A 144,179-nucleotide genomic window follows, 5' to 3' on the forward strand; every position below is an offset into this window, starting at 1 on the left:
GCTCCACAGGGTACCCAGGTGATACATGGGTGGGAAGATGGCATGGAGGACGACTGCCACATAGGGGGTTCAGGTGAAGAGGGGGTCAGAAGAAAGTCCAGCATACGGAGGAATCCAGCCCTGGTGACCCGTCGCAGTAGGTCAACGAGTCATCCGATATGACCTGCAGTGTCTTCACGAAAACACTGCAGGTCACCTTGCATGCCCCATTGACGCAATGCTGTCCCAGCCAGGACAGTCTCAACCCAGTCCCGGATTGCCACGTCCGCAGGGAGAGGAAGGCCAGTTGTTGTGCACTCATCCCCTCCCTGAAAACGGGTCTGGACGTAGGCATCCCTGCTGGTGCAGAATGATGGAGTCACAGGATCGGGGACAGGATAACACACAGGCACCTCCGCGGCGGCCTGTGCTGCATCTTGTCCCTGCCCCTGCACTGCACCACTAGCACAGTGGAATCCCCACCTCCAGACCCTGTGTGTGTCCCTTCCATAGCCTCCTCCTCCACCAAACCCCCCAACAACCTGGATGACTCCAGGCCATCTTCCTTCATTGGACCCCGTGGGGTCTCAGGTGCCCCTTCTGCTGCCAAGGAGTCCACCTCTGACCTCCGCCTCTTGGAGCTACCATCGGCAGCTGCGGCCTGCGATGCGGCACCAGACTCCTCACTCCCCGACGAGATGACAACCTGGGAGGGGAGCGGGGCCTTACGTCTCCAGCTGGTGGTGCGATCCCTGTCGCTTTGCTCCACAGCACCCTCTCCGCCCTCTTCATCAGTTGATGCTGCAGACAGGGAGAGATAGAACACAGGCATCAGGGCACTGTACAATGGACTGATACATGACAGTTGTGCATGAGTGGCAGTGTCAAACTTCAGACATGGCATCACACTCCCCAACACACATGTCATTTCAACTCACACACATGAGCAAATAAGCAGGAATATTGCACCAGGCAGCACCATCCATACACAAACAACAGCACGAACAGCCGAAGGTGAGCCTGACGTCACATGCAACACGGGGAGTGCAGAACACATGCACACACGCCACCAGACTCACATGCATGTGTACATCTCCACCAACTGTCGCAGTGATGAGATTGCCACCCATGTCACATCTGGCATTCAGCCTTCTACATGTCAGTGTCACTTGCATCCATGTTGCATCACAGTTGCACACTTGTCAAATACACACACGTGCACATGTACATAGTGCAGATACATGCAGCAGGAACCAGCATCCATGTGTGATACCACAACCATGCCACAGCACATACACATAATTTATGACATGTGTGCACCCACACATACATTTGCGCAGCATGCTTACCAACACATACACCATCAATGTGTCTCACACATGAGAGGAATCACATGTGGCAGGTTCACGTCCCTGTGCATACGCATCCATACATGTCCTACAAAGATATATGTGCAACCTGCACACTCCTGGCACACCACAACACGCACAGCATCCAATCAGTACGCATGTACACTTACCGCTCGACTCCAGACAGGTCTGCCTCTCAAGGACCTGGACATGGAGCGCTGGGCGTATGCGTTCCAGGGCCCTCATTTGGTTGTTGGTCAGGTGGACCCAGCAGCCCTTGGCATCCGCTGCCTTCAAGAGGCGCCGGGCCTTGTTGAGGGTCCTGGACCTGAAGTCCTCCCAGCGCTTCCGGACGTGTTTAATCTCGTGGACTGCCACCCCCTCCTCGTTGATGGCAGTCACGATGTCCATCCAGATCCTCTTCTGTCCTTCATTGTCTGCACGCAAACTTCCAAAGAAGGCATCATACTGCCCCAGGACTTGCTCCACCAGGACACCAACTTAACTGGCACTGAAGCTGGTGGCCCTCTGCCTCTCTGGCTGGGGGTTGCCAGTGGTGCCAGATGGTGTTGTGTCCGACATGGCAATCCCAGAGGCAGGTGTGAGTGGGCAACTGGGTCCTGGGGCTGGGCTGTGGAGCGATTGTATCCCAGTCGGGAGTCTTCAGTTCCAGCAGGGGTGGACACAGCAACTGCACCCCTGCATATGGCTGACGTGCAGGCAGCAAATAGCAGGGCACGTGGGCAGCAGGCAGGCAGCAGCAGATGGCAGGTGGGAACGTGCTCGGGGCTCTGGGGGGCAGGAAAATGGCCTTTTGGGCAGGAGCGTGGTCTTCCGTGTGTTTTCGCATGGCCAGCTTGATACGGAGGGATTTGGCACGTGAAAAAAGTGCACGTCAGCATGTAAATCGAGGAATGGACCTTAGCGCGTAAGCGCATCTGTGACATTACACACGCGGGCATTTCCCTCGTGACGTGTGCATAGTGATTCAGCACGTGAAAAAACTGCACGTCCACGTCTTAATGCCTGTAAACCGAGGAAAGGGCCTACGCGCGTAAGTGACGTGACGTGCGTGGGCATTTCGCTCAGCATGGGTTAAAGGTGAGCGGCTCCCGGCAGTTCGCTGTACGTGGCTTTCATGGAGACCGGCGTGTGTGTTGCTACTTCGTGTGTTTTGCGCACCATCACAACTTCACAGCGATCAAGGACGTATCTCTTCTTTTGGCGGGGGTATTGGCTATGCGTGTTTTTCATTATCACGCTAGTCTGACGGTGAGTCTGCATGCTATTTTTCCCACTGCGGGTGCCCCTATGTATCCCGTACCCATTTTCAAGGTCATAGTAGCCTGTGTGTCCCACGCATACATGTTTTTCGTGTCCCTGGGTGCCACCATGTACTGCAGGAGGTTAATTCCACACACGTGGGCTACTGGGGTGCGTAAACGGTTTTACTGCAGTTTTGGGGTGCCTGAGCGTTGCGTGACCTGTCACTTCATCACCAGGGTCACATACAGCCTTGCAGGGGTGCTTATAACATCTTGTGTCCCACCCCCTTCACCCCAATTGCCCAGGACAATTGTCGTGTACATCTCCCATTGGCACAGCTCCATCTGGGCCGGCAATACTCCATCTGTGCCATGGTTGTAAGGCCATGGCACTCCCAGCTGAGGCGCCCCTGTAAGGGGAGGGGTGCCTCAGCTGGGAGTACTCCTCATGGCAGGCATGGTCAGGGACGTGGCAAGGGTGTCCAGGGTTGCTGCAGACGGGGAAGAGGCAGGGGAGCGCCAGCTCGGGACGATGTTTTGTCACATGTTGGTGCAGTCATGCCACCACCCCCTGCTGCTCCACAAGATGCAGTTCTCGCATCTGGCACTGGTGCCCGTGTGACCCGGCAGTCCATTTCATCGACTGCCACAGGCCCAAGGGTAGTTGCAGCTGCAGGTGCAGCTGTGGACACCACCACCCAGGCTCAGGGTCTGCCAGCGCAGGCTGTGTTGGCACTTGAGGAGTCCATGGAAGATTTCCAGGTGTTCAGGCGGCACACTGTCGGTGCACGCAGGGTTGCCCAGACCGAGGCACATGTCCCTGGGGCAGTAATTCCATCTGCTGGCCCGACCAGCTGGGTGTCGGCAACTGTAGGGGCAGATGCAGCCGACACGACCCCGGTTGTGAGTATACCAACCAGGACAGTCCCGGTCAATTACCCTGGCCCAGCGGATGTTGCTGTGCAGGGTCCATTCCAGGGCACCCAGCAGCCACTGATGTAAGTCAGGGCCTCACTCCATGTTCCACCTGCCACTCCCTCGGCTCATTCCACCAGTGCCACTGCCCATACTGATCAGGGTGGCATTTGCCAGCCAGGGTCCGGACCAGCGTCCAATAGGATGAAGGTTGCACCTGCAGTATAGACTGGGACCCCAGACACAGCTACGGCCTCCTGCATGTCGAGGAAGAAGCCTTTCTGCAATCAGGAACTGGACTGCCTCATGGACTACGTGCGGGATCACAACTGTGACATGCTAGTCGGGCCGAATTGTTAGACTACGGCTGCCCATCGTGATACCCACTGGAAACAAGTTGCGGAAGATGTGAGTGCCTTCAGCCATGAGGTGCGCACAGCCCAAGAGTGCAAAAAGCGTTGGAATGACCTCAAATGCAGCGCTAAGGCGAAGCGTGCCTCAAATTACAACATGACTCTGGTGACTGGCAGTGGTCCTGCACCTGAGGAGGTAGACCTCACTCGGCACGAGTCACTCATAGCAGAGTTCATACCACCACAATTGGTCGAAGGAGTGGGAGAGATGCAGGACTTTGATGCCCAGTCCAGTGAGTGTTGCTGCGTGTTTATCGAGGCCATGGTTGTTTTAATCGTGTCATGTGTTGGGCATGACTGCCACTACATGTCATGTGTACATGGTTCTCATGGGTGTCCTGTGGAAGATTCAACACCAAAAGGATTGAATGATGCAAGGGCCGGGGTAATTGGACCTAAGACAAAAGGGTCAAATTTGTCATACATCATATATATATATGGTTAATGCTTTTCGTATAGTTAAAAATAGAAGTGGTTTTTGCTACAGTAACTGGGGTTGTGGGGGGAAACTACAAACTATTGGGCCAAAAAAATCGACCCTTTGATCATTCTATCCTTTGCATTCAAACATTTGCCCTAGAACCGTTTTCATGTGCAAGTCATGCAATGCTTCACTGATGCTTGCCTGCTGTGCGGGATGGTGGACATGTTGAGCAGACATGGACTGTCCTCATCACCACACTTGCACCATAATCACATGCTAGACACCCGGATGCCCCTCCGGTCCATGTTCCAGCTCACTGGCCCTTCTGTATGTAGCCTGTGTTGTCCTTCCTCTCAGCACTGGGACTATGTCATTGCATGAGTGACCTGCATGTGTCCCCTGCCTGCATGCGGGTACACCACGTAGGCATGCTCCCTTGCCCCTCCACCCCCCTGTACCCCAATTTCACCATTGCACTGTTGTGCATCATTTTGAGGTATTGCAATGGCCTGTTCAAGCCTCCTGTGTACATGCTAACTTCCACCAGCCAACCTGCCAGACACATGCAGTGGGGTACATCCTCTGTCCTTCATGCAGGGTGTCTCACTTGGACTGTGCAGATGGCAGATGCTCCGCAGGGACCTAATTGCCCATTCATGCTCCATGTGCATTCCATGCATCACCCTATGTGTCCTTGACTGAATGATCATTGTAGTAAGTGTCCAGGGTGACCTACATTTCATGGCATTCCACCATCCACCCCATGGCCACTTTGGCCCAGTCCTGCATCACACACATGTTTAAGGTGTCACAGTCTGTGTGGGGCACAGTCCTCCCCCAGTTCCAGGCCCACTGACACTGTCCAACTGGTGTAGTGGGTTTTGCACACATTTGTGTACTACCGAGGGTTCGTCATGTGTCCTGCTTACTGTCCCATCAACATCTGCTGTGTTGTCAGTTGACTCAGATGATGCCATTGATGCTAGTCAACACTGGCTGCCAATACATAGGTCTCTGGTCACCCTTTTTGGATTTTTTTTCCCACAGACCCAATGAATTCATCCACAAACACAGGAGCTGAGCAAATTGCACAGTTCACTGGTTAGAACTAAAGTACTTCTAAAGTACTAACTATGAGGGTCGACAAAATACAAAAATGTCTACTATGCAATGCAATACTCATTATAAACTAACTACACTAACATGTGATTTTTTCTTTTATCACAGTGATTGAAAAAAGATGTGTGTTCCAACTGCCCATGTCATAAAAAAACTGCATACAATCACAGAAAAACTCAAACAGTATGTATATAATTATTAGACTCACAAACACTACAGCATAACACACCCATTCAAGCAAACACCTGTCCATAAACCACAATACAAAATGTTTGCTTCCATGGGTACCTTATGCTGCAGCGCTTGTTGCCAAACACTACAATCTTGACTGCATGGCCTGGCCAAAACTCTTCATACAGCCTCAACAAAGGAAACAGTAAGTATATAATAATTAAACTCACAAACACTGCAACATAACACAGCCATGCAAACGAACACCTCACCAATAAATATACCCAAAATGGCTAGAGTTTTCAATAGCAACAATCTGAACACAATCCAACAAACAAACAAACACATATCATCTCACTATCCTATAAACACTGTTACACTACTACCAATCAGTACTCAAGTGTTTTGAAAAATGATATCCTAAGCAGCACACATACCACATTCAAAATGTTTGGTAGCATTATAGTGTAATGCTGTGGTGGTTGTGGCCAGGGCCTAGAGTCTTGGGTGCATGGCATATGGCCTATGGCCTTTGACCATACACCCAAGACTCTAAGCCCTGGCCACAACCGCAGCAGCATAACACAACCATAGAAACAAACACCTACCAAACGACCACAACCCAAAAACATAATACATCCACCTCAAAACTATGCACTTCAATTAACATTCTAAAAAATAATTACAACTAAATTACACACTCTTCAATAAATACCCTCTTCACCCAATGCTCTTCTAATGACCCAAAACCAAATCATACTAAACTAAAATAGACAGTAGAGCGCCCAGTGTTTAGTATGTCCACGGACAACCGCGGTGACCACGGACACCGCAAACACATCATGGCCTTCTCCCACCTAAACAAATACAGCATTTGACCCATCTCTCACTCCCCCACCCTCTCCAAGCACTCATACACACCAACACACTCTGCAAAATTGGATTTATGCTCACTTCCAGTGCATGTCCGCGCATCCAATATGGCGGGTGAATCAAAACCATTTGACGCACCTCACGCCTCATTCAAACCAATCAGAGAACACGTTGCATGTCTGCAGGCATGATGCAAGCCGATCATCCAATCGGTGTCCTGGGCGCGGAGTGAACAGGGAAGTGTGTGGGCGATGCAGACATAGATATCACTTTTTTTTGCTTTACATTTTGGTCGTTTAAGAAAAAAAACAGGACGGATTTACACCAAATTAACAAAAGCATGCTTTTGGGACTGAACCGCCGCTCCTGCCACAAATTTGGTGAAAATACGTCCAGCGGTTTGGGCTGTAGGCATGACAGAATTTTTTTCCTCTTAAAACTAGGGGAAAAAAATAAATTTTGGCACCCCCACTACAACTTTTCCCCCCCTTGACCAAATCTCACCAAACTTTGCAAAAAAATTCTGAGTGGGCCATATACAAAGTTTTGTGAAGATTCGTCCAGGGGGTGCGAAGTTATAAGCCACCCAAAAAGTGCTCTTCTTATGGGTTTAGCAACTTAACCATAACTACATGGCTGCTACCGCAGGCTATGTGATATACACACACACAGACAAAGGTAAAAAAAAAACCTTAGTTGCAGGGACATTAAGGTGAGCAATACATTGTAACAAAACCTTTGAAATTCAGGGAACAAACTAGTTGCAAAGATTTGTGATGTCATCTTTGATGTCTTGGGTGTTAGTCTTAGCAGTGCACGGTGCTGGTGCGAGTTATGGTTGATTAGCATACCATAACCGGCAAATTTCTGAGGTTTTTCGGTTTTACCTATAACCATAATGTCCCTCTAACTATGTATTTCCATTGAATTTCATAGGCTTTTATTAGTGCAACTTAACCATAACGTCCCCTTAACTAAGGGGTCGATTCATGGAATTAATGTGGGCCGAAAATTCCCGCGCAGAGGTGCCAAAACGTGCGAATCGCAGGAAAAGTGCGAAAATCGCAGTGCAAGTGCGAAAATCGCAGGAAAACCAGCGCACAGGGATTCATGGAAGTCCGTGCGCGAGAAAAACATTGGATGTGCGCTAAAAATGTGCGCTGCGCACGCCAGCGCACAGGTCATCCAACAGCGTGCGCCACGGCCACTGCGAAATCGCACATAGCGCGGCGCACATCACAAAAGTATGCGGAACACGGGGCGTAACACTCGGAATGGGGAACAACGCGTGAAAATATGGGCATCACGGGGGAAGTACAGGAGGCAAGTGCGCGGAACACCCACACGCTCGCCTACAACCCGTATTCATGGAATCGAATAGGGAAAACCAGCGCACGGTCAAAGACGCGCACAGGGCCAAACAAGTACGCCACAAGAAAGCAGGCGGTAGCGCCCCTGCGACTGAAAAAAAATGTGCGCCAAAATGTGCGCTAACAAAAAGCACACATATACAGCCATGATGAATGGCCCATACAGTGGCCCTCTAGGACAAATGAGGTGCAAAGGGGCACCGACAAACACGGACACACGCTGTGTGAAAAATAGCATGTGCGCGTGTTCCTGAGTGAGCGGGAAGTTCCACACGTGATTAGCCTGGGTACGTGTACTTCGGGGTGCGCGGGAAGTTCCACACGCAATTAGCCTGGGTACGTGTACTACGGGGTGCGCGGGAAGTTCCACCCACGCTTGGCCAGGGTAGGTGGGGGTGCGTGGGAAGTTCCACACGCGATTGGCCTGGGTACGTGTACTATGGGGTGCGCGAGAAGTTTCACACGCGATTGGCCTGGGTAGGTGGGGGTGCGCGGGAAGTACCACACGTGATTGGCCTGGGTACGTGTACATTGGGGTGCGCGGGAAGTTCCACACGCGATTGGCCTGGGTACGTGTATTCCGAGGTGCGCGGAAGATTCACACGCAAATTCTGCAGGGTACGTGTATTTCGGTGGTGCCGGGGAATGCTACACGTGATCTGGCCATGTGGGTCCCCCGAGGTGTTCCCTCTACACCCTCCACGGCCCCTGCAGGCAGCCCACACCACAGGGTACAACCCTGCACCCCTGCTCATGTCCCACAGGCAACCCATCCAACATGGCCATGCCCACCAGCCAACCCACATGTCACCTTGCACTACTGATCACCAACACATGTCTCCCACGACCCCCACCCCCAGCAGTCAGGGGCACCCTCCACCAGGCCACCACTCCTTTCTCCCAGCACCCCCACCCCCCAGCCACCAGGGGCAGCCTCCACCAGGCCCCCACTCATGTCCCCTATTACCCCCACCCCCAGCAGTGCAGGGGCAGCCTCCACCAGGCCCCCACTCATGTCCCCTATTACCCCCACCCCCCAGAAGTGCAGGGGAAGCCTCCACCAGGCCCTCACTCATGTCTACCACCACCCCACCCCCCAGCCACCAGGGGCAGCCTCCACCAGGCCCCAACTCATGTCTCCCACCACCCCCACCCCCCAGCAGTGCAGGGGCAGCCTCCACCAGGCCCCCACCCATGTCTACCACCACCCCCAGCAGTGCAGGGGCAGCCACCACCAGGCCCCCACTCATGTCCCCTATTACCCCCACCCCCCAGCAGTGCAGGGGCAGCCTCCACCAGGCCCCCACTCATGTCTCCCACCACCCCATCCCCCAGCAGTGCAGGGGAAGCCTCCACCAGGCCCCCACCCATGTCTACCACCACCCCCAGCAGTGCAGGGGCAGCCTCAACCAGGCCCCCACTCATGTCTCCCCCCACCCACCAGCAGTGCAGGGGCAGCCTCCACCAGGCCCCCATCCATGTCTACCACCACCCCCACCCCCCAGCAGTGCAGGGGCAGCCTCCACCAGGCCCCCACTCATGTCCCCTATTACCCCCACCCCCCAGCAGTACAGGGGCACCCTCCACCAGGCCCCCACTCATGTCCCCTATTACCCCCAACCCCCATCAGTACAGGGGCAGCCTCTACCAGGCCCCCACTCATGTCTCCCACCACCCCACCCCCAGCAGTGCAGGGGCACCCTCCACCAGGCCCCCACTCATGTCTCCCACCACCCCCACCCCCCAGCAGTCAGGGGCACCCTCCACCAGGCTCCCACTCCTGTCTCCCAGCACCCCCACCCCCCAGCCACCAGGGGCAGCCTCCACCAGGCCCCCACTCATGTCCCCTATTACCCCCTCCCCCCAGCAGTGCAGGGGCACCCTCCACCAGGCCCCCACTCATGTCCCCTATTACCCCCATCCCCCAGCAATGCAGGGGCAGCCTCCACCAGGCCCCACTCATGTCTCCCACCACCCCCTACCCCCCAGCAGTCAGGGGCACCCTCCACCAGGCTCCCACTCCTGTCTCCCAGCACCCCCACCCCCCAGCCACCAGGGGCAGCCTCCACCAGGCCCCCACTCATATCCAACTCATGTCTCCCACCACCCCCACCCCCCAGCCACCAGGTGAAGCCTCCAACAGGCCCCCACTCATGTCTCCCACCACCCCACCCAACAGCAGTGCAGGGGCAGCCACCACCAGGCCCCCACCCATGTCTACCAATACCCCCACCCCCCAGCCACCAGGGGCACCCTACACCAGGCCCCCACTCATGTCTCCCACCACCCCCACCCCCCAGCAGTCAGGGGCACCCTCCACCAGGCTCCCACTCCTGTCTCCCAGCACCCCGATCCCCCAGCCACCAGGGGCAGCCTCCACCAGGCCCCGACTCATGTCCCCTATTACCCCCACCCCCCAGCAGTGCAGGGGCACCCTCCACCAGGCCCCCACTCATGTCCCCTATTACCCCCACCCCTCAGCAGTGCAGGGGCAGCCTCCACCAGGCCCCCACTCATGTCTCCCACCACCCCCTACCCCCCAGCAGTCAGGCGCACCCTCCACCAGGCTCCCACTCCTGTCTCCCAGCACCCCCACCCCCCAGCCACCAGGGGCAGCCTCCACCAGCCCCCCACTCATGTCCAACTCATGTCTCCCACCACCCCCACCCCCCAGCCACCAGGGGCAGCCTCCACCAGGCCCCCACTCATGTCTCCCATCACCCCACCCCCCAGCAGTGCAGGGGCAGCCTCCACCAGGTCCCCACCCATGTCTACCACCACCCCACCCCCCAGCCACCAGGGGCACCCTCCAACAGGCCCCCACTCATGTCTCCCACCACCCCCTTCCCCCAGCAGTCAGGGGCACCCTCCACCAGGCTCCCACTCCTGTCTCTCAGCACCCCCACCCCCCAGCCACCAGGGGCAGCCTCCACCAGGCCCCCACTCTTGTCCCCTATTACCCCCACCCCCCAGCAGTGCAGGGGCACCCTCCACCAGGCCCCCACTCATGACTCCTATTACCCCCACCCCCAGCAGTGCAGGGGCAGCCTCCACCAGTCCCCCACTCATGTCTACCACCACCCCCACCCCCCAGCCACCAGGGGCAGCCTCAACCAGGCCCCCACTCATGTCCCCTATTACCCCCACCCCCCAGCAGTGCAGGGGCAGCCTCCACCAGGCCCCCACTCATGTCCAACTCATGTCTCCCACCACCACCACCCCCAGCCACCAGGGGCAGCCTCCACCAGGCCCCCACTCATGTCTCCCACCACCCCACCCCCCCAGCAGTGCAGGGGCAGCCTCCACCAGGCCCCCACTCATGTCCCCATGCACCCCCACCCCCCAGAAGTGCAGGGGCAGCCTCCACCAGGCCCCCACTCATGTCCAACTCATGTCTACCACCACCCCCACCCCCCAGCCACCAGGGGCAGCCTCCACCAGGCCCCCACTCATGTCCCCTATTACCCCCACCCCCCAGCAGTGCAGGGGCACCCTCCACCAGGCCCCCACTCATGTCTCCCAGCACCCCCACCCCCCAGCCACCAGGGGCAGCCTCCACCAGGCCCCCACTCATGTCCCCTATTACCCCTACCCAGCAGCAGTGCAGGGGCAGCCTCCACCAGGCCCCCACTCATGTCTACCACCACCCCTACCCCCCAGCCACCAGGGGCAGCCTCCACCAGGCCCCCACTCATGTCTCCCACCACCCCCACCCCCCAGCAGTGCAGGGGCAGACTCCACCAGGCCCCGACCCATGTCTACCACCACCCCCACCCCCCAGCAGTGCAAGGGCAGCCTCCACCAGGCCCCCACCCCAGCAGTGCAGGGGCACCCTCCACCAGGCCCCCACTCATGTCTCCCACCACCCCCTACCCCCCAGGAGTCAGGGGCACCCTCCACCAGGCTCCCACTCCTGTCTCCCAGCACCCCCACCCCCCAGCCACCAGCGGCAGCCTCCACCAGGCCCCCACTCATGTCCCTTATTACCCCCACCCCCCAGCAGTGCAGGGTCAGCCTCCACCAGGCCCCCACTCATGTCCCCTATTACCCCCACCCCCCAGCAGTGCTGGGGCAGCTTCCACCAGGCCCCCACTCATGTCTACCACCACCCCCACCCCCCAGCCACCAGGGGCAGCCTCCACCAGGCCCCCACGCATGTCTCCCAACACCCCCACCCCCCAGCAGTGCAGGGGCAGCCTCCACCAGGCCCCCACCCATGTCTACCACCACCCCCACCCCCCAGCAGTGCAGGGGCAGCCTCCACCAGGCCCCCACGCACCCCCACTCCCCAGCAGTGCAGGGGCAGCCTCCACCAGGCCCCCACCCCAGCAGTGCAGGGGCACCCTCCACCAGGCCCCCACTCATGTCTCCCACCACCCCCTACCCCCCGGCAGTCAGGGGCACCATCCACCAGGCTCCCACTCCTGTCTCCCAGCATCCCCAACCCCCAGCCACCAGGTGCAGCCTCCACCAGGCCCCCACTCATGTCCCTTATTACCCCCAGCCCCCAGCAGTGCAGGGTCAGCCTCCACCAGGCCCCCACTCATGTCCCCTATTACCCCCACCCCCCAGCAGTGCAGGGGCAGCCTCCACCAGGCCCCCACTCATGTCTACCACCACCCCCACCCCCCATCCACCAGGGGCAGCCTCCACCAGGCCCCCACTCATGTCTCCCTCCACCCCCACCCCCAGCCGTGCAGGGGCAGCCTCCACCAGGCCCCCACCCATGTCTACCACCACCCCCACCCCCCAGCAGTGCAGGGGCAGCCTCCACCAGGCCCCCACTCATGTCCCCATGCACCCCCACCCCCCAGCAGTGCAGGGGCAGCCTCCATCAGGCCCCCACCCATGTCTACCACCACTCCCATCCCCCAGCAGTGCAGGGGCAGCCTCTACCAGGCCCCCACTCATGTCCCTATGCACCCCCACCCCCGAGCAGTGCAGGGGCAGCCTCCACCAGGCCCCCACTCATGTCCAACTCATGTCTCCCACCACCCCCACCACCCAGCCACCAGGGGCAGCCTCCACTAGGCCCCCACTCATGTCTCCTACCACCCCACCCCCAGCAGTGCAGGGGCAGCCTCCACCAGGCCCCCACCCATGTCTACCACCACCACCACACCCCAGCAGTGCAGGGGCAGCCTCCACCAGGCCCCCACTCATGTCCCCTATTACCCCCACCCCCCAGCAGTGCAGGTGCACCCTCCACCAGGCCCCCAGTCATGTCTCCCAGCACCCCCACCCCCCAGCCACCAGGGGCAGCCTCCACCAGGCCCCCACTCATGTCTACCACCACCCGCACCCCCCAGCCACCAGGGGCAGCCTCCACCAGGCCCTGACTCATGTCTACCACCACCCCCACCCCCCAGCCACCAGGGGCAGCCTCCACCAGGCCCCCACTCATGTCGCCCACCACCACCACCCCCCAGCAGTGCAGGGGCAGCCCCCCCAGTCCCCCACCCATGTCTACCACCACCCTCACCCCCCAGCAGTGCAGGGGCAGCCTCCACCAGGACCCCACTCATGTCCCCTATTACCCCCACCCCCAGCAGTGCAGGGGCACCCTCCACCAGGCCCCCACTCATGTCCCCTTTTACCCCCACCCCCCAGCAGTGCAGGGGCAGCCTCCACCAGGCGATTAGCCTGGGTACGTATACTTCGGCGTGCGCGGGAAGTTTCACACGCGATTGGGCTGGGTACGTGTACCTCAGGTTGCGCGGGAAGTTCCACACGCGATTAGCCTGGGTACGTGTACTTCGGGGTGCGCGGAAAGTCCCACACGCGATTAGCCTGGGTACGTGTACTTCGGGGTGTGCGGGAAGTCCCGCACGCGATTGGCCTGGGTACGTGTACTTCGGGGTGCGCGTGAACTTCCACACGCGATTTGCCTGGGTACGTGTACTTCGGGGTGCTCGGGAAGACCCACATGCCAGGTGCGCTTGAACTTCCACACGCGATTGGGCCTGTGAGAGTGGGGTACATGTATTCCAGGGGTGGGCGGGAATATTTACCCGCGACTGTGCCTGTGAGAGCGTGCTACATGTATTCCTGGGGTGGGCGGGAAGATTCACACGTTCGCCTACGACATGCCGAAAAATAAATGGTCCAATCCTGAGACACGTACGCCAGCATGAAGCAGGCGTACGTCGACCCGCACAGCATAAAAGTGCGCGCATACAACAAACAAGCTCATAAGCCAGGATGAATATACCATTCCTAGCAGCAGTGGCCGTGGGTTACCAAAGGAGGAGGAGGAGGATAGTGAGGGCCCGAATTTTCACTCCCAGAACCAGCCTTTTTGGGATGCCTGATGACCAGGTGTATGGGAGGTACAGGTTTCCCCCACACATAATACTGGACCTGGTCAGTGAGTGGGAGGATGACCTCACATCACCCACCCTGTGCTCAACCCCCTGAAGAAGGTCCTCAATGTACTGCACTTCTTGGCCACAGGATCATTTCAGCGAGCAAGTGCCATAGTGGGTGGGGTGTCAAAGGCCACGCAGTCATGCTGCCTACACCAGGTCTTGAACATCATCACTGCACGCCCATCAGTCCGTAGGCACATATACCTGCCCAGGACACCTGCAGAAAGGCAGGCTGCCACCCTCGATTTCTACGGTGTGGCACAATTCCCAAAAGTGCTAGGTGCCATTGACTGCACCCATGTGGCACTACGTCCCCCCAGGGCATCTGAGCACATCTATAGGAACCGCAAGCACTGGCATTCCATCAACGTGCAGGTAGTATGTAATGCTAAGGGAATCATCACCTCAGTATATGCCAACTATCCAGGGTCCACCCACGACAGCTTCATTTACCGAATGTCTACCCTAAGCCGGGACCTAGAAGCTGGGCGGCATGGCGATACATGGCTGCTTGGTGAGTATGAATGCCACTGCACATGCATGCATGTCAGATGCAGAGTTATGTCACTACCCCACTTATGATACCCATCACATCCTCACCAGGGGACAGTGCCTACCCTCTGAGCACCAACATGATGACGCCAATTCGGAACCCCATCACGCCTCCAGAGGTAAGAAACAACACAGCCCATATTGCAACCCGGGGCATAGTGGAGCGCACATTCGGAGTGCTCAAGTCATGCTTTCGCTCCCTTGACCTTTCTGGCGGGCAGCTGTTATATGCGCCCCCAGTAGTGTGCAGGATCATGGTGGCAGCATGTGTCCTGCACAATGTTGCAACACGCCGGGGCCTGGCCGTGGACATGGTGGTGCCCCCACATCCCCAACCACATGCACGGCCGCTGCGCATGGGAGGGGAGAGGGCACGGGGTGAGGCAGCCCGTACGCAGCTGGTGGCTAATTACTTCACATAGAAATCACACCCCAGTGGAGTGCACACAGGCCTGGCACATACCATCTGATAAGCAATGATGATTCGACCTGACAATTAAGACGAACAAAGGGACTGTCAACTGTCAGAACCATAGCAGCCTGAGATTGTTCATGTGGAAGTGTCACAATGTGTGCATCCCTACCCACACAAACACCACCAATGCAGTGTCATGAAAAGACACTTCAATGCTGCAGAAATGAATACCCACTTGCAAATTACTACATGAAAACAGTGCCATGTCACCCACCCCCTCCCCGGCACGGCCACACAACACACCATGGCATGTCATGCAATGTGAGAGGAAAGAAATTAATCCCCACAACATGCCCCAAGTGTCACCAGCTACAGTGTCCCTAATGGAAACATGTCCACACATGAAATGCTCACAGTAATGCAAGACCTACAACCCACATTACCAAATACTTACCAAGAATACCAATCACCTACACAACCTCCAACCTACCTTAAACATGACATTACAGACTTAAACATTAGCTAGCCTCACCACCTGATGATGACAGCCCTCCGAACACTTCCAAGTATACAGTGTTAGCGCCACGCAAGAGTGTAGGTGCACTGCTTACAACATGGACTCCAGTTCCAAGGTGGACCGCATTGTGAAGACATGAGGAATGGACCTGCAAATATGGAGGATGAGATTGATGCAGAGGCACATATCAATACACCACGCAGTGTACAATACAACAACAATATGCACTATGAATGTATACACAGTATTGACTACAGACTGCCCACACAGCTCATGGGAGTCCAATGTCACCATGTACGACAATGTCACTTGGGCACACCCTTTGCAAGCCCATGGAAACAGGAAGCAGGAGGGGTGTGTGTGACAAAAACCCAAGCATCTGAACCAAATCCATGACAAGCCTGCATGTGCCCAGCCACAATGCAGCGTATGCCCACGGGAGCCACACAAGGCAACACACTGTCCCAAAAAAAAATCAAAAATGGCCATTAATGGGCCTGGGGGGGTTGGGGAGGCCACCCAGGAGGTCCGAGGACAGAGTGCACACCAAAACCCACCTGTGTGGATCTTGCGAAAAAAAAACACCTCCATGGGCTCATGGCCTACACGGCTACCCTATTGTGGGAATATCACTGCTGTCGCTATCCTCACCCTCTGCAGCTGCATCAGGAGGTGGTGGCACTATGGGAGGCAGCCCACGCAAAGCCCTAGTCTGTTCCTCCATGGCTGCAAGCATGCGGGTGTGGTAGGTCTCGTTCTGGAGGATAAGTAAGCGGAGGTCCCCATGCAACAACTCACGGGATGCCCGGACCTCCGCCCTAGTTGCCTGCATCTCAGCTGAGAGCGTACGGGTGAGACGCTCCAGCTGCTGTTCTGTCCTTCGGTTTGTTGAAGCCTCAAGCTCAACAAGAGTCGTCCTGAGGTGAAGGAGTTCCAGCCTCAGGGCTTCCCTGTGGCCCTGGGACTCTATGGAGATGGCTTCCTGCAGAGTCGCTAGTGGCGCCCGCCTGTCCCTGTCGGACGCCAACATGTCCTCCCTGTGTGACTGGCAGATGGAGTCGGTTGCCTGCTGTAGTCACTCCATCAGCCTTTCGGGGGGGACAATGGAAGTGGCCACCCTATCCATGGCCTGAGCCATCATCTCTGATGATGCTGCCTGTTGGGTTGCCATACCATAAATGGATTGCTCCCATGCGGTATTGCCAGGTGCCACGTCGGCGGGCACCACACCTGTCTGGGGCAAGGCGAACTGCGCCTTGCTGTACCGGCACTGCCTGAGGCTGCAGGACTGCATTCTCCCTCTGATCTGCTGGCCCAGGAACAGGATCAGATGTCACGGAGTGTGACCCTGCATCCGTAACCACCAAAGGCGTACCTGCCAACACTGACATCCCCATTGAGGGTTCTAACCCTGGTGCAGGTGGGTCGGACAGAACAGAATCCCTCCCAGGAACACTCACCTGCGACGGCACATAGGTCTCATCATCCGAATCAACACCTGAGTACAGCTCGGGGGAGGTGCAGCCAGAGGCACCCCTTGAGAGCACGACCTGCAGCAGTTGTGGGTTCTCACCCACCACCACACCACGTCCCTCAATGGTGGTCGGTCGGCCCTCAGACCCCTCCTGGGTCTGCACCATCTCCACAACCCCAGCAGTATCAAGTGCGTCTTCCCCTGCAAAGACATAAAAGAAAACAAATGGAAACAGGCATTAGCACTATGGCACACAATAAGGGCTGAGAGGCTACAGAAACAGTACTTGATTGACACATGTCCCACATGACTAAAACACCCCCATGCATGCACCGTCACTGCGTGTGATGGGGAGGCAGATGGCACACATTGATGACACCAAGATGGAAGAGGAACACATTTGCTGCATGCTGCCTAGCAGTGGCATCACACATTGGCCAGTGATTGGCAGGTCAAATACACATGCCATCACACAGATGGCATGTACCCTAGCCATGAAGTGAAGAGGGAGAGGAGGTCACCAATTGTTCATTCAGTCCAGTTTGTTCATATAATTGATTATTTTCATTGTAATGGTTCAAATGTTTAACCTGCAGCTGCCAGTCAAAAATGGTCCTATAGCACAGGGACATGTCCAAACTAATCATGTCCACGAAACTGAGCCAGTCCACTGTACCATAGCCATGTCAGACATGTGACAATAGGACTGAGAAATCCCGAGTAAAAGTGGTGGTATGCAAACAATCTGCCTGAATAAACATAGGCAAATAAGCAACAGTGTTGTGGCAAAATGACACTCCAAGGGCAACTGGCGTGGTGTTGGGCTGGATGTCTAATGTTGGCCGAAGGGATGCCGCTATACCCAAATGCTGTTGCCAAGAATGTATAGGAAGAGGCACATGGGTGAGCCAAAGCACTCAGGCACACACACCCTCCCATGGCACCCAAACAGAAGCCCTCCCACACACACCATGCACATGGATGACACACACATGCATGTGCACTCACCGGACAATGCCTCGTAATCTGCCACTTCTCCCACGCCTTGGATCTGTTCCTCCGTGACGTAGGTCCCAGCAACCTGCTCATGTGGAGTGAGTTCTATGTCGTCTGCTGGAGACCCACCTCCAGTCACTAGAGTTGCGGCATGACTTGAGGCCAGCTTATTCTTTGCCCTGCGCTTCAGGTCATTCCAGTGCTTGTAGCATTCATTAGCTGTGCGTCTCACGATTCCAAGGGCACTTATGATGTCCGCAATGGTCTGCCAGTGGGCCTGACGTTGTGCAGGTGTGGTCTTGGATCCTGCAACAATCACCATTTCGCGGTCATGTGCGGACACATACTCTACAAGTGCATTCAGTTCGGCCTCATTGAAGCTGGGCTTCCTTGACGGGCCGGACTGTCTAGCCGTGTCTGGGGCATCAGCCTCTACTGGACGAGCTCTCTTCCTCTTCCGCTTGGAAGGTGGTGGGGATCCGGAGTGTCCTGCGCCGCTCTGGACACTAGGGGCAAGAGCATGGGATTGCAAACTCAGCATGGGAGTTGGTGCAGGCATTATCTCAAGTGTGATGGTGTCAGGTGGAATGTCAGCATGATGGACTTGGACCGACACTATCCTGGATGGGTGTGTGAGAGGTGGGGTGGATGGAGCCGCAGCTGCCCCTGCAGCCTCCCCAGCCTGCCTACGCGGGCAGAAGATGACCTAGCTGCCCCTGATCCACGTGGCCTGATGACACCAACGTTCACCGGCGCACGTGGCCTAGACCTGCTGACCTGGAAGTCAGCCATGGAGTCACCCTGTGCCAGGTCTGGTTCCACAGTGGGCTGGTCCAACAAGGGCTGAGCATGGATGGTGTCAGCCACGGTAACCTCAACCAGGGGGGGGTGGGGCATGGGTGTCCCTGACTGCTCCTCCACACATGGGGGCTAGGGGCACCCTGCAAGTCACGGCCACGTCCCCTACCGGATCCACCACGGCCACCACTTGGGGCTCGCCCACCTTTGCCACCCTTACGGCTTGTTCGCCTCCCAGCCATGGCACTGATGTTATTGTGCGTATGGGAGTCGATGTGAACTATTGTCCTGGGCAATTGGGGGTCAAAGGGATTGGGTACCAGATGGTAATCGTACCCTAGTGCTCTAGCAAGGCTGTATGTCACCCCTGGGGAAAGATGACGGGTCACGCAACGCACAGGCACCCCAAAAAAGCAAAGTAAGGTGCACGCAACCCCTCCTAGACCACGTGCGTGGAAAAATAAACCTGCACTACGCTGTGGCACCCAGGAACACAAGAATGAACGTATGCGTGTCACACGAAGCCTAGAATGACCTCTGAAGGGGTACGCGACACACGGGGCAAGCACAGATGTTAAATACGTGTGCGACTCACCGTCCGCCAGGAACAAAAGCATGAAAAATATGCGCGTGTGCGCGTTGGCAACACCCCCGCCAAAAGAAGAATTGTACGCTGTCTGAGGAGACAGGACAACAGTAGTAGGGAACGCTGTTTGAGGAAACAGGCCCAGGAAAAAGAGGAAAAGAGAAAAAGCTGTCAGAGGTAACAGGGAGTACGAACTGGAAACGCCGTGAAGTAAATCGCGTGTGAACCGACAAGAAGTACAGATTTCACCCACTCGCTCTCCATGAAAAGCACGTACAAGGAAATGGCGTTCTACATTACCTTTTATACACACGTCACAGACGTGCATACGCGATGAGGCCATTTCCACCAATTACGCGCTTTGACACTCGGACGTGTATCTCTTCATTTTTACACGCGCCATTCTCTACGGCCATGCGCGTGACGTCACAGCTGCGCATGGTGGCCTTTGGGCCAATGAAATCGCATATGCGAGCACACGTGGTAAAACTGCACGTCCGAGTGTCATCGCGTGTAATCGGAGGGAAGTGAGCGTACATGCGATTGGCATGGGTACGTGTATTTCTGGGGTGCGCAGGAAGTTCCACACGTGATTGGTGGAAATCTACGTGTGCTCTGTCATCACATGTAATGAGGGAATCACCCGCGCGCCTCACGTCACAGACGCGCTCACGCGCTAAGGGCCTTTGGTCCAATGAAATCGCATATGCGTGCTGACGTGCATACGCGCTAAGGGCCTTTCCTCGATTTACACGTAGACGTGCAGGATTTTCACGTGCCAAATCACTCCGTATCAAGCTGGCCACACGTAAGCACACAGAAGACCACGCTCCTGCCCAAAAGGCCGAATTACTGCCCCCCAGAGCCCCGAGCAGCCTCCCACGAGCCATCTGCTGCTGCCTGCCTGCCTGCTGCCACCATGCCCTGCCATTTGGTGCCTGCACATCAGCCATCTGCAGGGGTCCATTTGCTGTGTCCACCCCTGCTGGAACAGAAGACTCCCGACTGGGATACCATCGCTCCACAGCCCAGCCGCAGGACCCAGTTGCCCACCCACTCCTGCCTCTGGGGTTGCCATGTCGGGCACTGCAACATCTGGCACCACTGGCAACCCCCGGCCAGAGAGGCAGAGGGGCACCAGCTTCACTGCCACCGAAGTTGGTGTCCTGGTGGAGCAAGTCCTGGGGCAGTATGATGCCCTCTTCGGAAGTAAGCGCGCCAACAAGGAAGGACACACTCGGATCTGGACGGACATCGTGACTGCCATCAATGCGGAGGGGGTGGCAGTCCGCGACTACCAACATGTCAAGAAGCGCTGGGATGACTGCAGGTCCAGGACCCTCTTGAAGGCCCGGCGCCTCGTGGAGGGGGGCCGGGGCCGCATGAGTACCGTCCAGATGAGGGTCCTGGAACGCGTAGGCCCAGAGCTCCACGCCCAGATCCTTGAGAGGCAGACCCATCTGGAGTTGAGCGGTAAGTGGGCAAGCATTGCTGTGTGAGACAGGGCAGGTCGCAGTGTGCTGGTTGTCTGCTACTTGCCTGTATGTGTGACATAGGCCATGTATGCATGTGTGTGTGCAGGGACGTCATGATTGTGAGACCAGTAATGTGTGAACCACACGGTTGGTGCATGTGTTCAAATGCAACATGGGTTGCCCTATGCGGAATGGCCACATGAAAGCATGCCAGTCTCTGTTCCTGGACATGGGTGAGGGATCGGTGCTGATGCCATGCACATGTATGCTGTCCATGTCTGTGTGTCTGACCTGCGTGTCTGTGACTTGTGAATGCCAGGGATGCATGACACATGCCTGTCGCTATGTTCAGGTTCACTGATGCAGCCTAGTCATCCTTGTATCCACTGTGTCTGTGGTGTACGAGGCCAGATGGATGAAACTAGGGTGAAGTGTGTGCATGTGATAGGCATGGCACATGATGCATGTGAGTTCCAAAACAACAGTGTATGTTTCAAGAATCACTTGGACATGTATGCTAATGTCCATAGCATGCGCCATGCCTATTACCGCATGTGTTTTACCTGCACTGAGCCATGTATTGTGGAGGGACATGATGGAAGTGATCTTTGACAGTGCCACTCATCTGCTATTGCTTCCTGTCTAGGGGACCATTGTACAGTACCCTGATGCTTGTGGTCTATGTCTCCCTCTACACAGCGCCACGTGAAGAAGAGGGCGGAGACGGCTCTGTGGAGCAAAGCGGCGGGGATGCCCCCACGGCTGCAGCGGAAGGGGTGGGTGAGCCCCCACAGGGGCTTGCAACGGCGGAAGACGGGGTGGAGCCATCCAGGTTGGTGGTTTCCACAGAGGAGGAGGAGGCCGCTACTGAGGCGCACATGGGGCCTGGTGGGGGCATCCCTGCTGGTGCAAGTGTTGCAGTCCAGTGGCAGGGGCAGGAGGCAGCACAGGTCGCTGTGGAGGGGCCTGTGCCTGTCACTGTCCCTGACACTGTGACTGCACCACCATGCACCAGCAGGGATGCCCCATCCCAGGCCCGTCCGCAGGTAGGGTGGATGTCCATGTCATCTGACTCCCCTCCACCTGTGGACGAGGGGACCCCTGGCCATATGGAGAAGGTCCTGATTGGTGTCGCGTTGCGCACAGGTGCAATTCGTGATGAGGTGCGTGCTTCCCGGGAGGAGCATCCACGTCATCACGGAGAGCACCGTGCCGACGTGGCCCAGTTGGGAATGGCCATGGTCGGGGGTTTCCTACATGTGTCGGCCAATCTGGCGACCCTCTCCTCCTCTGTGGAGACTATGCACCAGTCGTTCTCCATGCCGTCTTCCGGCCCAGATGCCACCAGGGCCCCCTGTGGACCTGCCCCGACCAATGCAGCCGGCTCGGTGGGGATCCCATCCCTGCCACAGTCGGGAGTCGGAGGTCCAGCAGGGGTAGACACACCAGCAACTGGACCCCATCAGATGGAGGATGTGATGGCATCATCGGGCAGTGCTGGCACAGGCAGTTGCGTCGGAGGCAGCGGCAGGCTCGACGTGGGAGGCATCATGGCTTGGGGCCATCAACATCAGGGGTGCAGGCATCGGCCGGAGGGCAGGAGAACCCTGGAATGGGAGTGGCTTCCTTGTGGGAGCGGTTGGGCCAGCAGATAGGTGCGGAGCGGCAGCGGGCAAAGGAGGATCGGCTCACAATGGTTAGGGCGGAGAACTCCATGCGGAGGGCGCTGAGGCGGGCTGAGTGCCTCGAGGGTCTTCGCAGGGAGTTGGAGCTGGACACTGCTTTATCCCTGCGAGACCTCGGGGCAGGGGACATGCCCGCCTCCAAGCCATTGAACAGGAGTTTGATGATGCCCTGGCCCATGACAACATCCAGTGAGCCGTTGGACTAGCCCGCTGCCCATGTAAATAGTTATGTAGTTAGTGTTAGGTTTCCTTTGTTTTTTCATTTTCTTTGGACCTTTTGGACAATGGGCCACATTTTTGTATATAGTTATTTTGTATTAGGTAGTGTTGTTAGATAGGTTTCATTTCTTTTGTTGGGATCATGGACCCTGTCTTGTTCCCCTGTACATAGTTCACTGTTGGATTTTCTTTTCTTTTTACAATTTACCCATGGAGCAATGGCTTTCAATTATAATTTCCCATTTGATTTTCTTTTCTGGACTGTGACTTTGGACACCATTCCTTTGGATTCTGATTTTTGGTTTTGCATTTTTTCATGGACATGCTTCTTTTTACTTTTTTTACATTCCCATTTCTGTTTATTTTTGATTCAATTCATGTTTTCTTTAATACATATTTTTTGATCAAACTTCAATGTGTAGTATCATCTCATTGGTTTCATGCATATCATGATATGGGTTTTGAGATTCACTGACACCCATTGGGTGTATGTGAAGGACTTGTGTTCGTTTCCAAACTTGAAATTGCTGTTCTATCATGTTATTGCCATTTCTGAGTGGGTGGATGCAATACTCGGGTGGGTGTTTTGCATTTGGAGGCTGACCATAGGGACCGGGGATCTAGATTGTGATGACATGATGGCTGGGGAACATGAGTTGGACATGAGTGGGGGCCTGCTGGCAGGTGCTCCACAGTGCAGGGGGGTGGGGGTGCAGGAGAACATGAGTTGGACATGAGTGGGGGCCTGCTGGCAGGTGCCCCACAGTGCTGGGGGGTGGGGGTGCAGGGGAACATGAGTTGGACATGAGTGGGGGCCTGCTGGCAGGTGCCCCACAGTGCTGGGGGGTGGGGGTGCAGGGGAACATGAGTGGGGGCCTGGTGGAGGCTGCCCCTGCACTGCTGGGGGGTGGGGTAATAGGGGACATGAGTGGGGGCCTGGTGGAGGCTGCCCCTGCACTGCTGGGGGGTGGGGGTAATAGGGGACATGAGTGGGGGCCTGGTGGAGGCTGCCCCTGGTGGCTGGGGGGTGGGGGTGGTGGGAGACATGAGTGGGGGCCTGGGGAGGCTGCCCCTGGTGGCTGGGGGGGTGGGGGTGGTGGGAGACATGAGTGGGGGCCTGGTGGAGGCTGCCCCTGCACTGCTGGGGCGTGGGGGTAATAGGGGACATGAGTGGGGGCCTGGTGGAGGCTGCCCCTGGTGGCTGGGGGGTGGGGGTGCTGGGAGACAGGAGTGGGAGCCTGGTGGAGGGTGCCCCTGACTGCTGGGGGGTAGGTGGTGCAGGGAGACAGGAGTGGGGGCCTGGTGGAGGGTGCCCCTGACTGCTGGGGGGTAGGGGGTGGTTGGAGACATGAGTGGGGGCCTGGTGGAGGCTGCCTCTGCACTGCTGGGGGGTGGGGGTAATAGGGGACATGAGTGGGGGCCTGGTGGAGGCTGGCCCTGATGGCTGGGGGGTGGGGGTGCTGGGAGACAGGATTGGGAGCCTGGTGGAGGGTGCCCCTGACTGCTGGGGGGTAGGGGGTGCAGGGAGACAGGAGTGGGGGCCTGGTGGAGGGTGCCCCTGACTGCTGGGGGGTAGGGGGTGGTGGGAGACATGAGTGGGGGCCTGGTGGAGGCTGCCCCTGGTGGCTGGGGTGTGGGGGTGGTGGGAGACATGAGTGGGGGCCTGGTGGAGGCTGCCCCTGGTGGCTGGGGGTGGGGGTGGTGGGAGACATGAGTGGGGGCCTGGTGGAGGCTGCCCCTGCACTGCTGGGGGGTGGGGGTAATAGGGGACATGAGTGGGGGCCTGGTGGAGGCTGCCCCTGCTGGCTGGGGGGTGGGGGTGCTGGGAGACAGGAGTGGGAGCCTGGTGGAGGGTGCCCCTGACTGCTGAGGGGTAGGGGGTGCAGGGAGACAGGAGTGGGGGCCTGGTGGAGGGTGCCCCTGACTGCTGGGGGGTAGGGGGTGGTGGGAGACATGAGTGGGGGCCTGGTGGAGGCTGCCGCTGGGGGGTGGTGGTAGACATGGGTGGGGCCCTGGTGGAGGGTGTCCCTGACTGCTGGGGGGTGGGGGTGGTGGTAGACATGGGTGGGGCCCTGGTGGAGGGTGCCCCTGACTGCTGGGGGGTAGGGGGTGCAGGGAGACAGGAGTGGGGGCCTGGTGGAGGCTGCGCCTGCACTGCTGGGGGGTGGGGGTGGTGGGAGACATGAGTGGGGGCCTGGTGGAGGCTGCCCCTGGTGGCTGGGGGGTGGGGGTAATAGGGGACATGAGTGGGGGCCTGGTGGAGGCTGCCCCTGGTGGCTGGGGGGTGGGGGTGGTGGGAGACATGAGTGGGGGCCTGGTGGAGGCTGCCCCTGCACCGCTGGGGGGTGGGGGTAATAGGGGACATGAGTGGGGGCCTGGCGGAGGCTGCCCCTGGTGGCTGGGGGGTGGGGGTGCTGGGAGACAGGAGTGGGGGCCTGGTGGAGGCTGCGCCTGCACTGCTGGGGGGTGGGGGTGGTGGGAGACATGAGTGGGGGCCTGGTGGAGGCTGCCCCTGCACTGCTGGGGGGTGGGGGTAATAGGGGACATGAGTGGGGGCCTGGTGGAGGCTGCCCCTGGTGGCTGGGGGGTGGGTGTGGTGGGAGACATGAGTGGGGGCCTGGTGGAGGCTGCCCCTGCACCGCTGGGGGGTGGGGGTAATAGGGGACATGAGTGGGGGCCTGGCGGTGGCTGCCCCTGGTGGCTGGGGTGTGGGGGTGCTGGGAGACAGGAGTGGGAGCCTGGTGGAGGGTGCCCCTGACTGCTGGGGGGTAGGGGGTGCAGGGAGACAGGAGTGGGGGCCTGGTGGAGGGTGCCCCTGACTGCTGGGGGCTAGGGGGTGGTGGGAGACATGAGTGGGGGCCTGGTGGAGGCTGCCGCTGGGGGGTGGGGGTGGTGGTAGACATGGGTGGGGCCCTGGTGGAGGGTGCCCCTGACTGCTGGGGGGTGGGGGTGGTGGTAGACATGGGTGGGGCACTGGTGGAGGCTGCCCCTGCACTGCTGGGGGGTGGGGGTAATAGGGGACATGAGTGGGGGCCTGGTGGAGGCTGCCCCTGGTGGCTGGGGGGTGGGGGTGCTGGGAGACAGGAGTGGGAGCCTTGTGGAGGGTGCCCTTGACTGCTGGGGGGTGGGGGGGGTGGTATACATGGGTGGGGCCCTGGCAGAGGGTGCCCCTGACTGCTCGGGGGTGGGGGTGGTGGTAGACATGGGTGGGGCCCTGGTGGAGGGTGCCCCCGACTGCTGGGGGGTAGGGGATGCAGGGAGACAGGAGTGGGGGCCTGGTGGAGGCTGCCCCTGACTGCTGGGGGGTGGGGGTGGTGGTAGACATGGGTGGGGCCCTGGTGGAGGGTGCCCCTGACAGCTGGGGGGTAGGGGGTGCAGGGAGACAGGAGTGGGGGCCTGGTGGAGGCTGCCCCTAGTGGCTGGGGGCTGGGGGTGGTGGGAGACATGAGTGGGGGCCTGGTGGAGGCTGCCCTTGGTGGCTGGGGGGTGGGGGTGGTGGGAGACATGAGTGGGGGCCTGGTGGAGGCTGCCCCTGCACTGCTGGGGGGTGGGGGTGATGGGAGACATGAGTTGGACATGAGTGGGGGCCTGGTGGAGGCTACCCCTGGTGGCTGGGGGGTGGGGGTGGTGGTAGACATGAGTGGGGGCCTGGTGGAGGCTGCGCCTGCACTGCTGGGGGGGTGGGGGTAATAGGGGACATGAGTGGGGGCCTGGTGGAGGCTGCCCCTGGTGGCTGGGGGGTGGGGGTGCTGGGAGACAGGAGTGGGAGCCTGGTGGAGGGTGCCCCTGCACTGCTGGGGGGTGGGGGTGGTGGGAGACATGAGTGGGGGCCTGGTGGAGGTTGCCCCTGGTGGCTGGGGGGTGGGGATGGTGGGAGACATGCGTGGGGGCCTGGTGGAGTCTGCCCCTGGTGGCTGGGGGGTGAGGGTGGTGGGAGACAGGAGTGGGAGCCTGGTGGAGGGTGCCCCTGCACTGCTGGGGGGTGGGGGTGGTGGGAGACATGAGTGGGGGCCTGGTGGAGGGGGCCCCTGGTGGCTGGGGGGTGGTGGTGGTGGGAGACATGAGTTGGGGCCTGGTGGAGGCTGCCCCTGGTGGCTGGGGGGTGGGTGTGGTGGGAGACATGAGTGGGGGCCTGGTGGAGGCTGCCCCTGGTGGCTGGGGTGTGAGGGTGGTGGGAGACATGAGTTGGACATGAGTGGGGCCCTGGTGGAGGCTGCCCCTGCACTGCTGGGGGGTGGGGGTGGGGGTGCAGGGAGACAGGAGTGGGGGCCTGGTGGAGGCTGCCCCTGCACTGCTGGGGGGTGGGGGTGATGGAAGACATGAGTTGGACATGAGTGGGGGCCTGGTGGAGGCTGCCCCTGGTGGCTGGGGGGTGGGGGTGGTGGTAGACATGAGTGGGGGCCTGGTGGAGGCTGCCCCTGCACTGCTGGGGGGTAGGGGGTGCAGGGAGACATGAGTGGGGGCCTGGTGGAGGCTGCCCCTGGTGGCTGGGGGGTGGGGGTGGTGGGAGATATGGGTGGGGCCCTGGTGGAGGCTGCCCCTGCACGGCTGGGGGGTGGGGGTGGTGGGAGACATGAGTGGGGGCCTGGTGGAGGCTGCCCTTGGTGGCTGGGGGGTGGGGGTGGTGGTAGACATGAGTGGGGCCCTGGTGGAGGCTGCCCCTGCACTGCTGGGGGGTGGGGGTGGTGGGAGACATGAGTGGGGGCCTGGTGGAGGCTGCCCCTGGTGGCTGGGGGGTGGGGGTGGTGGGAGACATGAGTGGGGGCCTGGTGGAGGCTGCCCCTGCACTGCTGGGGGGTGGGGGTAATAGGGGACATGAGTGGGGGCCTGGTGGAGGCTGCCCCTGGTGGCTGGGGGGTGGGGGTGCTGGGAGACAGGAGTGGGAGCCTGGTGGAGGGTGCCCCTGACTGCTGGGGGGTAGGGGGTGCAGGGAGACAGGAGTGGGGGCCTGGTGGAGGGTGCCCCTGACTGCTGGGGGCTAGGGGGTGGTGGGAGACATGAGTGGGGGCCTGGTGGAGGCTGCCGCTGGGGGGTGGGGTGGTGGTAGACATGGGTGGGGCCCTGGTGGAGGGTGCCCCTGACTGCTGGGGGGTGGGGGTGGTGGTAGACATGGGTGGGGCACTGGTGGAGGCTGCCCCTGCACTGCTGGGGGGTGGGGGTAATAGGGGACATGAGTGGGGGCCTGGTGGAGGCTGCCCCTGGTGGCTGGGGGGGTGGGGGTGCTGGGAGACAGGAGTGGGAGCCTGGTGGAGGGTGCCCCTGACTGCTTGGGGGTAGGGGGTGGTGGTAGACATGGGTGAGGCCCTGGTGGAGGGTGCCCCTGACTGCTGGGGGGTGGGGGTGGTGGTAGACATGGGTGGGGCCCTGGCGGAGGGTGCCCCTGACTGCTGGGGGGTGGGGGTGGTGGTAGACATGGGTGGGGCCCTGGTGGAGGGTGCCCCTGACTGCTGGGGGGTAGGGGATGCAGGGAGACAGGAGTGGGGGCCTGGTGGAGGCTGCCCCTGCACTGCTGGGGGGTGGGGGTGGTGGGAGACATGAGTGGGGGCCTGGTGGAGGCTGCCCCTGGTGGCTGCGGGGTGGGGGTGGTGGTAGACATGGGTGGGGCCCTAGTGGAGGGTGCCCCTGACTGCTGGGGGGTGGGGGTGGTGGTAGACATGGGTGGGGCCCTGGTGGAGGGTGCCCCTGACAGCTGGGGGGTAGGGGGTGCAGGGAGACAGGAGTGGGGTCCTGGTGGAGACTGCCCCTAGTGGCTGGGGGGTGGGGGTGGTGGGAGACATGAGTGGGGGCCTGGTGGAGGCTGCCCTTGGTGGCTGGGGGGTGGGGGTGGTAGGAGACATGAGTGGGGGCCTGGTGGAGGCTGCCCCTGCACTGCTGGGGGGTGGGGGTGATGGGAGACATGAGTTGGACATGAGTGGGGGCCTGGTGGAGGCTGCCCCTGGTGGCTGGGGGGTGGGGGTGGTGGTAGACATGAGTGGGGGCCTGGTGGAGGCTGCGCCTGCACTGCTGGGGGGTGGGGGTAATAGGGGACATGAGTGGGGGCCTGGTGGAGGCTGCCCCTGGTGGCTGGGGGGTGGGGGTGCTGGGAGACAGGAGTGGGAGCCTGGTGGAGGGTGCCCCTGCACTGCTGGGGGGTGGGGGTGGTGGGAGACATGAGTGGGGGCCTGGTGGAGGCTGCCCCTGGTGACTGGGGGGTGGGGGTGGTGGGAGACATGCGTGGGGGCCTGGTGGAGTCTGCCCCTGGTGGCTGGGGGGTGAGGGTGGTGGGAGACAGGAGTGGGAGCCTGGTGGAGGTTGCCCCTGCACTGCTGGGGGGTGGGGGTGGTGGGAGACATGAGTGGGGGCCTGGTGGAGGGGGCCCCTGGTGGCTGGGGGGTGGGGGTGGTGGGAGACATGAGTGGGGGCCTTTTGGAGGCTGCCCCTGGTGGCTGGGGGGTGGGTGTGGTGGGAGACATGAGTGGGGGCCTGGTGGAGGCTGCCCCTGGTGGCTGGGGGGTGAGGGTGGTGGGAGACATGAATTGGACATGAGTGGGGGCCTGGTGGAGGCTGCCCCTGCACTGCTGGGGGGTGGGGGTGCAGGGAGACAGGAGTGGGGGCCTGGTGGAGGCTGCCCCTGACTGCTGGGGGGTGGGGGTGGTGGTAGACATGGGTGGGGCCCTGGTGGAGGGTGCCCCTGACAGCTGGGGGGTAGGGGGTGCAGGGAGACAGGAGTGGGGGCCTGGTGGAGGCTGCCCCTAGTGGCTGGGGGCTGGGGGTGGTGGGAGACATGAGTGGGGGCCTGGTGTTGGCTGCCCTTGGTGGCTGGGGGTTGGGGGTGGTGGGAGACATGAGTGGGGGCCTGGTGGAGGCTGCCCCTGCACTGCTGGGGGGTGGGGGTGATGGGAGACATGAGTTGGACATGAGTGGGGGCCTGGTGGAGGCTACCCCTGGTGGCTGGGGGGTGGGGGTGGTGGTAGACATGAGTGGGGGCCTGGTGGAGGCTGCGCCTGCACTGCTGGGGGGTGGGGGTAATAGGGGACATGAGTGGGGGCCTGGTGGAGGCTGCCCCTGGTGGCTGGGGGGTGGGGGTGCTGGGAGACAGGAGTGGGAGCCTGGTGGAGGGTGCCCCTGCACTGCTGGGGGGTGGGGTGGTGGGAGACATGAGTGGGGGCCTGGTGGAGGTTCCCCCTGGTGGCTGGGGGGTGGGGGTGGTGGGAGACATGCGTGGGGGCCTGGTGGAGTCTGCCCCTGGTGGCTGGGGGGTGAGGGTGGTGGGAGACAGGAGTGGGAGCCTGGTGGAGGGTGCCCCTGCACTGCTGGGGGGTGGGGGTGGTGGGAGACATGAGTGGGGGCCTGGTGGAGGGGGCCCCTGGTGGCTGGGGGGTGGTGGTGGTGGGAGACATGAGTTGGGGCCTGGTGGAGGCTGCCCCTGGTGGCTGGGGGGTGGGTGTGGTGGGAGACATGAGTGGGGGCCTGGTGGAGGCTGCCCCTGGTGGCTGGGGTGTGAGGGTGGTGGGAGACATGAGTTGGACATGAGTGGGGCCCTGGTGGAGGCTGCCCCTGCACTGCTGAGGGGTGGGGGTGGGGGTGCAGGGAGACAGGAGTGGGGGCCTGGTGGAGGCTGCCCCTGCACTGCTGGGGGGTGGGGGTGATGGAAGACATGAGTTGGACATGAGTGGGGGCCTGGTGGAGGCTGCCCCTGGTGGCTGGGGGGTGGGGGTGGTGGTAGACATGAGTGGGGGCCTGGTGGAGGCTGCCCCTGCACTGCTGGGGGGTAGGGGGTGCAGGGAGACATGAGTGGGGGCCTGGTAGAGGCTGCCCCTGGTGGCTGGGGGGTGGGGGTGGTGGGAGATATGGGTGGGGCCCTGGTGGAGGCTGCCCCTGCACGGCTGGGGGGTGGGGGTGGTGGGAGACATGAGTGGGGGCCTGGTGGAGGCTGCCCTTGGTGGCTGGGGGGTGGGGGTGGTGGTAGACATGAGTGGGGCCCTGGTGGAGGCTGCCCCTGCACTGCTGGGGGGTGGGGGTGGTGGGAGACATGAGTGGGGGCCTGGTGGAGGCTGCCCCTGGTGGCTGGGGGGTGGGGGTGGTGGGAGACATGAGTGGGGGCCTGGTGGAGGCTGCCCCTGCACTGCTGGGGGGTGGGGGTAATAGGGGACATGAGTGGGGGCCTGGTGGAGGCTGCCCCTGGTGGCTGGGGGGTGGGGGTGCTGGGAGACAGGAGTGGGAGCCTGGTGGAGGGTGCCCCTGACTGCTGGGGGGTAGGGGGTGCAGGGAGACAGGAGTGGGGGCCTGGTGGAGGGTGCCCCTGACTGCTGGGGGCTAGGGGGTGGTGGGAGACATGAGTGGGGGCCTGGTGGAGGCTGCCGCTGGGGGGTGGGGTGGTGGTAGACATGGGTGGGGCCCTGGTGGAGGGTGCCCCTGACTGCTGGGGGGTGGGGGTGGTGGTAGACATGGGTGGGGCACTGGTGGAGGCTGCCCCTGCACTGCTGGGGGGTGGGGGTAATAGGGGACATGAGTGGGGGCCTGGTGGAGGCTGCCCCTGGTGGCTGGGGGGGTGGGGGTGCTGGGAGACAGGAGTGGGAGCCTGGTGGAGGGTGCCCCTGACTGCTTGGGGGTAGGGGGTGGTGGTAGACATGGGTGGGGCCCTGGTGGAGGGTGCCCCTGACTGCTGGGGGGTGGGGGTGGTGGTAGACATGGGTGGGGCCCTGGCGGAGGGTGCCCCTGACTGCTGGGGGGTGGGGGTGGTGGTAGACATGGGTGGGGCCCTGGTGGAGGGTGCCCCTGACTGCTGGGGGGTAGGGGATGCAGGGAGACAGGAGTGGGGGCCTGGTGGAGGCTGCCCCTGCACTGCTGGGGGGTGGGGGTGGTGGGAGACATGAGTGGGGGCCTGGTGGAGGCTGCCCCTGGTGGCTGCGGGGTGGGGGTGGTGGTAGACATGGGTGGGGCCCTAGTGGAGGGTGCCCCTGACTGCTGGGGGGTGGGGGTGGTGGTAGACATGGGTGGGGCCCTGGTGGAGGCTGCCCCTGCACTGCTGGGGGGTGGGGGTAATAGGGGACATGAGTGGGGGCCTGGTGGAGGCTGCCCCTGGTGGCTGGGGGGGTGGGGGTGCTGGGAGACAGGAGTGGGAGCCTGGTGGAGGGTGCCCCTGACTGCTTGGGGGTAGGGGGTGGTGGTAGACATGGGTGGGGCCCTGGTGGAGGGTGCCCCTGACTGCTGGGGGGTGGGGGTGGTGGTAGACATGGGTGGGGCCCTGGCGGAGGGTGCCCCTGACTGCTGGGGGGTGGGGGTGGTGGTAGACATGGGTGGGGCCCTGGTGGAGGGTGCCCCTGACTGCTGGGGGGTAGGGGATGCAGGGAGATAGGAGTGGGGGCCTGGTGGAGGCTGCCCCTGCACTGCTGGGGGGTGGGGGTGGTGGGAGACATGAGTGGGGGCCTGGTGGAGGCTGCCCCTGGTGGCTGCGGGGTGGGGGTGGTGGTAGACATGGGTGGGGCCCTAGTGGAGGGTGCCCCTGACTGCTGGGGGGTGGGGGTGGTGGTAGACATGGGTGGGGCCCTGGTGGAGGGTGCCCCTGACAGCTGGGGGGTAGGGGGTGCAGGGAGACAGGAGTGGGGTCCTGGTGGAGACTGCCCCTAGTGGCTGGGGGGTGGGGGTGGTGGGAGACATGAGTGGGGGCCTGGTGGAGGCTGCCCTTGGTGGCTGGGGGGTGGGGGTGGTGGGAGACATGAGTGGGGGCCTGGTGGAGGCTGCCCCTGCACTGCTGGGGGGTGGGGGTGATGGGAGACATGAGTTGGACATGAGTGGGGGCCTGGTGGAGGCTGCCCCTGGTGGCTGGGGGGTGGGGGTGGTGGTAGACATGAGTGGGGGCCTGGTGGAGGCTGCGCCTGCACTGCTGGGGGGTGGGGGTAATAGGGGACATGAGTGGGGGCCTGGTGGAGGCTGCCCCTGGTGGCTGGGGGGTGGGGGTGCTGGGAGACAGGAGTGGGAGCCTGGTGGAGGGTGCCCCTGCACTGCTGGGGGGTGGGGGTGGTGGGAGACATGAGTGGGGGCCTGGTGGAGGCTGCCCCTGGTGACTGGGGGGTGGGGGTGGTGGGAGACATGCGTGGGGGCCTGGTGGAGTCTGCCCCTGGTGGCTGGGGGGTGAGGGTGGTGGGAGACAGGAGTGGGAGCCTGGTGGAGGTTGCCCCTGCACTGCTGGGGGGTGGGGGTGGTGGGAGACATGAGTGGGGGCCTGGTGGAGGGGGCCCCTGGTGGCTGGGGGGTGGGGGTGGTGGGAGACATGAGTGGGGGCCTGGTGGAGGCTGCCCCTGGTGGCTGGGGTGTGGGTGTGGTGGGAGACATGAGTGGGGGCCTGGTGGAGGCTGCCCCTGGTGGCTGGGGGTGAGGGTGGTGGGAGACATGAATTGGACATGAGTGGGGGCCTGGTGGAGGCTGCCCCTGCACTGCTGGGGGGTGGGGGTGCAGGGAGACAGGAGTGGGGGCCTGGTGGAGGCTGCCCCTGCACTGCTGGGGGGTGGGGGTGATGGGAGACATGAGTTGGACATGCGTGGGGGCCTGGTGGAGTCTGCCCCTGACTGCTGGGGGGTGGGGGTTGTGGTAGACATGGGTGGGGCCCTGGTGGAGGGTGCCCCTGACAGCTGGGGGGTAGGGGGTGCAGGGAGACAGGAGTGGGGTCCTGGTGGAGGCTGCCCCTAGTGGCTGGGGGGTGGGGGTGGTGGGAGACATGAGTGGGGGCCTGGTGGAGGCTGCCCCTGTACTGCTGGGGGGTGGGGGTGATGGGAGACATGAGTTGGACATGACTGGGGGCCTGGTGGAGGCTGCCCCTGGTGGCTGGGGGGTGGGGGTGGTGGTAGACATGAGTGGGGGCCTGGTGGAGGCTGCGCCTGCACTGCTGGGGGGTGGGGGTAATAGGGGACATGAGTGGGGGCCTGGTGGAGGCTGCCCCTGGTGGCTGGGGGGTGGGGGTGCTGGGAGACAGGAGTGGGAGCCTGGTGGAGGGTGCCCCTGCACTGCTGGGGGGTGGGGGTGGTGGGAGACATGAGTGGGGGCCTGGTGGAGGCTGCCCCTGGTGACTGGGGGGTGGGGGTGGTGGGAGACATGCGTGGGGGCCTGGTGGAGTCTGCCCCTGGTGGCTGGGGGGTGAGGGTGGTGGGAGACAGGAGTGGGAGCCTGGTGGAGGGTGCCCCTGCACTGCTGGGGGGTGGGGTGGTGGGAGACATGAGTGGGGGCCTGGTGGAGGGGGCCCCTGGTGGCTGGGGGGTGGGGGTGGTGGGAGACATGAGTGGGGGCCTGGTGGAGGCTGCCCCTGGTGGCTGGGGGGTGGGTGTGGTGGGAGACATGAGTGGGGGCCTGGTGGAGGCTGCCCCTGGTGGCTGGGGGGTGAGGGTGGTGGGAGACATGAGTTGGCCATGAGTGGGGGCCTGGTGGAGGCTGCCCCTGCACTGCTGGGGGGTGGGGGTGCAGGGAGACAGGAGTGGGGGCCTGGTGGAGGCTGCCCCTGCACTGCTGGGGGGTGGGGGTGATGGAAGACATGAGTTGGACATGAGTGGGGGCCTGGTGGAGGCTGCCCCTGGTGGCTGGGGGGTGGGGGTGGTGGTAGACATGAGTGGGGGCCTGGTGGAGGCTGCCCCTGCACTGCTGGGGGGTAGGGGGTGCAGGGAGACATGAGTGGGGGCCTGGTGGAGGCTGCCCCTGGTGGCTGGGGGGTGGGGGTGGTGGTAGACATGAGTGGGGCCCTGGTGGAGGCTGCCCCTGCACTGCTGGGGGGTGGGGGTGGTGGGAGACATGAGTGGGGGCCTGGTGGAGGCTGCCCCTGGTGGCTGGGGGGTGGGGGTGGTGGGAGACATGAGTGGGGGCCTGGTGGAGGCTGCCCCTGCACTGCTGGGGGGTGGGGGTAATAGGGGACATGAGTGGGGGCCTGGTGGAGGCTGCCCCTGGTGGCTGGGGGGTGGGGGTGCTGGGAGACAGGAGTTGGAGCCTGGTGGAGGGTGCCCCTGACTGCTGGGGGGTAGGGGGTGCAGGGAGACAGGAGTGGGGGCCTGGTTGAGGGTGCCCCTGACTGCTGGGGGCTACGGGGTGGTGGGAGACATGAGTGGGGGCCTGGTGGAGGCTGCCGCTGGGGGGTGGGGGTGGTGGTACACATGGGTGGGGCCCTGGTGGAGGGTGCCCCTGACTGCTGGGGGGTGGGGGTGGTGGTAGACATGGGTGGGACACTGGTGGAGGCTGCCCCTGCACTGCTGGGGGGTGGGGGTAATAGGGGACATGAGTGGGGGCCTGGTGGAGGCTGCCCCTGGTGGCTGGGGGGGGGTGCTGGGAGACAGGAGTGGGAGCCTGGTGGAGGGTGCCCCTGACTGCTGGGGGGTAGGGGGTGGTGGTAGACATGGGTGGGGCCCTGGTGGAGGGTGCCCCTGACTGCTGGGGGGTGGGGATGGTGGTATACATGGGTGGGGCCCTGGCGGAGGGTGCCCCTGACTGCTGGTGGGTGGGGGTGGTGGTAGACATGGGTGGGTCCCTGGTGGAGGGTGCCCCTGACTGCTGGGGGGTAGGGGGTGCAGGGAGACAGGAGTGGGGGCCTGGTGGAGGCTGCCCCTGCACTGCTGGGGGGTGGGGGTGGTGGGAGACATGAGTGGGGGCCTGGTGGAGGCTGCCCCTGGTGGCTGGGGGGTGGGGGTGGTGGTAGACATGGGTGGGGTCCTAGTGGAGGGTGCCCCTGACTGCTGGGGGGTGGGGGTGGTGGTAGACATGGGTGGGGCCCTGGTGGAGGGTGCCCCTGACAGCTGGGGGGTAGGGGGTGCAGGGAGACAGGAGTGGGGGCCTGGTGGAGGCTGCCCCTGCACTGCTGGGGGGTGGGGGTAATAGGGGACATGAGTGGGGGCCTGGTGGAGGCTGCCCCTGGTGGCTGGGGGGGTGGGGGTGCTGGGAGACAGGAGTGGGAGCCTGGTGGAGGGTGCCCCTGACTGCTGGGGGGTAGGGGGTGGTGGTAGACATGGGTGGGGCCTTGGTGGAGGGTGCCCCTGACTGCTGGGGGGTGGGGGTGGTGGTAGACATGGGTGGGTCCCTGGTGGAGGGTGCCCCTGACTGCTGGGGGGTAGGGGGTGCAGGGAGACAGGAGTGGGGGCCTGGTGGAGGCTGCCCCTGCACTGCTGGGGGGTGGGGGTGGTGGGAGACATGAGTCGGGGCCTGGTGGAGGCTGCCCCTGGTGGCTGGGGAGTGGGGGTGGTGGTAGACATGGGTGGGGTCCTAGTGGAGGGTGCCCCTGACTGCTGGGGGGTGGGGGTGGTGGTAGACATGGGTGGGTCCCTGGTGGAGGGTGCCCCTGACAGCTGGGGGGTAGGGGGTGCAGGGAGACAGGAGTGGGGGCCTGGTGGAGGCTGCCCCTAGTGGCTGGGGGGTGGGGGTGGTGGGAGACATGAGTGGAGGCCTGGTGGAGGCTGACCCTGGTGGCTGGGGGGTGGGGGTGGTGGTAGACATGGGTGGGGTCCTAGTGGAGGGTGCCCCTGACTGCTGGGGGGTGGGGGTGGTGGTAGACATGGGTGGGGCCCTGGTGGAGGGTGCCCCTGACAGCTGGGGGGTAGGGGGTGCAGGGAGACAGGAGTGGGGGCCTGGTGGAGGCTGCCCCTGGTGGCTGGGGGGTGGGGGTGGTGGGAGACATGAGTGGGGGCCTGGTGGAGGCTGCCCTTGGTGGCTGGGGGGTGGGGGTGGTGGGAGACATGAGTGGGGGCCTGGTGGAGGCTGCCCTTGGTGGCTGGGGGGTGGGGGTGGTGGGAGACATGAGTGGGGGCCTGGTGGAGGCTGCCCCTGCACTGCTGGGGGGTGGGGGTGATGGGAGACATGAGTTGGACATGAGTGGGGGCCTGGTGGAGGCTGCCCCTGGTGGCTGGGGGGTGGGGGTGGTGGTAGACATGAGTGGGGGCCTGGTGGAGGCTGCGCCTGCACTGCTGGGGGGTGGGGGTAATAGGGGACAGGAGTAGGAGCCTGGTGGAGGGTGCCCCTGCACTGCTGGGGGGTGGGGGTGGTGGGAGACATGAGTGGGGGCCTGGTGGAGGCTGCCCCGGTGACTGGGGGGTGGGGGTGGTGGGAGACATGCGTGGGGGCCTGGTGGAGTCTGCCCCTGGTGGCTGGGGGGTGAGGGTGGTGGGAGACAGGAGTGGGAGCCTGGTGGAGGGTGCCCCTGCACTGCTGGGGGGTGGGGATGGTGGGAGACATGAGTGGGGGCCTGGTGGAGGGGGCCCCTGGTGGCTGGGGGGTGGGGGTGGTGGGAGACATGAGTGGGGGCCTGGTGGAGGCTGCCCCTGGTGGCTGGGGGGTGAGGGTGGTGGGAGACATGAGTTGGACATGAGTGGGGGCCTGGTGGAGGCTGCCCCTGCACTGCTGGGGGGTGGGGGTGATGGAAGACATGAGTTGGACATGAGTGGGGGCCTGGTGGAGGCTGCCCCTGGTGGCTGGGGGGTGGGGGTGGTGGTAGACATGAGTGGGGGCCTGGTGGAGGCTGCCCCTGCACTGCTGGGGGGTAGGGGGTGCAGGGAGACATGAGTGGGGGCCTGGTGGAGGCTGCCCCTGGTGGCTGGGGGGTGGGGGTGGTGGGAGATATGGGTGGGGCCCTGGTGGAGGCTGCCCCTGCACAGCTGGGGGGTGGGGGTGGTGGGAGACATGAGTGGGGGCCTGGTGGAGGCTGCCCGTGGTGGCTGGAGGGTGGGGGTGGTGGTAGACATGAGTGGGGCCCTGGTGGAGGCTGCCCCTGCACTGCTGGGGGGTGGGGGTGGTGGGAGACATGAGTGGGGGCCTGGTGGAGGCTGCCCCTGGTGGCTGGGGGGTGGGGGTGGTGGGAGACATGAGTGGGGGCCTGGTGGAGGCTGCCCCTGCACTGCTGGGGGGTGGGGGTAATAGGGGACATGAGTGGGGGCCTGGTGGAGGCTGCCCCTGGTGGCTGGGGGGTGAGGGTGCTCGGAGACAGGAGTGGGAGCCTGGTGGAGGGTGCCCCTGACTGCTGGGGGGTAGGGGGTGCAGGGAGACAGGAGTGGGGGCCTGGTGGAGGGTGCCCCTGACTGCTGGGGGCTACGGGGTGGTGGGAGACATGAGTGGGGGCCTGGTGGAGGCTGCCGCTGGGGGGTGGGGATGGTGGTAGACATGGGTGGGGCCCTGGTGGAGGGTGCCCCTGACTGCTGGGGGGTGGGGGTGGTGGTAGACATGGGTGGGACACTGGTTGAGGCTGCCCCTGCACTGCTGGGGGGTGGGGGTAATAGGGGACATGAGTGGGGGCCTGGTGGAGGCTGCCCCTGGTGGCTGGGGGGGTGGGGGTGCTGGGAGACAGGAGTGGGAGCCTGGTGGAGGGTGCCCCTGACTGCTGGGGGGTAGGGGGTGGTGGTAGACATGGGTGGGGCCCTGGTGGAGGGTGGCCCTGACTGCTGGGGGGTGGGGGTGGTGGTATACATGGGTGGGGCCCTGGCGGAGGGTGCCCCTGACTGCTGGGGGGTGGGGGTGGTGGTAGACATGGGTGGGTCCCTGGTGGAGGGTGCCCCTGACTGCTGGGGGGTAGGGGGTGCAGGGAGACAGGAGTGGGGGCCTGGTGGAGGCTGCCCCTGCACTGCTGGGGGGTGGGGGTGGTGGGAGACATGAGTGGGGGCCTGGTGGAGGCTGCCCCTGGTGGCTGGGGGGTGGGGGTGGTGGTAGACATGGGTGGGGTCCTAGTGGAGGGTGCCCCTGACTGCTGGGGGGTGGGGGTGGTGGTAGACATGGGTGGGGCCCTGGTGGAGGGTGCCCCTGACAGCTGGGGGGTAGGAGGTGCAGGGAGACAGGAGTGGGGGCCTGGTGGAGGCTGCCCCTGCACTGCTGGGGGGTGGGGGTGGTGGGAGACATGAGTGGGGGCCTGGTGGAGGCTGCCCCTGGTGGCTGGGGGGTGGGGGTGGTGGTAGACATGGGTGGGGTCCTAGTGGTGGGTGCCCCTGACTGCTGGGGGGTGGGGGTGGTGGTAGACATGGGTGGGGCCCTGGTGGAGGGTGCCCCTGACAGCTGGGGGGTAGGGGGTGCAGGGAGACAGGAGTGGGGGCCTGGTGGAGGCTGCCCCTGGTGGCTGGGGGGTGGGGGTGGTGGGAGACATGAGTGGGGGCCTGGTGGAGGCTGCCCTTGGTGGCTGGGGGGTGGGGGTGGTGGGAGACATGAGTGGGGGCCTGGTGGAGGCTGCCCTTGGTGGCTGGGGGGTGGGGGTGGTGGGAGACATGAGTGGGGGCCTGGTGGAGGCTGCCCCTGCACTGCTGGGGGGTGGGGGTGATATGAGACATGAGTTGGACATGAGTGGGGGCCTGGTGGAGGCTGCCCCTGGTGGCTGGGGGGTGGGGGTGGTGGTAGACATGAGTGGGGGCCTGGTGGAGGCTGCGCCTGCACTGCTGGGGGGTGGGGGTAATAGGGGACATGAGTGGGGGCCTGGTGGAGGCTGCCCCTGGTGGCTGGGGGGTGGGGGTGCTGGGAGACAGGAGTGGGAGCCTGGTGGAGGGTGCCCCTGCACTGCTGGGGGGTGGGGGTGGTGGGAGACATGAGTGGGGGCCTGGTGGAGGCTGCCCCTGGTGACTGGGGGGTGGGGGTGGTGGGAGACATGCGTGTTGGCCTGGTGGAGTCTGCCCCTGGTGGCTGGGGGTGAGGGTGGTGGGAGACAGGAGTGGGAGCCTGGTGGAAGGTGCCCCTGCACTGCTGGGGGGTGGGGGTGGTGGGAGACATGAGTGGGGGCCTGGTGGAGGGGGCCCCTGGTGGCTGGGGGGTGGGGGTGGTGGGAGACATGAGTGGGGGCCTGGTGGAGGCTGCCCCTGGTGGCTGGGGGTTGGGTGTGGTGGGAGACATGAGTGGGGGCCTGGTGGAGGCTGCCCCTGGTGGCTGGGGGGTGAGGGTGGTGGGAGACATGAGTTGGACATGAGTGGGGGCCTGGTGGAGGCTGCCCCTGCACTGCTGGGGGGTGGGGGTGCAGGGAGACAGGAGTGGGGGCCTGGTGGAGGCTGCCCCTGCACTGCTGGGGGGTGGGGTGTTAGGGAGAATTCTCTGTTTAGGCTGAATTTCCTAACCTAGTGAGTCCCCCAGCAGCTTTGCTGGATTTCTGGGGTTTGTTTTTTCCCTCCTGCCAAGAGTGTGACCCTTTTCCTCTCACTCTTGGACATGTATGTGTGGAATTCCTTTGAATTGTCAATGTGTTCGATGGGCTATGGGGTCTTTTACTCCATAGGGTCTCATAAGTTTTTCTATGTGTGTCACCCCGCACCTTACGTGTCGTGACACGGGGGCACCCTAGCTGGTCCCCCCACCATAGACTCCATACCCGGGGACTGACTACTGTCTCCCCGGGCATGTAAAGTCACCATTGGCTTTACTAGACCTAAATTTACTAACAGAACTAGTACCAACCATCTTATTGTGGACGTGCTAGTAGGGGTAATACGATTACTCCTGGATCTGTTACTCGAGGGGGCACTGTCCCGTCCCCCCTCGTCGAGTTTTGGCTGGTGGCAGTGGAAACTACTTGTTATGTTCGGCCCCGAGCATAACCCTATGGGATTCGTCCCATTGTTGAAGATTGATACTGTTTTTCGTTAATCTCCAACGTACCACCGATCTACTTATCTTAAATAAGTTTATCGAGTGGTATTTTCTGCCAGAACTCGGGTTGAAAAATGGCGTCTGTGTTTTTCTCTGTGACTCCGAAACCAAAGGTTGAGCCCTTTGTTCCACTTTTGGCGGGCCTCTGGACAGAGACCCGCGAAGGTGGCGCCATTCTGTCTGGGTTACCTCAGGGGTGTGGGAGGGGGTTTAGACACCCTGGACCGAGTTGCCTTGCCAACTCAGGTCGCACTCTGGAGTGATTGGCCCAGGTGGTGAGCCTTCCCGCTCACCACTTAGCATGTGTTGATTGACAAGCTAGGCTGAATGAATGGGGGACGTCTGCATAAAAGCAGGGCCTTTGGGACTGGATCTTCAGGAAGTCGCCACTAGACCTAAAGAATCCGACGAGGGTAACGCTGAGCCGACCTGCACGACAAAACCTCCGGTGGAGCCCTGCGGAATCGTCTCACAATCTCCCGACGACAGAAGAGATCTCCCTGCCGGAGAGGCTCTTTCCCTGGCTGGTGGGAACAACCAGTCTTCTTCTTCTTTGCGCTTTTTGGTCGCCCAGGACGCAGTGGTCGAATTGCCCGTGCAGAGCACCCGGCAACCGGATAGCCACTACTCCTGCATCGTGATCGAAAGGTGGTGCCTTGTGACGAAGCACTCCGCGGCTGGTTTCTTCCCTGGTGGTGCACCGGACATCTTCTCTTCGACGACGAGAGCATCTCTTCTCTTGGCCAAGACCCGTCGTGCATCCACCACCAGGAACAACTGCCCCCGTCGGAGCTGTCTTCCCCGACAAGGTACCGTAAACCGCCTGGCTTCCCTTTTTGATCGGTTCGTGTGAGGTATCTGATTCCTCTCCGTTCCGTTGGGTTGCCTCCAAGCTTTATTCACTCTTTATTCTGAACTGGTTCAACCTGTCGCTAAACAATTTGCTAAACAAGACTTGAGTGCATCATCCGTAGAGACTTTCCAGGACATCGTGCCTTGCCTCTCACCGAGTGGGCCTGGCCGCCGAACTGTATGATCTAGTGTGACGAATGCTTTCTTGCCTTGCATTTTTACCCGCTTCAGTACGAACCGTGTTGACTTCGTTACCTGCCTTTCTCTTCTCTCCCTTCCTCACTAAAAATATTCGAGTGTCATCTGGGTTTAGGTATACACCTCTGTCTGAAAATAAGTGGTGCCGTAGAACCTAGAGTTGTCGATATAGTGTTTCGGGGGGTTGAGCTTTATTCCACCCTGCAGAGTAATTGTATTTTGATTTGTTTGCCGTGGTTCACTTTAGTATTTTTCGTAGACATTCTGTTATTAATAAATAACTTACTATCTTTATACTAAAGCCTGGTTGCGTGTTTACTCGTTTTGCTGCGAAGAATTACCCTATCTTGTATACTCCCTATACTGACCAACTTTTCTTGAGAGAAGTCTGACTGCTCAGCCACAGCTACCAATTGGATCTGTGTGGTACAGACTGCTACCAAGCGGGTTCATCGCAACACCTGTAGTCCTAAATCTTTTGCAGTGGTCCCAGAGGGAACTGCACAGGTTTCCGCCTAACACTGGTGTACAGCGGTGGGATTAGTATCGAGTATACAGTTTAGAGTGTTTTTCGACGCTGTAGGACGACTAACCACAAAACGTTACAAAAGCAACTTTCAAAAAACATGTCTACAATGGAAATGTACAGCCAAGAGTCTTTGTCGGATAAAAATACTGAGAGTCTGCGAGCTCTCTGTAGACAAGAGAATCTTCCTGTAAAAGGCAAGAAGTTAGAACTGATAGAGAGATTGCTGGCGAACCAAAGTCTGGGTACTGGTTCAGAGGAACCAAACTCTCCAGCAACTGTAGATAACAGTAATGGTGTTGATCTGAATCGTAATTCTGATGATAGCGATGAAGAGGCTGACGAGGACGGCGAGGCTAACGAAACTGTCTCACCTGTTCCTCTACCTGCCTTACCAACTGTGCCTACGGGGCCAATACCAGGTCCCACAAGTAACCCTGCTTATTTTGAACTTGAAAAAATGAAGCTCGAATTAGAATATAAACGGTTCTTGGCTCAATCTGAACGAAACCAAGAGCTCGAGTTCAGACGAATGAATGCCCAGGCTGAGCAGAAACAAGCTGAGTTAAGACTCAGGGAAATAGAGCTTAATCATGAGTTACAAATGAAAAAGTTGTCTATGGAAAATGCTTCTCTCTCCTCTGGTTCCTCTAGGAGCTCCAGTCCCAAAAGAACCCGGATGCCGAAGGAATTAGTGGGTATGTACGAACCGAGATTGGATGTGTTGGATTGGTTGAAACTGTTTGAATACAATCATGGGCTCCAGGACATCACCGGGAATGCGTTGCTTCCCTGGTTGTTCTCTAGGCTTCCTCCTGTTGCGACTGATGTGGTAATGGAATTGGGGGAGGTGGATAAGACGGATTACGAAAGTGTGAAACTAGCTTTGATAGCTAGATTCGGGAAGACCCCTTCCCAGTATCTTAAGAGGTTTAGAACCCTCAAAAAGCATGATGGTACCCCTTGGGCTACCTGGGTGAGTGAAGGGTTGAAAAACTTAGAGGGATGGATTAAGGGTTACAGAGTTGACACTTACGAGGGTATGCGAAATCTTTTTATGTTGGAGTCGATTTATGATGCCTGTTCTCCTGAGCTCAGACAGCACTTGGCTGATTCGAAGGAATTAGATTCCAGGGCTCTAGCTAAGGCTGCTGACTTGTGGGTTGCCAACAGGGCTACTCACAAGGATTCTGGGGTAACTCAGAAAAAGGACGAGGGAAAACAGCCTAAAAAAGACTCAAAGGAGAATTCGAATAACTCACATTCCAAAGAGGGCCCCAAACAAAACCAGAAGGGTAAGCCACCGGGAAAACCACAGCAGAATAGTGTGTCTTCTGGTGCCAAACCGGAAGGAGGTCAGAACAAGCCACCATTCCAGAAAGCATTCGGGAAATGCTTTGTTTGTGGCTCGACTGATCACGTGAAAGGAGATCCCAGATGTAAGGGTAAACCTTCAGGGGTCCAGCTTGTCTCCTTAGCCTTCGCTCCAGAGGAGGAAGTCCAAATGGCAAGTGGAAACTTTCTACTGCTAGCTGACGAACCCATTGGAGTCTCAGCCAGCGTTTCTTTAGTATCTCTGGGGTTGTGGGAACAACAGAATTTAGACGTCTATAATTCTATCCCCGATAATACTAAAGAGTATTATAAGGACAGTGTCCAGGTGAATGGTCAGGAGACGCCTGCCATTAGGGACACTGGGGCCAGCATAACTGTGGTGGATAAATCGTTTTTTCAGGCTGAGGATGTTGCTAAGGCACCCAAACGCCTCACCAAGTTAGCTGGAGGGCCTGTGCAGATGCTTCCCCAATTACCAGTTCTCATCCAGTGTAACGACATGACTGTAAAGATACCTGTCAGCATACAGAGTGAGGTACCAGGACGCGTACTGTTGGGTAACGATTTAAAAACTCTCGGAGTTGTATCGCATACTCCCAGACCTCCTAGTAAACGGTTACAGGAGCTAACCAGACCTGCAAGAGAGAGGACCCTGCGCGGTACTCTCGGGGAGATGATGAAGAAAGAAATCACTCCTGCTCCATTGGAAATGGCGGCCGCTGTCTCTAGGAACACAGAAGTCAAAGGGAAACCTAAAACTTCTAAACCGAAACCAACAGCCCACATTCCGATGCAGCCGACACGGACTTCCCCGCGGTTGTCCAATGTCACACCCGTAACTCCACCTCCAGCTGAGGCTGAGGGGGAAGTACAACCCTGTATGGTAGAATTAGACTCTGAAGAAGAGCTAATGGAAGGCCCGGAACTCATTGGAGATCTGGATCCTGTTGACCATCCTGAGCTGCAGTCGTTACTGGCAGAAGGTGGACCCAGCAGGGCAGACTTCAGTAAGGGACAGAGAGAATGTCCAACTCTGGAAGGTCTTCGCCGTCAGGCAGAAACTCAGGCTGAAGGGCAAGAGCCTGGGAAACATAGGTTGCACTGGGAAGATGGCCTCTTCTATAGTGAACCGACCGAGTCTGCACCTGGAGACTACAAACGCCTTGTAGTACCCCAAGAGAACAGACCACAGTTCTTGCAGTTAGCCCACGAGATTCCTTTGGCTGGTCACTTGAGTTTCAAGAAGACTAAGGAAAGGCTCTCACTCTACTTCTATTGGCCAAAAATGGGGGCCGAAGTAGAAAAGCACTGCAGAAGCTGCCATACCTGCCAGATCTCTGGTAAGGTTGGGTCCAAGAATGTGGCACCGTTAGTGCCTCTTCCCGTTGTGGGAGTCCCATTTGAGAGAGTAGGGATTGATATCGTTGGTCCCCTTGATCCTCCAACCTCCTCAGGCAACAGGTTTATACTTGTTGTAGTAGACCATGCTACTAGGTATCCTGAGGCAATTCCTATGAGGACTGTTACAGCTCCGGCTGTGGCTAAGGCCCTCCTTGGTATTTTTACTAGGGTCGGATTTCCTAAGGAAGTTATCTCTGACAGGGGGTCAAATTTTATGTCCCACTACATGAAAGCCATGTGGAAAACCTGCGGAGTAACTTACAAGTTCTCAACGGCTTACCACCCACAAACCAATGGGTTGGTAGAACGGTTCAACCGAACCATGAAGAGCATGATAGGTGCTCTAGAAGAACCCCTTAAGCGTAAGTGGGACCTTCTATTGCCATGCCTTCTTTTTGCTTATAGAGAAGTCCCTCAGGAGGGAGTAGGCTACTCTCCCTTCGAACTGCTCTATGGTCATCCCGTCAGAGGTCCATTGGCCCTGATTAAGGAAGGGTTGGAGAGTGCTCCTTCCCCCAAGCCAGTCAGAGTGACTGACTACGTGATAGGTCTCCGGAGGAGAATGTCGCACCTGATGACAGAAGCAAGCGATAACTTGAAAGCTGGACAAGCATTGGTCAAGCACTGGCACGATCAAAAGGCTAACATGGTTGAGTTCGCTCACAACCAGCTTGTTCTTGTTATGATCCCCACAAGGCAGAGGGCCTTGCAAGATAAATGGATGGGACCCTACCGAGTAGTGGGTAAGCTCGGTGAGGTTAACTATCTGGTGGACTTGGGCAACCCCAAGGAGGCTCCGACAGTCTTTCACACCAACCGACTTAAAGCGTATGTCTCACGACCTGACGTAGGAGCGTTGCTTCTAGCATCAGTCGAGGAAGAAGAAGAGAGTGAAGCTCTTCCAGATCTCCTCAGAGGCCTACCGTTAGATGAAAAAATTGAAGGAGTAAATCTCTCCTCCAATCTGACACCCGAGCAACAAGAAGAGTGCAAGTCTATGTTGAATCAGTTTGCCTCCCTGTTCTCGCTCTCACCAGGCTTGACCCCTTGGGGCCAACACGAGATACTCACTGGTGACTGTCTGCCTGTCAAAAGCAGAGGATATCGCATGTCAGAAAACGTAAGAACCCACATCAAAGGTGAGGTCAGCAAGATGCTTGATCTCGGGGTAATAGAGCCCTCTACTAGTCCATGGTCTAGCCCAGTTGTGTTAGTACCAAAGGCCGGATCTAAAGAACTTAGATTCTGCGTGGATTATAGAGCTCTTAACGCAGTCACCACGACTGATGCCCATCCTTTGCCAAGAACAGATGAGTTGGTGGATAAACTTGGCGCCGCCAAGTTCCTCAGCACATTTGACTTGACGTCAGGCTATTGGCAAATAGCCCTGACCAACCATGCCAAGGAGAAAACTGCATTTTCTACCCCCGTTGGTTTATACCAGTTTACGGTAATGCCTTTCGGACTAAAAAATGCACCTGCTACGTTTCAACGGATGGTAAACCAGGTTCTAACCGGGATGGAGGACTTCTGCATGGCATACTTGGATGACATAGCAGTGTTCAGCAATTCCTGGGACGAACATGTAACCCACCTGAGAGATGTTTTGCAGGCTCTTGGACGAGCCAATCTGACCATAAAGGCGAGTAAATGCCAAATTGGACAGAGTAAGGTAGTCTACCTTGGGCATGAGGTAGGCGGTGGAGAAATAAGGCCTTTGCTCAGTAAGATTGAAGCTGTGCAAAATTGGACAACACCGACTACTCAGACTCAGGTGAGAGCCTTCCTAGGCCTCACCGGGTATTACAGGAATTTCATAGAGAACTATGGGACCATAGCTTCTCCACTGAATGTCATCTCCTCGCCCAAATTCCCTAAAAAGGTTAAATGGAACGAGGAGTGCAATCAGGCGTTTGAAAACCTGAAAAAGGCTCTTTGCCAAGCCCCAGTACTCAGAGCTCCTGATTACCGCCAACACTTCATTGTGCAGACAGACGCTTCCAATGTAGGGATAGGTGCCGTACTCAGTCAACTGGATGGGAAAGGTAGGGAGCACCCCGTTTGCTACATCAGCCGTAAGCTGAAGGATCCTGAAACAAGGTGGGCAACAATCGAAAGAGAATGCTTTGCTATCGTGTGGGCTCTGAAGAAGTTTAGGCCGTACTTGTATGGTTCTACTTTTGTTATTCAGACTGACCACCAACCCTTGAGATGGTTAATGCAAATGAAAGGGGAAAACCCAAAACTACTGAGATGGTCGATCTGCCTGCAAGGGTTCGATTTCACCATTGAGCACAGGTCAGGGTGTCACCACCAAAATGCTGATGGTCTCTCTAGGATGTATATCATCGACTAGAGGTATGAGATTCATCCAGGAGTGGATTAAATCCTCCTGTCCCTTAGTCTGGGGGGGGCGAGTGTTAGGGAGAATTCTCTGTTTAGGCTGAATTTCCTAACCTAGTGAGTCCCCCAGCAGCTTTGCTGGATTTCTGGGGTTTGTTTTTTCCCTCCTGCCAAGAGTGTGACCCTTTTCCTCTCACTCTTGGACATGTATGTGTGGAATTCCTTTGAATTGTCAATGTGTTCGATGGGCTATGGGGTCTTTTACTCCATAGGGTCTCATAAGTTTTTCTATGTGTGTCACCCGCACCTTACGTGTCGTGACACGGGGGCACCCTAGCTGGTCCCCCCACCATAGACTCCATACCCGGGGACTGACTACTGTCTCCCCGGGCATGTAAAGTCACCATTGGCTTTACTAGACCTAAATTTACTAACAGAACTAGTACCAACCATCTTATTGTGGACGTGCTAGTAGGGGTAATACGATTACTCCTGGATCTGTTACTCGAGGGGGCACTGTCCCGTCCCCCCTCGTCGAGTTTTGGCTGGTGGCAGTGGAAACTACTTGTTATGTTCGGCCCCGAGCATAACCCTATGGGATTCGTCCCATTGTTGAAGATTGATACTGTTTTTCGTTAATCTCCAACGTACCACCGATCTACTTATCTTAAATAAGTTTATCGAGTGGTATTTTCTGCCAGAACTCGGGTTGAAAAATGGCGTCTGTGTTTTTCTCTGTGACTCCGAAACCAAAGGTTGAGCCCTTTGTTCCACTTTTGGCGGGCCTCTGGACAGAGACCCGCGAAGGTGGCGCCATTCTGTCTGGGTTACCTCAGGGGTGTGGGAGGGGGTTTAGACACCCTGGACCGAGTTGCCTTGCCAACTCAGGTCGCACTCTGGAGTGATTGGCCCAGGTGGTGAGCCTTCCCGCTCACCACTTAGCATGTGTTGATTGACAAGCTAGGCTGAATGAATGGGGGACGTCTGCATAAAAGCAGGGCCTTTGGGACTGGATCTTCAGGAAGTCGCCACTGGACCTAAAGAATCCGACGAGGGTAACGCTGAGCCGACCTGCACGACAAAACCTCCGGTGGAGCCCTGCGGAATCGTCTCACAATCTCCCGACGACAGAAGAGATCTCCCTGCCGGAGAGGCTCTTTCCCTGGCTGGTGGGAACAACCAGTCTTCTTCTTCTTTGCGCTTTTTGGTCGCCCAGGACGCAGTGGTCGAATTGCCCGTGCAGAGCACCCGGCAACCGGATAGCCACTACTCCTGCATCGTGATCGAAAGGTGGTGCCTTGTGACGAAGCACTCCGCGGCTGGTTTCTTCCCTGGTGGTGCACCGGACATCTTCTCTTCGACGACGAGAGCATCTCTTCTCTTGGCCAAGACCCGTCGTGCATCCACCACCAGGAACAACTGCCCCCGTCGGAGCTGTCTTCCCCGACAAGGTACCGTAAACCGCCTGGCTTCCCTTTTTGATCGGTTCGTGTGAGGTATCTGATTCCTCTCCGTTCCGTTGGGTTGCCTCCAAGCTTTATTCACTCTTTATTCTGAACTGGTTCAACCTGTCGCTAAACAATTTGCTAAACAAGACTTGAGTGCATCATCCGTAGAGACTTTCCAGGACATCGTGCCTTGCCTCTCACCGAGTGGGCCTGGCCGCCGAACTGTATGATCTAGTGTGACGAATGCTTTCTTGCCTTGCATTTTTACCCGCTTCAGTACGAACCGTGTTGACTTCGTTACCTGCCTTTCTCTTCTCTCCCTTCCTCACTAAAAATATTCGAGTGTCATCTGGGTTTAGGTATACACCTCTGTCTGAAAATAAGTGGTGCCGTAGAACCTAGAGTTGTCGATATAGTGTTTCGGGGGGTTGAGCTTTATTCCACCCTGCAGAGTAATTGTATTTTGATTTGTTTGCCGTGGTTCACTTTAGTATTTTTCGTAGACATTCTGTTATTAATAAATAACTTACTATCTTTATACTAAAGCCTGGTTGCGTGTTTACTCGTTTTGCTGCGAAGAATTACCCTATCTTGTATACTCCCTATACTGACCAACTTTTCTTGAGAGAAGTCTGACTGCTCAGCCACAGCTACCAATTGGATCTGTGTGGTACAGACTGCTACCAAGCGGGTTCATCGCAACACCTGTAGTCCTAAATCTTTTGCAGTGGTCCCAGAGGGAACTGCACAGGTTTCCGCCTAACATGGGGGTGATGGAAGACATGAGTTGGACATGAGTGGGGGCCTGGTGGAGGCTGCCCCTGGTGGCTGGGGGGTGGGGGTGGTGGTAGACATGAGTGGGGGCCTGGTGGAGGCTGCCCCTGCACTGCTGGGGGGTAGGGGGTGCAGGGAGACATGAGTGGGGGCCTGGTGGAGGCTGCCCCTGGTGGCTGGGGGGTGGGGGTGGTGGGAGATATGGGTGGGGCCCTGGTGGAGGCTGCCCCTGCACGGCTGGGGGGTGGGGGTGGTGGGAGACATGAGTGGGGGCCTGGTGGAGGCTGCCCGTGGTGGCTGGGGGGTGGGGGTGGTGGTAGACATGAGTGGGGCCCTGGTGGAGGCTGCCCCTGCACTGCTGGGGGGTGGGGGTGGTGGGAGACATGAGTGGGGGCCTGGTGGAGGCTGCCCCTGGTGGCTGGGGGGTGGGGGTGGTGGTAGACATGAGTGGGGGCCTGGTGGAGGCTGCCCCTGCACTGCTGGGGGGTAGGGGGTGCAGGGAGACATGAGTGGGGGCCTGGTGGAGGCTGCCCCTGGTGGCTGGGGGGTGGGGGTGGTGGGAGATATGGGTGGGGCCCTGGTGGAGGCTGCCCCTGCACGGCTGGGGGGTGGGGGTGGTGGGAGACATGAGTGGGGGCCTGGCGGAGGCTGCCCGTGGTGGCTGGGGGGTGGGGGTGGTGGTAGACATGAGTGGGGCCCTGGTGGAGGCTGCCCCTGCACTGCTGGGGGGTGGGGGTGGTGGGAGACATGAGTGGGGGCCTGGTGGAGGCTGCCCCTGGTGGCTGGGGGGTGGGGGTGGTGGGAGACATGAGTGGGGGCCTGGTGGAGGCTGCCCCTGCACTGCTGGGGGGTGGGGGTAATAGGGGACATGAGTGGGGGCCTGTTGGAGGCTGCCCCTGGTGACTGGGGGGTGGGGGTGCTGGGAGACAGGAGTGGGAGCCTGGTGGAGGGTGCCCCTGACTGCTGGGGGGCACGGGGTGCAGGGAGACAGGAGTGGGGGCCTGGTGGAGGGTGCCCCTGACTGCTGGGGGCTACGGGGTGGTGGGAGACATGAGTGGGGGCCTGGTGGAGGCTGCCGCTGGGGGGTGGGGGTGGTGGTAGACATGGGTGGGGCCCTGGTGGAGGGTGCCCCTGACTGCTGGGGGGTGGGGGTGGTGGTAGACATGGGTGGGACACTGGTGGAGGCTGCCCCTGCACTGCTGGGGGGTGGGAGTAATAGGGGACATGAGTGGGGGCCTGGTGGAGGCTGCCCCTGGTGGCTGGGGGGGTGGGGGTGCTGGGAGACAGGAGTGGGAGCCTGGTGGAGGGTGCCCCTGACTGCTGGGGGGTAGGGGGTGGTGGTAGACATGGGTGGGGCCCTGGTGGAGGGTGCCCCTGACTGCTGGGGGGGTGGGGGTGGTGGTATACATGGGTGGGGCCCTGGCAGAGGGTGCACCTGACTGCTGGGGGGTGGGGGTGGTGGTAGACATGGGTGGGTCCCTGGTGGAGGGTGCCCCTGACTGCTGGGGGGTAGGGGGTGCAGGGAGACAGGAGTGGGGGCCTGGTGGAGGCTGCCCCTGCACTGCTGGGGGGTGGGGGTGGTGGGAGACATGAGTGGGGGCCTGGTGGAGGCTGCCCCTTGCGACTGGGGGGTGGGGGTGGTGGGAGACATGCGTGGGGGCCTGGTGGAGTCTGCCCCTGGTGGCTGGGGGGTGAGGGTGGTGGGAGACAGGAGTGGGAGCCTGGTGGAGGGTGCCCCTGCACTGCTGGGGGGTGGGGGTGGTGGGAGACATGAGTGGGGGCCTGGTGGAGGGGGCCCCTGGTGGCTGGGGGGTGGGGGTGGTGGGAGACATGAGTGGGGGCCTGGTGGAGGCTGCCCCTGGTGGCTGGGGGGTGGGTGTGGTGGGAGACATGAGTGGGGGCCTGGTGGAGGCTGCCCTTGGTGGCTGGGGGGTGGGGGTGGTGGGAGACATGAGTGGGGGCCTGGTGGAGGCTGCCCCTGCACTGCTGGGGGGTGGGGGTGATGGGAGACATGAGTTGGACATGAGTGGGGGCCTGGTGGAGGCTGCCCCTGGTGGCTGGGGGGTGGGGGTGGTGGTAGACATGAGTGGGGGCCTGGTGGAGGCTGCGCCTGCACTGCTGGGGGGTGGGGGTAATAGGGGACATGAGTGGGGGCCTGGTGGAGGCTGCCCCTGGTGGCTGGGGGGTGGGGGTGCTGGGAGACAGGAGTGGGAGCCTGGTGGAGGGTGCCCCTGCACTGCTGGGGGGTGGGGGTGGTGGGAGACATGAGTGGGGGCCTGGTGGAGGCTGCCCCTGGTGACTGGGGGGTGGGGGTGGTGGGAGACATGCGTGGGGGCCTGGTGGAGTCTGCCCCTGGTGGCTGGGGGGTGAGGGTGGTGGGAGACTGGAGTGGGAGCCTGGTGGAAGGTGCCCCTGCACTGCTGGGTGGTGGGGGTGGTGGTAGACATGAGTGGGGGCCTGGTGGAGGGGGCCCCTGGTGGCTGGGGGGTGGGGGTGGTGGGAGACATGAGTGGGGGCCTGGTGGAGGCTGCCCCTGGTGGCTGGGGGTTGGGTGTGGTGGGAGACATGAGTGGGGGCCTGGTGGAGGCTGCCCCTGGTGGCTGGGGGGTGAGGGTGGTGGGAGACATGAGTTGGACATGAGTGGGGGCCTGGTGGAGGCTGCCCCTGCACTGCTGGGGGGTGGGGGTGCAGGGAGACAGGAGTGGGGGCCTGGTGGAGGCTGCCCCTGCACTGCTGGGGGGTGGGGGTGATGGAAGACATGAGTTGGACATGAGTGGGGGCCTGGTGGAGGCTGCCCCTGGTGGCTGGGGGGTGGGGGTGGTGGTAGACATGAGTGGGGGCCTGGTGGAGGCTGCCCCTGCACTGCTGGGGGGTAGGGGGTGCAGGGAGACATGAGTGGGGGCCTGGTGGAGGCTGCCCCTGGTGGCTGGGGGGTGGGGGTGGTGGGAGATATGGGTGGGGCCCTGGTGGAGGCTGCCCCTGCACGGCTGGGGGGTGGGGGTGGTGGGAGACATGAGTGGGGGCCTGGTGGAGGCTGCCCGTGGTGGCTGGGGGGTGGGGGTGGTGGTAGACATGAGTGGGGCCCTGGTGGAGGCTGCCCCTGCACTGCTGGGGGGTGGGGGTGGTGGGAGACATGAGTGGGGGCCTGGTGGAGGCTGCCCCTGGTGGCTGGGGGGTGGGGGTGGTGGGAGACATGAGTGGGGGCCTGGTGGAGGCTGCCCCTGCACTGCTGGGGGGTGGGGGTAATAGGGGACATGAGTGGGGGCCTGGTGGAGGCTGCCCCTGGTGGCTGGGGGGTGGGGGTGCTGGGAGACAGGAGTGGGAGCCTGGAGGAGGGTGCCCCTGACTGCTGGGGGGCAGGGGGTGCAGGGAGACAGGAGTGGGGGCCTGGTGGAGGGTGCCCCTGACTGCTGGGGGCTACGGGGTGGTGGGAGACATGAGTGGGGGCCTGGTGGAGGCTGCCGCTGGGGGGTGGGGGTGGTGGTAGACATGGGTGGGGCCCTGGTGGAGGGTGCCCCTGACTGCTGGGGGGTGGGGGTGGTGGTAGACATGGGTGGGACACTGGTGGAGGCTGCCCCTGCACTGCTGGGGGGTGGGAGTAATAGGGGACATGAGTGGGGGCCTGGTGGAGGCTGCCCCTGGTGGCTGGGGGGGTGGGGGTGCTGGGAGACAGGAGTGGGAGCCTGGTGGAGGGTGCCCCTGACTGCTGGGGGGTAGGGGGTGGTGGTAGACATGGGTGGGGCCCTGGTGGAGGGTGCCCCTGACTGCTGGGGGGTGGGGGTGGTGGTATACATGGGTGGGGCCCTGGCAGAGGTTGCACCTGACTGCTGGGGGGTGGGGGTGGCGGTAGACATGGGTGGGTCCCTGGTGGAGGGTGCCCCTGACTGCTGGGGGGTAGGGGGTGCAGGGAGACAGGAGTGGGGGCCTGGTGGAGGCTGTCCCTGCACTGCTGGGGGGTGGGGGTGGTGGGAGACATGAGTGGGGGCCTGGTGGAGGCTTCCCCTGGTGACTGGGGGGTGGGGGTGGTGGGAGACATGCGTGGGGGCCTGGTGGAGTCTGCCCCTGGTGGCTGGGGGGTGAGGGTGGTGGGAGACAGGAGTGGGAGCCTGGTGGAGGGTGCCCCTGCACTGCTGGGGGGTGGGGGTGGTGGGAGACATGAGTGGGGGCCTGGTGGAGGGGGCCCCTGGTGGCTGGGGGGTGGGGGTGGTGGGAGACATGAGTGGGGGCCTGGTGGAGGCTGCCCCTGGTGGCTGGGGGGTGGGTGTGGTGGGAGACATGAGTGGGGGCCTGGTGGAGGCTGCCCCTGGTGGCTGGGGGGTGAGGGTGGTGGGAGACATGAGTTGGACATGAGTGGGGGCCTGGTGGAGGCTGCCCCTGCACTGCTGGGGGGTGGGGGTGCAGGGAGACAGGAGTGGGGGCCTGGTGGAGGCTGCCCCTGCACTGCTGGGGGGTGGGGGTGATGGAAGACATGAGTTGGACATGAGTGGGGGCCTGGTGGAGGCTGCCCCTGGTGGCTGGAGGGTGGGGGTGGTGGTAGACATGAGTGGGGGCCTGGTGGAGGCTGCCCCTGCACTGCTGGGGGGTAGGGGGTGCAGGGAGACATGAGTGGGGGCCTGGTGTAGGCTGCCCCTGGTGGCTGGGGGGTGGGGGTGGTGGGAGATATGGGTGGGGCCCTGGTGGAGGCTGCCCCTGCACGGCTGGGGGGTGGGGGTGGTGGGAGACATGAGTGGGGGCCTGGTGGAGGCTGCCCGTGGTGGCTGGGGGGTGGGGGTGGTGGTAGACATGAGTGGGGCCCTGGTGGAGGCTGCCCCTGCACTGCTGGGGGTTGGGGGTGGTGGGAGACATGAGTGGGGGCCTGGTGGAGGCTGCCCCTGGTGGCTGGGGGGTGGGGGTGGTGGGAGACATGAGTGGGGGCCTGGTGGAGGCTGCCACTGCACTGCTGGGGGGTGGGGGTAATAGGGGACATGAGTGGGGGCCTGGTGGAGGCTGCCCCTGGTGGCTGGGGGGTGGGGGTGCTGGGAGACAGGAGTGGGAGCCTGGTGGAGGGTGCCCCTGACTGCTGGGGGGTAGGGGGTGCAGGGAGACAGGAGTGGGGGCCTGGTGGAGGGTGCCCCTGACTGCTGGGGGCTACGGGGTGGTGGGAGACATGAGTGGGGGCCTGGTGGAGGCTGCCGCTGGGGGCTGGGGGTGGTGGTAGACATGGGTGGGGCCCTGGTGGAGGGTGCCCCTGACTGCTGGGGGGTGGGGGTGGTGGTAGACATGGGTGGGACACTGGTGGAGGCTGCCCCTGCACTGCTGGGGTTGGGGGTAATAGGGGACATGAGTGGGGGCCTGGTGGAGGCTGCCCCTGGTGGCTGGGGGGGTGGGGGTGCTGGGAGACAGGAGTGGGAGCCTGGTGGAGGGTGCCCCTGACTGCTGGGGGGTAGGGGGTGGTGGTAGACATGGGTGGGGCCCTGGTGGAGGGTGCCCCTGACTGCTGGGGGGTGGGGGTGGTGGTATGCATGGGTGGGGCCCTGGCGGAGGGTGCCCCTGACTGTTGGGGGGTGGGGGTGGTGGTAGACATGGATTGGTCCCTGGTGGAGGGTGCCCCTGACTGCTGGGGGGTGGGGGTGGTGGGAGACATGAGTGGGGGCCTGGTGGAGGCTGCCCCTGGTGGCTGAGGGGTGGGGGTGGTGGTAGACATGGGTGGGGTCCTAGTGGAGGGTGCCCCTGACTGCTGGGGGGTGGGGGTGGAGGTAGACATGGGTGGGGCCCTGGTGGAGGGTGCCCCTGACAGCTGGGGGGTAGGGGGTGCAGGGAGACAGGAGTGGGGGCCTGGTGGAGGCTGCCCCTGGTGGCTGGGGGGTGGGGGTGGTGGGAGACATGAGTGGGGGCCTGGTGGAGGCTGCCCCTGCACTGCTGGGGGGTGGGGGTGATGGGAGACATGAGTTGGACATGAGTGGGGGCCTGGTGGAGGCTGCCCCTGGTGGCTGGGGGGTGGGGGTGGTGGGAGACATGAGTGGGGGCCTGGTGGAGGCTGCCCCTGCACTGCTGGGGGGTGGGGGTGATGGGAGACATGAGTTGGACATGAGTGGGGGCCTGGTGGAGGCTGCCCCTGGTGGCTGGGGGGTGGGGGTGGTGGTAGACATGAATGGGGGCCTGGTGGAGGCTGCGCCTGCACTGCTGGGGGGTGGGGGTAATAGGGGACATGAGTGGGGGCCTGGTGGAGGCTGCCCCTGGTGGCTGGGGGGTGGGGGTGCTGGGAGACAGGAGTGGGAGCCTGGTGGAGGGTGCCCCTGCACTGCTGGGGGGTGGGGGTGGTGGGAGACATGAGTGGGGGCCTGGTGGAGGCTGCCCCTGGTGGCTGGGGGGTGGGGGTGGTGGGAGACATGCGTGGGGGCCTGGTGGAGTCTGCCCCTGGTGGCTGGGGGGTGAGGGTGGTGGGAGTCAGGAGTGGGAGCCTGGTGGAGGGTGCCCCTGCACTGCTGGGGGGTGGGGGTGGTGGGAGACATGAGTGGGGGCCTGGTGGAGGGTGCCCCTGGTGGCTGGGGGGTGGGGGTGGTGGGAGACATGAGTGGGGGCCTGGTGGAGGCTGCCCCTGGTGGCTGGGGGGTAGGTGTGGTGGGAGACATGAGTGGGGGCCTGGTGGAGGCTGCCCCTGGTGGCTGGGGGGTGAGGGTGGTGGGAGACATGAGTTGGACATGAGTGGGGGCCTGGTGGAGGCTGCCCCTGCACTGCTGGGGGGTGGGGGTGCAGGGAGACAGGAGTGGGGGCCTGGTGGATGCTGCCCCTGCACTGCTGGGAGGTGGGGGTGATTGAAGACATGAGTTGGACATGAGTGGGGGCCTGGTGGAGGCTGCCCCTGGTGGCTGGGGGGTGGTGGTAGACATGAGTGGGGGCCTGGTGGAGGCTGCCCCTGCAATGCTGGGGGGGTAGGGGGTGCAGGGAGACATGAGTGGGGGCCTGGTGGAGGCTGCCCCTGGTGGCTGGGTTGTAGGGGTGGTGGTAGACATGGGTGGGGCCCTGGTGGAGGGTGCCCCTGACTGCTGGGGGGTGGGGGTGGTGGGAGACATGAGTGGGGGCCTGGTGGAGGCTGCCCCTGGTGGCTGGGGGGTGGGGGTGGTGGTAGACATGGGTGGGGTCCTAGTGGAGGGTGCCCCTGACTGCTGGGGGGTGGGGGTGGAGGTAGACATGGGTGGGGCCCTGGTGGAGGGTGCCCCTGACAGCTGGGGGGTAGGGGGTGCAGGGAGACAGGAGTGGGGGCCTGGTGGAGGCTGCCCCTGGTGGCTGGGGGGTGGGGGTGGTGGGAGACATGAGTGGGGGCCTGGTGGAGGCTGCCCCTGCACTGCTGGGGGGTGGGGGTGATGGGAGACATGAGTTGGACATGAGTGGGGGCCTGGTGGAGGCTGCCCCTGGTGGCTGGGGGGTGGGGGTGGTGGGAGACATGAGTGGGGGCCTGGTGGAGGCTGCCCCTGCACTGCTGGGGGGTGGGGGTGATGGGAGACATGAGTTGGACATGAGTGGGGGCCTGGTGGAGGCTGCCCCTGGTGGCTGGGGGGTGGGGGTGGTGGTAGACATGAATGGGGGCCTGGTGGAGGCTGCGCCTGCACTGCTGGGGGGTGGGGGTAATAGTGGACATGAGTGTGGGCCTGGTGGAGGCTGCCCCTGGTGGCTGGGGGGTGGGGGTGCTGGGAGACAGGAGTGGGAGCCTGGTGGAGGGTGCCCCTGCACTGCTGGGGGGTGGGGGTGGTGGGAGACATGAGTGGGGGCCTGGTGGAGGCTGCCCCTGGTGGCTGGGGGGTGGGGGTGGTGGGAGACATGCGTGGGGGCCTGGTGGAGTCTGCCCCTGGTGGCTGGGGGGTGAGGGTGGTGGGAGTCAGGAGTGGGAGCCTGGTGGAGGGTGCCCCTGCACTGCTGGGGGGTGGGGGTGGTGGGAGACATGAGTGGGGGCCTGGTGGAGGGTGCCCCTGGTGGCTGGGGGGTGGGGGTGGTGGGAGACATGAGTGGGGGCCTGGTGGAGGCTGCCCCTGGTGGCTGGGGGGTAGGTGTGGTGGGAGACATGAGTGGGGGCCTGGTGGAGGCTGCCCCTGGTGGCTGGGGGGTGAGGGTGGTGGGAGACATGAGTTGGACATGAGTGGGGGCCTGGTGGAGGCTGCCCCTGCACTGCTGGGGGGTGGGGGTGCAGGGAGACAGGAGTGGGGGCCTGGTGGATGCTGCCCCTGCACTGCTGGGAGGTGGGGGTGATTGAAGACATGAGTTGGACATGAGTGGGGGCCTGGTGGAGGCTGCCCCTGGTGGCTGGGGGGTGGTGGTAGACATGAGTGGGGGCCTGGTGGAGGCTGCCCCTGCAATGCTGGGGGGGTAGGGGGTGCAGGGAGACATGAGTGGGGGCCTGGTGGAGGCTGCCCCTGGTGGCTGGGTTGTAGGGGTGGTGGTAGACATGGGTGGGGCCCTGGTGGAGGCTGCCCCTGCACTGCTGGGGGGTGGGGGTGGTGGGAGACATAAGTGGGGGACTGGTGGAGGCTGCCCCTGGTGGCTGGGGGGTGGGGGTGCAGGGAGACAGGAGTGGGGGCCTGGTGGAGGCTGCCCCTGCACTGCTGGGGGGTGGGGTGGTGGTAGACATGGGTGGGGCCCTGGTGGAGGGTGACCCTAAATGCTGGGGGGTGGGGGTGGTGGTAGACATAGGTGGGGCCCTGGTGGAGGGTGCCCCTGACTGCTGGGGGGTGGGGGGGCTGGGAGACATGCATTGTTGATCAGTAGTGCAAGGTGATATGTGGGTTGGCTGGGTGGCATGCCCATGGTGGATGGGCTGCCTGCGGGACATGAGCAGGGGTGCAGGGTAGTCCCCCGTGGTGTGGGCTGCCTGCAGGGGCCGTGGAGGTTGTAGAGCGAACACCTGGGAGGACCCACACAGCCAATTCACGTGTAGTACTCCCCAGAACCCCTGAAATACACGTACCCTGCTGAAATTGCGTGTGGAACTTCCCGCGCACCCCTGAAATACACAAACCCTGCTGAAATCGCGTGTGGAACTTCCCGCGCACCCCTGGAATACACGTACCCTGCTCGCACGGGGCCAATCGCGTGTGGAACTTCCCGCGCACCCCTGAAATACACGTACCCTGCTCGCACTGGGCCAATCGCGTGTGGAACTTCCCGCGCACCCCTGAAATACACGTACCCTGCTGAAATCGCGTGTGGAACTTCCCGCGCACCCCTGAAATACACGTACCCTGCTGAAATCGCGTGTGGAACTTCTCGCGCACCCCTGAAATACACGTACCCTGCTGAAATCGCGTGTGGAACTTCCTGCGCACCCCTGGAATACACGTACCCTGATGGAATCGCGTGTAAAACTTCCCGCGCACCCCTGAAATACACGTACCCTGCTGAAATCGCGTGTGGAACTTCCCGCGCACCCCTGAAATACACGTACCCTGCTGAAATTGCGTGTGGAACTTCCCGCGCACCCCTGAAATACACGTACCCTGCTGATTTTGCATGTGATACTTCCTGCGCACCCCTGATGCACGCGTACACAGGACAATCGCGTGTGAAACTTCCCGCGAACCACTGAAATACATGTTCCCCGCTTGGCGTTTGCTCTTTGCCAGCCCTGTGAACTGGTCCAGGGTTAGCGCAGCCCTTTGCGATTATTTGGGGATTTTGAAGGCTTTTCCTTGCGCGAGGGCGTTCTTGGGGGCGTAACTGGCGCTGCTGCAGGGTCGCTGCTCCACGCTGCGCCACGGCTGGTTTTGGATGCGAAAATCCATGAATACGCTGTGCGCGGAAATCAATTTTAGCGCACACGGCTGGCGCAGACATTCGCACGGGCACGCTGTGCGCCAGTCGCGTGCGCCACTTTTGTGCAAATTTCTATGAATTACCCTGTACGTTTTTTCATTGGATTTCATAGGTTTTTATCAGTGCAACTTAACCATCTCTCCCTTTAACAAAGTTCTTTCAGTGAATTTCACAGATTTTTATTTGAGTCAGATGCAATATTGATTTGTCATTCAGCCTGTTTTTTGTCACAGAATTGTGGGGTGGGATTTTTTAGCAGGAACAGGAAAATCAGAGGTTGCCTAAAAGAAAAATATAATACAGCAACATAAATCATTACAGTGTAGAACTCTGATCAGAATTGGGTAAACACATAGATGAAGGAACTTGACTTGGTGTCAAGAAGGATCAGGCCCACGGAAGGATTTTAGTTCTGGTGAAGAGCGTAGAGAAAAGGACGGCAGGAAATGGAGGTGATAAGGCCATCTTTCACTCCTCTCTTGAAATGGGGGCACGCAAGCCAAGTTGATCTTATCATCAAGTGAAAGAAAAACTACACTTGTATTTTTATTTTACTATAACAGTTCAGTTTCTAAGCGCTGATCTGGGATTGACACCTCTGTTTCTATCAGTGGTCTTGCTTCCAAGACCAGCACATTTCCCCTGTGCTATCCACCTTTAATGATAAATTTGAGACTTGTGGTGGAAACACAGGTACTAGAAGGTGAATCTTGGAGTGTGAAATCAGAAATTGTGGCTGACGGGGAGGTTCAATGAAGTCCTATGAACATTTTAAGGAAATCTCAAGAGTGCAAACCTGTTCTATTTGTCAAACCAACACTTTGCATCTGCCAAAAGATAATCTAAAGAAAGCGAAACAGAGAACAATACATGTGTTTGATTAATTCAATTTGGAGTAGGGAAAGAGAAGCCAGCATAACACAGCGTTAGGGGAGGGGTATTTAAGGTAATGGTCTGTTCAAATGGAATTATTATGTAGGGATGATTAGTGCATGAATTTCTTCTGTGCACTACTTTTAGCAGCACAGTGTGAATTCAGTAGGGATCATGTGCAGCATGCACACATGGTTGTAATCTTGTAGTAGGTGTGTGACTTAGTGCTGATGTGAGGCACTGATGAGAATCATTCATTCTAAAGTGACGGTGATTCGGGAGTTAGCTGGGCATATTGTAGCATAGGGGCTAACAAATACCACAACAAATTACCAACCCACTGACATTTAACCTTAACAAACTGAACTAATTAATAATTAAACTGAGGTTTGGGCCATAGCCCAGCCGTAGGCTGAGGGGTGCATGAACTTGCACCGCATGGTTGTTTTAGAAAATAAATTCACAAAATAAAAGTTGCTTTGCTGTGTACTGAACGTGAGGCTCAGAGCAATGGGTAAGTGGAATGTGCTATGTAAAAGACAACTCTTTGTTTGGGCAGGAAGCTGCTGGACATTGGAATAAAAATGTTGCACATTTCATCCTGGTCGGAGAATCAATGCTGTACAAAGGTGACTATGAAGAAGCAAAAAGTCTTCTGGAAAGTTACTGTGGGTTAACTAAACCAGGGAGGTATTTGATTGATGGATAACCTCACGGCAATGGGTGATGATATCATATGCTTTCTTTATGAAGATATATGCAAGGGGCCGGAAATTAAGAGACATTATAAGACAGAGGAGGAAGACAGGAGGGAGGAAACAAGATAAGAAATGGAGTGAAAGACCAAAGCAATATCGAGGCTTAGTACCAGAAAATGAAATACGCCAATCACGGGTCGAAAGATACAAGTATCTTTATTTCTGTACAGATTGAAAGCAAAACAGATAGCTATCTGGCTCCCAACACCTCGCAGTGTGTAACAGCAGACACAGTGGGGGGGGTGAGAGTGCTGGACATCTTAATGCAGGCTCTTTTATACATTATTACAATCATTGTCCAGCCCCTCTCCGAGCTAGTAATTTACATGCTAGGGTTCGTGCCTAGTTCACATGACAAATATGTCAATATTACTTTAACATATTTAACAAGTTTGCTTGCCCATGAAGATTCAATGGTAACATTGGTTCTATTATTCACAGGAAGCCTTGTTTCAAGAATGGACACAATGCAGTTCGACAAAAACACACGGTCTAAGTGTGGTCTACATTGTCTCGTTGTTTATATGAGGATGAGGCTTGTGAGTGCAGACAACACTTAGATTGCATTTCATATGAGTCACAAGGTTACTTTGTATAGAACAAACATTCTGTTCTCTGCAGCCTAAATGTTGACGTAACTCAAAGGTCATTCGGCTCGGCTGTATTTGAAAATACAGTCCACCATTTTAGGACACAAAGCAAGAGTAAAAAACAAAATGGCGGATGAGTCTCAAAACGGCAGCGAAGTTGATTAGAGTCGGAGCATTCCAAACGCGGTTTTCTGTACAACACGAATGGGCTTAAGCCAATATTCATAACAAGATGGTATTATACAAATACAGTTTAACAGGAGAAGAAGGAACAAAAGAATGAAAAAAGAAGAATATGTAAGGAGTTAGGTATTCTGGGTGACTCTGTGCTCAGCGGAGCTGTGCTGGGATACTGCAACCGTATTCAGTGCATAAAGGAGGGAGGCAGACAAGGTCCTCACTGGACCATGGGGGGCAGTTGGAAGGGAGAGCTGGCCTGTGTCCTGTCATGCACACAAAGTGTCACTGATATCTTGGTAAGCATAAGTGCCAAATAACGAGAAATATCTTATTAGAGATGACAGTACACTAATTAGTGAAATGTCAAATTAGGCACAAAAAGGGAAAAGCCATTTCTTCTTCCTTCACTGGACAACAAATGTATTTTCCTGTTATTATTATTATTAAAAAGGGGAGTTTGCTGAGCTGCCAAAGTAACAGTTATATCTCAAGGTTGTATATTTAAATGTGTGTGCTCTGCCAAGTTTGCTAAAGGAGAGGACAGTTTTGCTGGGCACGGAGGAGAGGTTTATGTCTGTTGTGGAAGAAATCAGGGGAATTGATGCTAAAATACCTGAAAATATAAAAGCGCTAAATTGACAAGTTGTGAATACAGTATTCTCTGCTAAGATGGAATCATATTATTTTCACAATGTTTTCATGTATCCAATGAAGGTGCATCGTGATATTGTTTTCTGTGCGTTTTTGTTATGGTTCTCAGAAAATGTTTAAAGTGAATTACAAAATCACAAAAGCTGCGTATGGTTGGTTATTGTGTGATTAGTTTATTTTGTGATACAAAGTAAGTCAATTGTTGACAATTGACTCAAAGATCTTGTATAAACATTTTCAAAGGCTTTCAATTGCAAGTGAGTTCTGGATGCTTGATAGAGGGAACTGTAAAATATGGTTTTATGTGTGTTACACAGCAGACCAAAGTTGTAAGTCTGGTCTATAGGCTTGGTGAAAATATTTCCCTCATTCTTCATAGGAGAAGGAGTAGATATATGCAAATAGGCCATGAGGGTTTTGATATGATAGGGTTGGTTTCAAGGGAAAATGGGGGATACCATGTTTCACCCGATGAAGACTTGACATCTCCGCAGAGGTTGTCCCCTCTCATGGGATCCTACCTCATATAGGAACCCTAAGGTACAGAATCAGGTAGTGACTGCCATCCCCTGGCCACAAGGACACTGCTGGGAAATCAGTGATGATTCCACTGGATTCATCACACCACCTTCTTGCTCCATGGTGGTGTGTAGATTTGCATTGTGTTCATTGCTTGGGTGATACCTCCATTCTCTGCATTGTTGGAGGTTATGTAAGTTCAGCAAGAAGTGGCAATTTTCACACAGACCTCCCCTCCATGGCAGTCATTAAATCGAGGACATATCGATTTTATAAAGTGGTTTTCTTATATCTCAAAGCTGCTCCCTGACCGCATTCAAGCCATTGACTGCATCATTGGCCAACTGAATGAGGTCTTACCTTGTTATTTGTAGCCACCTGGGAGTTGCTCCTGCTTGCATACCAGGAGAGAATAAGGAATCAAAAAACATTTTAGCTTGCATAAACAGTCTATACTCTTGCGGTACTGCATTTATCTTTTCACTTGACTCTTGAGAGAAATAATTACTGCAGCGTTTACGACACAGGCCCAGAGATTGGTGGTCTCGCTGGTGTGGTAGGCACATAGGCTTTGTCATGGGATGCTTGCAGATGGTGGTGAGGTTGACATTCAATACTAACAGTACAGGAGCTTTCAGGTTAGCCATGGAGCAGACACTTCCCCATGATGGTGGCAGTTGCATGTAGGCTAGTCCTCAGCACTCACAGTCTATGTCCACCAGAACACCAGTACCCCCTCGACCGTCATGTTGAAGTTCATATTCACTCCAACAAAAACACTGCTGTTGCTTATGAAACAGAAGTAAAACCATGTGAGTTTCATAATTCTTAGCGGAAGTTCATGCTGATTTATCCAAATCAAGCTGTCCACAAACATGGCTCATATGGGGGGAAAAGTTTCATTTATTTTTAAGATCACACCCTTGGGTAGCCCCAACACTCCTCCTGCCCTGCACCCAATCAGCCCTTTGACCCATTCATGCTTATTGAAAACAATGCTGTTGATATGCTTCTAAGGTGTACCCCACAAGGAGACTGGTTCTGCCCTACACCATTTGGACAACCTGATGCAGATGCAGGTGATGCTGTGAAAATCAGCAAATTACTCCTAACTTGCTTTTCCTGAAAAACAGTAATATGTGCATGTCTTTTTCTTTCATAAGATTACTCAGCCCTTTGTCTTTTGTTGACATGACAGCTCTACATAACTGTTGTCGTACACTGTTGTATTAGCTTCCACCCAATGTATTGGACCTTGTGTCTCTGCATTGTTACTTGCACCCTATATAAAGATAAGTTAACTAAACAACTTGTGATCTTTGGTGGCATCTTTTGAGGCAAGAACAACCTAGGTGTGGGTGCAGCATAATGAATCAATGGATAAGAGAAACATGGGTCTCTTGATTGCTCTCTCCCGGTATCCGAAAAATGTTTTCTTCTAGGTGGTGATGCACATCATTAGATGTATCTGGGATAACACGTAGATTATAACTATCGCTCCTATCTCTAGGCACACAAATATGATCTTCTAGGGCACTTTCAATGTTAGTACCATTATAAGACCTATCCTTTCGAGGATCAAAGCATGTCAAATATAGCGTGTGTAAACAGAAGATGCTAAATATAAGAACAAAATAAGGCATACACTGCCTAATTGAATCTGTGTTTCCCTGAACTCGTGGTGAAATGTCTAGTCACCCAAATGGACGTATGTAAGTTCAAATGTTACTGCACTTGTTATTCCCCCCTATTTTTCCTCAAGCTGTTGGAGATGGGGTGATGGAACTCCTGTCTTTCCAGCACAATGCTCAGGTGGATGCATGCTTTTTATCTGGAGACTTTGACAGCTGTGGGAGTAGCATAAACCTTTGTGTAATGTCCAATGAATTTAGGGTCCTTGTATTTGCGCACAAACTTCCAAACAAAAAACACAATGGCCTGGAAAGAGCTGTAGTTGCTGACACTGTGATGAATGTTAGGGTGCTGGTGATGACTAGACTACTGGTGGCACATGACTGTGGTGATGGGGCCCAACCTTGTGAGATATAAAACATAAAGATTTTGCTAGTACCCGCAGGTACCCCTGGAATTCTTCCCCAAGAATTTCATCAGAGGTGTGTGCATCGGAGGCAGTGCATGCAGGTGTGAGTGAGAGGAGTATGCAGCATCCCACCTGTGATTATTTCATGTGGGTGAGATGATGATCAGACCCTCGCTGATTGTGCAGTATGAAAAGAGAAAGGGGTGAAGAGTGCAGCAAAGGTGTATGCAATGTATCAAACAGCTTGAGAGGTTTTGCTTCAATAGACCGTTCATTTGCTCCACCTTCTCGTTGACTTGTTGCTGATAAATGGAATGCAATTTGTGTTTCAGCCCCATAAAGACCACATTTCCCCAAACCTCTCATTAAAAAAAATATGTCCTATTATCTGATAAGATGGCATCACAAATTCCTGATCAGGGAAACATTTCCACACTCGAATTTTGGATGATGATTTAGCATCAGAATGAACACAGGTACCTGCTTCAGGCCATAAAGAGAATGGGCAAACCACAACAATTAGGTTTTGAAAATTACTGCACCTGTTAACCATGTCCCTATATTCGATATGCAGTTGTGAAAATGGCCCCTGAGCGTTGGGTAACGTCTCTTTAATGTTCTGACAGTGCGGCTAGTAGTGCACCTTTGACAGTTGGTGGGATTGAGAGATAGTATGGTATTTTCTGTTTCTTTTATGGTGACTTTGGAAAACTTAAATCTGGGGTGATTGGTAGAGTTGCTTGGTTGCTCTAGGTTGACGCTAATGGGTCTGTTTCTGGCGAGTGTTGCTTTTTTCTTGGCAATTTTTGTTTGAAGGGTAGTGACTTTGTTGGCTAGAGCTAGCTGTATGTTGGAGCACCAGAGTTGGTCTTTGATGCAGTGTCTGGCACAGGGATGGGTGCTTCTAGCTCTTTGAGGATGACAAAGAGTCCTTTTGTGGTAGAGTTGGCTTGGGCAATTCTAGTGTTGTAAGTTTCGCGTTTAGCTAGGATGATTTCTTTTTTGTATAGGGCTGTGATGGAGCTCTGGTTGGCTTTGTTTTCGTCAGAAGGTTGTGCTCACCAGGATGTCTCACAATGCCTTTTTTGTTTGTGAAGTGATTTTAGGTATGGGGTGTACCATGAATTGATATGGCCTTTGGGTTTGCTTTGAGTGGTGCAATAGAGTCTAGAGATGTGGTCATGATGTGGTTAAATTCCTTAGCCATAGCTTCGGGATCCAGGTTTTCCGGGATAGCGTTGAGTTTAGGGAGGATGAGAGGTAGCAATTTGTCACAGGTGATGTTTTTTTTGTTGTTCCGGGTAGGAATGGGCAGAGCTAGTGGTGTGGGTGCCAGGGTGGGTTTGGCGGTAGTTAGGGTAAAGGTTATCAGGTGGTGATCTGTCCAAATCTGGGGGGATATGGAGGCTATCGTGGCGTTGCTGTTGTTGTCTGCTACCCAGTCCAGGGTTCTGCCTTTGTTATGTGAGGGGGGGAGCACTCTTTGGGTAAATCCTTGTTCCACTAGGATACTAGCCACATTAGATGCATGTGTGTCTTTGGGGTCGTTATAACCTAAGTTCAAGTCACCTAGTAGTAGGAATTGAGAGGAGTTTTTTAGATTATTTGAGATGATGTTTGATATGTCATCATCAAAGGTCCCAATGGGGCCTGGAGGTCTATAGACCAAGCATATTGTGAGAGTCTGGGTGTTATTTATGTTTAGTTTGGCTGACATGAGCTCACATGAGTTGATGACTGGGGATGGCACTAGTCTGCAAGGTAGACTGTTTCTCATTATGAGTGCAATGCCCCCACTCCGAGTATCGGTTCTGTCTGATCGCAATATGGTATATCCGTTTGGTATGGACAGTGATATGGCGGGTCCTGCTGTGGCGTGTAGCCAAGATTCGGTGACTGCTAGGAGGTCTAGCTATTCAGAGTGGATGATGTCTGCTGTCTATGTAGTGTGTGCAACTAGCGATCTAGGGTTTATTAGGCCGCCCTTGTGGCTAGGTTTGTTTATCTTAGGTAAGGTGGGACTAGCAGTAGTTTGGGTCTTGGGGGGGGCTGTTGGTGGTGGTTGGAATGAGCCAGTGTTTTGTTGTTCGTTTGTTAGAGGATGCCAGGGTTCTAGCTAGTGGTTCATAGAGTTTTGCAAGTCTTGAGCGGAGTCTGCCGTTCCTCTCGAGGGTATTGCAAGGTAGAGTGTTTTGTGTCTGGCGTTGCAGGTGGCAGTCAGTTGGCCAGTGTTTGTAGATCTTTTTCTCACCTGGGTGGACCTCCATGGTTTAACATTTTGCCCAGAGTTCCCCAAACCCATTCCTCATGATGCTTCAAAATCTTGTCTTTATATTTTATATTGCAGAAGCATTTTACACATATTCTCCAATGGCTTATCCATACTGTCACAATCCTCCAACCAAACTGAAAATTAGGCCTGCTGGTGGCCGCTCCCTCAACAAAAAAGGCAGACGTTCCTATTTTCAAAACTCACATTCCTAGTAGCAGATATGCTTATTTACACAAATACTAACAACATTTAATAAAGAACACTGTCCTAAACACAAGAAAATCTGACTCCAAAACCTTACTTTACACAGCTGCTAACAATACATACCATAATACACCTCTTATGTATCCAATTGCTATCAATACCTAACAGCAAAACAACTTTTTAACACAAGCATCAATAATACCTTCAATAAATCACATGTATCTGCACAATGATGTAGATCATTCCTCTTTCCCCCTAACATCGAGATAAGGGCATTCAATCCTCCTCATGTTCCCTTCGCAAGAGCTGAGGGATATACAACACAATGTTGTATTTCATCGCTTAGGAGGGGCTTCAACACCATGATTTGTTACTGCTCAACACTGTCTTTCACTGCTAAAGGGGAGATTCTCCACACTACTATATCACTATACAACAGTGTCCTTCGCCTTTAAAGGGGAGATTCACCTCAATAATTAGTCATTACACATGCAATATTATACAACATTACTGTCTTTCATCATTAAGAGGGGTTTCCCCCACAATACTTCATCAATTCCTAAGCAATAGCAATTCACTTGCAATGAAGAAATGTAAAAAAAAAACAGTATTTTATACAAATATGCTCCCAACTTACTATGCATCCTCCGAGTACTCCGGATGTCGTGACCCACAAACTGCCTGCAGAGCCCGCTCAGCGCTCCTAATCCACAGATCAGACAGACATTTAGTGGAACACCGTGTCTGCTCAGATGCCCATTTGTATGCACAGACAAAACTTCTCACTGATGGCAGGTGCAGTGACCCGGCACGGGTGGATGTGGACACCGGCATCATTGGGAGCTGGAGTTCACAACGGGGGTCACCACTATGTATACATTTAAGAAAATTAAGATAGTGACGAGAGGGCCTGAATTGTAGAAAACACAACTTTAATACAAATGCAATTGACGGCTGAGAGGCCAGTGGGTCTTGTGAGACCACAAAACTGAAAGCTCTTGACACACCTAATCAGGCAGTAGTATTTGAAGATGACATCCACAAAATTAGAATACATTTGTGTACAATGTAGACATTTGTAACTACATTCTAATCATCATTTTGGTTCCTGCCTATATAAAACCTAATTCAGCATAAATTGCCCTCTCCTAATTGATTAATAAATTGCCCTATTCTGATTTGTTAAATACAATAACAGGTTACAGTTAGATGTGCATCTCCCTGCAGATGACCTAAGCATGCACTGTCAATCTGAAGAACAAACTCTGCCTTCCTCAGACACAAACTAGATAAATGCATATTCTCTTCCCTTGGAACCAGATATCTTGCCATCCTATGCTACACCTCACACCTACTGCTCTCCCACTTAAGGCATGTCCTTGTTGCTAGTGCATACTTGGCTGCCTGAGCCAAAGACAAAACCATGATTTCATAGTGTGCCCAACTCCTTTGTAATGATTTAATGGGAAAGTTTAATGGAGGCCTACTGTTTGAATAGTAGACCATATTTCAGTGGTCGGGTCATTCTGCCACATACTTGCAGCCCGAAAGCTCTTTAGGATGCAGCAGAAATGGAATGTAATTCAAAATGGCAGAAACACTCAAATAACATGGCAGAACACTTGGGGGCCTACATCTTGTTACAATGGCTAATATTTATGCTGCTAACTCACTCTGCTGTGTGCTTTCCAGTCCATGGACTCTCTAGAGTGATGCAGAGACAAGCAAGGCCTTATTCAATAAAATGGCAAGATCCTCACGTTAATAGCGGTCGGATAGCCTATATTTGTTCTTACATTTAGGATGTTGCACCCCCATATTAATACGTGCATACAAACTGTATATACAAATTGACCACAGAATGCAATACACATGATTTGTACTTAGTTGTCAACAATAGTGAGGCAACGGGCTCTGTGCCTCAGCAGAACACTGTGCAATATCATGCAATGTTTTTTTTTTTATATTTTGTTAAAAATGAAATGCACTAACCTTTTTGTACCATGCATCCAGATGTATGGGGTGGAGGGTGGGTGTCTTCCCACACATAAAGCCCTCTCTGAGGTTAGAGATGTGGGGTGATAAATGGTATTGTATACTCTAAATAACAGAATAAGAGCAGATATGACCCCCGCTTCACGATGGTTCAGATGTCCCTGCTTCCACTCCATCTGGCTTCATGTCCATGTGCCACATTACGTCTGGAAAGTAAGAGCACATAGTTTGTGCTGAACCATGGTCCATGTATCCAAGATAATTCCATTGGCTTTGTCTGATTGCTGCAACGTGGGAGTAAACAAATATTATAACGTACTGGTGCTAAAACAATAAGGGCCAATGCTACTTAGCCTCAAGGAGCCAACACGAATGAGGTCAGTAATGCACAACATATGAGCTGTTCAAGCAAACTCTACACTCCAGTTTCACGTGTCATTAGGTCACAGAGTCAGTTTCCTTTCCCTTTCTACCAACTTAACCCCAGAGCCAGAAATATAGGACATTTAATACATGCAGGTGACCTAACTAACAAAGAGCATTTAACTACCTCATAACTATCAACTTATCATCCTGGCTCTGTCACGTGCTTTTCTTCTTGCATGGTCATCTTCAATTGAAATCTGAACATCTCTGCTACCACCCTTTCACATGCTTTCTCCCTCCATACATTGCCCTGCAGTCCCTTATGGGTCCTGGCACTTCTAAACACACTGCATTGCTGGGTTTACTTCTTCCCAGTACCAATTTTCAACTTGCTAACTTTCCTGTGCCAACGAACTTCAACTTCAATAGGACTACCTTTTCTAAACACTAGTATTGTACTCTTGGTTTTAGCTTACAGTTCATCTAGCATACAGTGCTGAGATACCTTCCTAGTGATTGTTGCTGTCTAACCCTCCCGCCACATAACATAACAAACATTGTGTCAAATTGTATTGCTCCTTCTTATGTACATTTGCGATGTACTTGCTAACGTCTGTTCATAAAATACATGGTGGCAGCTCACACGTTTCATGCAGCTGTGGTGACACTAAGCACCGCTTCTCCTCCAGAACTATGCAGCCCAATGACACCTGCATACCTTTTCTGCAACGCCAATGCCATCCATCTGACTACCCACTCATATATCACTATTTGTGGATGACTAGGAATCACACAAGTGCCAAACATGAGTATTCAGTAAACAGGTACATAGGGATGCTTGTATTACAAAAGGGACACTGATGCATTTTAACCATAGTTGACTTCACTCTATGGTGTGGTACAGTGAAGAAGCAGAATACAGCTTATTCCTCTGCTACCGTTTGAACTGCTGTTTCAGTTATCCTTCCTGATGCTCAGCTAAGAACCAAAAGACAAATGGCGCAGCGCAGAGGCAGCAGATCCAGTGTTAATTCCATTAATCAGAATTAATGATTATTCACGAGGAAACGTTCCTTTAATGTGATTGAGTGGAAGTGGATGGATCGAATGGGAAAATAACGAGGCCATTCAATGATGGATGGGGATGGAAAACGTTTTGGTTAACAATTGGTATTTGTTCCTCATCTTGTCTACGTAATTGTTGATTTCTGTTTCAGCACATCCCGAGTTAAAAGCTCCTCAATCATTAATTGTCCAGGCCACTCCATCTATGCTGAAACCGCCTACACATAGTTGTAGGAATCGGTTGTTCATGCCACGAACTTACTCGTTTATAGTAGCACTTATTGCCAAATTGTGCCTTCAAATGAAATTCTGTGTAATGTCAACCCTGTGTGTACTGCATCTATGCATCCATTTTGCAGAGATAACATTCCGTACTTGACAGTGAAGTTTGAAATAACAGCCAAACCTGATGCGCCTATTGTCCTGATGCGAGAGACACTTGCCTGATGAGGGATCTCTGATTCGTGTCTTTTTTTAAATCACGGGTAAACGTAAACAGACGCTAACACCACCTCTCCACTCAGTGCATGGCGTGGTGTTAGATGGCAACCGAGATGCCAACGCACGCAGTTTTGTCTAAGGAGAGCGTGTGGAGAAGTATGCTTCTTGGTAAGTCGTCATTGGAGCTGGGTTTAAATCTCACTTCCTTCACAGCCTTTATAAATTGGACTCGCTTTTATAATCTATTTTTAATGTGTTACGGTCGTTTACCCATTTCCAAATGGAACAAACACATATACAAACTGCAGGTAATATTGTGTCGTACATGCAAGATTTGGGCAAAACATGTCCTCACACCTTGTTGGCACAGGCCAGGGGTGTTTTTAGGTCTGGAAACAACCAGGGCTACGCTAATGTCGGGACTGTCAGGACTCGGGGTTAGCTAGCCTTTTGGTTGTAGCCCCTGAGTTTCTATCAGGGGCTACAGCCAAAGACCTGGGGCTAAAGCCCCCTTAGCCCCTCCATACCCTCCAGTCCCCCCAGCAGCAACTCTGTCAGTGGCTATATGATCATTTGAAACATTCCACCCACAGATCAAAGGGCAAACATAAAAGGACGAGGTTTGGAATCTCTTAGCAGCCAATGTTGCAGTTTAGTTCTCTCAGCGCAAACAGTAACAATTGTTATAACATAAGTACACCATTAAACGCATTTGCTGCTTTTTGGGATTGCTCTACGTTGCAGTCAGCGTTACCACTTGAATAGCACATTCTACTTCCGAAAATTCTAATGGTGTCACATACAATATGAACTTGTAGCTTATGTATGCTTGCAGCCTTGTGTTCATCAAGTTGTCAAACGTAAACAACTTTATATTATATTATATTATATTAAAGTATACAACAAGATAATGTGTGAGCCTCACAGTGCCTGCAGATCAACACCCTGACCCCTGGTTGGTTCTGGTGTCTCATGGGTTTGTAGCGCCCTTTTCTGGTTATGGACCTCAGCGGTGTCAATAGCTCCTTTTATGGCCCCCTCACTATGTTCATAGCCCGTGTGTGTAGAACCTACACTGACCACTGGCTGCTATGGAACCTAACAATGTCGGTTGACCCTAACCAACCCTTGGGTGGGCATGCATCCTTCATGATGTTTGCAGCTCATGACCTAATACCTGCCTGATTATGGACCATTACAGTGTATGGACACCCTTCACTGACCATTGGCAATGTTTTGTAGACTCTGTGTCTGTAGCTCCTCCATAGTCCTGGGTGATTATGTATGAAGACAATGTCTACAACAGCTTCCATTTCCTTTGAATTGGTATGGGGACTCGCAGTGTCTGTAGTCATTTAGCTGACCCTGTGGATTCTTATTGAACATCACAATGTCTTTGGATCCTTAAATGACCATTGCCTTTCAATGGACCATGACTGCTCAGTGTGAGTAGCACAATCAATATCTGGCTCAACTTCAGTCTCATGGTGTTTGTACCCCCCTTCAGAATGTTTGGCTGGATATAGAGCCTCACTTTGTCTATAGGCCCGTCTTTGACCTTTGACTATGTACTTTGATAAGTGTCAGGAATTCCTCTCATTCCCTTCTAGAGATAGCGAGACACACGGGGGAGGTTAACATGGTAACTACCCGATATGTCAATGAGATGGTGGATCAAGAGGGATCCTGCTAGCTATCTGTCCCCCAGAAATGCATCAACTTTGTCTGAAGTGCATTCCTGTCTGTCTTCTACCCTAAACTTCACTTCCTACAATGCACCACAATGCACCACAAGGGGGTTTACCAGTATGCGAACCAGAATATGGAAACTATGATAAACTGCAGAAGACTCTCTGTGAATCCACAGAATTCATGAACACTGATGTGTTGTCTGACCCAAAGAGAAGAATCAGTAGATCACTTGCTGACCATTTACTCCAGTGTCCCATTTACTCCAGTGTCAGCACTTGGGGGATGCTGCATTTGGCCAAAATCGTCCCTAGGGAGTGGGGGCCAGTTTCTGGCCACGCCTGTGCCGGTTTGGAAGAAAAAAATAGATTTTTTTTTTTCCCCAATTTTTTTTTCTTTTAAAAAAAGCCTTATATCCTTCTTAGGTCTTTAAATCAGTACTAACACAGGTTGGGTGTGATATTGTGTACATATGTGTCTATAAAAAGAGCTTAAGCTTAAGTGCTATAGAATAACATTATCATTTGGCCTTGGACGTCTGCTTGGATTCACAGTAATTTGACAGTATGGATTTATACACACAGGTATTAATGATACATATGGTGATCCATTCCTGTATGAAATGTATATCACATTAGTGAAATCATAACCATATTTTTTGTAGTGTACTTAGGAATAATGCTATTTGATGTCACTTTCTGTTTTGTCAAGGGGTGAACGGTTGTGTTTCATCACTTCCTGGGATGTCATTTTGGGGTGGGGTCAAATGACATCACTTCTGGTGATTGTCATCATAGGTCAAGGGTCGCCAGGCGAGGGGTGGCCAACTTTTTTGAGGTGCGGGGTGGACCACTTTTTTTTGGGTGACTGCCTATTTCTTGTCCCAGTCCGACCCTGAGAAGAGATTAATGATTGCCATAGGGCCACCAATGCCAGTGAAAAGAATGTCCTGGTGGCACTACAGACCTCAGATGCTCATGAAACCTCATCATTCCTACTAAAGCATTTTAGAAACCATTACCCAATAAACAATTCATTGATGTTAACAATTAATCGTACATTAAGGAGAATTATGACTGCTGACAGGAATACAAAATTCAGCAGTAGAAAGTCCTCAGTAGTCTTATCGGTATAAAAGGGCCTCAGAAAGTTAAGTCACTGTCTTGTGCCTGAACAAAGCAGACATACATGCTGGGATTCCCTTGCTACAAGGGGAGATTTATGGTGAGAGGAGTAACAGACGGACCGCTGCCTGAGGGATGGCAGTGCAAGCCTTGAGCCAGAGATTGAAGATTTCCATTAGCAAACCCCAGGAAAGGAAATTAGAGGAGACATTCTCATAGGAGGTGCTCAGGAGAATATAAACTACCTGAAAAGGACCCTAAATGTGGGGGGCATACCCATTAAGCTAAGAAACCTAAGGGAAGAGAGACCTGTTGTAAATGGGGGAAAACTCAAGGTCTAGAGGAGAGACTGTTTGCAAATCCTGAAAACCCAAGGTCTATGAGAGGAACCTGTTGTGAATCTGCAGAAAGCCAAAGTCCAGGAGGGACTTGTTGAAAAGAGATTGAAGAAAGCCAAGGTTGAAGTGGGACTTGTTGAAAATCCTGACAAGATTACAGTATAGGTGAGACCAAATATTCCAAATATTCCAATTAGTAGCACCACCCAAAGATGGGAAGAAGCCTACCAATGTTGATAATCAGGCCTGGACAAGTTTGAACAAGGGAAAGGAGTCATTTACCTACGAGAGGCCCTAAGAACCAGGGTGAAAGCAGAAAAGCTCAAAGAAAGTACATACTGTGAATATCTCCTGAAGGGGCCCTCCCAGGAACATTTATTATTTTGGTTTTGATTTGCTGGATGAACATTTGTGACTACAATTAAGACTCCTTGTTTGTACACATCTGAGAAAACTTGTTTATTAACTTAGTGTAACCAGGAGGCTAAAAGAAGGATGACGAGCAGGTGTTGATACGTATCTGCTGGCTACAGCATTTGGAACATTATTTTTAGAATAGTTTGTTGACTTCTGCAAAAGTCATGTAAGAATATGTTTTGTTTTCTGATTTGTTTATGATTTATGATTGTTTTGAGATTTCGAATCTTTGACCTCAAAAGTGGTAAACACTTCAAGAGACACTTTCCGTTAGCCCATTCTTAGCCAATTGTTTAAAGTTATGGATAAAGCTCTTAGACCCTGAAGGTATTTGGTTCAACCCATAGCTGTAAAAATGAAGAATTAACGTATGCTTGTTGAACAGCTTACCTTCTGGTGTCACAGGTATGACATTATATAATATGACATTTATAACATATCTGTACACAAGTGTTTATAGGCGCGACAAGACACGGAGGGGGAAACAAACAAAAACAAATATTACTAGGCTCTGTGTCATTCATATTGTACAAGTGTGGGGAAGAGGGAGAGGAGAAGTCCAGGGGTGGGGAAGGGAGAAGTACAGGTAGCGCAATAAGTGCAGCCAGTGGGGGGGATCATAAGTGCAGAGAGAAGGGACTGAAGGGTTGAAGGTACAGCTCCTTAAGTGCTGGGGGAGCCAGGAGGTGGTGCAAGGGAAACTGGACATGCAGGAGCCTGGGCCCGAGTTCAGATTGTATCCAGGTGACCAGTGCACAGTGCAGTCAGGGACATCAGCAGTGGAGAGGAAGAGAGAAAGCAGAAGCGAAAAGGAAGGTCATGAGTTGCTTCCGGAGGTGGTTCTTCACAAGTTTTAGAGAGTCAGGGAGGTGAGGAGAGAGATCTGCCCCCACCTCTCTGCTTGGTGAAGCGTATGACCCTCAGTGAGTTGGAGGTGGATGAGCAGAGTGGTCGATAAGGAAGACCTTTTGGAAGAGAAAGTTGGAGGAAGAACGGTCCCAGGCCCTAGAAAGCCTTGTGGTTGATGCTGTGGGGTACATTTAAGGCCTAAGGCAGACCCACTTACAACAAAAACTGCATTTCAGCAGTCACCTAAAAACAGCTGTGCTTTTGTAAGCTAAGCACATTGGGGGTGTGATTTGAACACAGCCACCCCAGGAATGACTGCATTGTGTTGCCCTTCATGTGAATCCAGAAAAAAATTACTTAAATACAGAACGACTCTGCACTGCTGTTCTGTCAATTCAAAAACTCAAGGCTGCAAAAGAAAATGTCTAGCATTTCAGACTACATCAAACTGGTGCCTCGTTTTGTTTCGAACATCACAGGTTTCTCTATTTAAACACAGCCCTGCCATGCATTGAATGTGAATACCATCAAATAAGGCCATCCCTCACTGAACGGCATTGTTTTCATCAAGTAAAGTCCATGAACAGAATAAGTATTCTGCTTTAAGTCTGCACGGCTTGGATTGACTTTTTGAAATAAATCAACCCACGCAAAGTACTTCAAAGGAAAGATGCTCTCTCTTACATCGTGTCAGTTACTAAGAAACTATTTTCAGCACATCTCTGTGTCCAAAAACTGACCAGATCTGGGAAGAGCCTTTCAGACAGTTAATGCAAAAGAAACCACATTTTGTGACAGTAACAGGAGAAAAAAAGAACACGTGTCAGCCCGCTTTTGCAAAGCAGAAAAATGACATTTGTAAAATTAAATGTTAAATAAGAATGTGGCTCGCACAGAAAGACAATTTTACATATTGGAAGAGGGGCTTCAAAAATGTGTATATTGTGCATTTTTTTCCCCCAAAAGACAAATCATCCCAGTTAGGCCCAGGAGTTTCTGTCAAACCGGTTTGGCAGAGAAGCTAATGTCACACCTACCCAGAACTGATACTGCAAAGGACATGTGCTCTGTTTTCTGGGACCTTATAGTGTGATAATTACAGGTTCCCCAGACTGCCTGGCAGAACTGCCCCAAGGGCAAAGAGTGGGGGTGAAGCCCTGGGTTTTGCCTCATAGGTCTGATTTTCTCTCTATTCACTCCCAGTATCCTCAGGAGGACTTCAAAGCATAGTCATGGAAACCCCTGACCAAGCCAAGCCTTCCAGGGACATTTGTTTGTGGGGGGTTGAGGACCCCCCACATCTGGGAAAAATTCACCCCATTGATTTGAAAGAGCTACTATACATTATGACATTTGTTTCAGCACCCTAAATAAGCAACAATTTGATATTATGCCATTATTTTATGTGATTTTGGCACAAGTAAAATGAGACTACATGTGTCTTCCTGGCATGTGTTGGACTGGAATGGCAGTAAAAAGGCATTTCTGAGTGAAGCATAAATGGCGTAGATGTAACAGTTGGGAAGAACATGCCGGATACTAGTATGCATATATGTAGCCATATTGTAGATGTTATTTGTCTCCTGAAAACTGCGAAATTGTGTCGAGGTGCGATGCAATGTTGCACAAAATTGGCATTTAACCAGCATATTCCTTGTAAAATATGGGATCTACCTATCTGATTTTTATGATGGTGACTATTCTAAATATAGAGTTTTGTTTCATAACGTTCTTTGGTGAAAAGTAGGCTTGTGAGACAATGGGGGTCATAACATTACACACTCATAAACTAAGGCCACTTCCCTTATACCAATCGGCTCGGACGAAGGTGGGGGCATCAGTAGCCTGACCTATCCCATGCAAGGGGTAAGTTCAGAGTACTTCCGCCCATATTGTAAAAATCCTCTGATGTCACCTTGCCTACAAAAGCAGGAGACAGGGAGACACAAGGATATTCAACATTCAAAATTCACCTTGCAAGATTCCAAGACTCTAGAGCCAGGTCCAGAGGTAGCTCACCCAGAACCACCTATCCAGACCACCTATCCAGAACCTCATTCATCCCAATAATTCAGGGAGAAAGGTGGAAAGGCTACTGACCCATTGAGGAGAATCCAGTGATTAGACCTTTTTGCCCAGCTGATTCATCCCACTGTCCACAGTGACAAGACTTTGCCCAGCTGTTCCCATTTAAGAGAGCCAAGCCGTCCCTGTGACCAGATCTCTTGACCCCGCTGCCCAGTGACCAGATCCTAGGCTCCATTGTCCAGATACCAAGCTGGCTGTCGAAATTAACCAAATCAAGGGTATTTTGTAAGTATCAACATCACCCCACACCCTAAAACTGCATATCCTGCTCTTTTCACTTTCATTTTGTTCAAATCCTATAGAAACCCCATAAAAACCCTAGTCATCTCCCAAACTATCAGTATCCTCTGTTTTGTGTAAATCCTTAGTATTATTATAATAAATTAATTTCCCTATAAAGAGGTACGCGGCGCGGGCTGCTAAAAATTGCAAATGAACCCCCTTTTATGTAGTGTATTTATTTAATAATACAACCATTAAAATATAGTCTTGGTAAAACTAGCCAGTTTGCATCAAAATCCGAATTTGCCCATGTCTTGTGCTTTTCTCTAAAAAACTATTTGCCTTTTTCCCATAAAAACCCATATCATCTTCCCATAAGAGTATCCCTGTAGTATCTCATTGTCTACCAGTGAAATAGTTTATTACAAGCTTTCGGGGCTTCGGCTACTTCGTGTGAGTTTGGTAATATCCTAGATGAGTGACATCAGGATCAATTCATGCTGGAATGCAGAGACAGTAAAATAAGGGAAGCACTCTGGTCCAAAGGAAATCCTTCCTTGGATGAAGTACTTAGGGTTGCAAAAGAAGTAGAACACGGTAATAAATATGTAAAGGAACTAGAAAAAAGAGTAGAGCATGAAAATAAGAAAGAAGAGATATTACAAGCACCAGCAATTCTGACGATTCCAGGACAAGTTTCTGCAAAGAGGAAATTACATTTTAAGAAAGATCTAACATATGAGTAGAAGAAATCTTCTAGGTTCAAGGAAAGGAGAGAAATGAATGACACACAGAGTTGTTATAGGTGTGATAGTATTAATCTTTTAGCAAGCTGCAAAAAATGTCCTGGTATCAAGGAGTTGTGCAAAAGGGGCAATAAGAAGGGACATTTTGCCAACTGCTGCAGCACCAAAATGGAGAATATAGATTATGCTGATGAATTATGTGAAGGACTTGAAGAATGCATGTTTGTAGTAGAAGGGTCATTGCATAACTGACCAATTGAAGATGATGCCGACATGAGAAACCCATGGCAGTAATAGAAGTGGATAACAAACCATTAAGTATGGTAATTGACTCAGGTGCGAAATATACCTTATTACCCAAGTTTTTATTTGAGAAGAATTTCCAAGCAAGCACTGTATTAAATAAGGTTGATGTTAGGCCTGTTGCATATGGTGGCAGGCGCATTGAATTGGAAGGATGGTTCTGGTCCGTGATGAAATTGAAAGACAGTTCTGCGAAAGGGAAAGTTTATGTCTCAAAGAAAGGCATGGAACCACTTCTGAGCTTGTCACATCAAAGGCATTTGAAAATGAAATTACATCCAAATACAGAGGAGGCAGTGTATGCTGTGGATCTGGAAACCATCAACAAGACTCTTACTCAACATTCAGTGTTTAGAGAAGAACTAGGAGTTTTACAGAATTTTCATCACAAGATTAAGTTAAATTATGATTTGGTGATAAAATCGGTGATGAAACAAGAACTTGAAAGAATGGAAGCAGAAGGCATCATTGAAAGAGTCATCTGAATGGGTTTCACCTTTAGTCATAGAACACAAGCCCAATGGGAAGTTAAGGCTATGCATAGATTTCAGGAGTGTGAACAAATGTGTGATCCTTGATAGGCATCCCTTGCCTAATATAACTGAAATGCTAGGAACAATTAAGAATGCTAAGATAATTAGTACTTTGGACTTGAGATCTACATATCATCAAATTATGTTACATCCTTTGTCCAAGAACATTACTGCTTTTATTACCACAGAAGGTTTATTTCGTTGTAGAATGATGCCGTTTGGGCTGGTATCCGCTGCCACAGTTTTCCAGCGTGTAATGTATCAATTGTTCCATCAAATGCAGGGTGTGCTATGTTTTCAAAATGACTTATTAGTCTATGGTATAGATCAGAAAGAACATGACAGTAGAGTCTATAGAGTACTTAATATATTTGAAGAGTCTGGTCTCAGCCTCAGTAAGGAAAAGTGTAAATTCAACAGAACTAGCATACAATATCTGGGCCATGAAGTTTCAAATGAAGGTATTAAGCCGAAGGAAGAGTTGGTTAATACTATCGTACATTTTCCTTGTCCAGATAGTAAGGATAAACTGATTTCGTTTTTGGGTATGGCTGAGTATTACGCAAAATGTATTCCTGGATTACCAAGTAAAATATTTCATATGAGGAAACAAGTGAAGTTTTATTGGAATGGCTGTTGTGAAGATGAGTTCAATAATATAAAGGCGGAATTAAATAATGCTCCCACATTGAAATCGTTTGATGTTAATAGAAGGAGCATACTCACCACAGACGACAGTAAACATGGTTTAGGGGCAGTGTTATCACAGATGGAAGGTGGAGTGGAATATCCAATTGCTTTTGCTTCAAGAGTACTAAAAGAAGCAGCATGTAATTATTCCACTATTGAAAAGGAGTTACTGGCTGTGAAATGGGCAATTGAAAAATGTCATTCATTCTTATAGGGAACCAGATTTTTGGTGAGATCTGACCATAAACCTCTCAAAGAGATTCTTACAACAAAAGGTCTTGGTATGGTTTTGTCAAAAATTAGTAAATGGGTGGCAAGTGTGCAGGAGTACAAATGGGATGTAGAATTTTGTAGAATAAATCTGCTGATTGTCTGTCGAGATTTTGTTGAGACTTTAGATGATGAAGGAAATGATGAAGAACAGATATTGAGTGTGCACCAGGAAATGGTATCAGAAGATGATTGGTTGGAAGCAATAGAGTTTGATGAAATTCTTAAAGAAATTAAGGAGTGATTGGGAAGTTGGGCAAAGAGTAATGATATTAAGAAAGGTGAGCTCCCTGATGCTGTAAGGCATGCATTTGATGAATTTCATATAAACAAAGGTTTAGTGTTGAGGAATGGAAAATGATATCCACCAATTGGTGTTAGGAGAAAAATACTGCAGATAGCACATGAGGGACATCTGGGTATGACCAAAACAAAAAGTTTAGTGAGTCTGAATCTAGGGATGGTGAGGCAATTCCTGTTGCTGAGTCTCAAGGGTCTGCTAGAAGTTCTCCTATGGAATCTATCCATGAGATAACTGGGGGCAGCATTGTTGAGTGTTTTATGGGCGAGGGTGCAGTTTTTAGGAGAATTTTGTTTTGAGTTGAGAGCGGTTGTTTTGGCGCCTGGTTTTGAAAATATGTGATCTTCTGGGCATGCCCAGTGCAGCTCTTAAGGCATTGTTTTGGAGGATTTGTATCCTCTGAGTAATTGATTTGTTGGCGCCAATGTAAAGGGCATTACAGCAATCTAGCCTGGAGAGAATCAGGGCTCTGGCTAGTATCATGCAGTTATCAGTCGACAGAAAGGTTTGCCTGTCTTAATCAGCTTGCAAGTGTAAGCGGTGGCTGAGGCCATTGATTTCACCTGTTTGTCGAAGGAGAGGGTAGAGTCAAGGTACAAGCCAAGGGTATTCACCTCCTTGGCCACCTTGATAAGGTTCCCATCAATAGTGAAGGATAAGTACTCCTGGCCTAGTTTCTTTAGGTTATAGTGGGTGCCCAGGATAAGGAGTCCAGTCTTGTCATCATTCAGGCAAAGACCGTGGGTAGCCATCCATGCCTGGATGATGAGATACACTCTATTCACCAACGCCAAATCCTTGTGAAAATCCCTGGAAAGTGGGAGGAGAATCTGAGTATCATCTGCATAGTTAGTGTAGGTGATATTCAGAAGGTCCAAATCATCAAATAGGGGCTTGGTAAATATGTTGTATAATGTAGGGGAGACACAGGAGCCCTGGGGGATGCCGCACCTGATTGGGATAGGGGCCGCTGCTGCTGACAGGGAGAAGAACCTCATAGTTCTATTGCTCAGGAGTGATTCAATCCCTTTGATGGCCTCTGTAGAGAAATGGGCCGCCGAGTCCAGGTGTCTGCATAAAGCTTTATGGTCCACGAGGTAGAATGCGGTTGAGAGGTCTAGTAATAGGAGTAGTGCTGATTTGCCTTTGTCTCTAAGCTCATCAATCTGGGATTTCAAATTGATGAGGGCGGTTTCCATACCAAGCTAAATGGGTGCACAACATTTGTTCAAAGGATATTATTTCATTTCATTTCTTGAGAGTATTTTCAAACGGGAAGGTTATCCCACTACAATCAAAACAGACAATGGAGTACAATTTGTGTTGGAAGAAATGAAATCATTCTCAATGATAATGGGGTTGAGCACATGACAAGTTCTATTTATCATCCCCAGACTAATGGCATAGGTGAGAGATTGAACAAGGTAATTAGGAATATTATTAGGTGTGATTTGGCCTGCAATTGTGATTAGAAGAAGGTGGTTGAAGATACTGTTGTAGCACATAGATTCACTCCTCATTCCACCACAGAGGTTTCCCCTTTTGAAATGTTAAGAGGTTGTAAACCTAACACGAGAGCATGTCCTGCATGGTTAGGCAGAGCATGTATCAAGAACATTGACTTTGAGAAAGTGGGGAGGAATATTTATCAGAGACAAAAATGTAATGAACAATTGTTTGATGTGAGGAAGGCTGTCAGGAAATGTCGAGTGGAAATGGGAGATTGGGTGAGAATCAAAGTTCCAGTGGTAGTGGTAAAGGTCTTATTCAATGGTCTGATCCGATTCAAGTTGTGAAAAGGTTTCATGGGGCCATTAAAGTATCAGATGGAAGAGTTTGGAATGGTAACAGAGTGTGCAAATGTTCCAAGTAGGAGTGCAGGATTAGAAATAATGATAAAGGTAAGAAGGAGGTAAAGAAGGATAATGTATCTGGAAAGAGTCAATGCTTGGAGAATGTATGCACTAAACGGGCATGTAAAAAATTGCCATATCTCAAGGACTATGAGCGTTGAACTCATGCCTTTATGAATTGCAGTACAAATCATTCTGTACAATCCGTGTGATGTAAATTTGTATATTGTTATGATGTTATTTCTTCCTATTCTGTTATGTTATAGATGTGTCAGTTAATATTTTGCAGTATCAAAATTTTGTTGTTATATAAAGAAGGGAGGTGTGTAGTATCTCATTGTCTACCATTTATGTATTTCATTACCATGCCCACTGGGATCAGAATGATTGGAACATTGTATTACAAGTGCTGGAATGTTATGCAAGCATAGTGTCGAATATGAAACAGTGGGTTTTTAGGAATGATGCAGAGTTAGTCATTTTCTGTTGTAATATTGATGTGGCCGGTGGGCTTAACTCTCTCACTTAATAAACGTAATTTGTAACTTAAATTGCTTAAGAGAATTCTTCAACCACCTTTGCCTTAGTACCCTACCTGTTCTGTGTACTTTGTTCCCCATCACAAAAAAAGATTTCTGATTTTGATTGCTAAGCCTATTTTCTTACCTGTTTGCTTTTTTAAAGTCTGTGAAAAGTAAGAAATTGCAATTCTGCCACGTGTGATTTTTGATGCATTGTTTCATCCCCAAAATCTGTGTTCACGCTGTTTTAGTTACCTGCCCAGGAGCTTGAAAGTTTCCTTTCCTCTTTAGTGTAGCCACCCAAAATTCTGTCTGATCTATCCAACCACAAATATAGACTGACCTCAGAGTAACAAGTGCAATCTGCGTATGCTATTTTGCTAAAGTTTAATGTTTTCATTTTCTTCTGTGATCTTCCATTCTGGAGTGGTGGGTCGGATTCAAAAACTGATTTTTCCCACTTTTTGCTGACTCCTTGCCACTGCTTTCTATCCACACAGAATTTAGTTAGCAGGGATTTGGTCAAGTGTTGCAGGGGGAGTGCATGACATAAGTGCCATCCATGATTGTGAAAAAGAGTGATTTTGTTTTCATTTCTGTGTAAAGTTGATGCAGATGATGTCAGAAAGTTGAATTAATTGTATTATAACATTGTGCATTATATTGTCAGCACACTGGTGATTGCTGCCCTAAAATTTATTCTGCTCTGATTTTTCTGTGAAATTTAAAAAGAAATAAATATTTCTTTGTTACACACCGGCTGGTTCATGGTCCACTGCAACACGGGGTGTTTGTTAAGGTGGGTGTAAGACGGGTTGGGTGCCTCTATAAACCAATAATACAGGGTTCAAATAAAATAAAGTGGCATGTTTATTGTGTGCCACCTTCAGTGTCAGTGGTTGAAGTATCTGACCGGAGTGTGCCGTGGCATAAAACCTGTTACACGTTGGGGGCTCGTGCCGGGATTGGAGTCAGTGTTTCTACCTGTGACAGCCTAACACAGCAGGCTAACTCATTGAATGTAGTGATACTTTTGGTGGTTAGAAAACTGTGTTACACTTTAAAAGTGCCATCCCAAAACTTGTACCCTAGGTATCAGGCTTGTGCATAAAAATAAAGTAAACTTAACCCTAAACTAGACAAGAGCAGAGTAGAGATCTGTCCCTGCATAGATAATTAAATAAAGGAAGCACACTCTTCATAATGAGCACCATAGAGATTAATATAGCTAGGCAGCACCTCCTGTCCAAATTATATGTTAGAGGGGAATTGGCGGAACAGGAGCAGGTAGCCTGGCTAGCTAACGTGATGCAACAGGTCACCTCCATTAACATGGATGTGTGGCAGGACAACGGCCTGTTACATCAAGCCTTGACTGAGATGTATATAACTCCGAATATTAAAGAAGAACAGCTTAAAATGTGCCGACTCACTGCCTACAAATACCTACACATGGTGGTTATGGACGAAAAATATAAAGAATATAGAACCCTTGCGCAAAACCAGTCTGAGCTATTAAACCAAATCCAAAATGAATTAAAACTAGCAGAAGAAAAATTGCAAAAAAGCCAAAATTCTGAGGTAGAATTTGAAAACCACATCAAACAGTTAAAATAGGAGTCGGATGTACAACAACAAACCAACTAAAAAAAAGGGCCAGATTAGCTGCATTTAAAGAAGAGTGTCAAGAAAAGGTTGAGTCCCTGAAAGTGAGTCAACTAAAATTAAACCAAGAGGTGGTATACAATAAAACCTGCTTAGGGGACATGATTGTATTACAGAATCAGATCAAAAAGTTTGAAGAGGAGTATAATAAGTTAATCATTAAAGAACTCCACTCTCAAACGGAATATGAACAAGAACGCCAGAAATGAAGAGCTATCAAACAACAAAGGGATGACCTGCATGAACAGAGGGGCACCCTGTATCAGGAAAAAGATGCCCTATACTAGGAAGTGTGCACATTAAACACAGACCTACAGGAACTGAATGAACTAAAAGAAGAATATGAAAAATTATTGGGGCACACAAGACAAGTTTAAGGTGATCTAGAAGAAACCATCCAAGCTAAACATGTGTAAAGTCAGGAGATGTATCTCCTGCAAAAAAAATTGTCTCTGTGTTCCCAGGCAATACAGGCAACACAAAAAGACAATAAGGAACTCTGTGATGAGAACAGGGGACTCCAGAGCCAGGTAGAAGCCCATGGGAAGGTAATAGAGACAAGTCAAGCCCTGATAGCAGAGCAAAAGGCTCAGACCTTTGCCCACTATCAAGAGGTAGGGGCTGAGAAGTAGAAACTTGGGAAGTTAGAAAAAGAGTGTGCTAGGCTTTATCAAAACTTGAGGGATCCCGGAAAAGTAGAGAGTGGCAGGGCAACCCTGATCACAGCATGATGCCCTCTGTACCAAGGGACTCAAACCGATTTACCACTTTGTATGCACAAGGCACTGCTGACTCCATGTCCCCAGGTTAACATGAACTGGAAACCATGAGGCAGCTGGACTTAAATAGGCCTAGCATGATTGAGCTGACGTGCCAGCGTCCAACAGAGAGTGATGGATGGGAATCCCTATTCAGGTACAAAAACATTATGGTTGAGGGATGTAACCAGGAAAGCTTCTATGAGGAGAAAATCAGGGAGCTAGGCCTGCAGAAACATGACCTACAAAGGAACCACTTGGTTCGCTTTGCAGAGAAAAAGTAGTATGAGTTGAGGCCTCGAAAGAGTATTCTAAAAATCTCCACCCAATCAGGGCAGCGGCGGGATTCTCCTCCAACCCTGGAAGCAGGGAGGAGTCAGAAGACTACTCTCCTGTGTGAAAGAGGGAGTCCAAGGGAAGCACCCAGAGAGCCCAAGGCAAGACAGGGGAGATGAGACTAGGCCCCATCATTCTGGGAGAAACTCACAAGCTCAAAGAATTGGGGCTCACCTAGAGGATAACAAAGGGACTTCAAATAGTAGCAGCTCTGTGTCTGAGGGCAAATCGACTCAGGTGAAGCAGCGAAAGAAGGCTAATTAAAAAAGAGGGCTCTGGTGAAAGACCCCATTAAACAGAATGAAGTTATTAGGAGTTTCATGACCTTGTACCACAAGAAATTCAAATATTCTGTCTGGGAGCATCTGGAGGGATATGAAAAGATGATGACCTCTTTTGACATTAAATATAATGTCAAAAATATAATGTAAAAAAAAAATATGCCAAATGGACGTTTTCTCCAGAGTACTCCAGCTTCTTTGCTGGGCTGGAAGACCAGAATTATTCAAGGTGGTCCACCTACAAGGCGGCCTTCTTGAAACACTTCTCCACATACAGAAACCCCCAGGAGGCTCGGAGGTGGCCTACAATCTGCAGTGTGGATTGGAACAGGCCCCAAGAGAATTTGTTAAGGAGCTAAAGCAGGCATTTGCACAAACTACTAGGCTGGTGCGCACGAATAGTAGTACATTTATAAATAAACTATTTTCATGCACTCCCAAAATAAATTAACACAGCTGGTAAGAGATTTGCACGATGACAGGACCTTGGACTGGGTAATAGAGCAAGCAACCTGGATCTACGAGGTCCAAAAGCCAGCAGAAAACAAAAATACATCCAAAAACCACATGGACCCGAACACCCTTCAGATACATAAACTCTGGCAATGAATTCAACATCTTCCTACACAAGGCTATGCCCGACTTGGGTGAAATGGGTAACCTGGCATATGTGGATGATGTCCTGATTAAAAGCTGTGGAGGAACACATAGCGGAAATCTGCTGTGTTCTGACCCAGTTGAGGGTTGCCGGAGCAAAACTATCCTTCGAGAAGGCTCAGCAGTGTAGGACCTGTGTCAACTACTTTGGACATGAAATCACCCCTGAGGGTCTCTGTCCTCAGGCGAAGAAAGTGGAAGCACTATTAAAACTGAACAACCCACAACTCTGCATGAACTAAGGAGCCTCCTTTGACTGACAAGCTATAGTAGGAAGTTAATTGAGGACTACGCAGAGGTCACAAGACCCTTGGTCTATCTGTTAAAGGGGGGTCAATTGGAAGTGGGGTCCAGAACAAGCCGATGAAGTAAAACAACTCAAAACAAGCCTCTCACAAGTGCCTTGTCTAGCTTACCCTGTCAAAAACAAGTAGTTATTTTTGGAAACAGGGTTCTCGAATACATGATTAACAGCAGTATTATATCAAAAGCATGACAAGGTCAATAAAGTAATCTCCTATGCAAGTAAGGCTTTATCCTCTGTGAAGGAAATATTCAATGATTGTGAGAAGGCACTCTTGGCAATGGTGTGGGCATTGAAAAATTACCAGCCTTTCAACCAGTGGGAACACATCATTGTGGAGACTCTATACCAGCCTTTGCAATACCTCCAAAGTGACAGAATCTGGCCACGAAATGTGAGTAATTCCAGAATTACTTCCTGGATTCTGTCCATGAAATGCTTTCCTGTCAGATGTGTCCAAAACAAGAAGCGTCCTCTCACGCAAAGAATGGCTGACTTGCATGATTTGGCCAGAGAAAACTGTCTCGGGGGCGAAAGTCTCAAAACCCAAGACAACATGGAGGCGTACCTGAATTCCCTGCACAAGGTCTATGAAGAAGACACGTGCAAGGGGATAGCCACACTTTATGTGGACGGGTGCTCCTACCATGTTGACAACCAAGGGGAAAATGAACTGGTGGCTGGGGTTGGGAATGCCTGGGTGAATGATGCCCCAGAACCCTCTGATCGGTACAAAATTGGTCCCCGCAGTAGTCAGGTGGTGGAGTTGATGGCAGTTTACAGGCCATCCTCACTGCTGTGCAACACCGACTCCACAAACTGGTCATAATCACTGATTCAGATATGACAGGAACAGGTTTGTGGAGTACCTGATCACCTGGAAAACCAGAGGCATGCTGTGTGCAAATAATAAAATACTTAAACATGGCAAGCTCATACAACATATTGATGATCTGGTCACCTCTAATGGGATGACCATCTATTGGGAAAAGATTGAGGGTCATTCCAGAATAGATGGACCAGACAAAACAGGAAACAACCTGGCTGATCAGTTGGCCAAAACCAGAGCCATCCAAGGGGATCTCCTTGAGATTGAGTCCCTGTTGGGGGAAATACAGGTCACTGCTGTCACCAGGTCCCAGACAAATGCTCACAATGAACTCTCAACTGCCCAGTGGAGTAAGAAGACCCCAGATGTTGATTTAATTACGGCACAAAAAGAGGATCCGATTATTCCGAAGCCTGATACCAAGTCACGCCCATGACGCGGCCACAGCCGGTCACCTGGGGTTTCATACTACTCTTGAAATCTTGCGGTAGGTTGCATATCACACATGGGGCAGGACTTCAACCAATATTTGAAGGGGTGTCTTGTGTGTGCACAATTTCACTCACACACTGAGCTATGCTCCAGAAGAGGAGGTTGACACTTCCTTGGTTTGATTTACAAGTAGATTTCATTGGGCATGTGATTTGCTCCTCTAGGGGGAACAATTACATGTTAACAGTAACATGCTTGTTCACCAAATGGGTGGAATGTCTCCCGGCCCCAAATTACAAGGCAGAAATAGCAGCTGCCCTGATGATCAACCACATCTTCATGCGTTTTGGCCTTCCGCAAAGGATTGAGCCAGACCGAGGAAGTTACTTCACCAGCGAAGTGATGACAAAGATGTGGGAGATAAATGGGGTAAAAAGGAAACTCCATATTGCATTCCACCAATCCTCTAGTAGGGGAGTTAAGAGGTACAATAAAACCATTGTGAGCATTCTCAAGAAGTTTGAGGCAGATTCTGGGCCAAGTTGGGACATCTAATTACTGCTTGTCCTGATGGCCATCAGATCTACACCATCTTCTGCGACCAAAATGTCTCCATTTGAGCTAATGACTGGTTTAAAAATTGTGCTACCTCAGCATCTGCTCTATAGAACACAAGAGCCGACACTGATAAATGCCTCCACAACACATGAATATTTTGAGAATCTAAAAGAAACACCTTCAGCATGTTTTTGCATACGCTCAGCGGATTCTGGAGACATCGGCAGAGGGGATGAAAACCCACTATGACTTAAAAACAACTAAAAAAGAATACCAAGTATGAGACAGTGTCTACTTGTACTGTTTTCAGAGGAACCAGACTAAGGAGAGAACATTTCTCCCCTCCTGGTACAGTCCCTTTGAAATTGTAGATACAATTTCACCTGTCACCTACAGAATCGGCAACCCCAAAGGAGAGCTGTCAGAAGAGAAATGGTTCCACTTCAATCAATTAAAACGTTGTCCCACGAAACATACTTTGCAGCTGATTGAGTAGCCAAAGGAAAATCAAACAGAGGAGACATTTGTAGAATGAGAAGAAACATAAAAGCAGATGGGAGCATGTAGGTCCATGGGTATATCTATATAACAGGGAGTATTTTTCTTTATTGTAATTGTAAAAATGAAAAAAAGGTGTTGGAAAAATCAAGTGCTCTTGTTTCATTGAGTAATTTACTTGATGTTATTGTCCAAATGTGAGGAAGAGAAACAAATGGGTGTAACTGTAAGCATTGTTCCACGGTTGTAAATCTTCAGGGAAGACTGTCATGTAAATATACTAGAACCTGTTTTTATCTATTTCCTATTAGATAATTAACTTCATTACCTCCTAGTCTGGCGAGTACCTTCCCGGGGACCTGGAAAGGGAACGAAGGCAAGGGGGTGCTGCTCCATACCCTCCAACCGAAAGATGGAATGAAATCCTGGAGTGCCACTCCATACCCTCCAACACAAAGACGGAAGGAGATCTTTGCGTGCCACACACTGATGAAAGAGAACTCTGTCAAATGAACACCACTCTGCCCTACTCTCCCTCAAAAAGATGTCGCGGCAGAGCAGGTGGGATCTATGGGGTACATTTAAGGCCTAAGGCAGACCCACCTACAACAAATATGCATTTCAGCAGTCACCTAAAAATGGCTGTGCTTTTGTCAGCTAAGCACATGGGGGCGAGATTTGAACATGTGAATCGAGAAAATATAACTTAAATACAGAATGGATCTGCACTGCTGTTCTGTCAATTCAAAAACTCAAGACTGCACAAGAAAATGTCTTGCATTCCAGACTGCATCACACTGGTGCCTCCGTTCATTTACAATATCACAGAATTTTGTCCATTTAAACACAGTACTGCCTTGTAGTGCATGTGAATACCACAAAATAAGGCTATCTCTCAATGAACAGCATTGTTTTCATCAAGTAAAGTCAATGAAAAGCAAACAAATTCTGATTTAAGTCTGCACAGCCTAGATTGAATTTTTGAAATAAATCAACACAAGCAAAGTACTTCAAAGGAAAGATGCTCTCTCTCTCTTACATTGTGTCAGTTACCAAGAAACTATTTTCAGCACATCTCTGTGTCCAGAAACTGACCAGATAGTGAAGAGCCTTTCAGAAAGTTAATGCAAAAGAAATGGCAGTCGGTGACAATAACAGGAGAGAAAGAGAAAACATGTAAGCCCACTTTTGCAAATCAGAAAAATTACATTTGTAAAATTAAATGTGAAATAAGACGGTGGCTCGCACAGAAAGACAATTTTACATAGGGGCTGCAAAAATGTGGATATTGTGTTGTTTTTTCCCTAAAAGACAAATTATCCCAGTTCGGCCCAGGAGTTTCTGTCAAACTGGTTTGGCAGCAGAGAGGCCAATGTCGCACCTACCCATGAACTGATACTGCAAAGGGCATGCGCTCTGTTCTCTGGGACCTTATAATGTGATCATTACAGGCTCCCCCAGAATGCCTGGGAGAACTGCCCCAAAGACATAGAGTGGGGGTGAAGCCCTGGGCTTTGCCTCGTAGGTGTGATTTTGTCTCCATTCACTCCCAGTATCCACAGGAGGACTTCAAAGGGTAGTCATGTAATCTCTTGAGAAAGCCAAGCCAGGCATGGACATTTGGCTGTGGTGGAACAGGGGGTTGAGGACCACCAATATCTTGGGAAAAAACACCCCATTGATTTGAAAGAGCTACTGTACATTATGACATATGTTTCAGCACCCTAATAAGCAACAATTTGATAATATGCCAGTATTTTCTGTGATTTTTGGACAAGTAAAATGAGACTGTGTGTGTCTTCCTGGCATGTGGTGGACTGGAATGGCAGTAAAAAGGCATTTCTGAGTGAAGCATACATGGCGTAGACATACAATTTGGGGAGAACATGCCAGATATTAGTATGCATATATGTAGCCAGAATTGTAGATGTTATGTGTCTCCTGAAAACTGCAAAATTGTGCCAAAGGGCGATGCAACATGGCAGAGAATTGGCGTTTGAAGCAGCACATTCCTTGTAAAATTTGGGATCTATCTATCTGATTTTTAACAAGGGGGGTCCGGGGAGTCCCTCTGCCAGACATTAGTCCTGGTAAGAGAGACTTACCCAGAGTCTTTAGCTCACTATCTTTCACAGAGAAGAATTATCCCAAAAATATCAGTCTTTGTCCTGCCCTGGGGCAGTCCAACACCGAAAAGCTAGGCAATTCTCCTCTGAAAAAGAGTACCAACAGTAACCCCAGACACGTGTTTCGGTCTGGTTGGACCTCATCAGTAGCGTGGAGCTGTGCCTCTCTAAGAATAATGAGCAAGGGATCCCCGTCTGGATTTTGCTAGTAACTTTGGATGAGACTCAAAGTTACTTAAATATGCAAATTAACAAGGGGGGTCCTGGGAGTCACTCTGCCAGACATTAGTCCTGGTTACGAGAGACTTACCCAGAGTCTTTAGCTCACTATCTTTCACAGAGAAGAAATATCCCAAAAATATCAGTCTTTGATCTGCCCTAGGACAGTCCAGCACCGAAATGCTAGGCAATTCTCCACTGAACAAGAGTACCAACAGCAACCCCAGACACGTGTTTCGGTCTGGTTGGACCTCATCAGTAGGGTGGAGTTGTGCCTCTCTAAGAATAGTGAGCAAGGGGTCCACGTCTGGATTCCCCTAGTAACTTTGGGTGAGACCCACATTTGCTTAAATATGTAAATTAACAAGGGGGGTCCTGGGAGTCCCTCTGCCAGACATTAGTCCTGGTTACGAGAGACTTACCCAGAGTCTTTAGCTCACTATCTTTCACAGAGAAGAAATATCCCAAAAATATCAGTCTTTGTCCTGCCCTGGGACAGTCCAACACCAAAATGCTAGGCATTTCTCCTCTGAACATGATTCCCAACAGCAACCCCAGACACGTGTTCTGGTCTGATTGGCCCTCATCAGTAGGGTGGAAATGTGCCTCTCTAAGAATAGTGTGCAAGGGGTCCACGTCTGGATTCCCCTAGTAACTTTGGGTGAGACCCAAAGTTACTTACATATGCAAATTAACAAGGGGGGTCCTGGGAGTCCCTCTGCCAGACATTATTTCTGGTTATGAGAGACTTACCCAGAGTCTTTAGCTCACTATCTTTCACAGAGAAGAAATATCCCAAAATTATCAGTCTTTGTCCTACCATGGGCAGTTCAGCATGAAAATGCAAGGCATTTCTCCTCTGAATAGGAGTACCAACAGCAATCCCAGACACATATTTCTGTCTGGTTGGCCCGCATCAGTAGGGTGGAGCTGTGACTCTCTAAGAATAGTGAGCAAGGGTTCCACGTCTGGATTCCCCTAGTAACTTTGGGTGAGACCCAGTTACCTAAATATTCAAATTAACAAGTGGGTCCTGGGAGTGCTTCTGCCAGACATTAGTCCTGGTTACAAGAGACTTACCCAGAGTCTTTAGCTCACTATCTTTCACCGAGAAGAAATAACCCAAAAATAGCAGTCTTTGTCCTGCCCTGGGGCAGTCCAGCCCGAAATGCTAGGCAATTCCCCTCTGAACAAGAGTACCACAGCAACCCCAGACACATATTTCTGTCTGGTTGGACCACATCAGTAGGATGGAGCTGTGCCTCTCTAAGAATAGTGAGCAAGGGGTCCACATCTGGATTCCCCTAGTAACTTTGGGTGAGACCCAAAGTTACTTACATATGCAAATTAACAAGGGGGGTCCTGGGAGTCCCTCTGCCAGACATTAGTTCTGGTTATGAGAGACTTACCCAGAGTCTTTAGCTCACTATCTTTCACAGAGAAGAAATATCCCAAAATTATCAGTCTTTGTCCTACCATGGCCAGTTCAGCATCAAAATGCTAGGCATTTCTCCTCTGAATAGGAGTACCAACAGCAATCCCAGACACATATTTCTGTCTGGTTGGTCCGCATCAGTAGGGTGGAGCTGTGACTCTCTAAGAATAGTGAGCAAGGGTTCCACGTCTGGATTCCCCTAGTAACTTTGGGTGAGACCCAGTTACCTAAATATTCAAATTAACAAGGGGGTCCTGGGAGTGCTTCAGCCAGACATTAGTCCTGGTTACAAGAGACTTACCCAGAGTCTTTAGCTCACTATCTTTCACAGAGAAGAAATATCCCAAAAATAGCAGTCTTTGTCCTGCCCTGGGGCAGTCCAGCCCGAAATGCTAGGCTATTCTCCTCTGAACAAGAGTACCACAGCATCCCCAGACACCTATTTCTGTCTGGTTGGACCACATCAGTAGGGTGGAGCCGTGCCTCTCTAAGAATAGTGAGCAAGGGGTCCACATCTGGATTCCCCTAGTAACATTGGGTGAGACCCAAAGTTACTTAAATATGCAAATTAACAAGGGGGGGTCCTGGGTTTCCCTCTGCCAGACATTAGTCCTGGTTATGAGAGATTTACCCAGAGTCTTTAGCTCACTATCTTTCACAGAGAAGAAATATCCCAAAAATATCAGTCTTTTTCCTGCCCTGGGGCAGTCCAGCACCGAAATGCTAGGCAATTTTCCACTGAACAAGAGTGCCAGCAGCAACCCCAGACATGTGTTTTGGTCTGGTTGGATCTCATCAGTAGGGTGGAGTTGTGCCTCTCTAAGAATAGTGAGCAAGGGGTCCACATCTGGATTCCCCTAGTAACTTTGGGTGAGACCCAGAGTTACTTAAATATGCAAATTAACAAGGGGGGTCTTGGGAGTCCCTCTGCCAGACATTAGTCCTGGTCATGAGAGACTTACCCAGAGTCTTTAGCTCACTATCTTTCACAGAGAAGAAATATCCCACAAATATCAGTCTTTGTCCTGCCTTGCGGCAGTCCAGCACCGAAATTCTAGGCAATTCTCCCCTTAACAAGAGTACCAACTGCAACCCCAGACAAGTGTTTCTGTCTGGTTGGACCTCATCCGTAGGGTGTAGCTGTGCCTCTCTAAGAATAGTGAACAAGGGGTCCACGTCTAGATTCCCCTAGTAACTTTGGGTGAGACCCAAAGTTACTTACATATGCAAATTAACAAGGGGGGTCCGGGGAGTCCCTCTGCCAGACATTAGTCCTGGTTATGAGAGACTTACACAGAGTCTTTAGCTCACTATCTTTCACAGAGAAGAAATATCCCAAAAATATCAGTCTTTGTCCTGCCCTGGGACAGTCCAGCACCGAAATGCTAGGCATTTCTCCTCTGAACATGATTCCCAACAGCAACCCCAGACACGTGTTCTGGTCTGGTTGGCCCTCATCAGTAGGGTGGAAATGTGCCTCTCTAAGAATAGTGTGCAAGGGGTCCACATCTGGATTCCCCTAGTAACTTTGGGTGAGACCCAAAGTTACTTACATATGCAAATTAACAAGGGGGGTCCTGGGAGTCCCTCTGCCAGACATTATTTCTGGTTATGAGAGACTTACCCAGAGTCTTTAGCTCACTATCTTTCACAGAGAAGAAATATCCCAAAATTATCAGTCTTTGTCCTACCATGGGCAGTTCAGCATCAAAATGCTAGGCATTTCTCCTCTGAATAGGAGTACCAACAGCAATCCCAGACACATATTTCTGTCTGGTTGGCCCGCATCAGTAGGGTGGAGCTGTGACTCTCTAAGAATAGTGAGCAAGGGTTCCACGTCTGGATTCCCCTAGTAACTTTGGGTGAGACCCAGTTACCTAAATATTCAAATTAACAAGTGGGTCCTGGGAGTGCTTCTGCCAGACATTAGTCCTGGTTACAAGAGACTTACCCAGAGTCTTTAGCTCACTATCTTTCACCGAGAAGAAATATCCCAAAAATAGCAGTCTTTGTCCTGCCCTCGGGCAGTCCAGCCCGAAATGCTAGGCAATTCTCCTCTGAACAAGAGTACCACAGCAACCCCAGACACATATTTCTGTCTGGTTGGACCACATCAGTAGGGTGGAGCTGTGCCTCTCTAAGAATAGTGAGCAAGGTGTCCACATCTGGATTCCCCTAGTAACTTTGGGTGAGACCCAAAGTTACTTACATATGCAAATTAACAAGGGGGGGTCCTGGGTTTCCCTCTGCCAGACATTAGTCCTGGTTATGAGAGATTTACCCAGAGTCTTTAGCTCACTATCTTTCACAGAGAAGAAATATCCCAAAAATATCAGTCTTTTTCCTGCCCTGGGGCAGTCCAGCACCGAAATGCTAGGCAATTTTCCACTGAACAAGAGTGCCAGCAGCAACCCCAGACACGTGTTTTGGTCTGGTTGAACCTCATCAGTAGGGTGGAGTTGTGCCTCTCTAAGAATAGTGAGCAAGGGGTCCACATCTGGATTCCCCTAGTAACTTTGGGTGAGAACCAGAGTTACTTAAATATGCAAATTAACAAGGGGGGTCCTGGGAGTCCCTCTGCCAGACATTAGTCCTGGTCATGAGAGACTTACCCAGAGTCTTTAGCTCACTATCTTTCACAGAGAAGAAATATCCCACAAATATCAGTCTTTGTCCTGCCTTGTGGCAGTCCAGCACCGAAATTCTAGGCAATTCTCCCCTTAACAAGAGTACCAACAGCAACCCCACACACATGTTTCGGTCAGGTTGGACTTCATCAGTAGGGTGGAGCTGTGCCTCTCTAACAATAGTGAGCAAGGGGTAAGTCTCTCGTAACCAGGACTAATGTCTGGCAGAGGGACTCACAGGACCCCCATTATTTATTTCTATACAAGCAGGAGACAGAGAGACACAGGGATATTCAACATTCAAAATTCACCCTGCAAGATTCCAAGACTCCAGAACCAGGTCCCTAGGTACCTGACCCAGAACCACCTATCCAGATCCACCTATCCAGAATCACCTATACAGAACCTCGTTCATCCAAATAATTCTTGGAGAAAGGAGGAAAGGCTGTTGACCCATTTAGGAGAATCCAGTGACCAGACCTTTTCGCCCAGCAGATTCATCCCGCTGTCCACAGTGACCAGACTTTTCCCAGCTGTTCCCATCCAAGAGAGCACAGCTGTCCCAGTGACCAGATCCTATTCCCCACTGTCAAGAGACCCGGCTGGCTGTCAAAATTACCCAATTTAAGTGTATTTTGTAAGTATCAACATCACGCTGCACCCTAAAACTGCATATCGTGCTCTTTTCCCTTGCATTTTGTTCCAATCCTATAGAACCCCCATAAAAACCCTAGTCATTTCCGAAACTATTAGTATCCTTTGTTTACCCTTTCTCTAGAAGAATCTGTGTTAGTTCATATTTGTTAGCATCTTGCTTTTCCATTTCTTACAAGTATTTGTGTAAATCCTTAGTATTATTTGAAATTAATTAATGAATTCCCCTATAAGGAGGTACACAGCGTGGGCTGGTTAAAATTGCAAATTAACCCCCTTGCATGCAGTGTCTTTCTTTATAACATATGGGGCCTCATTACGAGAATGGAGGTAGCCATGGAGCTATTAGTTCCATGGCTGCCTCCGTTCCGGTCTCCATTACCGGGTTCTTACAATGGGGACTTACCGGGTTACTCCGACATAGGAGGACCTGGTAATTCCTCCTTGCAGGAACCCATCCCCATTCCCATTTGAGCCCCCAGAGGGCTCAATGGGAATGGGGAGGGGCGTAATAACAGGCAGATTACATCTGACCCGTTGTTGCCTCCCTCTTCCCCTCGCGGGACCCGGAAAGCATGCATGGTTTTACCAGGCTTGCGATCCGGGTCCCGCAATGGGAAGCTTGTAATCGGCGCTACCGGAATGAAGGGGGCCGGTGCTGTACCAGCCCCCTTCATTCTGGGAGCGCCAGCCTTATAATGAGGCCCATAGTTTTAGTAAAACTAGCGAGTTTGCATCAAAAAACGAACTTGCCCATGTCTTGTGCTTTTCTCTAAAAAACGATTTACCCTTTTCCCATAAAAACCCATATCTTAATCCCATAAGAGTATCCCCTTTCCCTTAGTATCCTACTTGTTCTGTGTCCTTTGTTACCCATCACAAAAACCGATGTCCGAGTTTGATTGCTAAGCCTAGTTTCTTAGCTGTTTGCTTGTTTTAAGTAAGTAAAAATAAGAAATTGCAATTCTGCCGTGTGTGATTTTTGCTGCATTGTTTCATCCCCAAAATTGTTATTTTAGTTCGCTACCCAGTAGCTTGTAAGTTTCCTTGCCTCTTTGATGCAGCCACCCGAATTTCTGTCTGATCTTTCTTTTTGCAAATGTAGACTGACCTCAGAGTAACAAGTGCAATCCGCGTATGCTATTTTACTCAATTTTAAGGATTCATTTTCTTCTGTGACCTCCCATTCTGGAGTGGTGGTTCGGATTTAAAAAATGATTTTTCACCCTTCTTGCTGACTCCTTGTCACTGCTTTCTATCCACACATAATTTAGTTAGCAGGGGTTTGGGGAAGTGCTGCAGGGGTAATGCATAACATAAGTGGCATCTATGATTGGGAAAAAGAGTGATTTTGTTTTCATTTCTGTGTAAAGTTGATGCAGATGATGTCAGAAAGTTGAATTAATTGTATGATAACATTGTGCATTATATTGCCACCACAATGGTGATTTCTGCCCTAATTTCTTTTCTTCTCTGCTTTTTCTGTAAAATTTAAAAATAAATAAATATTTCTTGGTTACACACCGGCCTGGTTCATAGTCCACTGCAACACAGGGTGTGTGTTAAGGTGGGTGTGAGACGGGTTGGGTGCCTCTTCGAGCCCCCTATGGGGGCTCGAATGGGAATGGGCAATGGTTCCCGGAATGGGGACTTACTGGGTCCTCAATGGTTGAAATGACCCGGTAAATCACTATTTCGGGAACCCGGACCCGGAATGCGGTAAGGGGGTAGCATTGGTGCTAATAGCACTATGGCTACCTCCTACCTCATAATGAGGCCCTACTTGATCCTTGCAGCCACGGAGAGCCAGTGAAGAGATTTCAGAGCTGGTGAGATACGATCCTTGGCTTGAGGCCAATTCAATCAACCACACTAGAGAGTCGCAAAGTGTCTCTAGACAAACACCGAACTCTCGGGTGATACTGGGGGTTCACAGTGTCTCAAGGCCCATACTAGATCCATACCAGACTGGTTATGAGGTCATCCAATGTATGCATACACTTCCAATACCTTTATGTTTAAGACCAGTTCTGTGGGCCTCATTATGTATATGACCTCTTCTGGCTATTAATGGGCATTTGCAACATTTGCAACATGTGCAGGTCCTTGCTGAACCAATGGCAGTTTATGAGGTCTAACTTTATTTGTAAACACCCACATGGTTGGATAGTGAATCTCAAAATGTTTGTATGATCTATTTTTGCTGGTTATTAACGTTCTTCTTGTTTGTAGACCCCTGTCTAGTCCTAACTCTCGATGAGTTTGTATGACACCTCCAGACCTTATCTGATCTCATGCTGGCTATACATCTCTTAATGTTGTGTAACCGCTTCTGGCACCTGGCTGTTATATTACTGCTCGGCATGTCCTCAGGCTCTTTACAGAGAGTATGGCCTCTCCTGGCCTCTGAATGTTTATGGAGCCTCACAGTGCAGCCAGTACACTGTTCTAATCCTGCTGGACCTCTCATCTGCCTTTGACACAATTGACCACTCCTTTCTCTTTCAGACTCTACCTGAATTTAGCCTCCATGACCTCACTCTTGACTGGGTGGCCTTGTACCATTCTGGTTCGTCTTTCACTGTCTTGTGTTTCACAGATACCTCTGATTCAACCTCCCTACCATTTGGCATCTTAGTCTACAAAGTGACCACTGCCCCACTAGTCACTCTTCACACTTCAATGATTGTTATTGTATGGCATATTAAGCAAAACCAACCTTTGGTATATGTCTGCACCACACAGTTTTTGGTAGCGAGCTGAACAGCCAGGCTTATCTCAAGAGGGAATGTGAGCTGTAATGATGTTACACAGAGGTCTACAATCACAAGTGTTGAAATAGAATCTTATACTCAAGGTTTCTTGGTAAAAAATGTATTAATTTATTACACAGTCAGTTAGAAAACATTTACTAAAAGGAGGCAATCAATATCACACAAAAAATATTCTACAGTACTTCACACTATCCGGTTCTGAGGCAATTACACTACTTTGAAGGAGGAGCAAAATGGCATTCAGAGCATTTAAAGTAGGAGCAAAAAGGCAAAAGTTAATAAAATAAATAGGAGAATTATTCTTAAACAGTGCAAGTAGCTTGAGTTCACCAGAGGAGTTGATTCCATGCAATAGGTAGGCCAACGTCAATGGGCTAGAGTCTTGTATAAGTAAAAACGGTTCTGGTAGTTAAATGGAAAAGTTTTTGCCACAGTTCTCAGAAGTAGTTCATAGAAGAACGCTTTATATGTCAGGTCACAAGCTGACTAGGCCTGCAAATTGCCAAAGTTTCACACATTTGCGCAGTGAGAGGTAAGTTCTCTCGGTCGGTTTTCACAGTACCTTAAATTGAAGAAAAAGATGCAGCTGAGGACTTCTGTTCTTGGCAGTTCCTGCAGATCTCGCTGTTCCTAAGCCTCAGTCATGGGGTTCAAGATGGAGGATGTTGGGGGACTTCTGCACTGCACATGAACTGGTCACAAAGCTGACAAACTGGCAAATCTTTGATTCCGGTAGCTGTCGTCAAGTACACAAACTGGTCTCCTTCTCCCTGGCTATTCGGTTTCCTGCAGCACTCTGCGGAAAATACAACCAGCTCTGAGAATGGTATCCTGGTGGCTTATGAGTTGATTGGTCCCACCAACTCAAAGGGAGTAGTCGTCCATGAAGGGCTTCTCTGTCGAGATGATCTTGGTGATTTGGACCTGCAGCAGGGCTTCACTGGGCAAACCAACGGTCCAGGTGTTGTAGCAGCCATCCTCTGCCAGCTCATCTTTGGTTCCAGTGGTCGACTCTGCCTTCCAAGCCAAGAGACTTGTCTTTTAAACAGTTTTCCCCCATTCATTCCCGCCTAGCTGCCATTCACCCAGCAGGGTGGCTGTCATTGCCGGACAGGCAGCTATCCAATCACGCCAGAGTGCATTTGGGTCTCCTAGGAGACTAAGCACAGGGAGTTTCGGGCACCTCCCTCACTTCCTGCCCACCCCAGACCTCAGGAAACAGAGGCGGTCTTCAGTCCTGAACCCTGCCAAAGGCATAGGAACAAAGGGACCAAACCTAGTTTGGCGCACAGAGACAAACTCTAGAAGGACCTTACCAAAAAGAAATAGAAGACCGGGACCTGTTTAAACAATGGAGGCTCAGACGTCATCTTGAAAAACATGGATGCCACAATTTAACGCTACCGGTGTTCGCGGTTGGGAAAAATCATGGTAGTTTGTTGTAAAACCACTGCCACCAGCGATTTCGAGAAGAAAGGATAGAATTTGACTGCTACATGAGTTTCTAGTCATAGGGGATACTAGGTAACCACCCCAGCAAACTAGGCAACCGGTACACCTAGACATGCGCAGGCAATAGGACGAGAGGGTACGGGTCCCGGCTTTGCAAAAACCCACCGTACCACTCACCAGAGCCGGGTGTGGCTATTGAGTGTGGGGCAGCACCTCGATAGACCGGGTCCGGAGGGTCTCGGATCAAGGCGGACAAGTTCATATAACAAAGGGAAAATTTGTGGGCTTGATCTATTCTTTTTTCTTTCTGCATATGGCCATTTGGACAGTTCAGGAGATTACAAGGTGAACAGGGATACGGGAACCTAGCTCCGCAAGGTGGTGGAAGGCAGAGCCGCATCATGCTATCTCGACTAGTACTGGGTATAACGAGGAAAATAAGTGGAAACAGTAAGAGTCTTATATAAGGAGAAGACTCAGAAGAGTATTTAGAAACGCTTCATCTTTTTCTTTTTTCTTTGGTAAGGGGGTAGTGCATAAGGGAGTAAGATAGGGAACGGGCTGGCATATCAAGAAAAAATTGTAAGAGTAAGGGGAACAGGAAGGGAGGATTTATATGAAGTGTTACATGTGATGTGTTTTACGGTTATTTTTGTGTAATCGTCTTGTTATGTTTGTTGTTTATAATGTACATGGATAAGCGATGACAAAAAGTAGTAGTGTATAATTGTTTTTACGCAATCTTTCGTAGTAAGTGTGACAGATTCTATAGTATAAAATACAGTGCCACTGAGGTGACAAAAGAAGTGAAGTATTGAAGTATTGTGAATTACATTGTTGTTATACTGACTCACAAGTTTGGGAAGGCATTGTTAAAACAGGATGGGTGCGGAGACACCATTGTCACATATCTGCCAAAGCTTTCCAGGATATGCAGATAGGATCACCAAGTACCACGACCAGTGGATTACAAAGTTGAAAGGGGAAGGCTTAGCCCAGGTATAGCCCAAAGGAGGATCGTTCGATAAGAATGTCCTCGATACGGTAGCCACCTGTTTGTTTGTGAAGTACAAAGGCAAACAATTGCAGAATAGACGAGAAATATTAGATTTATGGAGGCTCTTCAAGGAAGTGCCTCCCAGCAAGGCAAAGGAACAGGGCACATCTCCCCTATCAGCAAATAATAATGAAATGGACGGGGAAGAGAAGGAAGGTAAGATAGAGGTCACCCGAGTATATCCCCTCTGGCCAAAACCAGTACCAGCAGAAGGGTATAGAGACCCAGTGTATGTGTCAAAACCCATGCCCCCCTTCACACCACAACCAACAGTCCCAGCACCACACCCATATGAGTGTCCATGAGCAAGTGGACAGGTGAGTACCCCTGAAATAGATATCGAAAAGTTCACTCAAGATTTAAATTCCCGGTTAAGAATGGCCCTAACAGAATTATCACGATTGAGGGATATATGTGAACAAGGAAGCTTAGGTACCCCCAGAGTAGAACAAACACAGATGTCACAACCACATGAGAGCTCAACGGAGGAGGGGTGGAAGAAGGGAGAAATATTGTTTCAGAATTAATGATACACCCACGAGAATAATAGAAATAGATCAGGCTGTTAGCGAGGTGGGTGCAGAGAGGGGGGCATGGCATCGGATAGAGAGGAGGAATATTGGTGTGACTTGGAAGAGCAAGAAGAAGAAGAGAGAAGGTTGGGGTGTGAAACAGGTGGGGTGGCAGCAGAAATAGAACAGTCTCCCTTGGGGAGGGTGATGGAAGAAGAATGGAATGGAAGGTTGAGGAATAGGATGGGACGAATGGCGATGTTGGGGAAAAAGGGAGCAAAGGTGAGTACAGGGAAATCAAAAGGAAATACATTACAATTACCATTGATACATAGAGGGGGAGGAAGACCCAATTATATACCCTGGGCCCAGTTGGATAAAGCAAATTTACTAAAAACTCTACCCCCGCTCTAGGGAGGGGCAAGTAAGTGGATATATGCCTTTGAGAGGAATACTGCAGGTTTCCCTTGGTGGTAGGTGATGTCAAATGTTTATTAGTGTCTGCAGTAGGTGATCAAGCCAACATGATGTGGGCAAAGGCAGGCTTCCCTGGAATAACACTAGACTGTGACCGCCATGAAGGGGCATCTTTTAACACAGTAAGCAAGAGTATGGGATGCACTAAGAGAAACTTTTCAGATACACCAGATTTACAGTCTTTATTGCAGTGCAGAATGGGAGAGGAGGAGGATGCGATGGCCTTCATTCGCCGGGTGCAGGAGATGTGGAGGGCGGAGATGGGCACGGCTTGGGATAAATCAACCTCCCTGCTCTATTTCATAATCAAAAGAGGGCTCCTGAAATAAGTTCAGAAGTCTCTTGATAAAATAGCTGGGATAGAAGCCAAGACCTGGCCAGAAATACAGAGCATTATAGTGCACCATTGCAAAAGAATAAAAGAAAGAAAAAGAGAGATAGTTCAAAAGAGACTAGTAGATGATGCAAAATTAATTCAGACAAAACTAGTGAAGGTCACCACAGCGGTAGCCGCCCTCCCAACAAGAAAGGGAACGACAGGAGGAGGAAAGGCAGATAGCCATACAAGAAAGGATAGCCGCAAACTGGGCAGGGAATGGACAGGAGCAATGGAATGGAGAAGAACAATGCGGAGGGCCACAATGGCAAGTAAGGAGCGCCCGTGGAGGACAAGGTCGATACAGGGAGTCCAGAGGGGATGGGCACAGGTACGGAGGGTATGGAGGACAAGGTCCCAGGGGAGGAGGACAAGGGGCATGCTGGAACTGTGGGAGGTGGAGACATTTTTCAAGAGAGTGTCGAAGCTGGCCCATGAACTCATATCAGAACAAACAACAGTATGGCCACCCCCACGTAGGAAGCCCACATGGGCTTCCTAAGGGTGGCTGTAGGAGAGAAGAGCAGCCCGATCCCAGGTATATAGACGAACACAGAGCGCCTCCCCAAAACACACAACAACACCCAAAGTCCCGAGAGAAAATGGTCTCGGTTCACGGCAAGTCCTTTGTCACAACAACAAATGGTGCCCCAGCACCTTTCAGAGGAGTAGCAGTAGTATCAGGCTACGTTTTGACAGCGGGGAGGACACAAGGTACTCCGCATGGGACAGCGCACAGGGTGCGCTTGCATGTCCAATACTCTCAATGACCCTCAACGCAGCAGAGGAACCACTGGTGGGGGCGGAGATAGGGAACAAACAGTTCATTTTTATGGTGGACTCGGGAGCAGAAAAATTGTTCCCACAAGAAGGAAAGTTCACGCTGTCTACTCATAAAATGGAGACGCTGGGGTTTCTGGGGCGGTGGTCGAGGTTCCATATACATAAGAATTGGAGGTAACAGTGGGGGGAAAAACAGTGCGAGCACCCCTACTGTATTACGAAGACTAGCCTATAAATTTACTGGGGAGGGATCTCCTTAGCAAGCTCAATATGACTATCTCATTTACAGAGAGAGGGATAATGTGTTCAACCCCTGGGATATGTGCGATGCGAGCAATGCTAGTAATACACATACAAGCCATGGCACAGCAGGTGCATGGAATACGAGTAGATTCGGACATGTTCCTCCAAGGGTTAAAAACATTTGCGAGAGTTGTGCCCGAGTTAAAATGTCAAGAAAGGAGAGTGTCATCAGAATTTGTGTTTCGTCCCATAGCACGCCCCGAGATAGTGCCTGGGTCGGTGGTGTCCCTAGACTTGCATGGGGTACAGGTATCATCACAAAGGATAGCAGTGATTGGATTAGACATCGATGGATGTGAATGGCAAACAGTGTTGTGCATAAATGCCAACACAGCCTCGCAAAATTTGTCTGATGAGGAACCTTTCACGGACTCAGACAGTGATGGGGAAATAATAATGGAGATCGCAATTCCATGTGACATAATGATTCAGAACAAAAAATTGCCACTCCCATTTATGGCCGTAGTGAGCGCACCACCAGCATTTTTCAATGAAGACATGCAACATGTGCCAGAAGACTTGTGGACAGCTGACCCACATGACATGGGATTGTTGCATGAGGCGACACCTGTCAAAATAAAATTCAAGTCAGGGGCATTATTGCCCTGTGCAAAACAATACCATGTGTCATGAGAAGAAGAAGAAGGAATAAAAGAAACAATACACGCCCTGTTACATCAAGGGATCATAGTACCTACAAATTCTCCTTTTAACACTTGTATCTATCCCATCAAGAAGTCAAAGGGAGGGGCTTGGAGGATGATACAGGATCTTAATAACATCATACAAAAAGAGTTCCCACTTCTCCCGAACCCTGCATCTATCCTGTGCAGCATACCCAAAGATGCGTCATGTTTCACAGTGGTGGATTTGAAGAATGCATTTTACTCAGTACCACTGGATCCCGAGTCACAGTATCTGACAGCCTTTACCCTAGGGGGTGAAAGATACTGCAGATTGCCCCAGGGATACTGTGAATGTCCAAGTATATTTCACAGAATTTTACATGAAGATCTTGGAAATATTGACACAAAGGGCACAATCATTCACTACGTAGATGATCTCTTGATTTGTGGAAAGAATGAGGATGAATGCAGACAGGATTCTGTAACACTATTGACATTACTGACACACAGGGGTTACGAGGTGGACAAAGAGAAATTGCAATATTGTTTGACAGAATTATTAGATTTGGGCCAGCTGATATCAAAAGATGGCAAAAGAATAATACCCGTCAGAGTAGCTGCAGCGTGAGCTGTAAGCGACCCAAAGACAGTGAAAGAGATGCAGAAATTTCTCAGCATGGGCAATTATTGCTGTGCCTGGACATCAGAATATGCGGGTTACACAAAACCCCTCCTACAAGCCCTAAAAGAAGCACAAAAGGAAAATGTAACAATACAATGGACAAAAGTGATGCATACTGCCTTCAACACATTGAAAGAACTGGTATCAACGGCACCCGTCCTAGCCACACCAGATTATGAGCGAGAATTGTATTTATTTTCACATTGTTATGGGACACTCATGACAGCAGTACTGACACAAAAAACATCATTGGGCTTCAAGCCTCTAGCGTACTACAGTGGTACACTAGATGTTGTGATGCAAGGACACTTCACTTGCGAACAAGCTCTCACAGCCGCAGTGTACGCCATTGAAAAAAGTGCAACAATTGTGATGGTATGCTCCATGACTCTACACATGGAGCTTTCACTATTTGCCATACTTGAATGGTCAAAAAGTACATTAACAACACAGAGAGCCACAGCCTATGAAATAATACCGTTGAGTGCAAACATACACATAGTGCGGTGTAAAACAGTGAACCCAGCCACATTTCTCACAGAAACATGCACAATAGAAGATATGCAAATTCACGATTGTGCCACATACAGAGGGGAAGATGACGGTACACCCACAGCAAATGAAGATGCACTGACTGAAGGAGAGGTATATTTTGCAGATGGATCAGCATCAATAAATTTAAAAACAGGAGAAAAACATGTAGGGGCGGCAGTAATACGATTGGAGGAAGGAGAGTATGAAGTGATTGTTCAAAATAGATTACCTGCCCATTTTTCAGCACAAGCAGTCGAACTAGGGACGCTAAAAGGAAGTGCAGTGACAATATACACTGACTCCGCATACATGACCACAACAGTACGGTTCAGGGTGAAAGGGTTGAATGAAATTGCTTCAAATGCAATGGTTTCAAACCAAATGGACTGAAAATAAAACAAAGTTTTTTTTGGGGGGGGTACCTGCCCAAACTCCCATTTTTACGGTAAAAAACATTTTTTTTCCTATGCGAAAGCTAAAAAAAAATACATTTCAATAAGGGCATTTGACTTTTTTGTTTTCGTTCCTTTTGTTTCTAAACTATTGTATTTCGAAACAATGTATTCGACCCTTTAACTGGACACCAACAGTACATGGGGGATTGGCCCGTTGGGGAAGGAGAGGATTTAGAAGAGCAGAAGGGTCCCCTGTGCAGCATGCTGAGTTGCTTGCAGAATTAATAGAAGCATTAAAGGAACCAACAGTTGTAGCACTAGTGAAATGCTAGGCCCACACAAACAAGAATGAGGTTATCTTACTAGGAAATGCGGCAGCGGACGCTGCTGCCAAAGAAGCGTCTTAACTAACAAGGGCAACTACAGGTGAGTACATATTACAAATGCACGTGGAGGAAGAACAAGGGGAGGGGTACAACTCCATGCCAGTTTCCCAAATATTAGAGTTACAGCAGTATGGACCAGCTGAGGAAACGGAACTATGGGAAAAGAGGAGGTGTAGTCAATCATCCACTGACCTTCTCTGGTGTCAGAACAACACATGTAAAGTAGTATTGACACAGAAACTATTAGAAATAGCATTTCAGCAGCTTCACTTCCCAGCCCACAATGCTAAACAACATATAGCAGTAGACATACAGGAACATTGGTTTGTGCCAGGACTACAAGAACAGATATCAAAAATGGTGATAGAAAGTACTACATGTTAAACATATAATTCAGGAATCACATTGAGACCATTACAAGGAACATTGCCAAAGTCAGTTGGACCCTTCCGTGAACAGCATATAGACTATGCAGACATGGGAGAAAGGTGTAATGGATCGCGGTACTTGACAGTGGGAGTGTGCCCCTTCTCAAGGTGGGTGGAGGTGGGCCCCTGCGCCCACCCAGATGCAAAATGTGCAGCAAAGTTCCTATTGAGGGAGGTCTTTTCCCACAGGGGGATATGTGATGTTATATGTTCCAACAATGGAAGGCATTTCGTCAACGAGTTATTCAAAGCAGTGACAACAATACTGGGGATTACTCACAAATTATGCACGATTTATCACCCGCAATCAAATGGAATTATTGAGAAAATTAACAGACTCCTTAAAAGTAGGCTGTCAAAACTATGTCACACATTAAAGAGAAACTGAGTGTATTGTTTACCATTGGCCCTATTCGAACTGAGAAACCAACCCAGTAAGAACAACCACTTGTCCCCCCATGAGATAGTGACAGGGAGACGCACGCACACAGCACACTCCCCATTGCAAAGACAATCAGATGCACACAGAAGTGCAACGGTGTTGAGTGAAGAGATTCACAAGTATTTGAAACAAAGCAGGGCTTATGGTTGCCAAACAGCTAGCAGCCTCTTTCACTCAATAAACAGCGAGTGACACAGTAACACCAGGCACAGATAGCCCAAATGGCTAGCTAATGCAAGGGGAGATGGTCTATGTGAGAAGCTTTGTACGTTGGTGGAATGCACCAGATTCCATGGCCCATATGAAGTAGTAAATTGCACGCCTACAGAAGTGAAGGTGAAGGGCTTGAGATATTGGACCCATTTGTCTGACGTACGCAAAGCATATGACACCGTAGGACAAAATGAAGAAGCAAACAGGTCAGAAGGAGAAACACAAACATAAAAAGAGAAACAGACATAAGTGATAAAAGATCTGAAACAAAAGAAGGAAGGAAAATTAAAATGATAAAATGGGGTGTAAATATTGTGTTATAAATGAAAAATGTGAAGAAAGGAGAAGAAATCTGTTTCCAAAAAGTAATTGCATTGCAATAATAGTAATAATAGGGACTCTCTCTCTCTCTCTCTCTCTCTCTCTCTCTCTCTCTCTCTCTCTCTCTCTCTCCCTCTGTCTCTCTCTCTCTCTCTCTCTCTCTCTCTTTCTCTCTCTCTCTCTCTCTCGCTCTTGTTCTCTCTATCTCTCTCTTTCACTCTCTTTCATATCGATGGTCTAGATTTCATAATGATGTTTTCGAATAGACACAAGAATATTAAGTGCTACAAAATGTATATTAGTGGCTGGGACTGGACACAATAGAAGACCCACAACATCCACACCGGTCTAACAAATCGTACGCAGACATGAGCACAACCACAAAACAGACAACTAATGAGAGCTGCTATGTGTGTTCTCTGATACCCCATGCCTCGGGTACTCCTAAAGTAAAGTTACCACAAAGGTCACCTGTTGCAGAGGCACAGTGTCTCCTTCATCTTGCACTATGCAAAATAAAAAATATGTTTCAAGCACACACTGTCTCATTTGAAATGCTGCAGAATGTAAAGACGTGCTACGCGAAACCCCTAGGAGTAATATGCCTGAAAGAACCTTTCTTAGTGATCAAAAGAATATTATATTCGGACAATAAGTGGCAAAACGAGCAAATAACATGTAAAGCAGAGGCACTACGAGGACTGTCGGATGAAAAATTGCAATGGATCCAGAGGACATGCACCCCGGTATGGACTTAACACATCGCAAAGCTCACGTGGGTCATGGCCCTTGAAAAGCCATTCAAACTGCAAAAGGAGATTTCCTATGAGCTGTGCTTCCATGGAGAAGGAAAGGTAAATATGGGCGCAAACAAGAACTGTAGGAAAACACTCATCATCCCAGACATGAAAAAAGGAACTGCTGCATTAATGGACAATTACTGGGTTTGCGGTAAACAGGCGTACCTGCACCTTCCACAGTCATAGAGAGGCACATGCTCCCTGGCAACACTGCATTCCGCAATGATGGTAATACCCGAAAGTCATATCCAAAGGGAGAGGGAGCCATCAACACTCAAAGATCCGGAGCCCCTGCTAACAACTGAAGATACCCCCATATACGCCCTTCACGAGGAGAGGTTGCAGAGCGCATTCTCATGAAAAAGAAGATCATCAAACTACATCTCCAGGGCATCCTCTGAACATTTGCCACAGATTCCAGATCGATTTCGGTTGTTCAATTCCACTGAGACATTCTTTGCTTCCCTTGTTCCCAGCACCCAAGCATGAGCAAACGCAAAATGGCTCCAAATCACCCACTGGCAACGTATCCAATTGGCCAACGACACAGAAGAGGGGTTCAATGTAATCAAGGTGGAGCTAAGGGCCCTGCGGTTCATGACGATGCAGAACAGGTATGTACTAGACCTGTTGACAGCAATGGATGGAGGTGTTTGCCGAAAAATCGGCAGCACATGCTTCACTTTCGTACCTTCTGGAGACGCGGACAATGGAACTCTTTTGCATTTCATAGCAGCCATGAACAACCTTGGCGAGCGCATGAGAGAAGAAGGAGGGGTACAGCCTAGAACTTGGTTCGACAACATGTTTTCATAGGTACCCCCTGACTCAGAATTTCCGTCAAACTATTGGTACCCCCCATCGTTTTTTTATGCTTTTAATTTTTTGTTGCATGTGCCAGTTAGGCCTAAGGTGCTGTGCAAATTCTGTACCTAACAGTGCAATGATGATGGTGACAATGAGCAGTGCAAAAGGAGTGGTACAGGTGACACACGAGGCACAATTACAAACAGGAGATGGCTCAGAGCCAAAATATAGACTGATGGCCATTTACATTGTAGACAGATTATATCACACAACAATAAAAGAGCCCCATTAATTAGCATGGTATGATGAGGTGTGGGTCGATCTGGAAGGGGATGGAGGTTGTATTTACATGACCTGTACCCCAGAAGAATATGCTAGGGCTGGGAAAGCCTGTGGACAGTGTACAGGGCATGGATGCCACGAAAGGGACACCTGCATGGGATGAGGCAGTGGCAGAGGAAGCAGAGTGTAAAAGACTGGGTGAAGTAAAATATTTGTTACTTAAGTAACAAAAGGGGGGAATGTATGGGAAGAAAGGTCTTTTTAGGCCCCCTCCCCTCCATCCCTGCTCACCTGCACACAATGCTCATCCCACGGCTGCCCATGCACCTGTGACCAGAGGTGCGGGACAGCCGCAGAACGACACATACGGATGCAACGTTCATCAGAGGGCTGAAATGGTTCAATTACTGACTCCATTTTGTACTAAACCTGACATTTTTGTAAATGCTAAAGCAGGCCTCACAGCAAAGCCAGCCTGCAGGCCTGCAGCTCTCCCCTTTGGCTGTGCACATCAAGAGAGCTACTCCCTCCCACCTCCTCTGCTCTGTGTCCCTGCAGCAGCCCTGTTCTCACGAGAGACTGGGCATGAACAGATACAAGTCAAACACTGTGGGCCTCATTACACGGTAGGCGGTGAGCCATGGCGCTATTAGCGCCATGGCTCATGCCGGTAAAATACCGGCACCGCCTTGGCGGAAAGGGGATTTACCGCCCCATCCCAAGGTTGGAGGGGCGGTAAATCCCCCTTCCGCCATTGCCCTTCCCCATTCCCATTTCTGCCCCATAGGGCTCAATGGGAATGGGGAAGGCGCTAATTACGGCACCGCAATTTAGCGGTGCCGTAATTAGCTCCGAGGTCCCTTAGCGGGTTGGTATTTAACGCCTGCAAAAAGCAGGCGTTAAAACTCCAACCCGCTAAGGGACCTCGTAGTAAGGCGGCAGGGATTTACCGGTACCGGTATTTTACCGGTACCGGTAAATCCCTACCACCTACCGTGTAATGAGGCCCTGTATCTCTTACCTTCCTCCTTCCATCACTGACCTGTGAATGACTGGGCATGAGCTTGGGCCGGGAGAAAACAATCCATCTCCACAAACACACCACATGAATTGCAGACTCTACCCTAAAGATATATAACATGTATAACCCCCAACCTCACACCCCTTTTGATGTAACATATGCATGCCCCATGACTGTATGCCACCCTGTTTCACCCACAACACTAATCCCCTTCTGAGTTTTTGCATGAGAGAACTGTTTTTTGAGATTATATAAAACGATCAATACCTAAACTGTTTAAATTAATCGTAATGAGTATGATGTCATGATCCACACGTTGATGTTCTATAATGTTGGTCACCTATCGTTCACTACCAAAAGGAGCCCACAGATGTATGAGATGTCAGGTGATTTGTTTGTTATGACGCCAAATGTATAGTTCACATACCCACTGGTGTCCCAATAATATGTATATCCGCAAATTTATTTAAATGGTATACGATTTTTATGCATACAGTATAAATGGGGAAGCCTCGGGGCTAATATAAATAGAGCCATTGTTGTAACACAATGGCCCTCATTACGACCCTGGCGGAAATCGAAAAACGATGGCGGAAATGTAATACCGCCATCGAATACCGCTCGGTGCGATTATGACCCGTCACCGTAAAGTACGATGCCATTAGCGACACCGTAGTGAACGCCAACGCTAACTGCACCAAGTACGCGCACGCGCGCCATGCAAAACCGTAATTACCACCATGGCGCAACGGTACGCGAATTCTTACCCTAGCGGACATTTACTTAACGCCATCAAGCATGGCGGAAAGTACCATTCCGCCATGGTGAGAATTACGGCATCGTGAACCAACCGTAAATGGCCCTACTGAGTGCCTGTACACCACTCCCTGCCCACATTGCACAACTCCTCGTAGGTGCAATGAAGTTACACAATGCAACCAGTGAAATGTACAAGTCACCCATGCATGCCAACGAACAAATGAATGTAGGGGCTCCAAGTGCCTTGTGAGTGGCCATCCATATTTGGCATGTCACCATTGCCGTACTGATGCAGCACAGGCATGTGAAGGTTCAAGTACAGCAATATGAACTGAAATATGAGACAAAACAACAACAGGCCCCCATCGCTTGACACCAGTGTAAGGCAACATTCAAAGCAGTATCCTGAGGGAGACTGCACCAGCCCTGTACTCTTGCCAGTAAACAAACCAACCATCAGCATAAGCATGTACCACACAAGTTGGCAGAGTGACTGAGCAGCCAGGCTCATCTCAAGAGGGGCCAATGGGAGCTGCAGGGCACAGATGGCATGAATACAGAAGCTATTCCAATGGACATGACCTCAGTCTCCCTCCAAGAAACGCACGCAAACACAGGCACGTGTGACCAGCCGTTTTCTGATAATCACATCATTCCACCAATCCACCTGGCTGACCGGCATCTGTTACACAAAAGCTAATCCCCCGCCCCTGAGCATGACATCATTAAAACAGTCATAATGGCAGCCCCTATCCCTGACCTTACTGGGCTTCGTAGGCAAACGCGGCCAGTACAGTACCACGCAACTATACTCAGAAGCCGGAACCCAATGCAGATCGTCTCACAATACATCGCTCCACAAATAGGAATATGCTACATTACTTGCAAAGAATAACGCTACACGGTTAATATCAGAATAAAAATTTAATGCACATCAAATTCACCAAGCCCATACAGCTATTAGGTCATAAACTCCAAAATATTTTTCATTACTGTGGGCTGCATCCGCAATAAATGACCAGCTTCTTCTTGTGTGACGCCCTGTTCCTTCATGGTACACAGGGGCTACATTCACGTTCAAAAAGGCAACATGGAAGCGCCTAGAACCGCAGGGCCGTCCCATTAGGTAGGCACTAGTCCAGCTGAAAGGTTGATATGTTGCTCCTAGCCACTAGTACTGCGTAAGGGCATGTGGCCCATTGGCGATCGTCCCATAAGATCGTAATGGTGCTCCACTGATTAACTCGAAGCAGCAGGTGTCGGGAGTAAAAGCCATCTGCAGGAGTGGCATACAGATGGCAGCGGCAAAAGGGGAGGAGATACCTGTCACCCAAATGAAATGAAAAAGAATAGTATGGGCATCAGAACTTCATTTGTATTACTCACTTCAATGATCACACTAAATCTACAGCCATATGCATGCTAGCCCACTCAAAAGGATTATTTCCACCCAAAAATCACTTGCGAATCATAACTATATAAATCGAGGTGAAAACACTATTACAAACGAGTGTTTGTGTGCATGCGTCTGTTAAAACAGAATCCATTTGATGGGATTAGTAACGTGCATAGACACAAGTGTTTGAAGGCGCGTCGAGACAGGGAGGGTTCAACAAGGGCAGATAGACAATGGTCCCACTATGGCAGCTCTGCATCACATAGCGCAGGGGAAGGGGATAGATTCCAAAAAGCCATGTACATGGCAAACTCTCAATTAAATCATCTGTCCATGCATCCATACATCATTCCCTCATCCCGGTATAAAAACGCCTGATTATTTACTCACATAACATTTGAAATTTCCATTGAGTCTGTGCGTAATGCAGTCTGCAAAATCCACTGTGCTCCAGCCCGGAATTCTAGTGTTGTGAAGTAACATGTATTTGGGAACGTCCTGCCTTATCGTCCACTACGCTATTGCGCATCCCATACTATTCATATCAATCATTGCATTCTCGCCATGGCCCCTGTCCCAAGGACATTAAACAATAGAACGTTATATTTGCAGTCAGACCTGTGGGCGTCTCCTCGCCGCTAGCTGAAAACCGAAAGCGCTGTCCTTCGAATTCCTCATTTGCAACATCACGTCGAAAAGGCATCTGTGACCGCTTGAAATCACAAATTCATCCATGTAGTGCGGCAGTGTGTGAAAATGGCAACTGGCTTCACTCACAAATGGGACGCCCCGCCCGTCGGTGAACCTCGGTACAGTGCTGCATGAGGGTCCACCGTTAATCGAGTACTACATTCCACTGACCCTTCACAAGTTTGTTCGCGACTGCAAAGATAGTATGTGAAACAATGGGACCATAGCAGAATGAACATATAAACCAATATTTCACTGCCATCGGGATTGAATACATGATTGTAATAGCAAGATGCCATGCGTCGAATTGCAGCGTTGTGTGCGGGACGTGCTCGCCCAAAGGGGATTGCAGCTGGCACAGGTGGAATGAATCACCACAGGTGGAGGCTATACAGCCTGAAAACACATAAATTACACACCCAACCCCCTCCCACAACCACACCCACTCCAAAATGCTACCGGCAGGACTAGCGATGTTGGCCCTGGGGGACCTGATAGCACTGCAAGTACTCCAACTTCAAGAAGAAGACGAACACCAACTACTACAACAACCGGCCGCACAGAGGAGACGCAGGAGGAGGAGGAGGGCAAGGCAGGGCCAGCAAGGCCCACCAGCACAGCCACTACCACCACGCAGGCAGCCCGCAATCCCACGCCTCCGAGCTCATCTGTTCAACCTCACTGCTGAGCAGATCCACACCCTCTACCGTTTGGACCGGGACACCATAACCGCCATTGTGAACATGACACACGCTGACCTTGTCAGCATGATAGATAGCCCAACCGCCATCCCACCCCTACTGAAGGTGGTGTCTGTACTCCACTTCCTGGCCACAGGCACCTACCAGCACACAGTCGGACAGTTGCATGGCATTTCACAGCCACTGTTGTCACGGACACTGTTGCAAGTGCTCGATGCCCTCCTGAAGCACGCAGACGACTACATCTCTTTACCACGCTCGGAGCAGGAGATTACAAACACAAAAGTGGGATTCCATGCACTTGCCGGCATACCGGGTTGCATTGGTGCCATCGACTGCACCCATGTGGAATTGGTTGTCCCACATGCCATGGAGGTCCAGTACCGCAACCGGAAACAATATCATTCTCTTAATGTACAAATGGTGTGTGACTCCAACAGGATCTTTACACATTGTTGTGCCCGATTTCCTGGATCAACCCATGATTCTATGATCTTGAGGAACTCTACAATACCATGCTACATGGAGCGACATGCAGGGAACAGATCCTGGCTACTCGGTGAGTCTCATTTCATGCATGATAATGTGGGGTATGTGATGCGGCAATGACCTGGCAGGAAGGGGGGGGGGATGCGTACGTAGCAATGTCATTCCACAAACATCCTTTATTGTCCACATACAGGTGATGCCGGGTATCCACTGAAGAGATGGCTCCTTACACCACTCCGGAACCCACAGAACCAGCATGAGGAGGACTACAACCATGCCCACTCACGTACCCGTGTGTTGATAGAACAGGCATTCGGCCTACTGAAGGCTCATTTCCGCTGCCTCAGCAGGTCTGGCGGGGCACTCCTGTACCGCCATGAGAAGGTTGCAAAGATGGTCATGGCATGTGTCATGCTACACAACATGTGCGTACGTAGAAATGTGCCCATGCCCCCTGACGCAGAACTGCAAGCACCTGAAGATGGTCATGATGAGGGTGGGGATGTGGCAGCACCTCAAGGAGTCCGCGAGGCACAGGAGGCCCGTGAAATTCATCAGAATATCATAGATTCATGCTTCTAGCACTCACGCCTGGTGGCTGATACATAGACACGGGACTTGTGGCACTGTGTGTGTCTGGAACATGCACAATGTGGACTGTACGCCTATAAAGGCCTCGTACACAAAGATCAATGTCCACACATCTCATTGGATGATTATGAAATGTTTATAGCATATGTGAAATTATATTACAGACCCCATCGACCCGCCACCCAAGAAAGCCCAACACCCCCCCTCCACCCTCCTACCTCCCCCCGAACACCAGTGTCCAAAGATGCTCATTGTCAGTGGGCAGACGCTATTGCAAGCCCCCTCTCCGGGTATCAGGGGCACCCCTGCCTGTGGAGCGCAGGTTCCTCCCAGATCTACATTGGGGGCTGCCCTGGACGGAACTTGCAACGGATGATGTCTCTGCCTGCTCACGTCCATGCATGTCCCTAAGGGTTTGTGAGAGCTCAGTGAGCACACGGCGCACAGCGGCAAGTTCACCACATACGTCTTTGGACGTCGCATGCAGTTCCCCCCTCAGGCTCTCGGTGCTTCTCTCCATTTGTACCCTTAGTGTCTCTGTACTTCTCTCCATTTGTACCCTTAGTGTCTCTGTACTTCTCTCCATTTGTACCCTTAGTGTCTCTGTACTTCGCTCCATTTGTGCCCTAAGGGTCTCAGTAGATGTTTCTATGGCTGCCTTAGAACCCCCACATTCATCAGCATGCTCCTTGAGGAGCGTGGCCAGTTGCTGCTGTTGCACGATCACCTGGTCGAGGGACTGTTGCCTCTGCTGGGCCATGCCCATTTGCGGTGGTGTCACAGAGGGGCTGATCACCTCATGTTGCATTGCCACAGGGCTTGTGGGGGATGGCCAGTCGTCGTCTTGTGGGTGCCCCTGCGTGGTATCCTCATGGTGTACGGGATGAAACAAACAGGGATTGAGACAGGTCATGGATGGGTCCTACATCGACAGCACCGTTTTCTGTGTCGGAGCATGCTGGCATTAATGCAGTGTCACCTATGGTGCTGCTGCCACCAGAAGCAGTGCCTTCTGTGGCATCCATTGGGGGGACCTGTGGTGCTGCTGTTGTGGGCATGCTGGCTGCTGGGGTGCCTGTTGAAGTCCCCTCCTGTGTGCTGCCACTTGATTTGTGCTGCTGCCGTGTCTTGATCCGTGCAGCTGAGGTGGAGGGTCTTTGGCCGTTGGTCTTGGCCCTCTTTGCAGGTGTGCTGGTAGGGGTATCCTGAAGCTCGTCGTTTGAATCGGACCCTGTGGTGGAGTAAAGGAGGGCGAGCGTTATTTATGGGTCTGTGGAAATTGGAATGGCAATGTATCACATGCATTGGGGTGGTACCTGAGGGTGATTTGGGTCAGGGCCTTGGAGGTGGTTTCATTTTTGTGTGGATTGAGGATGCAGTTGTTTTGCAGCCTGCAGTTAGGGTGTGCATGCTGCACGTGTAGAGGGTGTTTTTGGGATTTTTAATTATTTATGTATTTCATGTGACTTTTAAAGTGCGCTATCAGGCCAATGTATGTGGACGTTCTCCTGGACATGTGTTTCTGTTGCACTATGTGGACACATGGTACTTCACATGATTGGACATTGTGGATTTAGCATTGTTTTATTTGGCCCACCTACCTCATTCTTCGGATGTCTGCACTCCTTTCTCCATCCCTCCGACTCCCTCTATACTCTCCATTCCAATGGTGGAGGCACAGATTTCTTCCCAGGGGGTCAACTTGATGGGTGATTCCGATCCTCCCCCGGTAGCTGTGGCAATGTTACGGTTGGCTGATAGTATGCTCCGTACGCGTATCCGCAAGTTGTCCCATCGCTTTCTGCATTGCTGTGGGTTGCGGTCCCCACCGCACTTACCCTCTGTGCCACCAGGGCCCATATTGCCTTCTTGTTCGCAAGTGCCGTCCTGGTCATTTGCGTCGAGAAGACGACGGCAGCATTCTCCTGGAGGGTCTCTGTGAGCACGGTGAGTTCCTCATGGGAGAAGTGGACCTGCCGCTTGCCTTCGCACGCTTTTTTAGCAACTTTTCCCATTTTGATTGTTTTAACTAGGGTGGCTAACGGGTTGGGATGTGTCTCAGGGTCGGATTTTTAATGGTTGTGTTGGGATTCTGATTTTATAGGTGTACGGCGTGCTGTTTCCCTTTCCGGCACCATGTTTTTACTTCCGTTTCCGTATATTTACGGTCACCGTATTTTGCGATTACCGCTCATTACGGTGACCGCTATGATGGGTGGCGGATTTGCTCCTAGGGTGCCGTACGACGGCGGTGAGGGGCGTTTTGGGGACATTTCCGCCATTGCGGACTTTGCACTTCCGCGATGGCGTAATGCTCGTGCCCGATGGGTCAGAATTAGCCGCACTTTACTCCATCGTGCAATGGCGGAAACGCTATTTACGCTATGGCGGTCAGGTCAGTTACTTTCCGCCAGGGTCGTAATGAGGGCCAATGACTATGGTAAATGCGGACACCTAGCTCACTTATAACCAGAATTTGCTTATTATTTGTTGTAAAAGAAGTGACAGCAAACATGGTGTTCTACTGGTTCATGTATAATTCCACCAATGAAACGGGGCCAAACTCGACGAACCACAGAGCCTTCTCTCCCCACTCCAGCAGAACTGCACACAAAGGGCGCACAGCACCCACCCATTCTCCCCTTACTACTGACAGTACTGCAGCCAGAGGCCATGTCTCACTGATGCCTTAATGCAACAAATGCGGCCTCTCACCCTTCCGCTGAACACGCGCAGAGCATTCACCTCTCTGCCCCTGACACACAATGTCTCCGTTTTAAGAAATATAGGCTACAAGCCCCCTCAATCCAAAGTCTTTTGATGTAACAGCCGCGTGCCCCTTGTCTGTGTGCCACCCCAGTTCCCCCCATACTACTAATCCCATGTATGGCAATATATTCTCGTCATACTAAAAAACAATAAACCATTCTCTCATGAGATCTAAGGGAATATTTGATGAATGTGTCAATGAAATATTGTGAATAGATTAGGCACGTGGGCCCATGTAACTCACTTTTATTGTCCAGGTCAAACGTCTAATAATATAATTCTTATATGTCAAAACTTATAAATAATGCTTAAGGTATGTGTGGCCACAAGGAAAAATATCAGCTATCTTCACAATGTGGACATCCCCTTGCCCTGCAGCCCTCCCAGAAGAGCCCATCTGACCTGCGTGCTCCACGAAGTAACCAGTTCTGTGCCAGCCAATACGGGAGCACCACCCCTACAGTTTGGATACCATCCTGTCCCCTTCGTCCAATGACCATAATTCTATGTATCCCCTATAGCACACGTCATAGAGACGTGATTTTGAAATATAATGTGCATTTTCTGATGTTTGGGCAGAGCGCTCTCAGAGTTCTCTGCTTGCCTTATTTTTGGTTTTAGATAAACTTTACTTTTAGTTTCACCCCTCACTTCGTCTTGGTCTCATTCCCTCCTGGGGTGTATCCATTATTGACTCTCATTGGGGAGCTTTAATTGCATGGTTTGGGGACTTGCCCTTTCATTGCTCAGGAGCCATGGCTTCACGGGATACGCAGCATCACCTACACAGGAGCAATGGAAAGTGTATTTGTTAACATTGTTGTCATTCCTTGTGTGCAATGCCTGTACAGTGTTCATGGTCACATGCCACAGATTCATCATTACTGCACTTGTCATTCCCTCATAGTGAGACCCAAGTAAGTTCACTTAGGGATGACCCATGCTTGGGGGTATGTGTGCCATTCACGTCTAAAGCACCTTTCCATCAGGTGAGGCACTCACACAAAAGAGTTGATATTGACCATCATCTGCCGTCATCTGATGGGTGTGATGCATTTGAAATTCGTACTATACATGTGGAATGCATCATGACATGTTTGCCTGATGTGCCTCATGATACACTGTGCCTGGTAATCACTTTCACGACTTTCACGACTAATTGATGTCACCATGTACTTGTCCATCACTGCCTTCCCCCATATGACCAAGGCAGTGACGACAAACATTACTGTGAGGGGGCTGGGTGTGTACTGCCATGATGGAGCAGAAGTACTGTGGATGGGTCCTGTGCCACTCACTCATATGTTAGTGGTGGTAACTGATCGGTGATTACATAAGTTACCTTGCTTGTACCATTGCAATTGTAAGTGTTCTTTAGAGATGCCTGGGCCGGTATACTGCTCTTCAGTGTACCTGTGGGGTGGGTGCAGTGACAGAAATGTCCATGTTTGGTAGTTGGATTTGCCCCAGGCATGGCTGCATTGTCCCGTGATGGACCTTGCTACACTCATGTATTCCAGGCATTGTGCCTGTAGGATGGTGCATCATGGTAGCCGTGGTTCATCATGTCCAATTTTGTGCAAGGTGCATGTGCTGGGGTGGGCGCTGTGTTTGTTGCTTCCATTTACGCACAGCTGTGTAGGCATGTCACATCTGCATCCATTGGCTGTGTTGTACATTGTTTCGAGGTGATTGGGGGCACCGTTTTGCCAACAAGGTTGCTGTGTTCCCCCCCGGCAACACCCCTCATGCCACAGCCAGCAGACAGGTTGCCTATGATTGTGGACCCCCCCTCTGGTAACACCCTCATTGCCCTGTTGTTGGACTCACCCAGCAGCCAGGTACATTGTGCAGCGCATCGGGCCATGTAGCGGGGAAGCGTGGAGTTGCGCAGCACCATGGCATCATGTGTGGATCCCGGGAATCTTGCACAGCAATGCGTGATTAATTGCCTTGCATTGCACACCATCTGGACATTAAAGGAATGGTAGAGCTTCCTGTTGCGGTATACTACCTCCTCGGCATGCCGGACTACTAGCTCCTCATGAGTGCTGTCGATGGCACCAATTATGTTAGGCATGCCTGCAAGTGCATAAAATGCCATTTTGGTATCATGCACCTCATCCACAGTCCGTGGTAAATATATGCAGTCCCTTCCATGTTTCAAGAGGGCATCTATCACCTGGTTGAGCACACAGGGGAAACATGGTTTTGAGATGCCATGCAGCTGACCCACAGTGTGCTGGTAGGTGCCTGTGGCAAGGAAGTGCAGCACAGACACTACCTTCAGCAAAGGGGGGTGGTACCTGTCTGGATGTTGATGAGGCTTACCAGGTCGTCATGGATGAGGTCCACTATTGTGCATATGGTATCCCTGACCAGGCGGTACAGGGTGTGGATCTGTGCAGGGGTTAGGTCAAATGGATTAGCCCTTAGGTGAGGTATAGGTGGATGCCTGTGGGGTAGAACTGACTGTCCTGGTGGTATGTGCTGGCCCTGTCTCACCCTCCTTCTCCTCCTGCGCCTCTGCTGCATTACCTGGTTCAATGCCAACTGGAGTAGTAGCAGTGCAGGCATGTCCTCCAGCCCCAGTATTGCAACTGTAAATGGTAGCAATTTGTGTTTGGAAAGGGTGTGGTGTGTGGGTATGATCCTTTTGTTCTGTGCCAGACTCCATTGCCTCAACCTGTACTGATTGTGTGCACCTGTGGCAGGTTTCAACACAGATTGCTATTAACGTCTGCCCCGCAATGCCGAAGTTAACGGCATCATGTTATCTGAATGCCAGTAAGTGCATGTTTGTGAACCTCGTAATGTACACTTGCTTACGGCCTGCCATTGTTACTGGCACGGCTGCCGAATGCCCATGCCCATTCCGGGAAGGTGCTACCCGGTCACAACGGGTCTCTGCAGATGGCAGTAGCACTGGCATTGTGGGTCATAATGCACAGGTCCGGTAAACGATTCTGGTATTCCCTTACCGGTATCCTTGTTACCGGACCACCAACCTTGTAATGAGGCTGATAGTCTCTATTTGGGATATTGCTTCTCCACTGTGCTTGACCAGCCCATCTGCCAGGCACATCACTGTGGTGCCCTGTCATTTGTCATTGTCATTTGAGTAAACTCCCAAGGAGAAATATGGTCCTTGTAGACACTGGTAGTATTTTGTGTTGGCATTGCATAATTGTTACGCTCACCTGGCTCCCACAGGGGTGTCGAGCGGAACTGGACAGCCACGGTCTCCACCAACGTGATGCATAGTGCAGAGATGACTGACTGGACTGGCCCACCTAGCTTCGTCTGCTTGACCCGTAGAAGTAGTCTCCTTAAGACGGAGAAAGGGAATTAGCCACCCGTCGATTTGAGTATTAACACCTCACTGCGTCCCCACTTATCACTTCTGACATTCCCTTTCACAAAGCTCACCTTATAGTTTTGTATGATGAGCTCTCCATCCTGCGAAAAATGCAGGGGCGTGTTGATGGCCAGTTACTTCACTGGCTTGAGGATATTGGAAGAGTTCTGGACAAATCTTGGCTCCAAACCTCCGGTGCGAAAAAGGCCGTAAGTTCTAATGAGTTCAAAATGTCCGATTAATCATTCTTGTCCAATTCCTTGTTTCTTTTGCAGCTTAGACCCAAAAGATGATCGTCTTGTGGCAGCTGAAAGTGTTCAGGTAAGAGTGTGTGTTTTGTAGCACTGTCCGGTAAATGATGCCAAGGTTTAACTCGCTGCTTTCTCTTTTCTTGCAGGTGCAGCGTAGGAAGATTTGGCGTGCTGGTGGAAAATACCTCCTGCGGTAAAATCAAGTAAGCATATGGTGGCAAGAGATTGTCCTTGTTTGTTCCCTTGGCTCACCTTGTTGTTTTCTTGTCCCCCTTAGGCGCTGGAATGCGGCAACCAGGTGATGGAGACAGCACCGGTTCGTAGAGATGCTGCGAGGAACGGTGAGTATGGCGCGGCGCTGCTGCTGGCGATGCGACGCGTTTAAAATGAAGTCTGTTTCTGGTTCGAAGATGCACTGAATCCGAAATCAGGTAAGAAATCCAGTAAAGTTCTTGTTCTAACCTTTCTTCTTCTTTCCCTTCTTTCTAGGTGCTCTGGACTTGAGGCGGGCGTGGCAGGATGCTGGATGCTGACTGCAGACACGGTGAGCGTTACGCTGCTGGATGCAGAATAACGCGAAGCATGTGCTGCTCTTCTGGCGTGGTTTAAATAGCCTTCAAAGTAGTCCCAGGTAAGTATTCCTCCACAGCCACACCTGAGTAACAAAATAGTCCCTAAGATAAAATAGTCCCTTCAAGCCTCACATGGGCTTGGATGCTTGGATCCCTTGCAGCATGGTCTGCATCAGGTAAGTTTTAACATATGAGCCTGGCGCCTATGGCGCCAGGACTGATGTCCCATATGAGCCTGGCGCCATAGGCGCCAGGACTGTACCCAGATAGCCCCTAACAGGGGTTGCTGGGTTTGCTCCAGGTAACATGATGCCTGCTTCCGGGGTTGATGGACTTGGTCTGGATGCCGGGGGTAGGCATCATGACAGCATTCCCCCCCAAGGCCCCACCTAAAGTTGTTCCTCCCCTTGGCCTTGGTTTGTCTGGGAAATTCTGGTGGAATCTTCTCACCAACCCAGGTGCATGAACGTGGTCACTAGGTTCCCATGACCGTTCTTGTGGTCCATAACCTTTCCAGTCCAGTAAATAAAAAAGTCTTGACTTAACCATTTTGGAGTCCAGGATACTTTTCACTTCAAATTCAGGTTCCCCGTCTATAAGGACGGGGTCAGGTCACTTGGTTAGTCTTGTCCCAGGTTGTACTGGCTTCAGAAGTGACACATGGAAGACGGGGTGAATTCGCATACTAGCAGGTAATTCGCATTTGACGGTCACCGGGTTGATAATGGCCTTAATAAGGTAAGGTCCCAAATATCTAGGGTTAAAGGTCCACTTTCCTTTTAGAGGTATGTGTTTTGTGCCAACCAAACTTGATCCCCAATTTGGTATTGTGGAGCATCACTTCGATGCTGATCAGCGTTTTTCTTGTACTTTTCTTTTGCATGTTTCAAATGTTCAGTTGCTTCCTTAAAGGCTTGTGTAATAGTAGCGTGCAGATTGTTCACTGCGGGCATTTTTAAGTGTTGAGGCGAGTCAAGTTCTGAGGTTCGAGGGTGGTGCCCGTATATGGTATAAAAGGGGCTTTGTCCAGTTCCAGAATGTACAGAGTTATTGTATGCATATTCGGAGATCCATAGAATGTCCTTCCAATTACTTTCAGTCTGGTGTAACATACAACGCAGGTACTGTTCAAGAGTCTGGTTGGTCCTCTCCGTTTGACCATTGGTCTGGGGATGGTGACTGGTCGATAATCTCACGTCGACGTGCGCCAATTGACAACATTTCTTCCAAAAATGTTAAATGAATTGACTACCTCGGTCAGAGACCAATACGGAGGGAAATCCGTGTATTCGAACAATGTTTTCGAGAAACTCCTTGGCCAGAATTGATGCAGAAGGTAATCCCTTTAAAGGAATAAAGTGGGCCATTTTGGAAAAAAAGATCCACAATAACGAGAATGGTGTTAAATCCATTACATGGAGGTAGGTCTGTAATAAAGTCTAACAATAAGGTGTGCCATGGTGTAGGTGGAATATCCAAGGGTTGTAAAAGGCCAGCCGTTTTTTTTTTCTGACTTTTGTTTTGGGCGCAAATGCCACAGGACATTACAAATGACTTTATGTCTTTTCGCCAGGTGGGCCACCAGATTTGTCTCTTAATTTTAGCTTCAGTTTTTGCGATTCCTGGGTGCCCTTCCATCAGGGTGTCATGATAATTGGAGATGACTTGTTCTTGTAGTTCCTTATGTGGTAGAACTAGATGCCCTTGATAATAAGGTAGGTCATTGATGACAGAGTAGTCTGAGCCTTTATTTACCCAGTCCTGCAGGGCTGTTGGATAGAAGAGTTGTTGGATCTTTACCTGAATATCTTCTAGGGTTTGTAAAGTAGTTATGCCAAGAATTCTTGGTTCTGAAATTATAGGCACCGGCTCCGGGTACGCATATGCTTCTTCCATTCCTATTCGGGATAAGGCATGTGCCTTGCCATTTTTACATCCTGGTCGATAAGTGATCACGAAATTGAACTCGGCAAAGAACAATGCCCATCGAAGTTGGTGTGATGATTGGGCTTTGGCTGTCTTTAAATACTGCAAGTTCCGGTGATCAGTGATTACAGTAATGGCATGCCTGGCACAGAGAAGATAATGCCGCCAAGCCTTGAAGGCGGATTTGATAGCTAATAGCTCCTTATCGGTAACCGCATAGTTTAACTCGGGTGCCGAGAACTTTCTGGACCAAAATGCTACTGGGTGAAGTTGACCGGTTTCAGGATCCTTCTGGGACAGGACAGCTCCCATGGCTAAACTGGATACGTCGGTTTCAGCTATGTATGGGAGTTCAGGACGAGGATGCATTAATACAGGTGCAGACGTGAATTTCGCTTTCAGTTCTTGGAAGGCATTCTCAGCTTCTTCAGTCCACAGGAAGTGTTTGTTTTTTTGCAAGAGCGCTGTGATAGGGTGTACAACGTGCGAGAAATCCGGAATGAATCTGCAATAGAAATTAGCAAATCCAAGCATGCTTTGTACTCCTTTAACTGAACTGGGAGATGGCCTTTTGAGAATTGCGTCCACCTTTCGAGAGTCCATTCAAACTCCTTTTGGAGTCAGGATAAATCCAAGAAATTCAACTTCTGTAGTATAGAAAATGCATTTTTCCAATTTTGCATATAACTTGTGATGGCGTAGTTTCTCAAGGACTGCACGAACGTGCTTCACATGGTCAGATTCTGAAGAGGAGTACACTAGAATATCGTCTATGTATACGACAACACAGACGTCAATGAGTTCACATAGGACATTGTTCATAAAATACTGGAAGGCTGCTGGTGCACTGCACAACCCGAAGGGCATCACCTGGTATTCGAATAACCCGTACTTAGTGCGAAAAGCAGTCTTCCATTCGTCGCCTTTCTTTACACGTACCAGATGGTGTGCCCCTCGGAGATCTAATTTAGTGTAGATGCAAACATCCTTTACTTGGTCTAGTAATTCTGGGATCAGAGGCAATGTGTATCGGTTCTTAACCGTGATCTAATTTAAGGCGCGGTAGTCTATGCACGTTCTGAGGTCACCTTCCTTTTTTGGCACGAAGAACAACGTTGAAGATGCAGGGGACTTGGATGGACGAATTAAGCCATTGGGAAGGTATTGGTCCAAGTATTGTCGTAGGTGAAGGTTCTCGGGTTCCGTAAGTGCGTAGATCCTACTACATGGAGGTTGTGCACCAGGTATGAGATCAATTTGACAATCGTATGATCTGTGAGGTGGTAAGGTGTTTGCCTGTTCTTTTTGGAAAACATCCTGGAATTCTTGATATTGTTGCGGTAACTGCACAACTGGAGTAGCAACTGTGGCCAGGTCCTTGTTCAAGGTTTTTATTGGGTAACAAGTATGTACACAATCCGGGAAGGTTATGCTCTTCTCTCGCCAATCAATACAAGGATTATGTGTTTCCAATCAAGGTATCCCCAGTATTATTTGGAACTGCGGGGCTTTGATTAAATCAAACACAATAGTCTCTCGATGCCCATCCTGACCCAATAATGTCATCTCTGCGGTGGAATGAATTACAGGCCCAGAGGCAATTTCAGTTCCATCGACTGTGGTGATGACATCCGAAGTGGTCTTTCTGCAGAGAGGTAGATTCATCCTAGAAGCCAATTTGTGGTCCACATAGTTTCCAATGGCCACGCTATCAATGTATGCCCTAACTGCGTGCAAAAGTGATGGCTGCCTTGGATCTATAAGGACCATTGGTATGATGAAATGTGAGGTCTGAGTATCCTTCTTCAAGCTCGGCAAGCGGACCTCTATGCTTGTCGGGCGTGGTCGTTTCCCGAGTCAGGCTCCATATGGCTTTTATCAGCAGCTCCTACCACCTTCTTGGGTGGTTTTACAGGGCAATCCCGCAGAAAATGTCCCGAAGTTCCACAGTATAGACATAATTGCATTTGCCGCCTTTTTTCTCTTTCCTTCTGTGTCAAGGGTCCTTTAACTCCTCCGATTTGCATGGGTTCTGAGGCATCTGTTCCTTTGGGGGTAGCGTTGGGTTTAACCAACACCCGGTTCTCGAACTTGACTCGATCAGCCTTTTGATTCTGAAGTCTGTGATCTAACTGGACCACTAAGTCTATATATTCAGCACAGTCTTGAGGTGGGTTCACAACTTGAGCCAAAACATCTTTGAGTTCTCCTCGAAATCCCCGATGAAACAACGTAATCCATTTTTCCTCAAGCCAACCAGTTTCCACCACCAACCTATTAAAGGTTGCTATGTAGGTTAGAAGGTCTTGGTTACCCTGTCGTAGGGACAAAAGTTCGTTATCCAGGGCCTGTCCTTGAGAGTGCTGGGCAAATAGTCTTTCCATGCTCATTTGAAAAGCCTGAAAATCCCGAAGAATAGGGTCATCCTGATTGACTAGTGGGATTGACCAATCCACTGCACTGCCGCTGAGATATGATAATACAAAGGCTACTTTGGCTTGATCGTTTGGAAAGGCTCCAGGTCTGCATAAAAAGTGCAAACGGCATTGGTTCATGAACACAGCGAATCTTTTCGGGTCCCCCGCAAAGCGTTCTGGCGGGGCTAAAGGGATATTGCCTGGTAAATCACTTGCACAGGGTTGCTTGGTGAAACAGGGTTTGGAATCCCCCCAAGTCCCGGTAGGGGTGTTTGCCCCGCTTGGTTTTGCAGTAATTGTCTAGCAAGATCATCAGTGCGTTCCTTCGAAACAATCAACTCTCTCCTGACTGTATTAGTTTCTTGACGAGCGGCATGTACTTCAGCCCTAAGTTCCCCTAATAATTGGGCCAGTTGGTCAGTTTCTGACGTCTCCATGACACCTGAGTGAGAATTTGTAGGAAGGCTTTGCGTTCTGTTACGCTCACCTGGCTCCCACAGGGGTGTCGAGCGGAACTGGAGAGCCGCGGTCTCCACCAACGTGGTGCGTAGTGCAGAGATGACTGACTGGACCGGCCCACCTAGCTTTGTCTGCTTGACCCGTAGAAGTAGTCTCCTAAAGACAGGCAAAGGGAATTAGCCACCCGTGGATTTGAGTATTAACACCTCACTGCGTCACCACTTATCACTTCTGACATTCCCTTTCACAAAGCTCACCTTATAGTTTTGTATGATGAGCTCTCCATTCTGCGAAGAATGCAGGGGCGCGTTGATGGCAGTTACTTCACTGGCTTGAGGATATTGGAAGAGTTCTGGACAAATCTTGGCTCCAAACCTCCGGGTGAATGGCTGTAAGTATATAGTTCTAATGAGTTCAAAATGTCTGATTAATCACTCTTGTCCAATTCCTTGTTTCTTTGCAGCTTAGACCCAAAAGATGATCGTCTTGTGGCAGCTAAAAGCATTCAGGTAAGAGTCTGTGTTTTGTAAAAATGTCCGGTAAATGATGCCAAGGTTTAACTCGCTGCTTTCTCTTTTCTTGCAGGTGCAGCGTAGGAAGATTTGGCGTGTTGGTGGTTAATACCTCCTGCATTCAAATCAGGTAAGCATATGGTGGCAAGAGATTGTCCTTGTTTGTTCCCTTGGCTCACCTTGTTGTTTTCTTGTCCCCCTTAGGCGCTGGAATGCGGCAACCAGGTGATGGAGACAGCACCGGATCGTAGAGATGCTACGAGGAACGGTGAGTATGGCGCGGTGCTGCTGCTGGTGATGCGACGCGTTTAAAATGTCTGTTTCTTGTTCGAAGATGCGCTGAATCCGAAATCAGGTAAGAAATCCGGTAAAGTTCTTGTTCTAACCTTTCTTCTTCTTTCCCTTGTTTCTAGGTGCTCTGGGCTCGAGGCGGGCGTGGCAGGATGCTGGCAGGATGCTGGATGCTGACTGCAGACACGGTGAGCGTTACGCTGCTGGATGCAGAATAACGCGAAGCACGTGCTGCTCTTCGGGCGTCGTTTAAATAGCCTTCAAAGTAGTCCCAGGTAAGTATTCCTCCACAGCCACAACCGAGTAACAAAATAGTCCCTAAGATAAAATAGTCCCTTTAAGCCTCACATGGGCTTGGATGCTTGGATCCCTTGCAGCATGGTCTGCATCGGGTAAGTTTAAACACATGAGCCTGGCGCCTATGGAGCCAGACTGATGTCCCATATGAGCCTGGCGCCATAGGTGCCAGGACTGTACCCAGATAGCCCCTAACAGGGGTTGCTGGGTTTGCTTCAGGTAACATGAAGCCTGCTTCCGGGGTTGATGGACTTGGTCTGGATGCCCGGGGGTAGGCATCATGACAATAATGCTTGGTCTAGATCAATGCTCCTCAACTGCACGCTGTGTGCCTGGAATGTGACCTTTATCCCCGATAGCGCAAGATGTACCAAGCATTGGGCATCTGTAATTGGGACTGGATGTGGAACTAAAACCTTAGGAGCCCCTGATGTGTGCGGGATAAGTGCACACACATAACATCTTTCATTGATTTCCTTCCTGCAATGCACATATCAGAGTACCACCTATTCAATGTTTTTACATTCTGGACGCCAGAAATAGTATCAAAGCTCAACCCCTTATATAAATCATACGTCATTCATACTTCCCGTTTCTTCTAGGAAAACTTGTAGGGGTGGCCAGCAAAAAGTAAGACTTTTTTTATTGTGTTTTTGTTTCATATATATATTTATACCAGCATTATTTTCCAACTGTCCATCCCCCCCCTTTATATGGCAACCCCATCTAACAAACATACCTCCATCAACCCCAACAACCACAACAAGTGTCATACAAAACAAGATAATACTAAAAAGAGGCACTACCTAATTTCTAAAACAAATGTAATGTATTTTAACTTTATCCCTACATAACAGAGAGGTTGGTCAGCCATCTTTGATTATTCCTGGAGAGGAGAAACAAGGTTATCAAGAAAGAGAGAGAAAGAAAAAAGAAAGAAATAGAAAGAGAGAGAGAGAAAGAGAGAGAAGGAGATAGAAGGAGAAATAATGAGGGAGAGAGAGAGAGAGAGAGAGAGAAAGAGGAAGACCCTTTTTCCACCAGGGCCGACCGGGTCCTGAACCTTCCAAAAAAGACATTTGACAAAAGAAAAAACAAGAAAAAATGAAAAAATTTAAAAAGAAAGAAAAAAGAAAAAAGCAGACGTGTGCCACTGCACCCCACCCCGACATGGATCCTCAAAAATGTTTCTTCTTTGGCTATGCTTTGCTTTGTCTCAGGTGCTCTCAGGACATCTTAGAGATGCACCCAATATCGAACTCCTTCATACGGACTGTGAAAGGCGAACAGAACAACACCTAATATGGACCTTTAAACCTGGGGCTGATCAGTTCCCCAGATAATAATGGTCCACTTGTAATATGGGTAATGCTGTGTATGGAACTATGGTCTTGCTTTCTACAGGGGTGGTCACTATTTCTCCCCCCCTCTTACCGTGCTCCACTACCGCCCCTATGTGCCTCTGTCCCATCCCCTGGTCAATTATGTATGACCCATCCACATATAATATGTCTCCTTCCATCAATGCATGAACCGTTCATCAGTGTGGGCAAATAACTAAAACTCCTGTATATAATCCGGAGTTCCTAAAACAGGGGCTGTGCAAATAGTTTAAGTCTTCAAATTGTCTAGTCATTTTGTCAGTCCATTCAAATGTACTTTTAAGTCCTCTGTCTGAGACTTTGTACAGTGCACTTGTGTAGAATGCGCAGTCTAGGATCCATGCCCTACAATAATTACATAAGCCCAAAAAACTGTGACATTTACTTCACAATACTGGGCCTATGGGCGGTGCCTACTGCCGCTGCCCTAGCTGATACATTTTTCCCCATTACAAAAATGAGTTGTACCACGTATAGTCCCTCCTGTTGGCAGCATTGTAGCTTCTTTGTATCTGCCTTGTTCCCTTTGGGAGCCAGCAATTGCAATAATGCAACAGAACCCCTCTTGCACTGATATTCCTTTTCACTACATACCAACCGATCATCCACAGACTGGATGATTTGTGCTAAGCAACTTACTTCAATGTAATCTGTAGAGGGGTCGCAGCTCTCAGAAACCCAACATCATGTGGATTAACAGTCCATAATTGTGCTGGCACATATCGCATGTCCTCCTCAAAAAATAAAAACATCCCAGTTACCATTGTCATCAGGGGGCACTGTACCTCCCTATACTGCACCATAATATCACAGGGGATGCAGATTTCCAAAATAATCTCCCATTTTGTTCACTGTACTCAAATAACCCCTCATCAGTCATTTTCTTTAATTACACTGTTGCGTCTATACATAATATTGTGCTACATAATGTTGTGCGCCACTCACAACCATCCTGGTCTGTTCCAATTAGAACTGCTCTTTTGACTGCTACTACTAGTCCTTGTAAATGTAATGACAATATTGTCCCTGCCACCATATCGGGTGGCACCATGGGTCAGAAAATAAAATCTGTAGGTACTTGCCAACACTTTTTCGCAATTTGAGGCACTGATTTTGCTAATACCTTAATACCATTCAAATAAATATATCTAGGACCACAGGAACCCCATGTACTACTGACTCCCTTGCTATTGCATTGATTATTACCATTGCTTGAGTTACACACATCCATGGAGTGGAACACACTACCCCTTGAACTGTGAATGATATAGTTATATTTATTGTACTGAGCAGATCCATACCCAACAAGTTCACAGGGGAACTCTCTCAATATAACAACGGGTTCTTACTACTTCCCCTCCCACTTTTATATCCAGCTCCTCAGTCTATGAAACTTTATAAATAGCCCCAGAGAATACCTGCATGTAAAGAGTTTTACCTGATAATGGAACGTTCCACTCCATGATGCATAATTTGGTTGCACCCGAATCTACCATAAATATAAATTACCTGTTTCCTATTTCCAAACCCACCAAGGGATCCTCTTCAGAGTGTGTGGTTATCAATAGGATTGGACATGCAAGTGCTTTCTGTGGGCTGTCCTAATCAGAATATTTATTTGTCCTGGGGAATGAAAAAGGGCTGCCCCTGTCATTGTAACTCCTTGGAATGGGGTGTCTGTTCCGCCTGCCATTCTGTTAAACTGTGTTCCCTCACCCTGCTGTAGTTGTTGCCCATGTTGGCCGTGCCTGTCAGCCCCATAAGGGAACTGATTTGGACCCCCTTGCCCAAATTGCTGTTGTATTCTTCCTTGAGGCCCTTGGAATCCCTACCCTGGAGGTGATGGCCCATAATTGAATCTCATCACAGGCTTGTTCCTGCATTCCGTTGCGAAATGCCCCCATTTCCTGCAACACCAGCACTGTGATGTTCCCAATCCTCCTCCCCAGGGCCCAATCCCCCCAAAACCTCCTGCTCTTGCACCTAAAAATCTCCTTTTACCCTTGGTGCTCCTTCATTCTGCCACTGTGGGTTGGGGTACTATCCCCCCTACCCCACTGTCCCTGTCCTCCTTCACCCTATAGTGCTGCAGTTGTGGCATTCCCAATTGGTTGAGTATCTCCTGTCCTTTCCCCCTGAGCCGGTGCCATCAGTGGTGCTTGGACAACAATCTTATTTAGTGTCTTTTCCACTAGTTTTGCCTCATCCGTTTGTCTCTACTGGACTGTCTCCCTGTCCCGCTCCTTGATTCTCTTACAATTGTGGACTATTATACTTTGTATCTCTGCCCACTCTTTGGCTTCAATTCCCACAATTTTATCTAATGCCTTCTGGACCTCTTTTGGTAGTTCCCTCTTTACAATAAAATAGAAACATTGTACTGTCTCAACTCTCCACATTTCCTGTAATTTAAGAATAAACCTAACTGGGTCCTCATCATCACACATTGTGCACTGCATTAAAGAATGTATGTCAGGGGTATCTGGGTACATCCTTCGTAGGGCAGCCAAGGCTGCTCCATCATGTTCATTATCTGCAAGACCTACCCTAGTCCTTGCCCAAATTTCACCAGCTTCGTCCCCAACTATGGTGACCAGTAGACTCTTAAAGTATCCTAGTGCCAAGGCTACCCCTGCTGTCTGTTTTTCAAATTCATAGATCCATTTACTAGCTCTGTCTATAAACTGGGGGAGAGCTTTAATCAAATTATTTGTGTCCATTATAGGCCGTGGCACATACTCTGTTATCCCTAGTCCTTTATGTATAAGAGGCATCTGCATATCTGTTTTGTTTTCTACCCCTTTAGTATTCTTCTGATCTTGAACTACCATGATTAAATATGGTCTATTTCTTGGTCTGTCCCTCCTCAATGCCTCTTGTGGCAGGGACAGGTTTCTCACTGCCTCCTGTCCTTTATCTCTTTCTTGCCCTGCTCTTCATTATTACTACCACCTTGATCTTCCCCTCCATTTTCCCTTGATTGTTCTACTTCTTGTCCCAGGACTGTCCATACCCTCTGCCCAACAATTTTTCAACACAAAGATTTCTTATTGCCCCAGGCTTGAATCTAAACAAAAAATCTCCTGACTTCCAATCCCCTATTTTCTGTACCGGTACCCTTATTTCTGGTGATACTTCATCGGGGTCTTGTAACCTGACCAACCCTTCCTGCAATGCTCTTAACTCGTTGTCTACGTCTACCTGTGGACCCTCTGGGTACACCAATGCTATGGCATATTGGAGCTTGTGGATAGGTTATATGGAGGTGCAAAAGCTCTTGAGTCCCCCCCAGTTCCTTATCCCGATAATCCTGTTGACACTCTTTCTACCTCTGGAGGCTTATAGACTGGGTTTATATACCCTACTGCAGTTTTAAGTGTTACGGGGTATATCCCCTTACATTGGATCTCTTTTTCACCTTCCTGATCTTCCATATCCTTAATTAATTGACAGAAATCTAGAATCTCTTCTATTTTGTGGGACTTGTTCTCTTCATATTTTGCTTCTACGAAGATGGACATTTTTTGTAGGATGTTTCTGTTATGGGAACCCTGCTCTGGCCAGGAGCAGGACACCCCCCCTTCCTTTGTTTCTACTATCCATTGCTTATTTATTCTCTCACAATGCAGTGACATAACCCTATGCATGTGTTTTATTGGAGTTTCTTCCTCCATAATGTTGCGCGCGTCCCTAATGTTTCACTTAGACCCTACTGCTATGCTGCACATTCTTCAAAAATACAGATCAACCCACTTTTTCCCTACCCCTAGACTTTTTCTCACTTTGATTTCACCAACATACACACAGGGACTCATCCACCTTCCTTTTTTTTTTAGCACAAAAGACAGCAAGAGAAAATTTACACAAAATAATTGACTACCATCCAAGCCCATTCCTTATACCGAGCCACTACTGTTTTGCCTTATATCCTTTGTATTACCACCTATTGCTTTTTATCATCATAAAAGAATAATGCGTGGAACTACCTTCTCAACCTGTTATGGCTGAGGACACCTTACCTCCCAGTCCTTATAAACTGGGGATCCCTTTCATCTCAGTATTTTATATGATGAGGATCCGTTGCATCTCACTCTTTTATATGCTGAGGTTCCCTTTCCATTATAAAAAGTAGAAATACAGAAATATGTGACAATTTCGATACATAACACATCTCTTATCATACTACATCACCAACACTACAACACCAAAAGTTCTATGCCATAATACATTACCAAATCCTATTCCATCTATTCCATTGACTTCGTACACCTCAACATCACCAAATATTTAGTTCACATAACCATATCATACATACACATCACCACATTACAATATCATGCATACATGTTCCCATTTTGTTATCACTTGCAAGAGTATACTCACGTGGGCGTTGTTCATTCCCAAGATACTGCACTGGTCACCTGGCTACCCTCTGATTTACGCCCAGGTCCCTGCACTACCAATTGCACACACAGTTGCACACCCACACTGCCTCCCGGCAACCCTTGCACTTGGGTCTGTATCTATAACCCTAAAGTCCCTTTAACTGCACTTTTGGACAGCTGCTGTCTATTTACCAGTCAAAACACTCTCTCATGTGTGAATGATACAGGGCACCCAATACCATGGTGCAGGATAAAGCCCCAGATGCACATAGAGGGCTCAGTGTTCCACAGTGAGCAGTGGATTGAGGGGCTAATGGGAGGTATGGCAGAGGGATTTGGGGAATTTGCTGAAGAAGTAACAGTAATGATGAATAATCACATTCATACCCTCACCTGGATAAATGATGGACAGCACCCATTAGACATAAAGGCACTCACACAATGTTCTTTATGTTTCAGATCCCCGTGAATAAAAGGTTTGATCAAATAGAGGACTAATATTGGTTGCCAGAGGACACTTGAGCTGCCAAATATACGCGTCAGAACTGCTGCACTTATGGACTATTTCAGGGCCTGTGGGTCCCAACCATATGCCCAAATACCACCAAACTGGAGAGGCTGGTGCTCCCTGGTCACTATACACTCCCCGGCCCTTGTAGTGCACCATTTTAACATTGTGTCATTGACTGATCATTCGGCCCATACAAAAAGGGGTTCCATGTCATTTCATTGTGGGATGTTTTTTTACTGGATTTTTTACCATGGATTTTTTGTGTGCGGTCCTACCCAAACTCCCATCCTTTAATTGTTTATATATTGCAGAACACCCACACCCCATATAAATATTTTTCCAACCCCCCCCAAATATTTCCAATGTTTTTTTCGTTAAAATGTCCAGTTTAAAAACCCAGCGAAAAAACATCCTGCAATGAAAGGACTTTGTACCATAAAAAGGGGCTATGACCTATTTTAAGAGATCTATGAACACTGCAAATTGTAGATCCACGGACACTGCAAATATTGAAGAAGAAATTAATACATGCGTCACTGCAAATATTGAAGAGGAAAGACATCCACATGCCAGACGATCAATGAATTTGCAGAGCAGGAAAGGGAACAACTACTGTTCCCAGCAGAGTGCGGACTGACTGGACGCTATCCGAATGGAATTCAGGCTATGTAGTAAAACTGCCATCTTTTCTACCTTGTTGCTTGCTCCTAGCGTACAGACCGCAGCCAATGCCAATTGATTGCAAATAACACTGTATGAGCTGTTACAATTGGCAAATAGGACAGTGAAAGGGCTGAATGCAGTAAGGCAGGAATTAAGGGCATTAAGGTTGGTCGCTCTATATAACTAGTACATGCTATATTTGTTAACTGACATGGAGGTTGGCGTTTGCATGAAAGTAGGGATATGATATGATATGTCATTTATAACGAACCTTTACGCAAGTGTTTCTAGGAGCGACAAGACAAGGGAGGGTAAACAGAGGGAAGACAAGACAAACAATCTTACTAGGTCTTGTGTCATTCAGAGTGTGCAAGTGCTGTGATGTAAAGTGGAGGGGGAAAGGAGGAAGGGGAGTGCCAGGGAGAGGGAAGGGGGGGGAGTACAGTCAGGGCAGCAATGCTCTGAGTAAGTGCAGCCAAGGCAACACAGCACTGGGTAAGTGCAAGGATACAGGGGACTAGGGGTAGAAGTTACAGGCCATGAGTGTAAGGTAGGCCCGGAGGCTGTCCAGAGGAGACAGATAATGGAGGAGCCTGGTACCTAGTAGGCTCAGAGGGTAGCCAAGCAACCAGTCAGCGCAGGAGACAAGTAGGTTAGCAGGGGAGAAAGAGAGATAAAGCAGACGAGAAAAGGAAGGTCTTCAGCTGCCTCCAGAACTTCAGGTGGTCAGGCTCAGGTTTAAGAGGGGCAGGGAGTACATTCCAGAGGGAGGGACCTGCAGAGGAGAGAGATCTACCCCATTCTCTGCCTGTAGAAGCATCTGACCATCAGAGAGTTGGAGGTAGCTGAGCGAAGGGCTCAAGAAGGAAGGTAATTTGGAAGAGAAAGTTGGATGTAGTGCAGAGAGCAGCTGCTGCACATGTGTGCCCGCAAATGATGCTGTAAACAGAACACTGCTAGAAGCAATAGATGCCTTGCATGCCCTCCATGAGTTTATGGTTCATGAAATGAGCAGATTGACCAAACAAGAATGGTTTGAGAGAATGTTCGCTTGGTTACCCACATGGTTATCAGTGCTCATGAACTTTGTGGTTCTGGTCATCGTATTCACTCTCACTGCCTTTTGTGTCAGTTGTGATTGAGGTGGTGCCAGGACAACAGGAACAGGTGGAAATATATGATGACAATGGGGACTAGCAAAGTTAGGAAAGCAATACCATCAACCAGAAACATTCAAACGCAAACTATTCCCAAAGGTATTATCGTATAGAGGGGAAAGGTTTTGTGGCCTCAGGGGACAAAATCCATGCCACTTTCTGATATAGAACATTATACCTCCCACTGGGTTGATTGTTATCGAGATGGAGGATGCTGCTCAAGATGAATATCTTGCTGTGGGAGGGATCTTAAATGGGTCTCTAGAGTTTGGATGCCAAAGGAGAGACGAGAAAGACAAAGAAGTGTTGATCAATACATTGATCGAAGGGGGGAATGTGAACATGCAAATCCAATGCTCACAAGGGTGTTGCACACACAAGATAAAGAAGTCACACAGTAACACCAAAAGTAACATGAAGGGTGATGTCACGATGCACAGCACGCGTATAACATACAACTATATTGCACCTAGTGTACCACACGTCAGAGAACCGGGTGCTGTGCAGAAAAATTTAAGCACCAACCCACAGAACATAGATATAGTTTTAACCAGGAGGTAACAAGGGATAGGTAATCACGGCTGTCACGATTAAAATAACACATGCAACAAATGAAATATTTTAACACTTTTGTTTTAACAAAACTTAGAAGTGTAAGGAGTTTACGGGTTAGGAAGATTATCGAATAACAGTTTGGCCATATTTGAGTAGGCCCAGGGCAGAGCTGACAGAAGCCATATTTTAATTGGTTTTGAAAGGCCACAGCCAGAGCAGAATTGAAGTTTTGCTCACAATAGCAGAAAATGTTAGATCAGCTCACCAAAGGAGAGACACCAAAAAGCCCACAGTAGCTAATTATTTGTTACAGAAGGAACAGTTTCTCATGGGAAGAAAACTGCAGCTGAATACCAGGTGCAATTCCACACAATAATGTAAAGGACGTTGAGCTAGGTACCAATGGCCCAGGCAGCAAGTACAATAGAAAAAGAGAATTTAATTTCAGAAGTTTGGTTTCACCAATGGTGCTGTGCACAGTTTTTTGTATCTAAATCTGCCATGATGCAAGAGATGAGACGGGGAGTGAAAAGGTGCAGAGGGTTGAGGGAAGAGGGGAGCCAATCAGTGGACTGGGATATGTTGTTTCAGTGGCTGTAACAGTAGCCCTCACCTTGTTGCTGTTCCCTCATAATTCGGAATAGGACGAAATTATAGAGACAAAGCAGTCTAAGTACCAAAGGTCCGACCCCCATTTGTTCGCATACGTATATGTGGGGGGGGTAAAGTTCATAGAACATGTATAGGCCTAAGGTGGGAAGGCTGTGGGGGGTCTCCCACACATATATATATATATTACATGGACGCGGTAGCGTCCATGTAGTTATGGTTAAGTTGGTGTTTCCATAGGAAGAACATTTTTTGGGTGGCTTATAACTTCGCTCCCTCTGGACGAATCCTCACCAAACTTTGCAAAAAAAGTATATGGCCCACTCTGAATTTTTTTGCAAAGGTTGGAGAGGTTTGGTCCTGGGGGGGCAAAGTTATAGGGGGGTCTCAAAACTTTTGTTTTTTCCCATAGACATAATGGGAAAAAAATGTGCGCACGCCTACATCCCAAACCGCTGGACGGATTTACACCAAATTTGTGGCAGGAGCGGGGGCTTGGTCCCGAAAGCGTGCTTTTGCAAATTTGGTGTAAATCCGTCCAGTAGTTTTTTTTAAAATGACCAAAATGTAAGGCAAAAAAATTAGTGATATCTCTGTTCGCTTCGCAGAAGGACTTTCCAGTTCGCTCTGTGGACAGTGCCCTGATTGGCCGAGCGGCTTGCGCGATGTCCGCGGACATCCGACGTGTTCGCTGATTGGACGGCGTGGGGCGTGGAGCGCGTCAGATATTTGGTGGCACCCGACATCTTGCATTCGCGTACGACTGCGGACAGCGAGGTGAAACTTGGTTTAAAAATTGTATTTAATGGAGTGTGTTGGGGTGTAAGAGTGTTTGGGGAGGGTCGGGGAGTATGAGATAGGTGCAATGTTGTATTTTTTTATATGCTTGACGCTTTTGTTATGTTCGATGTGTCTGCGGACAACACGGCTGTTCTGAAATGTTCGTAAATAAGTAGAATGGATTCGGTGTCAAGTTGAAAAGTGTTCTAAGAAGACTCGTGGGGTCCTGGAATGTTCGCAGGGGGTGTCCTGAAGACGTTGTCTGAAAGTGTTCTAAGAACACTCGCGGTGTCCTGAAATGTTCGTACATAAAGAAAATGGGGGTGTCCTGAGGACGCTGTCCGTATCGTCCTCTGGCAAGTTGAATGTGTTCTAGGAACTTCCTTGTGTCCACGGACATTAAAATGGTTGCAATGCTTGAATCTATGGGTGTGATATGCTGCGGTGGTTGTGACCAAGGCATAGAGTCTTGGGTGCATGGCCACTTGGCCATGCATCCAAGACTCTATGCCCTGGCCACAACCACCGCAGCATATCACACTCATATGCCATGCACCCAAGAGTCTATGCTCTGGCCACAAGCACCGCAGCATATCACACTCATAGTGGCTTATAACTTTGGGTCAAAAACAAATTCATAAGGAACATTGTTAGAAGCCAGTATGGGTGTGATATGCTGCTATGGTTGTATTTATCATGTTATACTTACTATTTGGTTTAGTAACGGGAGTCCATGTTTTTCTTGTTCATTTCTGTGATAAAAGAAAATAGCATGTTAGTATTAGTATTTTATAAAGACTTATTACATTGTACAATCAACATTTTCTTCTTTTTTTTTACCCTCACATTTAGTAGATGACAAACCAGAATACTGTGCAATTTGCTCAGTTTCTGTGTTGGTTGCTAAAATCATTGGGTCTGTGGGAGAAAAGAAATCCATGTTGGATTAAAAAAAAAACTTTTTGTGTTATTCTACAGTTTATTTGTTTGTTTGTTTTCAGTGTTTGCTTGTTGTTTCTGGCTAATGCTTTATACATTGGATTGTTCCAGTTTTTGGGAGCAGTAAGATATTAGGTATTTGTTTGGATATTGTAAAATTTTGGAGCAGTTAGATACCAGTAGGCGTATTCTAACTGTTTATTTTTTTATATAATTTCGTGGTATTGATTTATCTGTTTGGATATTTCTAAATTTTGGGACAGTTAGATACCAATTGGCGTATTCTAGCTGTCTGTTTTTTTCTCTATTTGAGTGGTATTAATTTATCTGATTAGTTGTTGTAGCATCTTTGGGCAGTTAGATAGCTTTTGGAATATTGTGACAGTTTATATTTTTTTACTTCAAGTGTACTTAAGGTTTAAGTACAGTTTAGTTATCAAATTTTAGTTTTAAGAACATTAAATAAGCGCTTGTAAGATTTGCTGGTAATCTCTGCTTTAGAGTAATGGTACTATCATTACATTCAAACCATCCACATTTCTTTTTTATATGCAGTGTAGTGCCCTGAATTCGTTGTGGCTCCTGCGTGGTAGATTATACCTATTGTTGTGAAGGTTTTCCTACCAAGTGATATTTGACCATGTGTGAATCCAGTCAGCTTGCAGTTGTTTTTGGTACCATCTGCATTGTAACGTAGAAGCATTAGTATTACGTATTTACTATGTGTTTGTATTACTAACGTGGAGCGATTATCTGAATTGTAGGTCGAACATAATCTACCATGGTTTGCATTTCGTACAAGTTGCTGAAATGGAACGGATTCACAATTAGGTATTGATATATACACAAAGTGTTCATTGGGGATTTGTTCTTGTGTCACATTGTTGCAGATAGTGCATGTATATTTCCACATGCATGAAATCTGGAAGATTTCATTCATAGGTATGTTTTTGTTTTCCAGTACTAATAGTAAGTACATTCGAAATTCTTGTGGATCTTCCTGTGAGTTTATAGTGAATTTCACCATTCCAGCACAGTAGTCCAATTGTTGTCTTAGTCCATAAACACTATACATGTTGTCAGGATTGTTTGCTGCATTTCTGTGAAGTACTAACATTTGCAAACACAATAGGTCTGTACTGTGTAAGTAAATGTTCTCAACAATTGGTGGTAATTGAAATAGAATATTCATTGCTACATTTGCGTAGCAACTTACACCAACTATATTTGAGAGTTTAAATGGACCAGGTAGTTCTGTATCTAACTGCTTTTTTTTGGAATTTGTCTTCCTTCTTTGAAGAAGTACCTGGTTTACTTTCCCTAATTGATTCTTTTTTGCTTGTGGCACTTGATGAAGTATTACTTTCTTTTACTCTCTTTGGAGGATTTGCAGTGACATCCTGTTGCTTTTCTGTTTGATTTATTTTTCTTTTATAATGTTTTACTTTTTGTGGAACAGAATATGTGTTTAGATGGGGAGTGTATAGTGAACCAAGTCTATTGTATTCTAAAATGCAAGGAATATCAGCGTTTATTTTACTTGCATCAAAGTTGATTAGAAATAGACCGTCAAGTGTACGTAAGCGTGATAGTGCTACGTAGCTCATGCCTTCTTTAAAGACTGTGTTACCAATGTCTATTATTGCTTTGTCTAGGGTAAGACCTTGTGATTTATGAATGCTGACTGCGTATATGCAAGAGTTAGAGAAAATTGTTCTCTGCGAACATACATGTCTTTGAAGAGAAGGACTCGAGCTGTTGAGCGTCCTATTCTTTTTACTTCTGAAAGTTTGTCAAAGAGAATATTGACAAACTGAATTTTGTTGTCACATGGGTATGTTTGAAAGCCAACAACTGTACCCAGTGCTCCATTAACTAGTCCTTGTTCCACGTCAAGGTTACGTTTCAGCATTACTCTGCAATTTAAGGATAATTTTAATATCTTTTCCAAGCCTGCTGTGTTTGAGATTGATTTTTCTAAACTATTTAGTCTTGTTGTGGCTTGGTCACACATGGGTAGTGTCATTCCAGGTACATCTAGTTTGTCTGTGGTGCTAATTTCCATTATTGGTTGTATTTCTTTACTTAACATTATTTCATTGAATTTGAAACAGCTTGCAAGAGTTGCCATTAAGGCCATACAATTGACATTTGTGTGGGCTAATTGTTCCATAACATCTGTAGCACATGCATTATCACCATAAAGTGCATGAATGTGCTGGGTTTTCAATATTGCTTCTGCTTCTTTAGAAAGTATACCAATTGGTACATATTTTCTGTTAATTCTCTGCATTGGAAATGTTGCCAAATGTTGACATTTCCTATGCTGCCAAGAGTTTTACGGCAGAGTTTGTGTCCTAATGTTTTAAAAATAGGCTCACCTTTTACTGGTGTCAATTGAAGATCTCCGAAAACAATAATGTGTTTTCCTGCAAAGAGCTCTTCATAGTTTGTTTTGAGTACTTCTTGTAATCTGAGGTGAATCAAAGCCAACATTAGGTTGGACACCATGCTCACTTCATCTATTATTAGCATTTTCATTTGTTTCAATACTCTGCGTAGTTCCATTGCAGCTTCTGCAGAAAGTTTGTAATAATCTAATTTGTTTTGGTGTTCGACTGGCAGGAGTAGTAATCAGTGTAAAGTGACACCACCTATGTTGTAGGCAGCTAAAACTGTGGGGGCAGTGACAGTTGACAGTTTGTTGTGTGTCAATTGTTGAAGGAACTTACTGATGATTTTGATTAGGAATGTTTTGCCAGAACCAGCTTCACCACTGACATACAATAGTATAGGTTTGTAATTTTGACAGGTGCATTCTTTGTTTTCATGTTGTACACCATGCGCAATTTCTTTTGTTACTTCTTGAAAAATGCTACATTGCTCATTGTTTAGCTTTGATTGTAGTATAGTTAAGCCTTCTTTATCTTCATACTGACACATGGTGTTTTCTACTTCTATCATAGCTAATTCTGCCTCATTTGTTATTAGTGGGTCTCCCAGTGGTTCTTGGCTTCCTGTGACAGAAGGTTGACTACTGTCAGGAGTGTCCTTATCTAGTTGGGCCTGGAGTTCTTCTTCGTGTTGCTGTTCATTGTGCAACATTGTTTTGTACTGTGCAAAGTTTACATCAGTTATACTGCTTTCATTTGCTTTGAAAGCGTCTTCATATTAGTCATAGTTATCTAGTATTTCTTCTTCTTTTCTCCATGGTTAAAGAGTTGTAGCAGGGACATTTAATACATTTCTTTATGTTGAGGAGTCTTTAATGATAATTTGATATGATTAATTAAATTTGGTTTGGTGAGTTTTACTAAGCTGCCATCACAGTTTGTCACTTTGTATTTACGGTTTTGCTCATCAGGTTTTATATTATTTTTGTATGTGTAGTTAGGGCTATGTGGTATAGACACATGGTTTCCAAAGTGGTACTCCGGTTTGGGTAGTATGTGTCCAATAAATTGTTTTTTAAAATGTCTTGGCTGTTGGGATCATGTTTGGCTATTGTTTCTATATCTTCGTATGATTTTAGAACTCTTTTTCTAGATTTAGCTGGACCAAGACTTAGCCATACTATATTTGCAGATTTACCATACAATGCAGTACCAGTTAATCGATCAGCTGCTTCATAGGATCCACATTCTCTATGGGACAGCAATTTTATGCCCAAGCTGTATAATTTCTGAGAAACTGTTTTATCTGATGACAGGTCATTCCAGAGGTCTTGGATGTCTGTCTTTTCTGATTTGGTTAAGTATGCTGTGACATATCGTGAAACTGCAGTAGAATTGTCTGCAATGTACTGCACATCTATGTTTGCATTCCATAAGTGGGCAATGATTGCATTGTAATCATTGATATATTTTTCTTCTTCTTTTCTTTTTATGCAATATGTATTTTTAGGTGACTTACCTTTAACACTATGTCTAACTGAAGACATGAGGTTGTTCACCTGACCTGTATTTGTAACTGGTCTAGGGAAACCAAATCAGCATTTGGTGTAGTATTTCCCTTTGTTTTTGTATTTGCGACAAAAATAGTTGCCACATTTGTGTCTTTGAAATTGTAAATTTTTTGCATGAAGATCACTATTTGTGGATTCTGATGGAATTTCAAAAGCAACATATTTTTCAATAAACTGTAAAACAGTGGCATCACTGTCTTGACCAAATTTAGGAGCATCTTTAATCCATAAAAGCATGTGGACATGTGGTGCTCCTCTGGCTTGGTATTCTTTTCTCCAAAAGAAGTGTTGCACTTCTCCAAGGGGAGGAACAGTTTTATTACGAATAAAATGTAGCATAGCAATGAAGTGATGGTGAAAATATCTTGAAACATTAACATGATCCTGAGAACAAAGTTTCCCAGGTGTTAGTATATCTATGTTTGTTTTGTTTTCATTTGAAATGCGTAGGAAAGCATGTAAATCTTCCCATGCATATTCTGCACAACTTAATGTAACAAACCAAGTGGGTGTGCCAAGGTTTCTGATCATACAACGCACATCTCCATGACGTTGAAACCAGTACTCATTAGTACCACGCATATTTGCTAATAGATTTGTAAGATTTGCTTGTAAAACCTCGTCTTTTTGTTGA

Source organism: Ambystoma mexicanum, chromosome 2q (assembly GCF_040938575.1).
Source record: "Ambystoma mexicanum isolate Mex_15411 chromosome 2q, UKY_AmexF1_1, whole genome shotgun sequence".
In the NCBI taxonomy this organism is placed as follows: domain Eukaryota; kingdom Metazoa; phylum Chordata; class Amphibia; order Caudata; family Ambystomatidae; genus Ambystoma; species Ambystoma mexicanum.